This window comes from Macaca fascicularis, chromosome X, assembly GCF_037993035.2.
Source record: "Macaca fascicularis isolate 582-1 chromosome X, T2T-MFA8v1.1".
NCBI classification, from domain to species: Eukaryota; Metazoa; Chordata; class Mammalia; order Primates; family Cercopithecidae; genus Macaca; species Macaca fascicularis.
In genome coordinates, this window is record NC_088395.1 from 27,406,923 (window position 1) to 27,551,101 (window position 144,179).

General features: G+C 36.7%; 1 protein-coding gene and 2 pseudogenes across 1 annotated transcript; 1 reads left to right on the top strand and 2 right to left on the bottom strand.

Annotated features, from left to right (window-relative positions):
* Positions 1-6,310: 6,310 nt before the first annotated feature.
* Positions 6,311-6,858, bottom strand: LOC107128438 (protein tyrosine phosphatase type IVA 1 pseudogene; annotated as a pseudogene).
* Positions 6,859-35,533: 28,675 nt separating this feature from the next.
* PPP4R3C (protein phosphatase 4 regulatory subunit 3C) lies at positions 35,534-38,648 on the bottom strand. Its single transcript, XM_005593209.5, has one exon. The coding sequence runs from the start codon at positions 38,595-38,597 to the stop codon at positions 36,126-36,128; it is 2,472 nt and encodes an 823-aa protein (XP_005593266.1). The 5' UTR covers positions 38,598-38,648; the 3' UTR covers positions 35,534-36,125.
* A 35-nt stretch (positions 38,649-38,683) lies between these two features.
* Positions 38,684-94,818, top strand: LOC102138623 (radixin-like; annotated as a pseudogene).
* The last annotated feature ends 49,361 nt before the right edge of the window (positions 94,819-144,179 follow it).

Below are 144,179 nucleotides of genomic sequence, written 5' to 3' on the forward strand. Positions count from 1 at the left end.
AACCAAAAAACATGGGAATGGAAGATCATATTTGGGAACTACCCATCTGAAAACGGATTAATAGCTAGTGTATATAAGTAGCCCAAACAACTCTTTAGGAAAAAATCTAATAACCCAATCAAAAAAATGGGCAGAAGATTTGAACAGACATTTCTCAAAAGAAGACACACAAATGGCAAACAGGCATATGAAAAGGTGCTCAACATCACTGATCATCAGAGAAATGCACACCAAAAACTACAATGAGATACCATTTTGCCCCAATTAAAACAGCTTATCACCAAAAGACAAGCAATAACAAATGCTGGCAAGGATGTGGAGAAAAGGGAACAGTGGTACATTGTTGGTGGGAATGCAAATTAATACAATCACTATGGAAAACAGATCGGAGGTTCCTCAACAAACTAAAAATAGAGCTACCATAAGATCCAGCAATCCTACTGCTGGGGGTATACTCAAAGAAACAACATCAGTAAATTGAAGAGATATCTGCACCCCCATGTTTGCTGCAGCACTATTCACAATAGCCAAGTTTTGGAGGTAACCTAAATGTCCATCAACAAATGAATGGATAAAGAAAATGTGTGTATATGTATATGTGTGTGTATACACACACACACACACACACACACACACACACACACACACACACACAAAATGAAGCATTATTCAGCCAAAAAAAAGAATGAGATCTTGTCATTTGCAACAACATGGATGGAACTGGAGGTCATTATATTAAGTGAAATAAACCAGCATGGAAAGACAAACTTTACATGTTCACACTTATTTGTGGGATCTGTAAATCAAAACAATTGAACTCAGGGATGTAGAGAGTAGAAGGATGGTTATTAGAGGCTGGGAAAGGTATTTAAGGGGGTTGAGGGGAGATGGGGATGGTTAATGGATACAAAAATGTAGAAAGAATAAGTAAGGTCTAGTATTTGGTAGCACAACAGGGTGACTACAGTCAATAATAATTTAATCATATATTTTAAAATAACTAAAATAATATATTTGGATTGTCTGTAACATAAAGGATAAATACTTGAGGGGATGGACACTTATTTTACATGATGTAATTGTTACACATTGCATACCCATATCAAAACATCTCATATGCCCTGTAAATACATATACCTACTATGTACCTCAAAAAATTAAAAATTAAAAATTGAAAAAAGTTGAAGCCCTGAAGAGGGGAGTGCACATCAATTCAACTATTCGTATGTAATATGATGGCTTCTCAGGGACTTATGTTAATTTACATTTTGATTAGCAAGTGCTTTTTGATACTTAATCCACAAGACAAATATAGAATTCAGTATAGATATGGAGGCAGACTGACCTATCCTTTATAAATAGATTCATCCTAATTTATGCAAAACTCACCCCACAAAGCATTAAAGAGCTTCACAGTGATATTGCTTATATTTTATCCTTCTGTTAAGGTATTTGGTAGTTGCGGTAATAGGCAAGTGATATTGCAGGGTACAACCATTACTTTCACTCAATCGATCATTGCATCCATTTTTTCAATAAAGCAAACTGCACCAAACACAAATTTACATTAGTTTTATATCTGACTTAATTTCCTAAATTGATAGTTCTACCAAAATTACATTTCACTTTTCCTCCGGAAGAACTATACCTAGTCCCTGTATAACATGCCAATATGGAGAGACACTAACATATTCATATTTTGGCACTCAATAAAACCAAGATTAATTTAGCAAGCACCTACATGGAAACAGATAGGGCCTTTATACATTTTAATAAAGAAGAATAGTTGCTGGCTTTGATCATAGCATTTAAACTTGCCAAAGAAGTAGTAGGAAAGTTTATGTTCCTCAAAGTGACGCTAGCTCTGCAACTCATGTATTATAAATAGGGAATTGTATAGTTGAAAAATAAAAAAGACATAACATTGAAACCGCCTTTGTGCTACAGCATATTATATACATGTAAAGTACTGCAATAAAGCCATCTAACGATAGATCATTATGACGTGTTATGAATTGGCAAAAATATTTTAAGGAAGTCATTTGTGTGTGTGCGTGTGTGTGTGTGTTTGTGTGTGAAAGTGAGAGAGAGAGAGAGAGCGAGAGAGAGAGAGAGAGAGAGAGAGAGAGAGAGAGAGAGAGAGAGGAAGGGAAAGTTATCTGTCCCAAAGTTACTTATACTTGTAAATAATCTTGAACATAATGGAGTTATATCAGGATAAAATAACAGCTAATGACTCAATCAGAAGGGTTTACAAATTTTCAAAACCAACTTTGAAGATATTAAACTTAAATTTAATTCAACACAATTATTGTTCTGAAATAATAAAATATCAGAAAAAGAATATATAACTCCAGAATTCCTCACTACTCTTCTTCTTCTTCTTCTTCTTCTTCTTCTTCTTCTTCTTCTTCTTCTTCTTCTTCTTCTTCTTCTTCTTCTTCTTCTTCCTCCTCCTCCTCCTCCTCCTCCTTCTCCTCCTCTTCCTTTCCTTCTCCTCCTTCTTCCTCTTTTTCCTCTTTTTCCTTCTTCTTCTTTTTTTTTTTGAGATGGTTTTGCCCTGTCACCCAGGCTGAAGTGTAGTGGTACAATCTCAACTCACTGACTCACTGCAATCTCCACTGCCTGGGCTCAGGTTATTCTCCCACCTCAGCCTCCCCAGTACCTGAGACCATAGGCACGCACCACCATGCCCAGCTATTTTTTTGTATTTTTAATAGTAATGCTTATGTGATATACTTCTGTAGTTACATGGGTACAAGTGTTGTTAGAAAAAAACAGTTATTAAAAGGTCTTTGTTACCAATCTAAATAAGTATATATTCTGTACCTTTGATATTGTATTTGGAAAGTTAGAAATCATGGATAAAAGTGGAGAATCATAAAGTTTTTCAAAGCTTAATATATACTTGTGTTTCTCCAAATAGCAGATTGATCATCATAGCTTCAACAATTGAACCATCATTACATCATCGTATCTTATAAAATAGCCTCTGATTGGAGCAAATTTACTGCAACTTTGATAGATCTACAAAAAGAGAAGATACTTTGATAAAATGTAGTTGAAATTACTGTTTTTAACTTCCTATGTAACACAAGCTCCAACTCAAACTCACAAATACACACAAACATGAACACCAAGCCAAATATATTAAAAATATGTTTTCTTAGATACTTCCATATATATTTCTGGATGATGTAACGCATCAGTAATTTTGGTTTACTTGTATACCTTTTTATTAAATTCAGAAAGAGTTCTTACCTGCCCTTGAAATTTGAATTTCAACATAACCTTTCAATTAAACATTTTGGAAGAATAGCACAGCTGATACAAGTTGGTATTTAATTCTGGAAACTTGAATATTTGTATTCAGAAGGAAACATCAGTTTAGCATATCAGAAAAAGACCAAACAAATTTAGTGTCTACAGGAATCCAAGATAGATAAGGAAAGGAGAAAATAATTGAATTTTTAAAGTCTTAAGGTGTATCAAATGTTCAATTATAGTATATGGATGTTTCAAGCAGAAGTAAATTTGAAATCTAGGCATTATTTTAAATGAATTATTCATAATTTTTATTGTTAAAATAGATTATGAAAAATTTGCAATAAGACAGCTAAGTCTATCACAGCAAGAAGGTATATACAATAAACTCTTACAATTTGCATTTTGTCCAGTTGTTTATTACATTGGTATCAATTTGTAGTCTTGATGTTAATTTGGGTGAAAAATATAGCATTTATGTATATTTTCATACTTTACCACCATTAGAATCAATTGGGAGTAATTTTTACTTTTACATTGCTATACATTGCTTACTTGCCTTCAAGAAGAAAAACATATGAGCAGCTTTTAGTTTGTCATTAAATATGGAACCTATATTAGGTGGAAACCATGTCACTTTACATTCTGGTTGAAAAGGAAGAAAAAAGATTGAAGAAAAACGCACCAGGAAATCCTATGTTTAGTTCTTTTAAACTATATGTGGGTAGATTAATTTATCATAGTGTGTTCTGATTTTGAGTAATATTAACAAAACTTCAGTTCAGACACTATAGTTTGGCAAGCATTTTGGTCCTGACATTAAAGCAAAACTAAACAAAATCCTGCTTACCATAGCATGGACCAAAAAAAATTAAATCTGAGTTCAGAGATTTTATACTGGATTAAGTTCAATTATCAATTTAAATTAAAGCTCAATTACAGATTATTGTTTTAGAGTGTCCAGATGAGTTTATTTCAATGAAGTTCGAGTCATTACTTTATATCAGGCACTGTGTGAAGTGTTGACATACAATGAAAACCGAGACATGACCTTCTACCTTTAGAAAACAATTTCAAATATGTTCAAATATATGCCAAGTTTGTATTAAAGTATACTAAGTCCTTTCATACTTTAAATTTTAGGAATAAAAAAGTACAATAAATTAATCTAATCTGGGATTTTCAAAATGTTCATAAATTATTATTTCTGCATTTTACAATCTTATTCAAGTTGTTGAAAGGCTAACTGTACTACTTAGCTATTGCTGCAATTGTGCTTCCTAGCAAAAAGTTTCAATTTCTCAGTGATGTAGGCTTTGACTCATCTAGGATTGGCTTAGCTAGTAGCTTGTAGCTCAGTTGGAGTTGGTTCTAGGTAATAGGCCAAGTTTAATTAGGCTTCCCATGTCTGATTCTGCAACTCCAGCTAGAGGGACAGCAGATACCTAGGGTATTTTTTCTCATGCAGACGGCAGAAGTGTCAAGAAAGACAAGCCAAACTTTGTTAGAACATTTCAAAGATTTGCTTACATCATGTCAACTAATATTCCATTGGCTAAAGCAAAACACATGGCCAAGGACAAATTCATAAAGCAGGAAAATATACTTCAATGGCTGGGATACCCTGCTAAGAGGGTAGAATAATATTTCTATCAAAGGAAAATGAACAATAGGAGCGATATTTTTACATACTATGCTATCCTTTCTTGGTATTGTCCTTTTCTGTAAATACTGTCTGATTACTCTTTTTACCATAAGGAGTGATGGCTAAGTTCCACTTTTGTGCTCCTGAGGTTGTTTACACTTATTGCTGTAGTTGCAGTTTCACTAAGTTGTATTAATGCTTTATAAGACTGTTACTGTGTGAAGGTCAGTACATGATTGTATCCTCCCTTGAGGTTCTGGGGTTTTTCTCTTGGCTTAGGGTTTAGAAAGTATTCAATATACAAATAATATTTCAACTAGTAAAGTGAGACTTCCTTTTTTTTACAAAAATATTCATTGTAGAATATCTCATTGGCTGTCCTACTAATATTGGTAGCAACATGATGAGATATCACTTTAAAGAGAATTATTATGAATATTGATATTTATTTGAAACAAATACTGTGTGATATTAATTTATTACTCTTCTCCTTATTATATTAAATAAATGAATACAAGTTAATTCAGTTCCAATACAAGTAATACTTGGTAAATAACTTCTAATAGGTATAGAATAAAACATTACAGGATTTCCAGAATAGTTACTATAACATTTGTAGCTACAATAACGAAGTATTTCACATTTTAAAAATAGTTACTAAATTTAAAACATGTACTAAAATAGTTGCTATATATGACAAAGAAAATATTTTACTAGAAATATTTAGTAGTACCCTCCTATTATTTTCTCAGCCCCTCTCTGTAAGTTGCACCCCAAAGTGCAAACTTCAAATTAAATGTAAGTCTGTTTTGTCTGGAGACTTTAAAGACAGGTGCATCTGTGCAATGCAGATTGAACTATCAACCAGAGATAATGTGATTTTTTTCAGAATGGAAATTTTTATAACAGAACAAAAATGAAATTTATAGGAACAAATTAATCACCTAAGACATTCTAGAAATGCATCAAAATCAATGGTTGTACAAACCCTTCTATATATCAATTTGAATGTGCAAAATATAAACACAAAGTGAGCAGGAGGCCATATGGGTCCTCCCTTTAATGTTTAAATGACTGAAGGAGTAAATCACCTAAGGTCTCTATGAGACTAAAAGTACATGAGTATTCTTCTGGGTATTTTGGCACCTCACTTCTCTAAATGTTTTATATCTTGATAAGATACAGTTGATACAAATGAAAAACACCTTTTAAATATTGAAGAGCTAGAAATTTTTATTGTCAAAATAACATCAAATACAGAGGTTCCAAATCTGACAGGCTTGGGAGCTGCTAAAACTGCTTTTCAAGGTTCTTACATAAGCTTCATTAGACTTAGTATTCACCAAGTCTCCATATTAGCTAATGTATAAAATGAATAAGGTTCAATCTCAAGTTTCACTCTCAAGACCATAGCATTAGGAAGCCCCATGACACTTTACTGAAGGAAACAGTTATTTCTGGGATTTCTAAGGTATAAGCATATTTTAAGACAATATTTCTCCAAATACAAAAGTTGTTTAATGTTAAAAGCTCCATGTCACTTTTATCTGATGAACTGTACTACATGTTCATATTTCATTCCACCTTCAATTAAAGCTAGGGCAACTAGCAACTGGAGCTTGCCCAAAACCTACAACACAGTGAATTGCAATACAACAACCAGGATCTTCACGAAATTTATTTTTCATAAGTTTTAACCAGTTATCAATTATCTGACCGGATGGTGCTGTACCATCATCAAAAGGCCAGTCCGGAATCTGGATGCCTTCCTTCTCCAAAAGAGCAATGTTGTAAGTCGCTTCTCATACTCTCACTACGGTGGTAACTCCATTCTGCTTAAGTTCCTGTAAGAATCTATTAAAGTAGGTATTGGTTGGGTTGTGTATAATAAGAAATCTCACATTTTTATATCCAACGTCCACAGAAGCACGGAGGTTCATTCCAGCCATGTTGATGTAATTTTTAAAAATAAGACAGAAAGGATATAAAGGAACATAAATCTACTTCAAAATACTCCAGTTAAAATTTTCAGTGAGTTGAATATGAAGCTAGTAGTAGTAGGAAATAAAAGGAGCCTCCAATCAAAAACATCAATATTACGATACAGTGACACTGAATCAATGGACAATAAATGAACTCAGTTTTACCCTTATCCCAGTCAGAATGCTTATAAAATGTTTTGACATTCAATTCAGCTACTCAGTGTCCAGGCTATTCATTCTTATAGGAATTTCTCAAATATTAAGGAATTTCTAGAGTTCAGTGGTCTGCATAGGGCAAAGCGTGTCACCAAGCAGGTCCATTACTACCTGAGCCCCAAAGTCACCTTAAGCGGCATATGTCACAAGCCTACCCTTTAGTTCTTAGAGCAAAGGGCAAAGGATAAACTTGGCCACCAATCATGGGGATCCTGGCCAAGTGGACTAAAAGGGGTGGGGTGGGGGTAATGCTGTGGCCAGGTATGTCACAAAGGGCCAGTGGCCACCCACGTGCCAAAGCTATTCATTTTCTGGAAATGTTTCATAAATTAGTCCACACATTAGTGCCACACAACACTTCTAATGCACAGATCATGTTTCATCGATCATTAAATGGCAGTTCCCTTCCTACAAACAACAAACAAAAAGTGATATTACAGGTTCCCCTGAATTAACATTATAATTTAATCATCATTTGACAACAGAATAATTGGTTGTGATATGGATTTTTCCTTTGGCATACCTCTTAGGTGGGTACTCTGCTCCAGGCTGACTTAGAAATCATTTAGTCATTTCCTTCATTTGCTACAAAACTGAATTGTTTTAGGTGGGTGCGGTGGTGTGTCTGTAGTCCCAGCAACTTGTGAGGCGGGAGGATCGCTTGAGCCCGGGAGTTCAAGATCAGCCTGGGGACATAGAAAGACCGCTCTTTAACACCACCACCAAAAACCCTCTGATGTGTTTTATATCCAGCCTCCCCAGGCATTTCAAATCACTTTCCCTACATACAAGCATAATGTGGTTTTTAAGATTTAAAAATAAAAAGTACTAAAATGAAAGAATAAAAGAGAAGAATGAAAACAAGTCCATCAGTCTACAGGAGCTCTAAACATCAATCCCAATAAATTCTGAAAGTCTTTATTTCTATTCCGGGTGAGAAGGAAGTTAGGGTGTGTCTGGGAAAGGAACTGTGGAGAGGACATAAGAACAGCTTTGACTCCCTGTATCCTGCAGTGAGGTTAGGACAAGAGAATGAAATGACCACTGTATTTTCCTAAAAATCCAAAAGTTCAAATGACTCTTCACCATTTTAAACAACATGGGATAAGGAAGTTTGTGTGGTAAAAGAGATTATAGAAAAGGAGTATATAATGTTATATATGTGTAAAATGATAACATTATACTTATCTTCTGGGAGTGGATAAGAAAATAATGTATATCTATATGACTATAGTCATATTCTTTATTCAAGCACATGGTGAAGCAACAGGGAGTGTAATTCAAAATTACACTATAACTGCCATAACATAGCATTATCAATTTCTGTAATTCATTGTTACTGGAAAATTGCAAATTCCATGATTTGTATTCGTAAATAAAACTATATGCACATGCACATGAAAACACAAACACTACTTTCATTAGATTACATGTATCATGAAGACTGGGTGAGGTGGTTCATCCGGATAATCCCAAAACAGCACTTTGGGAGGTTGAGGTGGGCGGATTGCTTGAGTTCAGGAGCAGGAGTTTGAGACCAGCTTGGGCAATATGGTGAAAACCTGTCTCAAAAAAAAAAAAAAAAAAAAAAATTAGCTGGGCATGGTAACATGCACCTGTAGTCACAACTACTCAGAAGGCTTAGGCAGGAGGATCGCTTGGGCCTGGGAGGTCTAGGCTGCAGTGTGCCATGATTTCTCCACTGCACTCCAGCCTAGGCAACAGAGTGAGATCCTGTCTCAAAAAAAAACAAAAAAGAAAAAGATTACACGTATCATGAATGAGCTTTGCATCTGCAAAGACATATACTATATATTTTCTTCTCTGAAATGATATATCCAAGTTAGTAATAATTAAAAGTAGACTACTTATGAAGCTATTTGTCATATTTACTTATATTTTCTCTGTAAATAAATTTATTTCCCTATTCCATGTATTATATTTTATTTTTTGAGACAGGGTCTCATACTGTCACCCAGGCTGGAGTGCAGTGACATGATCACAACTCACTGCAGCCTCAACCTCCTGGGCTCAAGCAATCCTCCTGCCTCAGCCTTCTGTGTAGCTGGTATATGCCACCAAACACAGCAAATTTTGCTTTTAATTTTTGTAGACCCAGGGTCTTGCCCAGGTTGATCTCAAACTCCTGGGCTCAAGTGATCCTCCCACCTTGGCGTCACAAAGTGCTGGGATCCCAAGTGCAGGGATTACAGACGTGAGCCATGATGTCTGGATTTCATGTGTTTTGAATATAAATCTAGAAAAAATATTTACCTTGCAAAATTCTATTTTATTAATATATTTTGTGAAAACATGTTCACTGTCAGACACAGGACATGTACCTTCCCAACTCCTGACTGAAACTCCATGAAAGGAGAAAAAAAAATGCATTAAAATATTATATTTATAATAGTCAAACAGTGTCATTAATGGATAGGTATGTATGGAGACCAAGGGGGTATTTCTGTATTAACTCAATGCATAATTATTAATGATCTCCTATCTTTCAGGCATATAAATATTAGTAAAATCTAGACCTAGTCTGTAAGAAGCTTCTTATCTACAGGAGAGGCATGCATATATAAAAGTAATTTTTAAAAAATGAAAGACATTATACGCATAGTAAGAACAAACTTGGGCTCAGTGGAGGGAGTAAATAATTCTGACTAGCCTATGAAGAGGGATACTAGAATAAGGTTTTTCAGAGGTGACATTTAAGCATGCATACATTGATCTTTCACCATTTTAATCATGATATAAGTCTCTGCGATAACAATTTACTATGTATGTTTTCATCAGGGGAAGTGCCCACTAATGAAGCTAGCCATAAAGCATCAATTTAAAAGGAAGCAAAAATTGGTAAAGAATGAAGCATCATGCAAGTTGGACTGAAATATAGCTATGAAGAAAGTGGAAAAATAACTAGCTCAATAACTACTCCTTGATGCTCCAGGAAAATAAAAGAAAGCTAAAAGCTTCTAAAATAAAATATAACATGCTATCTGTAAAGATTCATCAACCAAACTACTTAATGTTAACTTTTTTAAAAAAATCAATTACTCTTAAAAAAACCTAACACCTATTCAAGGGATTCCTAAAGAATGAAAATTGGATTCTTTATATAAGACATTTTAAATATGAGAGATGTTGTAAGATATATTGTACTTGACGAAGATAACTTTAAGCTCAGTAGATATTTTATTGTTGAAATGTTGAGTTATTTTGATATTTTAGTCTTGATTCATGAGGAACAAAGGCTGTCTCATCTTACCAACTAAAAGTTGTTAAGAAAAATATCAACTTAAATGAACAGCTTTCTTCTTTTTCTACATAACTAGAATATTTTATAAATTGCTAGATGTTTTTGACATCAAAAAGCATAATTTTTCACATGAAATATTAAGCTCTAACCTAGCTTGTGATTAAGGATTTTTTTTTTGTAAAACATGTTATTAAATGTGTTCTAAAATTACACATTTTATTCCCATTATTATAAATGCAAACTTACCATTTATAGAGTTCATCTGTAAGAAATGTCATGTGTGAACATGAACTCTGAAAGCTGAAATAAGAGTAAATAGTTTTATCTGGATCATGGAAAAGGAGTCAATGATAGGTGTTTTTTTAAAGCTGTCAGTTTAATCATTTGATTCTACTTTGCCATATAGTCTTTGAAAGAACAAAAAAACTTTAAAAAATAATAAAAATTCTCTACAAAAAGAGAAACTAATAATTTTTTTAAAAAGAACAAACAAAAAAATTAAAAACGTAGTTTTGTGATGCATCATTTTCTTGTAATTTTACCATATCAGGAGAAATATTGCTTTTAAATGAGAATGGAGTCTCAATATAATGGGAGAAGAAAAAAAAATTAAGGAATGAGCAAAATAATCAGAAGAGAATAGGGAGAAAACAGAAGAGGATGGGGATGGATTTGGAGAAACTCCTTTTCTCCGTTTCTCTTGAGTCCTTGTGGGTGGATAAAAAGAAATGTCAAGAGCAAACTTACTGCCAAATAATGCCCTGTGTTAAAACAACAGAAGTTAACATTCTCTTGCTTTGTAATATAAATGGATCCCTTTGCCGCCATTATGGTTACAAGGTTTGCACAATAGATAGCCTGTCACCTGATGTTGCACTAATACTGTGATGGAATATGCATACACAAAACGAGAAGTGCAAAAATAATTAATTTCTAAACCAGGACCACCATTAATATTCACACGGTAAAATCTTCTTTGTTCTTTGAAAGGCAAAATCAATTAAAGTGCCTGGCATTCATTTGAATTTAATGAGGGTAGGGTTGGTTTAAAACTTTTCTGGGAACATATGTTAGGGATATCTTTGGTCCAAGCATTTATATTTTAAACCATTACAATATTAATTTAAAAATTACATGGTACTTAGAATTATTGATAAAATAATACATATTATCCCTCCAGCAAGTTTGTCTATCTGGGTGAAAAAAAAACCACACACACATATGTAAATAGTGAGTTAATACATCATTGTGCCTTTTCCCTTTATATGACAGTTTCAAAGCTTACATAAAACTTAGAATCTTGAAATGCATAATACTTTATACTTTTTAGGATCATTAAAAACTTGCACTTATTTTTAACAACAATAATGAGGTATAATTGTCATTAAATAATTTGCATAGATTTAATTGGTACAATTTAATAAATTTTAAAATATATACCCACTCGTGAAACCATCAAGATAATTACCTATAACCATCCCCAAAAGTTTTATCATGGTCCTTTATAATCCCTCCTTTGAATTCTTAAAGCCACCCCATTTCTAAGCAACCATTAAATTGCTTTACACCATTAAATATTAATTTGAATTTTCCGGAATTTTATATAAGTAGAATTATATAGTATATACCCTTTGTTGTCGGATTTCACTTAGACTGATTGTTTTGAGATTCATTTAGGTTTTAGTATGTACTATGAGTTGAATTTTATCCTCCAGAAAGATACATTGAAATCCTTATCCCCATACCTCAGAATGTGACCTTATTTGTAATAGGGTTGCTGCAGATTCATATGGATTGGATTTGTGTCCCCATCAAATCTCATGCTGAATTGTAATTCCCAGTGTTGGAGGTGGGGCCTGGTAGGAGGTGATTCAATCATAGGGTGGTAGTTCTCATGAATGGTTTAGCACCATCCCCCCATGGGTACTATAAATTCAGTGAGTTCTCATGAAATTTGATTGTTTAAAAGTGTACAGCACCTCCCTCTTCTCTCTTGCTCCTCCTCCAGCCACATGAAGTGCTGCTCCCCATTTGCTTTCTGCCATGATTGTAAGTTTTCCTGAGGTCTCCCCAGAAGCTGAGCAGATGCCAGCAGCATGCTTCCTATACAGCCGGTGGAACTGTAAGCCAATTAAACCTCTTTTCTTTATAAATGTCCCAGTCTCGGCTATTTCTTTATAGCAATGTGAGAACAAACTAATACACAGATGTAATTATTTAAGATGAAATCATACTGGAGGGAGCTTGAACCTTAATACGTGATGACTAGAATCCTTATAAAAAAAGGAAAAGTGACACAAAGACACACAGGAGAGAAAGATACCATGTGATGACAGAGGCTGAGATTGAAGTGCTACAGCTGCAAAGTGGGACTTAATCCCATATGACTGGTGTCCTTATAAAAAGGGACAATGTAGACACAGACATAGACATGCACAGAGAGAAGACTATGTGAAAACACACACAGGAAAAAGCTGAGCTGAGAAAGGATTCTCCCCTGTAGGTTTCTGGGGGAGCATGACCCTATCAACACCTTGATTTCAGACTTCTAGCCTCCAGAACTCTGAAACAGTAAGTTTCTGTTCTTTAAGTCATCCAGTTTGTGGGACTTTGTTGTTACAGCAGCCCTAAGAACCGAATACAGCATGTAACATAATATCTTTACATTTTGTGGATATATCACAATTTATTTATCCATTCACCTGTTGGTGGGCATTTGGATTTTTTCCAGGTATGTGCCCGGTAGTATTGCTACATCATAGAATACATTCAACCTTAAATTGATTAAGTATTGACAGATTTATATCCAGATTTGCAATAGTCAATATACCCAGTAGTAGGACACAAGGGCTCCTATTTCTCACATCTGCACCAATTCTTGCAATTTGCTACTTCTTCGTACTTCCCAATGTAAAGTACTATATACTTGTTATTTTCACTGCATTTTAAAATTACCAATGAATTTGATGATCTCTTCATATATTTATCTACCTCTTGGGTATCCTCTTTGCTAAACTATTTATATTCTCTGTTTATATTTTTATTGGTTTTAGGTGTTGCAAATATCTTTTCCTCATCTTTTATCTGTCAGATTTATTTTGGGTGTGCGTTATCAGGAAAAAAAAAAAAACCTTATTATGATGCAATCAAAGCAGTCCCTTTCTGGTCCTCTTGATTGATGCTTTTGAGCGTTATTTAAGAAGTTCTCTCCCAACCTTAGGTAACGCATATATTCTTTTAAATTGTTTTCTACTTATCTTATTCTTGTCTTTCACAGGTAGCATTCTAAACCATCTGGAAGTCAACATTTTACTTTTGATAAAGCAGGGAACAGGTTTTATTTTTCTCTATATACCAAACAGATTTTCCTATCACCATTTATTAAACAGTCTGAGATTGACCATGTTAGAGTCAAATGCTATCTATTGATTTCAGGGCTCTTGTTTACCTTTCTCTATGAGGTCACACATCACCCAGGAAATCTAAAATTGTAGCATTTAGTTCTTAATACAGTGTTTCTCACACTTCTGTAAGCAAGTGAATACTGATTCATACTTTGTCATATTTGAGAGACAATGACAGAAATCCACGTTTTCTATATTGCTATAAAAATTGCTATAAAAACTAAATTGTCATATATTAATATATTCCAATCTATTCCTGTTTATTCCTGAGACAATAGCATATTCCTTTGTAACTGTTACTAGTAGTTTAATATCTGGGGAGAAATTATCTCTTCATTTCTATTTTGTAATTTTTCCTCTGGAAATTCTTCTATCTTAATTTTTCCATAACATTTTTCAATTATTTCTAATTAATAAAAGTAAACCTGTTATAAATTATAATGAATTTATAGATTAATATAGGAGAAATTGATAATCAATATTGAATCTTCCCATATAAGAAAATAGTTTCCATTTATGCAAGTCTCCTATATATGCTTCAGAAGAGATTATAGTTTATGAATAAACTAATATCATATGAATAAACTATTCTAGTCTATTCATAAAGACTCTGAATAGACTCACACTAGTCTATTCACAAAGACTCTGCATATTTTCTACAAAATTTACATTACCATTTGAAAGTTGGCTATAGATTAAGTCTAAATCTTAGTATTTGACCAACTTCCTGTCTTTTAGACACTGGAAATCTATTTATATAATAGTTTGTCATTAGTAAAATTGCAATACATAACATGTATATCATAAACAAGTATCCATTTTCGTTACAGAGATCTGAGGTTACCTCAGACTCTGAGCAATAGGACCTAGACCCAACCCCTGGTGTTTTGGTAACATTCTGATTTCAGATATGTGGAAAAATAAGATGCTACAAGTAGTGATAATTTTTATTTAATGACTTTCTCTTCTCCATCTGACTGTTGTTAATTAACACATCTCTTTTGAGTGAGAGTCCTATGAGAGAAGAAAGATTGAATAAGAAATCATGAATGTCTAAAATGCCATTTTTCCACATATGTAAACATGAACAACTCTTTTCAGCTTTTCTCAATATTCATCCCTAAGAGTGAGTCATTAACCACAAGAAAAATCACCTTCCACAGCAATATTGGTTAATGATCCTAATAGCTACACTTTCATATGGAACTGGAAGGCTTCAAGTGGAAAACTTCGAGGACATACTGGATAAAATTTAAGAATAAAAGTTTTATGTGATTTCTTTCAGATTTAGTATAAGCTTTCAATAATGTAGTTAAAACCTATTTCATTGACTCATATTATGAAATATTTATCTCCTTTACAATCAATTCTTATTTCATGTTGTAAAATGTTTAATATTTTCTAACACCCATTAACAAAAAGTAATGTGTTAGCTGTCGGATAATAACAAGGGCAATTTTATCACATTTTATTTCCTTAGAAAGTACAGTTTTCAGAAAACTTTACTTTTTAACAATTATAAAAACTTATAATGTACAATATTGTTTTGATTAGTTCTGTATTAACCATCATTGTAACAAAAATAAATCCACAGAACAAATTTTTACCCCTTAAATCTTTGTGGCCACAGGCAAAAAATGCATGTTCAAATTTTAGTCCATATACATCCAGCATTTTGTTTTTCATACATAGGATAGGGTGTTATGCAAGAATAACTTTCAAAAATTAAAGTTACAAAGTGAACACATGTCAAATATTTATTTAACACAATAATGTGGGAAATAATGAGGAAAACCACAGGTGGTAAAGCTGGTTCAAAGGAAAATTCAAATGGTTGCTATGTTGTCAGTTTAAGGAAGTCATGATGAAATACATTTTCTAGTTTGAGGGAAAGCTGTTTAATGTCTTGCTGGAAAAAAACAAAACAAAACAAAAAAATCTTTTAGGGTTATTTTTTCTTCCTGAAAGAAATCACGTGTCTCTATGAATACCATTTAAAAGTTAACATGCAACTTCACAGAGCCAAGGCCCTAATAAATAATAAGTAGTAAAACAAACAAAGTACAATTTCCTAAAGAAAGAAATAATCCAAGGTGAATCTTTTAGACATTATTTCAGTATGAAAAAGGAAAACATGCAATGATCAATTTGTCTTATTTCTAAGGTTTTGGTAATTTTCTGTTAGCAGAAATCAACAAAATATGTTCAAATATAAAAGAGATTAGGACAATATTCAAGAAGTGAACAGAAAAATGTAGAATATCTTAATGTAAAGATCTTGTTTTTATACTGTTTCAATGAATGATGATGAGTATAAACTCATTGTGATATTCAAGTTTTATTTGCCATTACTGAAAAAGTGATGCTATGGTTTAATCTTAATAAGTTTTACAGCATATCAGAAATTATATTCCTCACAATGATTTTGCATTATGCTGAAAAAATTCTTATAGGGAAGAGGTTAGCAAATAGGTTTGATGGTTTTTCCTGAGACAATCTTTCCTCTGTTCAAATTTCTCCATCAATGTTGCCGTATCTATTTTCCATCTTACTGAAATTCAAATACCTAGGAGTCACAGTTCCTCATTCTCTAACACTGTAACGAAAGGTACTGGTAAGGGAGTGGGAAGCAAATAATAGTAATTTTTAAAAAGCCTAGGCATGTATCCTCATAGCACTTACAGTCTACTAAGTAAAATTGATATAAATCAAACAGTCACTTAAATAAAAATAAAGTTGTGCCCTAGGCATATGGTATGAAGTGTGGGTATACAGTGTCTTGAAAGTGAGAAATAAGGGAAATAAATCTTGAAAGAGTTAGCTGAGATCTAAGAAAGCATCTACCAGGTGAAGACAAGAGAGTCAGTCTTTTGGATATGTAGGGGTTTTTTTGTTTTGTTTTTTTGTTTGTTTGTTTGTTTTTGTCATTTCAAAAGCCTCCTGGATGAGAAGGAAGACACATGTGTTTGATTCGACTTTATTTTTTTTTGCATTTTGTTTGGACTTTTATTGAATATATGTGCCTGTTAGTTTTATTTTTAAAACTTCAGAGTCACTTAAGTGGAATAACAGCGACTGGATTCATCCTCTCATGTGAAACAACCAAAAACAGACAATAGTTGGAAGACACAGACATCAGGAAACAAAGAACAGTGATTCCTGAGAGACTGGAAACAAACAATGGGAAATCTAGGATTTCCAGAGTTTATCCCCTGGAGAGACTTTCCTGGCCACAGCATACCCTGCGGAGGGAGAAACCAGGCGTGGCATGGCTCTGGAGGCTCTCTGGAATGGAGATGACAATCCAGAAAGACCAACATGGTTATTGTTCTTCTAAAAGCATATCAGAGACAAGAGAGCTGCACAGAGAAGGAACCTTGGAGATCTGCAGAGGGTCTCCCTCAAGTATTCTGCTAATTACTGATCAGCAGATTCATGTAAGAACACATTACCCAAGGCTGGGAAAGAATCACTGAATAAGATTAGAGGGAATGGTGCCTAATATTCAATCTATGGAGGGCTTGATCAAATTTTATTTTTATTGGCCTGGTCCTTAAAGCAGAAGCAGTAAATCCTGTGTTGTGTAAACACAGTGCAAAGTCCAACTTTGTAGGCGCCAAGGGTAGAAAAGTTTTCCCCTTTCTATCTTCTTCTTTGTCATTATCCTCATTGCAACCCTCTCTATCTTCTTTTAGAGAAAAAATAATGAATTTCTATAAAAATACATATATGAGATATTACTATTCACATTCTTCTGCATCTATTTTATATTTTTGTTACTTAAAAATATATCTTTGAGATATTTTCCTGGGTCTACGTGTTTATATCAACTTTATTCTGTAACTTGTTTAACAGTCTTGTTGAATAGGCTCAGGGTACAAGTTAATATGGTACAAGCATTACCAAGGTGCCTTCATACCTACTTCATGAATTCTCTTCTCTGTCTTGTGTTACCAAGACAAACTGGGGTTTGCTTGCCTGGGGCAGCAAGGCCAAGCATCTACACTGAAGTTTTCAGTGGGAGAAAGGAGGGCAATTATTTACAAGGCAACAAGCAAGGAGAATAGGGAAGCCCACAATTAAAATCTGACCTCCTCGATGACTTGCAAGCAAGGTTTTTTAAAGGCAGGGGAAAGCTTCAGAAAAGCAGGAGTTACAGGCAAAATCGTAAATCAATACATGGAGGTTATACATTGGTTTGGCCTAAAAAGTCTGGATATCTTGACATGGAGGCTTTCAGGTCAATATTTGGGGACAACAGAAAAGAATGCATGCTGGCTCATGGGTGTAACTTCCTCCAGGTTCCTCAGGAAGAAATTCAGAAGAAAGAATGGAGGTCAGAGTTCAGTCCTCAGTTCCTCCTTATTTGAGGTCTGCATGCTGGTGAATCCCTTTGGTTGAGGTCTGAGTTTCTGAAAAACAACTCAGGGACATATGTTAAGATGTTATCTAAAGTTTACACAGGGAACCAAACATCTTGTGACTCTAACTTCTTTGGCTATTGTTGAGGGTTCCTTGCTCTTTTTCACTTGGATAATATTTATAACTTTTTCTAGTTATTTTCAGATGGTAATAGTAATAATTTTCTTAGACAATATACCTATCTAATTTGAATAATAAATTGTTCAGAGCAATGAACTCCCAGAGATGAACCTCCAAAGTGCTCTCGTAATCCAGCTTGATTCTTTTTAAGGTGGGAAACCTGAAGAGAGAACCAGAGCCTCCCCACCCCCGCAGCCCACTCCATGTCTCTCTCTTCTCTCTCTGTCTGTCTCCCACACACGTTTCTTTTCTTAACTAATAATAGTTTCTGACAATTTCAGGAGGAGAGGTTGAGAGTACAGACTTACTTAACCAGCAATCTCTGGGTTTGGCAGTTGTTCAAAGATAGCTTGTTTTCTCAGCGGTTGATTTTAAGGATTTCTGAGAAATTCATTCACGTGATGTGTGTAATGGCTCCTATCTTCCTTGGTGTTAAGTTACCCAACAGACTTTCCAGACTGGAGCTCCATCTCTCTTTCAGGTAGCTATTTTGGGCCAAGTCCCTGTTAAGATGGCTTCAAGCTATTTTCTATCTCTCTGATACCATAATGATGCAGGATTTTTTGCTCTTTAGTTCAGCTAAATCTGGATTCTTGTCACAGCCAGGAAAAATGAGGCACATGGACACATTGAAGGGTGAGGAGGACGGAATTTATTAAGTGAAAGTGGAGCTCTCACCAAAGAGAGGGGTCCCGCCCACCAGCTCCCATCTCACAAGTTGAATACAGGCCACCGCACATGAACTGAAAACGCCAGGTTCCTCCCCTGCATAAGGCGCAAATTCCTAGTGACTTCACCCCCATTCCCCCAGTGCGCATGCGGGCCCTTAATCTGAGCCACTCTACATTGATTTATTTCCCTTACTGTGCATGTGTTAAGGGACGGAATTTTTCACCTGACTTCAGGTGATTCACCCGCCTCGGCCTCCCAAGGTGCTAGGGTTACAGGCGTGAGCCACCATGCCTGGCCAATCTGAGGGCTCTTTAAGAAAATCCTTTTAAATCCCTTATTACATGACTTTAGCCATGCCAAGGGGCCAATTTTTCTGGAGTTGGAACTTTATACCAAAAGTAACCTCACAGGTGAAACCAATAGGCCTCAGTTATGGTTATGACTTAACCACAAATGTACAAGGTATTTTCAAAGAGGTGGTAAGCAGTTTTTGCAAAATCTAGAACCTTTAAAGGTAACTCAGAGAAAGGAAATTTTAAGAAAAGAAGTTAGAAGTTGTTCATGGAGGGGAAGAGAATCAGCAAATAGCAAAAGTCACACAGATATCAACTCAAAAGTACTCATTTCCATGCCGGGATTGAACCCGGGCCACCATTGTCAAATGGCAGAAACTAAAATCAAGTTTTGCCACGTGGTTGCAGGACACACTTCCAAGGACATAAAACAAGATGGCGGCCGGCAGCAAAGTTTATTACTTGCCAACTCGCAGGGCTGACTTCATCAGTGGGCTTATGAGGTCCGAGGCCCCTATCCCATTCCAAGGTACCCATCTTTCTGACAGAACCATAAGACAAACAGGCATAGCACATTGAATTGGCTACAGCCTAAGGTCAACTTTATAAATTGTATCTCATGAGTCAAAACTTTACAGAGAATATAAACAGTGATCCTCATCATTCATTCAACCAGTTTGTACAGAGAGAGAGAGGCCAAAATCCGACAGGTAAAAAAAACTTTTACCGTTTTGCCAGCATGTCAGGTTTCTGGGTTCCCTTCCCCTGAGTTCAATTCTAAGCCAATCAGTTTAAGGTTTGGGAAATTAACTTTTCCTGGTTTGGAGGAGACATCCAAGGGGAATGTCCTGCAGCACAGAGACACAATTCCCCATCTGTGAAGAGAGGACAGAGGAGAAAAAAGGAAAAAAAGAATGTATTTTTTTCAAAGGAGTCACAGGGGTTCAAGATGCATTAGAAAGGGATACAGACTGAAGATGAATGACTACTTCTGGAAAGAGGGGAGCAAGGTCCCTGGTTCCTTCCTCTTCCTAGTGAATACCTGGGGTACGTGAGCGACAGAAAGTAAAAACGTCCTCTTTCCTTCTTCCATCCTTTTATCCCCAAGTCCCGGGAACCTTGACAGGGTGCTGCCCATGAGTGCCAGTGTGGCATTCATCCATGTTAACAGGGGGCCTAGGGGGTGAGATTCTCCACTCTTACCCACAAGCTGCCTTTCCTCCTGCTCCCCGTAGCCTTTGAGTTCCCTAGACCTCATTTATGCCATGGATACTAGCATCACCTCTATGCATAAAACAGAAGTATTTGCTTAATTGGCAGGAATTAGTCATGCTCACCCTCGCCGTGTCTTTTAATTTCCGTTGTCATCTGCCTCTGGATTCCTCAGATCTAGTTTTCTATCCTAAGGCTTCAACCTGAAGCCTTGGAATTGAGTTTGGGATAAAAGAACTACCTCAGGGAGGTGCATGGAGTCCCAGATGCCCCTCACCAGACTGGCTGTAACCTCCTTATCATAAGCCAAATGCTAAGTTGAAGTTGTGGAATTGCGTCCTTCTCAAACAAGGGAGGGAAAAAGGGTGTCCTCTGAACTGGGGTACTGGCCTAACAAGACACCTTCAAAAAGGAAACACACACACACACACACACACACACACACACACACACACATACACACACACAAAACCTCTTGCATAAAAGTTAACTCCTGGCCGGGCGCGGTGGCTCACACCTGTAATCCCAGTACTTTGGGAGGCCAAGATGGGCGGATCACCTGGTCGGGAGTTCGAGACCAACTTGACAAACATGGTGAAACCTCGTCTCTACTAAAAATACAAAAAAGAAGCTGGGTGTGGTGACATGAGCCTGTAATCCCAGCTACTCAGGAGGCCGAGGCAGGAGAATCACTTGAACCCAGGAGGTAGAGGTTGCAGTGAGCCGAGATCGCGCCATTGCACTCCAACCTGGGCAACAAAAGCGAAAACTCCGTCTCAAAAAAAAAAAAAACAAAAACAAAAAACAAAACAAAAAACAGCTAAGCTTAGGGCAGAGGCAGAGAAGATGCCTGGGGGAAGAGCCTTATTCTTATGCCAATGGATTTTTCCAAAAGGGAGAGAAACTTTTAATTCCTGCTTCCTCCTTCCTGTCTCAACCAGGGGAGGAAATATTCCATGGGCGCCTGGCAGGAGGGGATGGTGAGCAGGAAACGTTGGCTAGCCAGCCGTGTGAGGCCTCTGGTCCCCAAGACTGCCCTGGGGCCCGGGCAGCAGCTGTGGCTCAGTCCTGCCATGTGTGGCCATTGTAGGCTGCATGTACATGCAGCTGACACAGCCATGTGCCCCAGGGGGGAGGGAAGAGGAGAGGGGAGCCACTGCTCGCCCAACCATCCCACGTAGCACATGCCTGCAGCTGTTGGGGTGGGGATGGAATGTCCCCAATGTTGTAAAAGAAAAGATGGGTGCCATTACAGCCCCGAAAAAAGAAATAAAATGCCATAGAAAACACTGGATTGGACTGAGAAGAACATTCCTGACCCCCGAGAGTGACAGGGTGTAAGGGGCAGTTTCCACTGCCTTCAGAAAAAGTCTAAGGATGAGAAGGCCCAGAAATGAAAGTGAAAGAGATTTTGGTTTGCATCTTACCCTTCCTCATGTCCCCATACAGGTCACAAAAATGATGCAAGATTTTTTGCTCCTTAGTTCAGCTAAATCTGGGTTCTTATCTCACAACCAGGAAAAATTAGGCACATGGACACATTGAAGGGTGAGGAGGATGGAATTTATTAAGCAAAAGGGGAGCTCTCAGCAAAGAGAGGGGTCCTGCCAACCAGCTGCCATCTCACAGATTGAATACCAGGCCACCACACATGAGATGAAGAGGCCAGGCTCCTCCCCTACATAAGGTGCAAATTCCTGGTGGTTCCACCCCATTCTCCCAGTGCACATGTGGGCCCTTACTCTGAGCCTCTCCACATTGATTTATTTTCCTTACCGCACACGTGTTAAAGGACAGAATTTTTCACTATGGGCATGTTTTGACAAGCAGCCTGTACACAATCACCTGGGCAGGCTAGAGGTTCTCCAGGGATCTTTCCCTCTCTGCCTAGGCATTTGGCTATCTCCTGCCTCCATCAATATCAACATACCATTCTGTAGGTGGAAGTGCAGTTTGTTTGTAATATGATCCTGCTTCTCTCTGGATAATTCCATAGCCTTTAAAAAAGTCTCAGGTAAGAGTTGAAAGAAACCAAAATATTTCACCCAAAATACAGTTTCTTGATACAATGAGTATTTTTTAAATTAAAGACCCTTAGTGATCAACAAACACTAGGAGAGATTTTTCTCCGATCTGTATAAAGATCTTATGGACGCACCAAGAAGCACATTTATTTTTAATTTCCCTGCCTGTTAATTATCTATTGCAGAAAAGAAAACTGAAGAAAGACTGTAACCACACCTGAATGGACCCTTTCACAAGATAATGTCTGTCTCTCATGTTCATTCAATTTCCAAAGAGACTCATTTTCAAGTTAATCTCTGTTTCCTGCTCTATTCATTCTACCTCGGAATCATTTATTAGCCCTCAAAACCACCTATATTCCCCATCTTCCCCCTTCCCTCTGAAAAAAAGACTATATAAGCTTCTGTATCTCATTGAGGGTTGAGATAATTACTCTGTGATTCTCCCCTGTGCACATTAATAAGTTTGTTTGCCATTTTTCTTATTAACCTGCCTTTTGTCTGAGGAAACCTCAGACGGTGAAGGGCAAGTTTTCCCTTGTCACCTACAGAGTCAAACACTGGAACACTCTGTCCCCCAAACTCCAAGGAACACATTTCAAAATCTCCAACTAGTTTTCTCAAAGCACCTCTCACTAGACTAGCAATGAAAAACACCATTGTCCCTACCCCCTTTCAAGAGGTATGTGTAACCATGAGATAAGAGGAAGGTACCAGAGTACTACTGAAAACATCTGCAAATAAATTCTTCCTTTGCCTAATTTTTTTTTTTTTTTTTTTTTTTGAGACAAAGTCATGCTCTGCCTCCCAGGCTAAAGTGCAGTGGCGCAATTTCAGCTCACTGCAACCTCTACCTTCCGGGTTAATGATTCTCCTGCCTCAGCCTCCTGAGTAGCTGGGATTACAGGAGCATGCCACCATGCCCGGCTAATTTTTGTATTTTTAGTAGTGATGAGGTTTCACCATATTGGCCAGCCTGATGTCAAACTCCTGACCTCAAGTGATCCACTGGCCTCAGCCTCCAAAAATGCTGGGATTACAGGTGTGAGCCACAGCACCTGGCCACCTAACTTCAATTTAAATCTCATTGATAGTCTCAGGTATAGGCTCAGGTTCACATAAATTTTCTTCATAACTTTTTTTTCTTCAGATACAGTGTCTTGCTGTGTCACCCAGACTGGAGTGCGGTGGCACAATCATGGCTCACCTCAGCCTCAACTTCTTGGGCCCAAGTCATCCTTCCACCTCAGCCTCTGGAGTAGCTAGGACTACAGGTGCTTGCCACTGTGTCCAGCTAATTTAATATATTTTTTTGTACAGACAGGGTCTTGGTATATTTCCCAGGGTGGTCTTGAACTCTTGGCCTCAACTGATCCTTCTACTTCAGCCTTCCATAGGGTTGGGATTATAGAAGTGAGCCACTGTGCCTGGCCATATAACTCGCTCATATGATGTGCAGAAATGGACTGTTGCTTTAGCAAATATTACTGTTACTAGAAGGAGGTCCCGATTCACACCTCAAGAGAGGGTTGTCAAACCTCATGCAAGAAAGAATTTGGGGTGAGTCCATACAGTAAAGTGAAAGCAAGTTTATTAGGAAAGTAAAGGAATAAAGAATGGTTACTCCATAGGCAGAGAAGCAGCATGCGCTGCTTCACTGAGTATACTTATAGTATTTCTTGATTATATGCTAAATAAGGGGTGGACTATTCATGAGTTTTCCAGGAAAAGGTTGGGCAATTACCAGAACTGAGAGTTCCTCCCCTTTTTAGACCATGTAGCGTAACTTCCTGACGTTGCCATGGCATTTGTAAAATTTCATGGCTCTGGTGGTCTGGTGGGAGTGTCTTTTAGCATGCATTATAATTTGCGTGCAATGAGCACTGAGGACCACCAGAGGTCATTTTTGTTGCCATCTTGTTTTTTTGGGGTTTTGGCCGGCTTCTTTTCCACATCCCGCTTTATCTATCAGCAAGGTCTTTTTGACTTGTATCTTGTGCTGACCTTGTATCTCATCCTGGGACTAAGAATGCCTAACCTCCTGGGAATGCAGCCCAGTGAGCCTCAGTCTTATTTTACCCAGCCCCTATTCAAGATGGAGTCATTCTGGGTCAAATGCCTCTGACGTTATTATGTTTTGTTTTCCCCTTTTTACCTTTCTGTAGAGGCAGGGTCACCCGATGTTGCTCAGACTGATCTTGAACTCCTGGTTGCAAGTGATCCTCCTGCCTCAACCTCCCAAAGTTCTGTGACTACAGGTGTGAGCCACCACACACTGCCATATAACTTGTTTATATGATCTGCATAAATGAACTGGTGCCTCACTTTAGCAAATATTGTTATCTTTTGTTTTCCAACAGTGGAACCTTAGCTGAAACTGAGGGAAAGTGATGTTACATATTTATGTACTATGCAGCAATGTGTAATTCTAGTTACCAGCCAATGGACACTTGAGTTGCTTCCAGATTTTGCTACTCTAAACAACACTGCAATAAATATCAAGGTACATTTGTCTCTTCAAAATTTTTTAATATGTTAGTAGGAAAAATTCCAAGAAGATAATGTATGAATCAAAGGTTAACTGTTTATTTCTATGCATACTTAGAAATTGCAGTAGAATAGTATAAACGTACCCAACTTTTATTCCACTACCATATTTCATCAAGATTTTAAATCTTTACCCATAAGTGCAGAATAACATCTCATTACTTTAATTTTTTTTTTTTTTTGAAACAGAGTCTCACTCTGTCACCCAGGCTGGAGTGCAGTGGCGTGATCTCGGCTCACTGCAAGCTTCGCTTCCTGGGTTCAAGCAGTTCTCCTGCCTCAGCCTCCTGAGTAGCTGGGATTATAAGTGCACACCACCATGCCCAGCTAATTTTTGTATTTTTATTAGAGACGGGATTTCACCATGTTGGTCAGGCTGGTCTCGAACTCCTGACCTTATGACCCGCCCACCTCAGACTCCCAAAGTGCTAGGATTATAGGCATGAGCCACCATGCCCAGCTTAATTTGTATTTTTAATTGTTACATCATGTATTAGTTTTCTGTGGATGCTGTTACAAATCACCACAAACTGGGTGGTATAAAACAATAGCAATAAATTCTTTTTGCATTTCTGGAGACCAAAAGTCCAATAGTCAGTATCACTGGGTGGAAATCAAGATGTAGACAGGCCCACACTCCCTCCAGAGGTCCCAGGGAACATTCTGTTTCTTGCCTCTTTCAGCTTTTTGTGGCTGCTGGCAGTCCTTGGCTGTGGCCGCAACATTTCAGTCTTCAAGGTTAGAATTTCAAATCTCTGTTTGCTCCATCTTCACATTATCTTCTCCCTTGAGTGTGTATCAAATCTACCTCTGACTTCATCTTATAAGGATACATGTGATTTCATAAAGGCCCCATTCACTTAATCCAGGATAATAATCTCTTCTCAAGATTCTTAATTTAATCACGCCTTCGAAGACTTTGACATTTCAAGAAACATTCACAGGCTCCAGGGATTAGGACATATATATATATATATATATATATATATATATATATATTTTTTTTTTTAGGGAATATATTTTTCAGCCTGTCACAGAGGCAAACTGCTTTGCTAAGAATTGGGAATTGAATTTCCTATTAGAAATTTAGAATACTTCTCAAGGAAGATGAGGGAGAATGGATAAGACAAAAAGTGAATATCTACTAATATGGCCATATTATGAATTTGCTATGGGTACATTTATATAAATCCATGGAACACCAAAGTCAAGTACATCAAACTGATAAGGATAGATGCTGAGCAAAATGTAGGGATGATAGTTCTTAGATTTCAGGAATGCTAAATGGAGACTTTAATCTTATTAGTAAGTATTTTATTTTTTGTTTATTATTATTTATTTATTTTTGAGATGGAGTTTCACTCTTGTCGCCCAGGCTGGACTGCAATGGCACAATCTCCACTCACTGCAACCTCCACCTCCCGGGTTCAAGCGATTCTCCTGCCTCAGCCTCCCTAGTAGCTGGGATTTTAGGTGCCTGCCACCATGCCCAGCTAATTTTTCTTAGTTTTAGTAGAGAAGGGGTTTCACTATGTTGGCCAGGCTGGTCTCGAACTCCTGACCTCACGCAATCCACCCACCTTGGCCTCCCAAAGTGCCGGGATTACAGGCGTGAGCCGCCGCGCCTGACCAGCAGGTATTTTACAAGAAGGTTATACTTATATCTTAAATATCATCACATAATTTCCAAAGAGAGACTGGAAGAAAAAAAGCAAAGATAAATGTGCCAATTCTTTTACATCTGAGTTGGATACTTTGCAATAATAAAAATAGAAGTCACTATAAATCATTGTTTACAATCTAATTTCAGAGTACCAATATGGGGTTATATCTCTGTATAGCCTAATATAATATTTTATGTGAGAAATAAAAATGAAACTGCACTAGTCATTAAGTATAAAAAAGAAACTGTTACAATGTCAGATTAACTAAGTAGATAATATTAATCAACCTCCCACTGTTATTTTGACATTCTGTAATTTTGCCTATATTCTTATTTGTAGCATTAGCATTGTCTTATAGATAAGTACACTGAGATTCAAACAGGTTATATGAATGATCTAAAAGTCTAATAGGTAGAAAATCCTTCAATAATGACACAAAGCCATTCTAAATCCATGTCTCATACACTTTTCCCCATGTATAAAATATTAGTGAAGCTATATAAAGCCAATTAAAAATGTATTTATCAAAAGGAAGCTGATGTATTTTCTAAACTCTATCATAGTGTGATTTCTCACATAATATGTAATCTATTATACACTTAAACATCATAATATTTAGTATTCATAGAAATTATACAACATTTAATTACTTTTAAAGAGTAATCCTCAAAACTGAGAAAAAAATATGAATCGCTTTTCACAGGATATTTTATTTTAGGAATGAAATAAATCTGCGATTCTTTATATTTCACAATCTTTGGAAATACATCAAAATACTGTATGTTCTCCACTGTCAAATGTGATAGATCAAAACAGTCTTTGGATTTTGTAGAGTATCTTTGAAAATATGTATGGCAGAAACATTTCAATATTATTGAATAGCTTAACAGGCTCCTCAGCCCATTCATATGTCTTTCTTTTCTAGACAGTTGCCTTAGTAACTGTCCAACAGAAGTAGTTTTCTGCAGTTTTCTCTAAATAGTACCCACATAATTGCTCAATTTAGTCATTGCAGTAGGGCAGGAAATAATGTATCTCAAATTTGGTTTGTTTCTGATTCCAACAGTTTGGAGACTAAAACCCTTCCATTGAAAACAGCTGATATGGGCCAGGCGCAGTGGCTCACGCCCATAATCCCAGCACTTTGGGAGGCCAAGGAGGGTGGATCACTGGAGGTCAGGAGCTTGAGACCAGCCTGGCCAACATGGTGAAACCCCGTCTCTACTAAAAGTACAAAAATTAGCCAGGCGTGGTGGCACACACCTGTAATCCCAGCTACTCTGGAGGCTGAGGCAGGAGAATGGCTTGAACCCGGGAGGTGGAGGTTGCAGTGAGCCGAGATCACACCACTGTACTCCAGCCTGGGCGACAGAGTGAGACTCTGTTTTTGTTTGTTTGTTTTGTTTTGTTTTTGGTTTTGTTTTTGTTTTAAAAGCAGATATGGTTTGGCTGTTTCCCCACCCAAATCTTGAATTGTAGTTCCCATAATTCCCATATGTCATGGGAGAAACCCAGTGGGAGGTAATTAAATCTTGAGGGCAATTACTCCCACGCTGTTTTCATGATAGTAAGTTCTCACAAGATGTAATGGTTTTATAAGGGGCTTTTCCCCCTTTGCTCAGCACTTCTCCTTCCTGCCACCATGTGAAGAAGGATGTGTTTGCTTCCCCTTCTACCATGATTGTAAGTTTCCCGAGGCTTCTTCTGCCCTACAGAACTGTGAATCAGTTAAACCTCTTTCTTTTATAATTTACCCAGTCTTGGGCAGTTCTTTATAGCAGCATGAGAATGGACTAATACAACAACTAAACATGTCAGATATATTAAAACAGCAATCATATGCAATACTGTAGAGGAATGATGAATATAAAAGATGTTTTTATTATCCAAGAGGATAGGCTTATTAATTAAATTTAGTCTGTGTAAGATGAAGTGTACATGTTACAATTTAAAGGTAACTAACTACTAGATTAGAATAGGAAGAATAACTTCCAAAGCAATAAAGAGAAAAGGAAAGCAAGCAGTCAATTCAATAGAAAGTTAGAAACGTGCATTGATGCATGCCTAGTGGCTAGGATACTCAGTCATGCAAGATATTTAATTTTAAGTTTATAAAATTGGACATAATTTCTATTTCACACCACCATTCTTCAATGGGGCTGAAACTTAGTCTCAGTAAATTAAGTAAACCCCTATTTCCAGCATTTTTCTCAAATTAGCAACTAAACTGTAGCATGAGGGATATATGAGGAGAAATGGTGATATGTACTTCCATTGTTAGTACTGAAGTATCCCACCATACATATAAGGTACTTAGCACAATGTTTGGGATGTAATGAAAGTTAGCCATTTTACCTATTTGGCTTCAGAGGCTTAAAATTTCATCAGCTACCTCTTAGTAGTGTACTGAAAATAGTTTGCAGAGTACTGCTTTTGTGAAGGGGAATTCAAGCAGTGTTAGCTTAACATGACCTTTGGAAGCATAGGTAAAGCAGAAAGAGGGACACTTACCATTTATGGGCTTAGACTGTTCATAGATCTTATATTGAGTTCATATTACTACCTTATTAATGAATACATATGGTAGGTGCATATAATGCTTTAACCATTTAATGTACTTTCACTATAGATTCTGAGACGCAATATATGCTGGGGAAAGAACTCAGTCTATGGAGTCAGACAAACTTATATCTGAATAGTCCCACTAGTGGTAGTTCTGTATTTCTCGGCACACACTTCTTCGTGCCTCTGTTTGTCATATTATATACTGCGTCAGTCAAGGTTTTCTGGGAAACAATCATCACGTGAGGATTTAGCATACAAGGACTTTGTCAGGGAAGATATCAGGGAGAGGCAACTGGGAGTGAGGTAGAGGAGGCTGAAAGAGTCATCAGGTCAGCATGCATTCTGACTCCAAGTGAAGAGGAAGGAATGAAGCTGTGATGGAAACACCCTAGATCACTGTGTAATCTAAAAGGAGTTCAGGAAGGACTTCAGAAAGAACTCGATCTAAAATCTCCAGTCAGAGAAACCCTTCAACTCCCAGGAATGTGCCTGCGGTAGTACTCCTGCCAAGCTAATCACTGGATGGGAGTAGCCTCTAGGAAGCATGATTTGGGAGGAAATAGGGCAATGATTTCAGAGCACAGTGCTTGGGGTCCTTAGTCAATTCTACTTCCTCTCTAAAAGGCACATTATCATGGCCACAATATCTACCTTGCAAGTTTATTGTGAAATTAGTAATAATGTAGGAAAATCACCTAGGACAATGTGCTTGGCACACAATGCATGCTCAATAAATCATGGCTATTGTCATATCTCACTTGTGAACACTTTATCATAACTATTCTATGGTATTCATAGGATATATACTCTTAACTTCTTCCTGCCAGGTGTTTTTATTAGTTTGCTAGGGCTGCCATAACAAATTTTCACACACTGGTAGCTTAAACAGCAGAAATTTATTTTCTCACCATTCTAAAGGATAGAAGTCCAAGATCAAGGTGTCATCAGAGTTGCTTTCTTCTGAGGCCTCTTTCCTTGGCTTGTTGACGGCCACCTCCTCCCTGTGTCTTCATACGTCCCTTCCCTTCCACGTGTCTGTGTCCTAATTTCCTGTTCTCCTAAGTGTATTAGTTGTATTGGACTAGGGCCCACACATACGACCTCATCTTACCTCAATTACCTCTTTAAATGCTCTATCTCCATAAACAGTCCCATTCTGAGGTATAAGGGGGTTAAGTCGTCAACAAATGAATTTTATCAGAACCCAATTTAGCCATAACAGTGTTATTTGCCATACTTTACAAATAAGAAAGCTGATCATCACAGGTGTCAAATATGTCTCAGTCACTCTTTTAATGAAAGGCAGGATCAGGATCTCTATATTCCTAAGGAAGGTCCATTTTCTTTTAATAAAAGTGCAGTATGAACCTGGCCTTTGTGCATACTTGGCCCTTGCAAGTAGAGGGAAAAGAGATAAGTTGACTCAGGCTAGTGGAATTGGACCCAACACCCACATAGTAAGAGAAGTCCTTAAATAGAGTTCCACACGTTTTTAATCAGTGGTTCACAATCGAGGGTGATTTTTGCCCTCTCAATAAATATTTAACATCTTCTAGATACATTTTTGGTTGTCACTACTGAGCCTGTGCTACAAGCATCTAGTGAGTAGAGGTCATAGATGCTGCTAAATATCCTACGATGCATAGGACAGTCCCCACAACTAATTATCTAGGACAAAATATCAATACTGGTAAATTTAAGAAACCTTAGGTCAGAGTAAGACAACTTGCTCATTGAATGTGGCTGTCCCCAGAAAGAGATCACCTTCTTTTAGCCATCTACGGGCTACAGTTTAGTATTGAAGGGGTGAGAAATTATATAGACTTATTTAGAAAATTTGGAATTCTGTCCTGACCATTCCTGGACATGAGCACATTTCTTTTCCCAGGCCAACCTTATTTGTATACCTGTGGGGAGCAACCTAGCAAAAATGGGACCTATGTGATTCAAACTTAATTCTAGTTACCTTTTATAAAAACATGCTTGTCCCTCTTACAACTGATCCTTCTAGATGAAAGGTTTGGGTGAGTGAAGGATATGACTGAAAAAAAGATCAAAGTTACAGTTAGCAGAATGGGAGAATCAGGTATTGTGGAGATAGAGGAAGAGCAATAACCTAATGCTTGGGGTTGTACAGGAGAAGGGAGGGCATTAATGATCTTTGTTTATCAGGACGGCCTCAGGAGCCTTCCTCCCCAAGGAAAACATTCTGGTGCAGCTTTCCCAAACAGTTGCAAGGACCTTCAATTTAACCAACTGCTGGGCTGGCCACTTGCAACCAGGTCAATCTAACCACCTTTCCCCTTTACCTTATAGAGAGGTCTATCAGAAACAACAGGAGATGATGCCAGCTCCTGCACACACACATGTGCACGTGTACCTCTTGATGTCAACCTCACCTTCAGTCTCAGTCATTCCTTGGAACACACTAATGTCATGTCCCCAAGCTGAGCAGGGACAAACAAGCATATTGAGTTGACTGCACTTTAGCAAATCTCCCAAACAAGGACTAGCCTCAATTATTTGAACTGAACTGGGAACCTTAAGGTTTAGCTGCTAGCATTCTCATCTTGCTTTCCTAACTGATGTAGGTACCATTTGGACGGGGCCACTCTACCAATTGTAAAAACTTTCTTTTCAAGGGCACCATTTATACTCTCAGACTGTACTTCTTGGGTAAGAGCCAGGCATTGTGGCTCTTTCCTGAAAACACTGTGACTTGTTCTTTAAAGGTGGTAAACGTTCAGCGCTTTTGACCTTCCAACACCTTAAAGAAAAGGGCTTAACTCTGAGGCAACAACATCCATAACAGGGCCCTCAGCTTTGTTATTACATTTGCTTTAGGGAAAGGACATTTGGTCTGTTATCCAGGTATACATTCTAGTTGACTGCTCTGCTTGCTGGGGTGAAGCATGGAGGGAACAAGGCTAGGTGACTCTTGTCACTTTTACAAATCTTCAATTCCCTCCCTACTTCTGCTCCTACTCCTCTAATTTCAATTTCACTCTTCACTCCTGTCATCTAGCACCCATTCCTTGGTTAACATGCCAGACATCACTCTACCCAAGTGTCTTCATTGCTATATGAGAGTTTATTTTTCTTTCTACATTTATGTTTTTATTTCAGTTGTGTCTCAGCAGGGCACAATACATACACATAGACTTATCCTCCAATCAGGACTGACTGTTTAATTTTTAATTTGTTATGTTGCTGTCAATTTGATCCAGAATATAAGATTATTAATTTGTGAGCACAACTTGTGATAGAAGTGGTTATAGCTGGCTTTATCTCTCATCTTCTTAGAAATAATTATACTACTGCTGCGGCTGCTAATGATTTTTAAAAGCTATTTCTTGAGTGCTAAACATGTTCCAGGTAATTTACATATAGTTTCTAATCTTTAAAACACGATGGAGAAATTGTAGCTAGAGGACAAAATAAGTAAATTGTCTAAGGTCACAGAACTGGTAAGCATCAGGGCCTGCATTATCATCAAGGGCTGTCTGAATATGAGGCTTTTGCTTTATCTTTTATATTGCCCTCTCCCTTTTTGTTGTTTAGAAAGTCACTAAGCCATTAAAGTTACTAGAAGTCATGTGTTCAAAGCTAAAACCTTGATGAGTCCAGGGCACCTCTTCAAAAATGCTCACCTGGATTTTATGGTAAATACAGGACCATTTCAAAATGTTTCTTCTTTTTGTATCATCAATAACATACTTAAAGTTACTTTTGAAGTTACTTCTAGAAAACTTAAAGATGAAATTAAACTTTCTTGACATGGTATCTTCTCAGTCACCATGGCTAGAGAGACTGAACATTTTGGTTAATTTTTCATTCACTGTATAGACAGTAAGGATTGCTCTTCTGCATTTTGTTGCCCTCTTAAATGTTCTCTTAATAGTAGGTTATGCCATCTAACGGCCAATTTGCTTATGCACCATTTTGCTTGTTACGCTGGTTTCCCTAACATTAAGTAGCTAAGACTAGACAAGGGCTCATAGAGGTTACACAGCTCCATGGAATGCCTGTCCTTTTCTCTTTCTTTTCTTTTTCTTTTTTCAAAAACATTTTATTTATTTTTACATCCCATTATATTTATATCCTTCTTCATCTTTCCTTATAAACTCACTGGGAAAAAGACAGCAAAAAATGCAAATATTCTCTTTTTTTCCCCTACAGTGTCGATTTTTTAAATGGCAGATTAAAACTAGCTGATAAGAGAAGAATAAACAGAAATAATATCAAAACAGAAATTTTTCTGAAGTGGGAGGATCACTCAAGGCCAGGAATTTCAGGACCAGCTGGGCAACATATTAAGACCCTATCTCTACAAAAAAAAAAATTTTAATTACCTAGGCACAGTGGCACATGCCTATAGTCCCAGGTACTCAGGAGGCTGAGGCGAGAGAATCACTTGAGCCCAGGAGTTTGAGGTTGCAGTGAGCTATGATCACACCACTGCACTGTAGCCTGGGCAACAGAGCAAGACTCTGTCTCAAACAAAAACAAACAAAAAACACAGAAATTTTCTTCTCTGTCTAGTTGTACTTAGCTGCTTTATTAAGGAACCAGTGCTACTTCCACCATAATAAAGAGTTAAGTATATATTTTCTCAAAACAAAACTCTGTCTATGTGTGTACTGTGGATAACCATCCCCTTGAAAGTCTAGCCAGATAGAAAACATGAAATGCTCTTCTAATACACTACATTTTCTGACATATAATTGCAACATGAATAATCCTATTACAATATTTAAATTAACTAAAATGGCTTGAGAAGTGTGAAAATGCAGTTTCCCCACTGTATCATGTCCTCTGCAATGTATATCTCCAGAGGTCATGGACTTTAGTAGACTTTATATCTGATGCAATTATTGTTTGTCATTTTAGGAATATACTCCCTTTGTAGCTTTAACAGAAGAATCTTTTAGTTTTGCATAAGCTGTGTCTCCTCTTGGAACAACAGTAAACTTAATATGGTCTCTTTTATTCTTGAACTTACAGGGTCATACTTAATTCCTGAATTTTATATTTCAGTATAAATATCACCAAATGGTAAAAAACAAGTACAGTGGTATTTTAAAATACAAAATAAATGTCTGTTTTAAAGAAAACTACATTTTCTATCTAAACAGACAGCTCATCTCATTCAAACAATAGCCCAAATTAATATTAATTCTAAATCTTCAAAATGGGAGAAACTGTTTTTCAGTTTAAGTGATTCTAGGAAAAAGAGACACAGTTAAATTGCTCCTCTAAAAATAAAATCTATTAATTCTTTACTACAACTTATTTTAAAAAATATATTTGCATACACTCTTTAGTAAAGCACCTTTCGTGTTACACCCCTGTTTATAGAAAAAAACTTTATGTACTGTGTGGTGATTTTAACACTTAGATAACTTTTTCATGGTCCAAAATGGTTTCTAGATATTAAATACTGCTTCATTCAGCACGATTTTTTGTGTATGTTAGTCTCTATAAATTACTATTTAAAACTTACTTGCTGCTTTGGGAAGGACAAACTTCATTAAGGAATCAGGAAATGACTTCAAAGTTATCAGTCACATTCTAGGAGTAGAAAGCACTCTGTTCTACTCACTCCCAAGATCCTAGAGAAAATTTTGCAAATACTACTGGACTGATGCTTGCCATCTCTTATCTAAAATAGTTATATTAGGCTGGGCACGGTGGTTCATGCCTGAATTCCCAGCACTTTGGGAGGCTGAGGCGGGCGGATCACTTGAGGTCAGGAGTTTGAAACCAGCCTGGCCAACATGGCGAAATCCCGTCTCCACAAAAAAAATACAAAAATTAGCTTGGCATGGTGGTGCATGCCTGTGGTTCCAGCTATGTGGGAGTCTGAGGCAGGAGGATCACTTGAATCCGGAAGGTAGAGGTTGCAGTGAGCTGAGATTGCACCACTGCACTCTAGCCTCGATGACAGAGTGAAACTCCAACTCAAAAAAAAAAAAAAAAAAGTTATATAAACAACCGCATAGACACAAGAAGAATGCCATGTGATCACAGAGGCAAAGTTTGGACTAATACAGCTACAAGCCAATGAACTCCAAGAATCCATGGCCACCCGTGGAAGGAAACTAGGAAAAGGTAAGGAAGGATGCTATCCAGTGTCTCAGAGGGGTCATAGCCTTGCTGACACCTTGATTTTGGACTTGCAGCCTCCAGAACAGTGAGAGAATACATTTCTATTGTTTTAATAAAAACAAATAACTGCACATTGTAAATCCAGCTTGCTTTTTTAATGAATGAAAGTACACTCTGAAAGCTACTTCCTTCCAATTACTTATATGCTGAAATTCTGTTGTATCTTTACAGAAATGTCTGAAGAGACTAACTTTTTTTATAGTTAACTTTGTCTTTTATATAAACTAAACTTTTGTGTTAACAAGGTGACTGAAGGAAAGAATACCATGACTAGAAGCATTATACAAGTAATGTTGTAGGCTTTTCAACTGAACTGTTATTGTTTCTAATATATACCTCTAGAACAAAACTACATTATTATCATCAACCTGGTTCTTCCCCATTCCAAACTAAGTCTTTCCTCCCCAAAGATGGTTTCCTCCCCCAAATCATGCTACAAATTAAGACTTTCTTGCTAAAAAGCTTATCACCCAGGTTCTGATTACTTTTTTTTTTTAAGATTATGAGAAATTTTGCTTTTACAGAATTAAACCCTCTTAACTCAGCGTATCTGTGATTTATCATTATAAGTTCACATGAAAAAGCTTGTGGAATCAGTCTTTTTAGCTCATTGATGTTTATAGAATTTTTGTTGAGCCACATGTTGAGGATGCTCCATACAGATTTTAGGAGCTAGGACGAGGTTTCTTCTTGGGGGATGTTTCATCTTCTTTATCTTCTTGTTTTTCTTCTTCATCATCTGGATGATCCACTAAACGAACCACACTGCTACCACTTGGGCTACCTGTTCCAATAGCAGCACAAGCAGAATAAGATGAAGAGAATTTGAAATCACCAGAAGATGTTCTTTTGGGAGAGTCTACTTTGTCTTCATGTTCTTGGGTTCTTTTAGTCTCCATAAATTCATCGTCATCTTCCAGTGGTAGCATAACTGCTTCTCCTTCTTGGGTTCTTTTAGTCTCCATAAATTCATCATCATCTTCCAGTGGTGGCATAACTGCTTCTCCCTCTTGGGTTCTTTTAGTCTCGATAAATTCATCATCATCTTCCAGTGGTGGCATAACTGCTTCTTCTGCATCTTCCATAAAACATATTTCTTCTTTCAGCTCCATTTCTTCTATGGTACCTGTGCAAACTACCATATTTTGCAGTACAGAATGTAAATTCTTCTGTATTTGACTTTGTCTGTCTCTCTCTTTTTCATATTTAATCTTCAATCCTTTGAATGTCTGAACATATTCAATCGATTCAAGTGTGTTATAAAACTTTTCAACTATATGTGAAACAAGAGACTTGATATTTTCCACTCTTATGTATTCAAATAGCTCAAGAATAGCTGAATTCAACATATTATACCGAGTTCCATTATCTAGAAGAGCATTTACAACTGGCTCAAAATGATTTCCCTTGATGATGTAATTATTATAAATTTCATCATTAAGGCTGATCATCCTTCTCATAAAGCGAAGAGCACACAAAATCAGGTGAGTATGCTTTGAATTCGTCAATATCAAGGCCTTTCTTAGCAAGTCTTTGTTCAAGATATAGTTTCTTATGTAGTATGTATGATGTTGTATACAAAATGTAAGTAGCTCCAAAATCAAAGCAAGCAGTTGTGCTGTTTGATTATTATTGGGGCAATTTTTGTTTTTGTCATATCCAACTATATCATCCTCCTCACAGTTGTGTTCTGAGGTGGCGGCCAAAAGTGGTGCTGTAAATTTATGCATGCAATGTTTGTAGAAGAAATGTAGAAATTCACTTCTTTCACTTTTCTCAGGTGTTGTCAGCATGTTGCGTGGATCAAGTAGAGTATGGAGAACTACCATCAAATGAACGGCACCTCCTAACTCAGGATCAGTATCACAGATCATTTGTTTAATTATTACATTAATGAAAAGGTCACTATCTTTGCACACCTGGGATTCTGAAATTATAAATTCTCGGATCCTGGATGGACTGTACTCCACTAGATAAGCACATATAACTGCAGCAGCTGACCTCACTTGCAAATCATCCCTGATCATTATGATTTTAAGAACAGGAAGAATTCCCAACTGTGTCAATGTTTCTAATAGTGCATCTTTGCTTTGAGGCTGTAATGCCTGAGAAAATGAACATAATTCCTTGAAAAAAATTAGCAATTCACACCGTCTATCATCATGTGTAGTCTCATCCTTTAACTGTGCAAAAACTTCATACAAAAATTTGTGATCTTTCTGCAGCATGCTTACTATCTCAGCCTTGTTGGATAAAATAAACGTTGTAAGTGTAGAAAGAAAATTGTCTTCAAATATGGAAGGCACAGGCAAAAGAATGTCATGAATGTACTGTACTCTGTATGTCTGATGTATTTTTTGCCTAAGTTCAGAGTTAGTTATTGGTATAACTTCCTTGAACTTTGCATCATTGGTCAAGAAGTCCCTATGCCTTTTTGGCTGATCCAAAGCAGGATCATACTCAAGGCATCCCACCACATCCATGATACACTCGTCAGAAAACATTATCTCAAACAGACATGACTTGTTGAGGGATAAAATTCCCTTAATAATTTCATGCAAACGGTATAAACCTTCAGTGTTCTCTAGGTTTTCACAAGTGTGGAACAGTTGCAGTAGTTTTTGAATATAAGCCTCATTTTTCAAGATCAGAGCCAGTCTTTCTCTACGGATAGGTGAGGCGAGAACTGAGTTAACTATGTTAGCAATTTGATCAAGTGTATTGAGTTCACAGTCAGGCAGCACAACCGTATTACCAATTACTGACATTTCATCAAAGTCTTCTTCTGGTTCATCTGAAATGTTCTGTGTGATTTGGACAGACGGATCCTTACCTTGAACTTGACAAATTTCTTTCCAAATATCCTGGCAGCCGGCTGGATCCTGGAAATTCAGCACCAAACCATGGTTCTCAGCTTCATACCAAACAATTAGTGTCTCTTCATGTTTCCGATAGGGCCTGTCTGGAGGTATCTGTGACCGCAGGATGACTGACCCATCTGAATCTGACCGAACAAGCAGAGACATGCCCTGGAACTGCTCGTCGTAGGTGGATGAGACCTGACCGGTGCCTAGATTGTTCCATTCCTGGTCTTCGTTCAGGACATAGACGTTTACACCGTACTTCAGGTCTGCCATGGCGTCCTCTGGCCTCGCCCCGTGAGGTCTGGTCTCCCAGGCACTGCTTCCGGTACAGCATAGAAGCGGCTGTTGTTTTGACAACGATGGTGGCCGAGATGGCACCCCTGATAGAAGACTGCGAATCAGTAGCGGCTAGAGGGGCGGAGCCAAGGCTTTGGAGAGGTCGGAGGGCGGCAGGGTTCCTTCCTGTTCCCTCTGGAGGCCCTGTTACCTCTCACTTTCCACTTTCCCCCACCTCAAGCACCCTGAATCTTCTCTCCATTACCCCCCAATCCCCCATCCCCTACCGTCTCTTAAAAAGCGAGTCTCAGGCCGGGCGCGGTTCGCTCACACCTGTAATCCCAGCACAGCACTTTGGGAGGCCGAGACGGGCGGATCCCATGAGGTCAGGAGTTCGAGACCAGCCTGGATAAAATGGTAATACCCTGTCTCTACCCAAAATACAAAAATTAGCTAGGCGTGGTGGCGGGTGCCCGTAATCCCAGCCACTCTAGAGGCTGAGGCAGGAGAATGGTTTGAACCCGGGAGGCAGAGGATGCAATGAGCCGAGATCACACCATTACACTCCAGCCTGGGCGACAAGAGTAAGATTTAGTCTTAAAAAAAAAAAAAAAAAAAAGAAAAAAAAGCGAATCTCTTGGACTGTTCTCCATTGTCAAGAAAAGCGTCATTCTGGCAGGAATCTTGTGATTTCCCCAGAATTCTTCCCCAAAAGAATGTGCCTATGTAATCATTATTATACTTGTTTAAAGGAGCTGCCACCAAGTTTACAAATGGAAGCTTAGAAATTAGAATATGATTTTTCTATAAAGGGTTTTGTTTCTCTAAAACATTTTCACTCATCAGGTATTTGGGAATGGAGCCTTAGGAATTTTGATAAAAGAAACTTTAATCACCTGTGTCCTGACAAAGTTCACATTTCACATTCTGTGTCAAGAAAAGGCTGGTCCAAAAAAGAAGCAGGAGCAAGTGACCTATAGACCATTAGCAAAAATCAGAGAAATGGTATTCAGTCTTCCCAATAAGGCTTGGCATGAATCTGTATTATTCACTTATACATCCTTTGGAGAGGATTGTTTTAAGAAGGAGTTGGTTAACTCCTCTGGTCTGTTTAGCTCATCCTAAAGCTCTATCTTTTAGCACAATGGGGAAAACATTTCCCCAACTTTTCCCACTCCATAAGGACACTCCTCATCCGTAGGTAAGGACTGGGCCAGAGGAAAACTGTGAGTTGAAATTAGCCAACAGTGAGTATTGGCCATCACAGATCAATTATTTTCTTTCTTTTCTTAATAATGATAATAATAACCACAGCAACTAATAATACTTGAATGCTTATTATGTTCAAGACACTGACAAGAACGTTAGAGCTACTTTCTTACTTAGTTTACGTAATGATCCAATGGTATAGGAGTATTAGTAATCTTTTTAGGATCAGGAAATAAACTTAGAGAAGTTAAATAAATTGCCAAAGGTCACACACTAATAAGTTGAGGAACTCTGTGTTCAACATGTCTTTCTGCTTCCAAAATTGGTTTTCTCAGTCATTGAACTATGCTATCCCCTTCTTTTCTTGGCCTTCATTACACTTTATTTCACATTTCTTCCATCTATATAATTTGTAATCAACATAAAATTATCAAGACAAGATGGAAGTCACGCACTTCCTCCTTTAGATCCACATCTGTGTATATAGCCAACTGAAAAATAGAAGCTTGGATATGGCAACTCTGTTAAATATAATTTTAATAGTAGCCAAGTTGATTTTTGATGTAGCAGCAAGTTTTGCAGTTTTCTTTTAAAACATATTTTTCCAAAACATTAACCCTGTTATTGCAAGGGAAAGCTAAGAATTGGGGCACATCAAGCACATTTGGACTTGAAGAGTCCTATTTGTAGCAATCACTTCATTTTACATAGCACTGGAGATGTGTGACAATTCTCAAGTAGAAAAGAAAAATTTCCACACACCTCTTTTGTAATATGGCCTATAGTAGATTATAATTCAAGAATATTACTTATGACAGTACAGCTGAGGCTCTTGGGTAATTGAATGCAAAATGACAATTATTTCATAGGAAAATTTAAATGAATGCCAGGAGACTGCTGGTTTAGAAGCATTTACAAATTATAAATAATATTTAAACATAAAATTAATAAATGACATATGAGAATGATATATGTACTAAATAATCTTTCAACACGACAGAGTGTGCAAATACACAACAATAATACGACATGCATGCTAATGGTCTAATTTTTTTTTCTCTGCTGTGTTTATATTGAAGTCTCTGTCAGAATCAATTGTAATACTGTCAATCCCTTGAATATGCCTTCAAGTTCCATTCTCTGAGAGACGTTCAGCACAAATCTCTGTGTCCTCACAATTTCATCACTGGGAGTTTCCCTTAGGCCAACTAAGGTTCCTTTATCTTAATCAGGTTAACTAAAGTCTCTACGATCTGAAAGTCTTATATTCACATTTCTTAGTGCTATTTCTGCAGTAGTTTCTTTCAGTTCCTATCTTTATTTGGTTTGATAAGTAGAGCAATGTCCTGTTTTCTTCATCAGTTAACTTTTTTTTTTTTATTTTTATAGTTGTTTTACAGGGAGCAAAGTAATAAGAATAAAATATTCTAGGAGCTGTGTAAATCCTTTAAATATACATTATTTATTTTTCATTTAGTCCTCATAAAAATTGACCTAAGAAAAATATTATTACTACCTTATTAGAGAGGAAAAAACTTGAAACTCCAAAACTGAGTCAAACATTTGGTTCAAACCCCTGTCGTAAGTGATGATGCCAGAACTTGAAACCAGTCCTTTTATAGTTCCAATTCTGCACTTTGCCCTTCCCAATATGCAGTGTTCTCTCTCAGACAGTATATAAATTTTTATAGCAGATGTTTACAACAATGTAGTTTTTATTCCAACTATGACTGTTATTTGGTGTTTCTTCATTTTATTATGTGAATAAAAATATTTGAGGCCTGTTCAAAATAAAAATGTGTAGACTGAGTCTTAAGATTAAGAATCCCTCTTTTGTTTTGCATGCTTGCCCCTCTCACATTTCCTCCCTATGACCATAGGGTAGTAAGATTTAGTTCTTCATGACTCTGTTCTAAAAATAAATACTTTTACCCGAGGATCTTGTAATTCATCCATATCTTAAGACCACTGGGGTTTAATTTTTACACTTGATCTTAGCCAAAAGGCTGAGAAGCAATGGGTTTAATTTTTATATTTCCAGAGTTCTTTAGAAAACAAAAAAGGAATGAGTCACACATTTCTGAATTTTAGGTACAGTAAACTCACACAAAATGTTTATGCAGTCACTTGCCACATAAAGACATTTAGGTCAACAATGGACCGCATATATGACGTTGGTCCCATAAGATTATAGTGAAACTTAAAAATTCCTGTCACCTAGCTGTCATAACATTGCAGCCCAATGCATTACCTTATCTATGTTTAGATATGTTTAGATACATAAATTTTACCATTATGTTGTAACCGCCTATAGTATTCAGTACAGTGACACAGTGTGCAGATGTGTAGCCTAGAAGAAAAAGCTATACCATATAGCCTAGGTGTGTAGTAGGCTATACCATTTGGGTTTGTGTAAGTATACTCTATGGCATTCACACAATGACAAAATTGCCTAAAGATGCATTTCTAAGAACATATCCCTGTCATTAAGGGACACATGACTATATATGAAACATTTTGATGTCTAAATATTCTATCTATAAGAGGACAGAGCATTTCATAGTGGGAAAAACAAAGTGATTTTTGGTTTTATGGAATGGCATTAAAATATGGTTATTCAAATGCATCTCATCTAAAATTTTCAACTTCAAAATAATTAGTGTAAAACACACCTACATGTTTGCTGCAAGTTTTCTAGCTAACTTATTCTGTGGAATGTTGCCTTTTATGGCATATCTTATGGGAATATCTGAAACGCAAGGCAAGCAGTGTCAACTCCATCTTTTCTGTGGCTCAGGTGAAAAATATGGAGTCATTCTTGACTTTTCCCTTTTTCTTACTCCCCACATTCAGTCTTCTAATATATACTGTCTGTCTGACTTTCAAAAAGTGTTCAGAATGCTGCCACTTCTCATCACATTTGTTATGATTATTACTACCAGTGACAAAGCCACCATCATCTCTAGTTTGCAAATTTTTAGTAGTCTCTTCTCTTAGCTTCCACCTTTTCCCTACACTAGTGTATTTTCAACACAATAGCCAGAAATGATTCTTTTAAAACATAAGTCACGTTCTTCCACTTCTTTGCTAAAAATTAATGTTTTTACCTTAGAACAAAAGCCAACATTCTAAGTAGAGTCTATCCATCCCAATAGGATCTGGCCCCTTTGATCTACTTGAGCTCTTCACCTAGTAGTCTCTTTCTTCTTTATTCTGCCCCAGCAACACTATCTACCTTGCTGTGTCTGAAGTACATTGGGCACACTTGCCTCAGGACCTTTGTATCTGTCCTTCTTTCTACCTGGAACACTCTATTTCTCAATGTCTATGTAACTAACACCCTCATTTTCTTAAAAATTATTCAAATGTTCTTGTTTTTCTAGTGACACCTTCCCTTAACCACCTCTTTAAAATTGCAGGGGCTTCCCATTCCAACTCACCCATCACTTTTCTTCGATGTATATTTTCTCCATAGTACTTAGCATCATGTGATCATTTTGAATTTCATTTATTCTGTTTTCTGAAACCAGACTATCAACTGCATGAAGGCTGTGATTTCCTTATTTTGCACACTGCTCTGTCCGTAGCATTTACCATAGGCATGGTACACGTAGTTTCTCAGTAATTATTTGCAGTATAAATGCATGAATAAATAAACATTCTTTATAGAATGATTTCCAATAATCCATTTATTTATTCCACGAACAGTCATTGAGAAACCCCTATGGTCAGGCCCTATACCGGGCACTGGGGATGAAACGGTGAATTTGAACTTTATGTTCAGTCCTCTTATGGAATAGCTAGATAGTCTTATCAGGATATATTTTTAATTTACAAAATACATATATCATTTCTTCTGATACCTAAATTTCATCTTTTTCGATAATTTTCTTTCTGTTGATGGTAACCAAGGAAACAATACTTTACATTTTTAGACTTTCAGTTGCATGAAAGCTAGTGTATTGAATAAGCTGGATGTTTTCCTCTATGTTCTGTCAAATATTCCTTCCCCAACCCTGAGAGAAATCTCAGGTAGAAACTGCAGCATTTCCATCCACTCTCAAGTGTTGAAAGAACCGTTATTTTCTAGTATTAAAATGTTCAACCCATTTCAAACTTCTGTTTGACCAAATCAAGTTCATGGACAAGACCAGAATCAAGAGATGGAAAAGTATACTCCACCTAGACAGGGAGATCATAGCAAACTTATATAAGAAAGGGTGTGGGTAGAGGGAAGAATGAAGAATTGGGAACAATGTTGTATTTTTTCATAAGCTTGGACAAGTACAACCAAGAACTTCCCTGGGCAAAGAGAGATGTATGATTACTCTATATAGAGAGTATTAGAATGTGTGGACCCTTAAAATCTTCTTTCATTCTCAGGTGAAAACATCATCCTGTTATGTGTGCACTGCAGCAGTACTGGCTTTTGTCTTCCCAGTGTCTCAGAGGTAAGAATCATGCAAGTATTTTCTTGGATCCATAGGCAGTTTCTGTTAGCACTAGTACATTCTCAGTGCTAGTTGTACGCGTGGCTTCCTTGGAAGCTCCAAAATCTGCTCACACCTCATGAGCTAAGGAGAGGAAAGAAAAAGGGTAACATTCTTTTAACCTCATGTAAATTTTAGGCGCTGACTTTCAGTGCCATGTTCTCTCTTTTTTCTTCTGTTCAAATAGTTACTTCCAGACTCATTTCCAGTTTTGTTTTAAATTCTGTAATTCATAGATCTTTTCTTCTCTATTTGAATAGACTATGCTACTTCCTCTTCCTGTCTTGATCATCAAGAATAACATTAGCTCTCTGCTTACTAATTACCCTATAGCCATGTTGTATAAGTACTAGTAATGAGCATAATTTGGAGTTAAAAATACTCAATTTTTGCCTAGAGATAGAATCATCTTCATTTCTTCAGTATAGTATGAGGTCTATTTATGTCATACAATATATATTTTCATTTTATAAGGAGCAGTCTATTTCATCTTAACATTTTTGCCTTAATTCAATTAACATTTAAAGGGGTGCCTTGAATATATTTGATATATGATGAGAAAATTGAATTGAGTCAGAAACAGAAACAAATTTCATGATAAATAGGGGAAATCTAAACACTTTGGCTAGTCTTGATATTGGACATGTTACTACTTGTGTGAAGATCTTGTTCATTCTTCCTGAAAAATAACCTTTTGTGTTTTGTTACCGCTTGCTGGTCTGCTATCACTTTCCCTTTTTTTTTTTTCTGAGACGGAGTTTTCACTCTTGTTGCCCAGGCTGGAGTGCAATGGCTCGGCTTACTGCAACCTCTGCCTCCCAAGTTCAAGTGATTCTCCTGCCTCAGTCTCCCAAATAGTTGGGATTATAGGCATGTGCCTCCCTGCCTGGCTAATTTTTTATTTTTAGTAGAGACTGGGTTTCTCCATGTTGGCCAGGCCGGTCTCGAACTCCTCACCTTAGGTAATCCGCCCGCCTTGGCCTCCCAAAGTGTTGGGATTAGAGGTGTGAGCCACCGTGCCTGGCCTGATCTGCTATCACTTTTTTAAGCAGGAGGGCTGACGTAGTGTAAGAATGTATTTTTGAATTACACATTAAAATCATTCAGAAAAAAATCAAACATTTGTTTACAGTTAATTAAAATTATAACTTTTAAAACTTCTAATATAAGGGGTTTATCAAATATGTAGGTGAGAACAAATGTTCTCTAGAAGAGAATTTAGAGGAAAGAGAGTTTATCCAAAGAACAACTTGCAAACCAGGGAGATACAGCCTTCAATGTAAAATGAAATTGCATTGTAGAAAATAAAGGGAGGATTTGGCTTTCATAGAGAAAGTTCGCACCCAGGTTCCTATTCAGGACCTTTATGCAAATGAAGGATTCCAACTTGCTTAATTCTGATTAATTGATCCCTGCTGAACTCTAATTGGTCAATACTTGCTGAGTTTGATCCATTGATGCAGGCCATATACTATTGGTAGGTTCAGGCCATGTGAACATAAACAGTCAGCTATGAAAGTCCCAAAGTTAAACAGACGTGGATTTTCTGGGAATTCAGAGTATGTGTGGGGTCTATAGTGAGCAAATGGCCACTTGGCTCTATTTTAGATTTAGGACTAGTTAGCCACTCAGGATTCCTCTTGATAGATTGGCTCTTTCAGGGCCATATAGGTGATACATACAGTATCATGTAAAACCAAGATAAAAATTCTTAGTACTCATATATATTGCATGACCTTTTAAGTACAATAATTGCATTGGTTCCCTATGTTTTAGATGGCTCTTAAGCACTATATTTATCATAAAATGTGACCTTATAAAGTGAATTTTGATGAAGATTTTATGCCTTAAAAATGCCTGTGTTTGTGGGCTTGTTGTTTGATTGGTTGGTTGATTACTGAGAGTAGGTAGAGCAGGGTAGTTGTGGTTTACCCATTCGATGTCATTAACACCACATTCCCTGCTTGTGGCAATCAAAAATATCTTCAGTCAGGGCCAAATATGCCCTGGGTGAAGGAGGCAAAATCACAGTTGGTTGAGAATGACTACTAGTAATAATTTTCAGTTCTTATCATCTACTAAGTTTTTAAAATGCAAAAACTAGTTCTCAAAAGACAAATTGTATGGTCTTCTTTTCATGTCTGATATAGTAAAACCAGCTTATTTGAATTTTTGTGGCTCAAGATTTCTCTTAATCAGGATTTCTTCATATTTACAGTAATACAATACTTGACATTTATCATCAGGCCCTCTCCAGAAAAATAATTAAGAAGTGAATTTGTGTTTTAGCAATTCCCTTTTGTTTTCTTGCAGTCCGTTCTCACAGCACCCAGAGCTTGCATACTCCTTTCTATAAATCTACATTATTTAGCATTCTACCAGGCCCCACCGTCTCACCCCATCTCCTACCTTTCTCCCCACACCTTGTTCCAGCTCACTGTCCTTCTTGCATATCTTTTTCTCTTCTAAGGGATGCTGACCGGAACTCCGCGCCCTTATATTTTCATATCTCCTTCCTCATCGTTCACATTGCATTTAAAAAATCAGTCCCTCAAAAAAGTATTTGCCCACAAAATCTGAGGCAGCAAACCCTTCTCTTCATACTCTAGCATTACCCTATTTCAGTTTCTCAACAGAACTTTCTCAATCTAGAATTATCACATCATTTAGTTACTTTTATTGTCTTATTCTGCTCTCATCCCACTCCCCCAGCCCAAAAAAGCCAAAGATAGGTCTTGGCCCATCTTACTTTTTTCTGTATTGCATTATCTAGAAGACAATAGGCGTTCAGTGACTATTACGAATGAATGCATCAAAGAATGTGTAAAAATCACTCTTTCTGTTATAGTGGAAATATTTCATGATAAAAAGAATTCGTTTCCTCCTCATATTATTAAAATCTATAGTATCTTTGGTTTGGTATCTGATTTCATTAACCTGTTTTTTTTCAGGTTCTTTCTTAAACTTATTTCTGGATGAGGATAAGGAGGTTAACAAACTTATCTGAATTTCCACAGCGAGTAAATATTCTGAGCTGATTTGAACCCTGGCAGTCAGACTCAAGAACCTGTGTATGTAAGCTCCTTGCTACAAGACATATCATCATTCTCTTTCCCTTCTCTTTAAATAGGTACTGAAGCCACATTATATGTCTGCGTTATAAAATCATCAAGTTAGAATCTTAAGCATTTGGACAGGCAATATATGTCTCCATATATCTCTTCCTATCCCCCATACCCATCTTTTTCTTCTTAATAGTACACATAGAGGACAATTAAATATAAAGTGCTTCTACTTCATGATCTCTCTTCCTTAAAATATTTACCCTCAAAGTATAACTATTCTTTTTTAAAAAATTTTACTTGAAGTTCCGGGATACATGTGCAGAACTTGCAGGTTTGTTACATAGGTAAATGTGTGCCATGGTGGTTTGCTGCACCTATCAACCCGTCACCTAGGTATTAAACCCCATATGCATTAGCTATTTGTCCTGATGCTCTCACTCCTCTTTCCCCCGCTGACAGGCCCCAGTGTGTGATGTTCCCCTCCCTGTGTCCATGTTTTCTCATTGTTCAGCTCCCATTTATGAGTGAGAATATGCGGTGTTTGGTTTTCTGTTTCTGCGTTAGTTTGTTGAGGATGATGGCTTCTAGCTTCATCTATGTCCCTGAAAATGACATGATCTAGTTCCTTTTTATGACTGTATAGTATTCCATGATGTATATATACCACATTTTCTTTATCCAGTCTATCATTAATGGGCATTTTAGTTATTATGTTTGCTTTAAATAGAGGTGAACTGACTTTAAATTTTATTCTCCTTTTTTTTTCCTCATGCCTCTGACTGTGATAAGCTTTATTTGAAGCATTAGTTTCACAGCTGTGTGCTACTTTAATTTACCTTCAGTACTATCTTGACCCTTTCGCTTTTTGCAACACTTTTTCTTTCCAAACGTATTTTTTTCTTTCTATATTTTTTCCCACTCTGAACTCATAAGAAGTCTTTGTAGACATAGTTTTCATAGTAATTTGTTTCTTGTATTTATTAATAGGGTTATTCTTTGTGATAATTACGTTATGGAGCATGTCAGTCTATTTACTTACACGATATCACTTCTAATGCATAGGAAGAACCATTTCTAAAAATTTTGTATATGAAAAACCATTTCTAAAATTTTTCATTTGATATTATCTAATTGATAACTTTGTTCTTGCTCTCACACATATAAGCAAATGCCGTCCACAGCTATAACTGGATTGTCTAAACTGGTTTTATTATCCTGAACAGTTATTCTTTTTGCTTTAATTTTAAAGACCTCCGATATGAAGATGTAACAACTTCCACAGACAGCATTTTCTAATATCTTTCAACTTACATCAGTGAGATTCTTTTTTTTTTTTTTTTTTTTTTTTTTTGCCTTTTCTCTTAAATAAACCTTCCTGTTTTACTTTCTTCCTATTCTCTTTTCAATGGCAGGGTCAGAAAATGAGAGCTCACGTATATACTAAATTGCTTTCTTTCATCTGAAGTTAAGTGCTCGTCTTTCCAGGCCAAGCATATCTGACCTTACCATGGCATTTATAATTTCTTTGGTAACTGACTATTAATCTACCTTTTTGGGGTTGCATTTTTTTATCTTCACAACAACTAACTATAGTTGCACATCTAAAAGAGAAATATCATTCTAATATACAGTAATTCTAAATATCTTTACAGAAATCCCCATTATTCTAAAATTATACATATCTAATTATCCAATCTCAATGCCATGTGTACTTCTGTTGCCTTCAGCAATATTAGCCTGCTTTTCACTTTAATTCAACAATGGAAATAAGAGAGGAAGAATATGCGTTTTTTGCAATATTCTTGAGGTTGCTCTGGGCGTATACTTATGGGAATCTTTGCCATTTATTTAGAATAAGTAGCAAAAGGAAGCAAAGAAAAATGATAAGGCATATCCATTCCCTAAGGGCTCTAATGTTTAGGCTCGATTGGAGTCCCGAGGGTATTTTAACACCTAAGTCCTCTGACTATAAATGTGTCCCTCGGGTATTTTCAGTTATTTCAGGGAAGTGTCAGTTGCTCATTGTACAAGAAGCAATTATCCCCAGGCAGAAAATAGTTCAAAGAAAGAAAGGAAGAAACCTAGTTAGTGAAACAAGGGACCAAAAGAAGAAAGCTTACAAGGAAATGAAAATTAAAAAGCACATTGAAAAAAGTGCAATGATATATATTTACTATTTATTTTATATTCAAAAGATAAATATAGATATAGTGGCATATAGCTATATTCATCTATATCTACATTTGCATCCATATTTTTATCCCACCCACATATGCATACATATCCAGATCCACATTTCTGTCCTTATCTGTGTCTGTGAGAGGATGCAAGCTTGATGGTTAGGAGCCCAAACACAAAAATAGATACCTTGAGTTGAAACTCAGACTGTATCAGGCACTAGTAATGTGACATGAACAATATTCTTACTATGTCTTTGCCTCAATTTCTACATCTTTAAAGTGGAACTGTTACCTACTTCATTTGGTTGTTATGGGATTAGAAGAGGTAATAGGTATAAAACACAATGGTTACTGGTGAAGTTATTATTTAAACATGTTGGTTCATGTTAAAATCTTACACCTGAATAGCAACAAAAATGTTCTTTAATGTATTATACTCCTTTTAAAGGAAAATGGGTCCAAGAAATTACAGGCTTTTTGTTCTTATTGGTTCAATGGTTAGATATTAAATGCACATTTATCAAGTCTGGGATGTGTTTATGCACTGTTTAGAGTTCTGAGGGAGTGACACAAAAGACACCAATGACTCCTACCTACTTGTCTGGCCCAGGCACTATATGAAGTGAAGGCAGTAAAGGAGAACCTCAAAAAAGGGACTCTATGAATCGCTCTGGGCCTTGGAGGCTTTGGAAGAGGGGCTGCTCTAAGGTTCCTTTTAGAGCAAGACAGTGAGTGCTATGTAATAGGAGTCCTCCTCAAGAAACCATGGCACTCCAGGTGATCTTGCCACTTTTCAGTGTCTCTGATTTTAATTGGTTTTATTTTGAAAATAGGTCAAGTCACTTGATTTCACTTACAGCTTGGGGCCAGAGTCGATTTTTTCATGAGTTACTACTTAAACAAAATGACTTTAAATTGCTGAGGACACTAGGATTATGTCACTCACTTCCCTTAGAGGTAAGTACTCTACTTTGAGTTGGGAAATTTCCTGCAAGGACATTTTGATCACCAAAGTTAAGTTTCCAAAATCACATATAATTTTTTTAGTTACTAATTCACTTTTCAAAAGTTTACGATTTTGCTAGTTGTTTCCAGACTAGAGCCAATTTATATTTGAAGATATTTACATGTCTCTTATAAACAAATGTCACATTCATTTTCAAGGGTCTAACAATTTTGCAAAGTACATTCTTCCCCCATGAAGGTTGAAGAGCACAGATGAGCAGCTAATCAATCATATTGGGCTTGTAATACTCAGAGGTTTAGTCCTGGATTTGTTTTGGATTATTAGTGTGTCACTTGAACAGGTCATCTAACTCCTCTTTTACCTCAGTTTCCTTTGTGCTGTGGCTGGAATAATAATAAGACTTCATTTTTGATACTATACTTGGAAAATAAAATTTAAAATATTTTTGCATCTAAATTTTGCAATACAAGTGCTGAAAATATCAGAAAATGGATTTCATGCCCAACTAATGAAATTAATTGCAGTAGTGTTTATATGCAAACCAACACATTGTTGATGATTAGACATTTAAAACTGGAACTGATATTTATGAAAGTTAAATGAAGTTATTTCAAAGATCCAGTGAGTATTTGTTGACTGCTTCCTATGAGGCAGTAAATTTGCTGGTGACTCAGTGGTGAACGCAAAGATGAATGCCCACCCTCTGTCCCTCTCAAATCTTATGCCTGGGAAGGGAGACAATTAAGCGCATTATAGGGGCACATGGGACAACCTAAACGTATCAGGGAAGTCTTCTCAGAGAAGATAATGATTAAGTTGTGACTTGAAGTACAATAATTAGTATTATAGATGTGTATGGGATGGGGCGGCGGGTATAAAAGGGACAAGAGGAGAAGGGATTGCAACTAGAGAGGAAAGAAAAACAGGTATTAGATCATAAAAATTATGTAACCGAGACTACTTGAGAAAATGAATATGGCAGTATCCTATGGGCACTCTGTAGTGAATGGAGAAGGAAAACAAGCTGCGGTCTTAATAAAAAAGTTATAGAAATCTTAGTGAGAAATGGTTGTGATCTGAGCTGCAATGTTAGCAGTGACGATAAGGAGAAGTTGATAAATTCAAGAAATATTTAAAGGTTTTAACTAACAGAACTTCCTGATTGATTAGAAAGAAGGTGAGCAGGGCAAGTAGACACACAATACAAGAAAATTACCAACTTGGTACATGCTGATGCCTTTCAATTAGAAAGAAGGGCGTATTTAGGGGGAAAGACAAATTTAGTTTGGATGAATTGAGATTGAGGTACATATACAGAATATCATAATAATAGAGGTGTGGTAGGGTACAATGGTTATTTAATCTTTTCACTCCATTTGTGTGAATGTGACCTAATGATGATCTGCTGAGAGCATTTGGAAGGACTTTAGAAATGATGGACTGAATATTTTCATGCCATGGAGCTGTTTCACCGGAAAAGCTTAAGGTAACTCTCAAGGCTAAAAAGAGAGTTATCAATGCCCAATAAGAAAGAATCACTGCAAAATTGGCAAGTTACATTAATTTTACCTTCTCTGCTACTTTTTCTCTTGCAGCATTGTTTTTCTTTCTTTTTAGATTTGTCTCTGTTTAATTCTGGAAAATCTTTACCAATATATAAACAGATAAAAACTGTGTTTTATAAGTTGTGGATGGCCAAATTGAGAAGTGTTGCACTCCTCTTTTTTCTACTGCATACAGTGTTACTTCCTAGGACAAGTTCAAAGTAGGTAACTCATTGAAAGAAGGATGATAGATTTTGTGTTCTCTCATTACCTTTCAATTCCTAGAAATAATGATGAACAAAAGCTGGACTTGTTTCCCCAGATCTCCTGCCTTTCTTTTCCTGAAAGGAATAGATGTATACTACACCATTTCCTGCTTTCATTAAGTAGAATTAAAATAGCATGGTGACTGACCTGGACAGGTCTGGAATTTGATTTCCTTGTTCTGAACAAGAATGATTCTAGGCAAAATTAATTAAAAAAAAAAAAGACTTATTTTCAGTGTTTCTGTGTTTCTCTTTAGCTGCCTTACTTAGACTTTATTTTGACTTCTTTCTGTGCAGGCATTTGCCCAGTCCTCTACTGCTCACCCAATGCTCTTTTAAACCCTTACTCTAGAACTTCTCCAAACCCATTTTTCCATCAAATCCTGCATCTACTGTATTTTAGGGGGTGATACAGTGTATAGGGAAGGAGGAGGAAACTCTATGGGCTTTTTGTAAGTAATGCGAAATGAGAGGGGACAGTCATTCAAAGACAACTAACAAGCCTCAAAATTGTTCTACATCTTAAACTTCAAGTAAGCCTTCTATACTATATCTTTCAGTTCTTTTTAGAATGAAAATGCCTAGAATATGGATTGTTAGCTCATCAAGTAGGGATATGTGGTCTGGTTGCCATGACCCCATTGATTTAATTGAGTTCACTCCCAACTATGATTCTCAATGAATCGTTAGTCTCATGTGTCCAATTCTGCTATGTCATTCTCTTATTTTGGGAATGGATATTTTTAGGCTTGATATCCAAGAAAGCAGTTTCTCTCCCAGTTTTATGCAGAGCTTAAAATGTTGTTAACTCTATACCTCCAGGTAAGGCAGAAATTGCATACTAAAGTAAAGTATTAACACTCACCTCTACTTTGAACAGTAGCAGTTCTAATTATGTAGGATGCAAATGATTAAAGATCATTTTTAAAATGTAAATGTAACCCTCTTGTTTTTAAAGCATATACAAGCTGCAGAGTAGTTTTATGTATAAAAGGTGCTTTTTAATTTGCCTGCTAAGAAGAGAAAGTTGGCTTTCACTAGAGCTATTTAATTCTTTAAGGATAATGAAATATCTGAAGGCATCTCTAGTTAGATTTAAGAGAAATAAAGAATGTCTCACCCATAAAGAGTTTGGATTACATTTGCTTTCTTTGTGTGAAAGATACATAATTCATAAGCTAATGAGTTGTAAAGGTCTTCTCAAAAGTAAAATTGTATTATCGCTCCCAAGGGTAAAATAGACAAACTATTCTGTAATAACTCATTCAAGTTTATTTTATCATAAAATGTTAAACATAATTCCCTCTTTTTAAATGTGCCATGAGAAGAATGCCAAGATACAGAGAACTTAGGAATTACTAGAGCCAAAGTGGAAAGAAATCCTATGTGATATTTTACATTTTTTGTTTTCTGATGAAGAGGAAATTCAATTTTTAAAAAATTAGGAATAAAAGCATTGATTGTTTAGCTCTAAAAGATAACTAAAATTAGGCAACTTTTACATTTTTTTCAATAAGTTATTTCCTTTTGCTATTGTGGTCTCATCACTGTGATAAGAGCCTTCTATGATGACTCCCAGTGATCCTTTCTCCTGGTATTTATGTCTTTGTATAATCCTCTTTATTTGCATATGGGCTTAACCTAGTGATTAAAGAATAGAATATGACAAAAGTGAGGGGATGTCACTTTCAAGGTGAAGCTGTAAAAGATTGTGACTTTTGTCTTTCTCTCTCTCTGTCTCTCTGTTTCTCTGCTTCACTCTCTCTTTCTGGCACTCTCTGGCTTTTCTCTCCTGCTTGTTCTGATGAATCAAGATGCCATATAGAGGTCTATGTAGCCAGAAATTGAAGGTAGCCTCTGGCCAACAGCCAACAAAAAACAGGCCCTCAGTCAAACAGTTCTCCTGAGGAACTGCATCCTGAGTCCAATAAGTAAGCATGATGGCAGATCCTCCTCTAGTAGGGTTTTCACATGAAGTCACATTTCTCACTGACACCTTTGTTTTAGCCTAGTGGTCCATGAGCCACCGGATAGATGTAAGCTGCACCAGGATTCCTGATCCACAGGTACTTTGAGCAATTAATTGTGTATTGTTTTAAGGCACTTAGATTTGGGGTAATTTGCTATGGAGAAATAGGTAACTAATAAAGTCCTAAACAAATCTTCACTACTATATGCATTTTCTGTGTTTACATTTCCATTATGTGTAAATTTATCAAAGCTCAGTGAAATTTGTTACATAAATTAAACATTTATAAATATGGAATTTGTATATAATTCCAGTAGCCAATTTAAAAGGAAGTGGTATTCATGGTGAATTTCTTTGTTGCCAAAGAGGAAACATAATTTTGAATTTGATGGACAAATAATTTTCCTCTGCAACATAATTTTAATCTGAGGTTTCTGGATTCACGGTTAGCATTTTGGATGGGATAACATTTCTCTGCAAGAAGTTTATATTATCCAGTCCCCTTTCACTAAATGACAGCAGTGGGTCTCAGACCTTGTGAAAACAAAAATACACCCAAACAGTTCCACACCCACCTAGAGAGGGTCACATTGTTTCTAGATTAGAAGTACAAGAAATCTCTGGATGGCCTATGAGCCAAAAAAATCAATGTAAAATATTTTGTGTTTATGTGCATTTTTCTGGTGAAAGAGTTCATGACGTTTCATGTGACACTAAACAAAGTTCATGGTCTCCAAGTATGTTAAGAGTTCCTGGAACACACCACCACATTAACTGTGTTTTAGTGGCTAAACCATTGTTTTGACTGAAACAACAGTTAGTTGATTGGTTAAATGATTTTTAAATATATTTTTTCAACACATTTACAGAGGACCATGCAAGATATTAGAGGTACAACACTAAAAAGACATTTATGATTCTTCTCCTAAGGAGCTTATACTTTAGTAGGAAAATGGATATTAATCATGAAGAGTTCTGAGAAAATTGGAGAATGCTTGGAAGCATATAAGTGGGTGTGCCAGTTATTTGCTTGTTTGCTCTCAAATCCATTCTCTCCTTCCTTGTTCTGGTTTACATGACAAAGGTTGATGCTGCAAACAACATTAGGCGTGCTCCTTTGCTATCTGGCTACTTTATGAGCTTGCTAATGGAATGCATGGACAGAAAATTGGACAGTCTGAGGCAGAGACAGGTCAGGATAATTTTCTCTCTGCTTCAGGTGGGTCTGTTGGTGGTAGCTCTGTCTCCTCCTTGGCTTTAGCTTTGACTGGACAGCTACTACCTTTTTGGTTCAAATATCCCTTTGGTGGCCTCAATTCCTGACATCTGGTAACACTGTTACTTCCCTAGACTTTATTCTAGGTCTAGTCATGGTGGCAAATTCCTGCAGGTGCAAATTCATGAGTGTTTCATCTTCTATTTATTCTTTCAGCTCATCTAACAACTTCATAACTTGCCTTCTGTATTACATTCCTCCTGTTGACCTACTGGACCCTAACTGATACACCAGGCCACTCAAACTGGTTAGGGAAGGGATGTGTCAGGAAGGCTTTTCTTGAAGATGTTAGTTAGATTTGAGCTGAAGTCTGAAATATGAATATGTATTAACTAAGTCAAAATGTGGTTAAATAAACAAGAGAACATTTCAGGAAGACTATGTGCTTGTGATTTTCCAAAACTTCAAGGTCAGTGTTGTTGAAGTTTGGAGAGCAATTTAGAGAATAGCTTGAGAAGAAGTACAAAACATACCACATTTTACAGGGCTTTAGTCCATTTTAAGAATTTTGGTACTGGTTGGGTTCTGTGGCTCACACCTGTAATCCCAGCACTTTAGGAGGCCAAGGCAGGTGGATCCCCTGAGGTCAGGAGTTCGAGACCAGCCTGGCTAACATGGCAAAACCCCGTCTCTACTAAAAATACAAAAATTAGCTAGGTGTGGTGGCAGACACCTGTAATCCCAGCTACTCAGGAGGGTCGCTTGAACCTAGGGGACGGAGGTTGCAGTGAGCTGAGATCACACCACTGCATTCCAGCCTGGGCAACAGAGCAAGATTCTGCCTCAAAATAAATAAATAAATTAATTAATTAAATAAAAGAATTTTCGTCTTTATCATAAGAGCAACGGGAAGCCTTTCATGGATTTTGAGCAATGTTCAGCTGTGTGTATTTTTAAATATGTACTTTAAAATTTGTATTTAAACATTTATAACATGTGGAGAATGAGCTAGGAAGAAGTATAAGTAGAAGCTGGTATAATAGCCAAAAGGCTATTGTAATAAAAAAGTGATGCTAGTTTGGGCAATGCTGGGTAAAACTGTAAAGCTATTCAAATGACTTAGTGATGCTTTGGATAAGGGATAGGTCAGGTAAAGGAAGGTGACATAAATGATTGGTTTTTGTCAAAAGGTGAATTATTATTCATTCACTGAGTTAGAAAAACTAGAGAAAGAATGAATTTGGGAAAAGGATAAAAAGTTCATTTTGGATCTATTGAATTTGAATGTCTTCAGAAAAATAATGGGAAAGTCTGTGTGTTAGGATTACTGGATTTGATTTATAATTCATAATAACCTGAAATGGATTTATTTTACTTTTGCTCAGTTGGGTGATCAACTAGCAAAGAGTTGATTTGGACATAATATAGATGTGTCATTTGTGATCTTGTTTAGATGAATGTAAGGTAAGCATTTCCATTCTAAAATCTTTAAAATAACTTAGTTTTGAAAACTTAATTTTCTATGAGTTTCTATTATTCACCTTAGTGATTTTATTTCCCACATTCCTTCACATTTACTAGATGCTTAATAATGTTTAGGAAATTTAAATCGAGTTATGCCTTTCTAAATGATACCAAATTTTCCCCCTCCTAGACTAAAAGTTTTAATCATATTGCAAATTGAAAACAAATCTTTTATGTTGTGGTGGTAAATGTGATCCTATATTAAAATTTTGGTAAGACAGAGAAAAGAACATCAAATATTTTTTACATTTTAGAGGTAATTCAATGAGTCAAATGCTAATTCCAAACTTAAGTGCTCAGAAAATATAACCTCCATTAGATTCCATGGAAATGAGCTAATTAAAGCTCATTTAAGACAGAGCTCATTTAAAGTTCTTGACATAATTTCCTCTTATCCTTATTCTTCCTTCAAAACTCACCTTTAAATCATGACATTGTAATATTGTCAAAGTATAGGGAATGAAAATGTGGACATCCATCTGAATCGAGTCACTAGAGATATTCAGCAACTTCCACAATACCAAAAAGGAAAATCTGACTTTTGAATATGTTATATTTGGTACTTTGAGAAGGCTCCTTTACAAAAAATACTAAAAGTTATTTTAGAATAATCTTATTTTGGTTTTTTTTGGAACGTTAGAAAGAACTCGAAAATGTAGAGGATAACCTCCCTTGACTGCAAGTTATTAGATAAATTCACATGTCATTTTCACCTCATTAACATTCTAAACTCTTTTCTTTTTTCTTTATGTCAAAAACAGTATCTGTCAAGATAAGATAATCTGTTATTTTGAGATTACTACTCCATATTTAAAATAGCTTCTCATTTATGTTACAAGCAAGTCCCCTATTCCTGAAGGAGTAATTCAAAATTGTATTGTTTTGTGTTTGCTTGTGTATTTTTTTGTGCATTTTCATTATATATGTGTTTTCATTAATTCAGTGGTAACATAAAACCACAAGTAGCTGTCATCTATAAGCTAGCAATTGCTTTTGTAGAGCGCATTTAAAACAACATTGCATTGACCTGAACATCTTTACTTGTTTTACCCTAAACATTTTATAACACTTTAACATATCAAATTTAGTAAACATTTATGGATGGCAAATGCAAAATCATATCAATAAAAGGTGGTAGTGTTCAACTTCAACCTCAAACAGAAGAGAGTAAACTGCCCAACCATCTCTATGCATAAGACAAGATAATATGTCCTCTTACAAAGAAAAACATGTACATGGGCCTGGAATGTTCACAATTTAATGAAAAGGTAATTTTTCAAGTAGTAAATTAATAAAAGTTGTTTACATTTTTGGAAAATGCTCTGTAATTCGTGATGGGGAACAAAAGATTAACTGAATGGCTTAAATAGCAAAAAGTTTAACAAAACTGTTTAAGAGGTACTTTGGTGTTAAATTATAATACATCAAATTATGAAATTTAGTTGAAAAATTAATCTTTATCAATATTTGAGTAGCTTTCTTTCCACTTTACTTTTGTCCAGTTGGGCTTTGTTTACTTAGGTTTAAAGCCTGACAGGGAACGTTATTGTGCACAGTGATGGTTTGGGTGTTTAAGTGGAAGTTGTGGCTAGCTACAAACAATAAAGGTTTCCTTACTTCCTTCCCCCTTATACACCACTTTTAAGTTTTGAGATGTCATCTCTTTAGACAACCTCCACGAAACAGTGTATTTCTGTTTCAAATGGATAGACCTAAGTCAAGTAGGAAAATGCATAGGGGTTGTGAAGGAAAGGATCTGTGGCCTTCATGGATTTAGAAGCTCTGTTGTTGAATACTTCAGAATAAGAAAAATTACTGAGAATGTGTTAGACTTTAAATGAATGTATAGGAAAATTCAAGCAGACCTTTCTGATGTTTGGCATTTCTAGATGTTATTTCAAAGGCATAGGCATATTGTTGGCATCTAGGTGCATTCTTTTAAAGATTGTTTTTTGATAATGGTATTAAAGGATTTGAGTATCTTAGCATTGCAGATCAGCAAGCATTGGTGATTTCAAATTGAGTTGGAGGATTATTAAACATTATTTGTCTATGAGTTACAGCAAAAAAAGCAAAAATGCTGATAGATATAGGAAGGCATTTGTATAGTGTATACACATCTCTTGACAATGCCTGCAATAGTATTCAATAAAATTCAAACATTTAAAAATTATTTTTGTTCTCATAGTGGCTTTCAGATTAAATTCAAATCCTTCTCCAGTGATTCACAAATCCTTTTATATTTAAAAGTTGTAAAATCTTTCAACCTGAGAAAACTGATTAAATAATAATAATAAAATAAAAGTTGTAAAATCTTTATAGTATTAACTTGAAAAGATTAGAAAATTTGACCCCTGACATTAGGAATTCCCCATCCCTAAGTTGATGGTCAATGACTAATATTTCCAAATTGCTAAATAAAATATCTCCTGTATTCTTTATAGATATTAATAATTAGAATCAAATCAGTCTTATTTGGAAACAATGAGTATCTAATTAAATATGCTGAGAATACTGTGTAAGTTATACTTTATTTTCATAAAACATTATTTTCAAATTATGGGTATGTTTTAGATAATTCCCTTTTGTGCAAGAAATATTTTTATATTAGACACACATACAGTGTGTGCATTATATATAAAAGCAATTCTAAGAAATCTTAACCTGTAGTGAACTATGTATTGAAGGAGAAAGAAGAGAGGAAACTCATACAAGGCGGCTAGAGAGAAAGTATAAACAAAGGCAAAATGATTAGAAAGGTATCAATGTAAAACCATTGAAAAAGAATCCAACTGTAATAAGGACATCAGTAGGAGTTTGAGTTATGTCTTTACAAAGAGAACTGAAATGGAGATATAACCTAATTTGACTAAAAAGGCAGTTTATATTTGAAGGGTTTTAAGTCATGAACACTTAGGATTTTCATAATGGGAAAATAATTGAAATTACTGTGTAGAACCTGCAATGGAAATGATCACATATAATTTCCTTAATTACCAAGGCTTTGATTATATAGTATATTGTGTGTTTGATTTTCACGAGATGACATAGACATAGGTATTCTCCGTCTTGGAATTAGAACTGGAAAAGTAAAACTACATAAAAAAGCTTTGCTGAATAAAACTCTCCTGCTAATATTTGAATGCATTCAATTGTTTACATGCATGTTGTTGTAAACAAAAGTTCCACATATATCAGTAAAATTTATATTATGGCCCTTGGGTACTGGTGAGCCGCAATGAAGAAGGGATGGTGAAGAAAACACAACCACTGAAAAAGGAAGCTATGGGAGAGGTTCCTTCAGCTAAGTCCTTTCATTCTTAGATAGTTGATTTAAAAATTAATTAGGGTTGAAGTTAAGTATCCTTCTGTATTACATATACCTTTAGTGGTTCTATCATCATCTGGCATCCAAATAATAAAGTAGAAATACTTCAAAATGTTTCATTATTCTATAGTATGATTAAAAATACAAACGAACAAGTTGATAAAATATATTGAATCAATAAACCATTTTAAAGATTAATCTTCTGGTCATCCTTAATTTAGTTTAATCTTTCTACACGAATAATTTTAGGCAATGTTAAATCATAATTATATGACACCAAAAAATCCTAAATTAATTGTTATTGCTAATCAGAACTACATGTATTAAGCATTATCTCATATTTTAATATTTGAAGTCACTATGGGATATGTGGCCAATTAGGAAATATTACAGGGTTTTTAAAAATAATTCATTCTATTAAAATGAATGTGTTGATAGTAGGATAAACCCTCCATTATCTTCATTCAATTGAGTAGGATTTTTTTTTTTTTAGTGGTAGAAATTCTTTAGCAAAAATCTGTCACCCAGGCTGGAGTGCAGTGGTGTGATCTCGGCTCACTGCAACCTCTGCCTCCCGGGTTCAAGTGATTCTCCTTCCTCAGCCTCCCGAGTAGCCGGGATTACAGGTAGGTGCCACTACACCCAGCTAAATTTTTGTATTATTAGTAGAGACGGGGTTTCACCGTGTTGGCCAGGCTGGTCTTGAACTCCTGACCTAAAGTGATCCGCCCACCTTGGCCTCCCAAAATGCTAGGATTACAGGCGTGAGCCACTGCACCCGGCCATGATTTTACATTTTTGATGTAGAGAGATGGAATTGATTTTTAGCAACTTTGTTGATATGTAATTTATATAGCATGAGATTCACTGTTTTTAAGTGTAAAATTTTAATAAATATACGAAGTTTTAAATCATCTCAAAAATCTAATTTTTAACAATACTATCACAGCAAAGAGAAACTTGAACCTGTTTCCAGTCACTTCTTCACACTCACAGCCTTAGCCAACCAGTATATTTTCCTTCTCCAGGCATTTCATGTAATTTTTATTTTTGAGTGACTTCAGTCACTTATCTCAATGTTTTTCTGGTAGTTTCATGCTACTTTCCAACTCTAGTGATTTGCCTTTTCTGGACTTGGTTATTATGAATAAAGCTGCTATAAAACTTCAGGTAGAAGTCTTTAACTTGGATAGAAATTTAAGTTTTTCAATCTTGAAATCCTGTCCTAAATATTTGTTTAATATTTTATGAATCAGGCATTCGATTTTCCAAAGTAGTTGTAACATATTTACATTAGCAATGTTTGAGGGTTCCAATTTCTCTATATCATCAACAATACTGGCTATTTTTAATGCTTTATTGCTATTCTAGTGTGTATTATCTGGTATCTCCATGACATTTTACCTTGCATTACCCCTCCTAAAAAATGGTGTTGAAAATTCCTTCATATTCTTATTTCCCATTTGTATATCTTCTTGAGCAAAATGTCTACTAAATTATTTTGCCAATATTTAACTGAGTTAGCTGTGCTCTTCCTGAGGCAAAAGAGTTATTTTCATGTTCTGGAGACAAGCCATTTATTTGACATATGATTTGTAAATGCTGTATCTGTATTGTAAATTACCGTTGCAGTTTCTTGATGTATGGTTTTAAAACAGAAAGGCTTTTTTAAAAAGTTTGGTGAAGCCAAAATTACCTCTTTTTTTTTTTATTTTTTTTATTTTTTTAGTGTGCTTTCATATTGTGTTTAAGCAATCTTTGCAATGTCAGGGGAATAAAGATGTACACACATATTTGTCCTCCTACTTGGTGTTTTTCAAGTTTTTTTTTTTTTTTTTTTGGAATACAGGGTCTCAGTCTGTTGCCCAGGCTGGAGGAGTGCAGTGGCATGATCACAGCTCACTGCAGCCGCCATCTCCCAGGCTCAAGCTATCCTCTTGCCTACCTCCTCAGGAGCTGAGACTACAGGCATGCGCCACCATGCGCCACTAATTATTATTATTATTATTTTTTAAGTAGAGACAAGGTCTAGCTATGTTGCCCAGGCTGGTCTCCAAGAAATCCTCCCACCTTGGCCTCCCAAAGTGTTGAGATTTGTGTGATGGATACACTAAAAATGTAAAGCCCAGGTTTTTAGTTTTAGTGGCATGAGCCACTGTGTCCCACCCTTTTTGAAGATTCTTGAGGCACTTCTGGGACCATTACATTGCCATATTAATTTTAACATTATATTGTCAATTTCTGCAAAAAAATTCAAATAGGTTTTTGTTTGTTTGTTTTGAGACGCAATCTCAGCTCACTGCAACCTCCACCTCCCAGCCTCAAGTGATCCTCCCACCTTAGCCTCCCACGTGGCTGGGATCACAGGCACACGCCACCACACCGGCTAATTTTTTGTACTTTTTTTTTTTTTTTTTTTTTTGAGATGGAGTCTCGCTCTGTCGCCCAGGCTGGAGTGCAGTGGCACGATCTTGGCTCACTGCAACCTCTGTCTCCTGGGTTCACGCCATTCTCCTGCTTCAGCCACCTGAGTAGCTGGGACTACAGGCACACGCCACCACGCCCAGCTAATTTCTTTTTGTATTTTTAGTAGAGACGGGGTTTTACCGTGTTACCCAGGATGGTCTCGATCTCCTGACCTCGTGATCCACCCCTGCTCAGCCTCCCAAGGTGCTGGGATTACAGGAGTGAGCCACAGCGCCCGACCTCAAGTAGGGTTTTAATAGTGATGGTTTTGAATCTGTAGAGCTACTCAATTCTATTGACATTTTAACAATATTAAACTTTTTAATCCATGAACATGAATTTGCATTCCACAGAATTATATTCCACTGTATTGATGTACTTTTAAAAATATATATATAATTTCCGATTGAATGGCATTTGTTTCTTTTCATTTATTTGATGCTATGAATAATGCTCCCATGACCTTCATGTCCATGTTATTTGTGTGAAGTTTGCATGTCTTTTGTGTAGTTTACTAATCCTGCTTTTCCTGTGTCTTGTCTGAAATCATTATTTGAAATTGCCAAACTATTTTCTGAAGTAGCTGTAAAGTTTTACTTTCCCCTCACCAGTGTGGAAGGGCTACTGTGACTCTACATTTTGTCCACACTTATATGGACAATAAAAAACTTGTGTTTTTCATTATAGCAGCTCTTCAGAGCAAAAATGTTATATTCCTTTCATTTTATTTTGCATTGCTATTATTATTTTTTTTGAGACAGGGTCTCCCTCTGTTCCTCAGGCTGGATTGCAGCGGCACAATCATAGCTCACTGTCCCTCAATCCCTGATCTCAAGCCATCCACCCACCTCAGCCTCCTGAGTAGCTAGGACTATAGGTGTGCACCACCACACCCAGCTAATTTTTAAATTTTTTATAGAGAGGGGGTCACACTATGTTGCCCAGGCTGGTCTCAAACTCCTGGGCTCAAGCAGTCCTCCCACCTTGGCCTACCAAACTGATGGGAGGCCACTGCTCCTGGCCTTGTTTTGCATTTGATATTAATTAATGACTGGACATTTCATGTGCTGCTTTGTCATTTATCTTTGTGCTTTTATGAAATGTCTCTTCAAATTTTGCCAATTTATAAAATGTGGTTGTGTTCCACTTATTCAATTGAAAGTATTGAATTTTGTTGAGGTGGGGTGTTTCTGACCATAATTTGGCTTTTTTAAAAAAAATACTTCAATGATGTAGGGGTACAAGTGTAGTTGTATTACATGGATATATTGCATAGTGGTGAAACCTGGGGTTTTAGGTTTGTTTTTTGTTTTGTTTTGTTTTTGTTTTTGAGATGGAGTCTTGCTCTGTCGTCCAGGCAAGAGTGCAGTGGCGTGATCTTGGCTCACTGCAACCTCCGCCTCTTGGGTTCAAGTGATTCTGAGGTCATATGGTACATCTAGTTCTAGATCCTTGAGGAATCGCCATACTGTTTTCCATAATGGTTGAACTAGTTTACAATCCCACCAACAGTGTAAAAGTGTTCCTATTTCTCCACATCCTCTCCAGCACCTGTTGTTTCCTGACTTTTTAATGATCGCCATTCTAACTGGTGTGAGATGGTATCTCATTGTGGTTTGGATTTGCATTTCTCTGATGGCCAGTGATGATGAGCATTTTTTCATGTGTCTGTTGGCTGTATGAATGTCTTCTTTTGAGAAATGTCTGTTCATATCCTTTGCCCACTTTTTGATGGGGTTGTTTGTTTTTTTCTTGTAAATTTGTTTGAGTTCTTTGTAGGTTCTGGATATTAGCCCTTTGTCAGATGAGTAGATTGCAAAAATTTTCTCCCACTCTGTAGGTTGCCTGTTCACTCTGATGGTAGTTTCTTTTGCTGTGCAGAAGCTCTTTAGTTTAATGAGATCCCATTTGTCAATTTTGGCTTTTGCTGCCGTTGCTTTTGGTGTTTTAGACATGAAGTCTTTGCCCATGCCTATGTCCTGAATGGTACTACCTAGGTTTTCCTCTAGGATTTTTATGGTATTAGGTCTAACATTTAAGTCTCTAATCCATCTTGACTTAATTTTCATATAAGGAGTAAGGAAAGGATCCAGTTTCAGCTTTCTACTTATGGCTAGCCAATTTTCCCAGCACCATTTATTAAACAGGGAATCCTTTCCCCATTTCTTGTTTCTCTCAGGTTTGTCAAAGATCAGATGGCTGTAGATGTGTGGTATTATTTCTGAGGACTCTGTTCTGTTCCATTGGTCTATATCTCTGTTTTGGTACCAGTACCATGCTGTTTTGGTTACTGTAGCCTTGTAGTATAGTTTGAAGTCAGGTAGCGTGATGCCTCCAGCTTTGTTCTTTTGACTTAGGATTGTCTTGGAGATGCGGGCTCTTTTTTGGTTCCATATGAACTTTCAAGCAGTTTTTTCCAATTCTGTGAAGAAACTCATTGGTAGCTTGATGGGGATGGCATTGAATCTATAAATTACCTTGGGCAGTATGGCCATTTTCACGATATTGATTCTTCCTATCCATGAGCATGGTATGTTCTTCCATTTGTTTGTGTCCTCTTTTATTTCACTGAGCAGTGGTTTGTAGTTCTCCTTGGAGAGGTCCTTTACATCCCTTGTCAGTTGGATTCCTAGGTATTTTATTCTCTTTGAAGCAATTGTGAATGGAAGTTCATTCATGATTTGGCTCTGTGTTTGTCTGTTACTGGTGTATAAGAATGCTTGTGATTTTTGCACATTAATTTTGTATCCTGAGTCTTTGCTGAAGTTGCTTATCAGCTTAAGGAGATTTGGGGCTGAGACAATGGGGTTTTCTAAATATACAATCATGTCATCTGCAAAGAGGGACAATTTGACTTCTTCTTTCCCTAACTGAATACCCTTGATTTCTTTCTCTTGCCTAATTGCCCTAGCCAGAACTTCCAACACTATGTTGAATAGGAGTGGTGAGAGAGGGCATCCCTGTCTTGTGCCAGTTTTCAAAGGGAATTTTTCCAGTTTTTGCCCATTCAGTATGATATTGGCTGTGGGTTTGTCATAAATAGCTCTTATTATTTTGAGGTACGTTCCATCAATACCGAATTTATTGAGCGTTTTTAGCATGAAGGGCTGTTGAATTTTGTCAAAAGCCTTTTCTGCATCTATTGAGATAATCATGTGGTTCTTGTCTTTGGTTCTGTTTATATGCTGGATTATGTTTATTGATTTGCGAATGTTGAACCAGCCTTGCATCCCAGGGATGAAGCCCACTTGATCATGGTGGATAAGCTTTTTGATGTGTTGCTGAATCCGGTTTGCCAGTATTTTATTGAGGATTTTTGCATCGATGTTCATCAGGGATATTGGTCTAAAATTCTCTTTTTTTGTTGTGTCTCTGCCAGGCTTTGGTATCAGGATGATGTTGGCCTCATAAAATAAATTAGGGAGGATTCCCTCTTTTTCTATTGATTGGAATAGTTTCAGAAGGAATGGTACCAACTCCTCCTTGTACCTCTGGTAGAATTCAGCTGTGAATCCATCTGGTCCTGGACTTTTTTTGGTTGGTAGGCTATTAATTATTGCCTCAATTTCAGAGCCTGCTATTGGTCTATTCAGGGATTCAACTTCTTCCTGGTTTAGTCTTGGAAGAGTGTAAGTGTCCAGGAAATTATCCATTTCTTCTAGATTTTCCAGTTTATTTGCATAGAGGTGTTTATAGTATTCTCTGATGGTAGTTTGTATTTCTGTGGGGTCGGTGGTGATATCCCCTTTATCATTTTTAATTGCATCGATTTGATTCTTCTCTCTTTTCTTCTTTATTAGTCTTGCTAGTGGTCTGTCAATTTTGTTGATCTTTTCAAAAAACCAACTCCTGGATTCATTGATTTTTTGGAGGGTTTTTTGTGTCTCTATCTCCTTCAGTTCTGCTCTGATCTTAGTTATTTCTTGCCTTCTGCTAGCTTTTGAATGTGTTTGCTCTTGCTTCTCTAGTTCTTTTAATTGCAATGTTAGAGTGTCAATTTTAGATCTTTCTTGCTTTCTCTTGTGGGCGTTTAGTGCTATAAATTTCCCTCTACACACTGCTTTAAATGTGTCCCAGAGATTCTGGTATGTTGTATCTTTGTTCTCATTGGTTTCAAAGAACATCTTTATTTCTGCCTTCATTTCGTTATGTACCCAGTAGTCATTCAGGAGCAGGTTGTTCAATTTCCATGTAGTTGAGCGGTTTTGATTGAGTTTCTTAGTCCTGAGTTCTAGTTTGATTGCACTGTGGTCTGAGAGACAGTTTGTTATAATTTCTGTTCTTGTACATTTGCTGAGGAGTGCTTTACTTCCAATTACGTGGTCAATTTTGGAGTAAGTACGATGTGGTGCTGAGAAGAATGTATATTCTGTTGATTTGGGGTGGAGAGTTCTATAGATGTCTATTAGGTCTGCTTGCTGCAGAGATGAGTTCAATTCCTGGATATCCTTGTTAACTTTCTGTCTCGTTGATCTGTCTAATGTTGACAGTGGAGTGTTGAAGTCTCCCATTATTATTGTATGGGAGTCTAAGTCTCTTTGTAAGTCTCTAAGGACTTGCTTTATGAATCTGGGTGCTCCTGTATTGGGTGCATATATATTTAGGATAGTTAGCTCTTCCTGTTGAATTGATCCCTTTACCATTATGTAATGGCCTTCTTTGTCTCTTTTGATCTTTGATGGTATAAAGTCTGTTTTATCAGAGACTAGTATTGCAACCCCTGCTTTTTCTTGTTCTCCATTTGCTTGGTAAATCTTCCTCCATCCCTTTCTTTTGAGCCTATGTATGTCTCTGCGTGTGAGATGGGTCTCCTGAATAGAGCAGACTGATGGGTCTTGACTCTTTATCCAGTTTGCCAGTCTGTGTCTTTTAATTGGAGCATTTAGTCCATTTACATTTAAGGTTAAGATTGTTATGTGTGAACTTGATCCTGCCATTATGATATTAACTGGTTGTTTTGCTCATTAGTTGATGCAGTTTCTTCCTAGCCTCGATGGTCTTTACATTTTGGCATGTTTTTGCAATGGCTGGTACCGGTTGTTCCTTTCCATGTTTAGTGCTTCCTTCAGGGTCTCTTGTAAGGCAGGCCTAGTAGTGACAAAATCCCTAAGCATTTGCTTATCTGTAAAGGATTTTATTTCTCCTTCACTTATGAAACTTAGTTTGGCTGGATATGAAATTCTGGGTTTAAAATTCTTTTCTTTAAGAATGTTGAATATTGGCCCCCACTCTCTTCTGGCTTGTAGAGTTTCTGCCGAGAGATCTGCTGTTAGTCTGATGGGCTTCCCTTTGTGGGTAACCCGACCTTTCTCTCTGGCTGCCCTTAAGATTTTTTCCTTCATTTCAACTTTGGTGAATCTGGCAATTATGTGTCTTGGAGTTGCTCTTCTCGAGGAGTATCTTTGTGGCGTTCTCTGTATATCCTGGATTTGAATGTTGGCCTGCCCTACTAGGTTGGGGAAGTTCTCCTGGATGATATCCTGAAGAGTGTTTTCCAACTTGGTTCCATTTTCCTCCTCACTTTCAGGCACCCCAATCAGACGTAGATTTGGTTTTTTTACATAATCCCATACTTCTTGCAGGCTTTGTTCATTTCTTTTTCTTCTTTTTTCTTTTGGTTTCTCTTCTCGCTTCATTTCATTCATTTGATCCTCAATCGCTGATACTCTTTCTTCCAGTTGATCGAGTCGGTTACTGAAGCTTGTGCATTTGTCACGTATTTCTCGTGTCATGGTTTTCATCTCTTTCATTTTGTTTATGACCTTCTCTGCATTAATTACTCTAGCCATCAATTCTTCCACTTTTTTTTCAAGATTTTTCGTTTCTTTGCGCTGGGTACGTAATTCCTCCTTTAGCTCTGAGAAATTTGATGGACTGAAGCCTTCTTCTCTCATCTCGTCAAAGTCATTCTCTGTCCAGCTTTGATCCGTTGCTGGTGATGAGCTGCGCTCCTTTGCCGGGGGAGATGCGCTCTTAATTTTTGAATTTCCAGCTTTTCTGCCCTGCTTTTTCCCCATCTTTGTGGTTTTATCTGCCTCTGGTCTTTGATGATGGTGATGTACTGATGAGGTTTTGGGGTAGGTGTCCTTCCTGTTTGATAGTTTTCCTTCTAACAGTCAGGACCCTCAGCTGTAGGTCTGTTGGAGATTGCTTGAGGTCCACTCCAGACCCTGTTTGCCTGGGTATCAGCAGCAGAGGCTGCAGAAGATAGAATATTTCTGAACAGCAAGTGTACCTGTCTGATTCTTGCTTTGGAAGCTTCCTCTCAGGGGGGTACTCCACCCTGTGAGGTGTGGGGTGTCAGACTGCCCCTAGTGGGGGATGTCTCCCAGTTAGGCTACTCAGGGGTCAGGGACCCACTTGAGCAGGGAGTCTGTCCCTTCTCAGATCTCAACCTCCGTGTTGGGAGATCCACTGCTCTCTTCAAAGCTGTCAGACAGAGTCGTTTGCATCTGCAGAGGATTCTGCTGTGTTTGTTATTGTTTACTGTGCCCTGTCCCCAGAGGTGGAGTCTACAGAGACAGGCAGGTTTCCTTGAGCTGCTGTGAGCTCCACCCAGTTCGAGCTTCCCAGCAGCTTTGTTTACCTACTTAAGCCTCAGCAATGGCGGGCGCCCCTCCCCCAGCCTCGCTGCTGCCTTGCTGGTAGATCACAGACTGCTGTGCTAGCAATGAGGGAGGCTCTGTGGGCGTGGGACCCTCCCGGCCAGGTGTGGGATATGATCTCCTGGTGTGCCTGTTTGCTTAAAGCGCAGTATTGGGGTGGGAGTTACCCGATTTTCCAGGTGTTGTGTGTCTCAGTTCCCCTGGCTAGGAAAAGGGATTCCCTTCCCCCTTGCGCTTCCCAGGTGAGGTGATGCCTCACCCTGCTTCAGCTCTCGCTGGTCGGGCTGCAGCAGCTGACCAGCACCGATCGTCCGGCACTCCCCAGTGAGATGAACCCAGTACCTCAGTTGAAAATGCAGAAATCACCGGTCTTCTGTGTCGCTCGCGTTGGGAGTTGGAGACTGGAGCTGTTCCTATTCGGCCATCTTGCTCCGCCCCACAACTAATATATTCTTAAGTGAAATGTCTATTCAAATCCTTTGCATACAGTTTTAGTTCTGTTCTCTTTGCATTGAAATGGTTCTTTATATTCATAAATTGTTTACCTCACATATAATTTGCAAACATAGTTTTATTTATATTAATTTTTATTGCTCTTTATCCATGTGGCCATTAAAAGGTCAAAATATTTTAATTTTGGAATTCTGATCCTTTTTTTGCATGAGTTGTTTTAGTGTTTTGTAAGAAATCATTGCATGTTTCAGGGGCTCAGAAATTTACTACTCTATTTTATTCTTATGGTTTTAGAGTTTTGGCATATACCTTTATGTGTATTTTTTGTTTTTTATCTATCGTTGTATCATGGTTAAACTAAAGTTCTATATTCATTCTTTGCGTGTGGATATCCAAGTGTCCCAGTATAATTTGTGGAAGAGATTAACATTCTATATTAAATTGTCTTGGAGTCTTTGTCAAAATTCAACTGATCAAAAATAAATAGATGTATTTATGAACTCTGTATTCTGTTGCATTGGTTGACATTTCCATCCTAATGTCAATACTATGCCCTATAGATTACTGTCCCTTTGTACTAAGTTTTGAAATTGTGAATTTTTCATCCTCTCACTTAGTTATTTTTTAAATCAAGATTGTTTTGGCTCTCCTAGGACCTTTGCATTTACATATGAATTTTAATATCAGCTTTTCCATTTCTCTGAAAAAGTGAGGCTGAGATTTTAATAGCAATGTTTTTGAGTCTGTAGATATACTAAATCTGTTGGCATCTTCACGATATTGAATTTTCTAATCCATTAACATGAATTTGTATTCCATGGTATTGTATTGCACTTTATAAATACACATTTTATTTTTTTGTCTGATATCCAGTTGAAGGACCTGCAGTGGTTTCTCTTTTTAGACATCATGAATAATGCTGCTGTGATCTTTGTGTACATGTTATCATGTGAATTGTTTTCATTTCTTTTGTATATATTATTAGTTGTGCTCTTGCTGTTTCCTATAAGACTACTTTTTAAGCATTATTAGAAATTGTCAAATTGCTTCTATAATTTTCTTCCCTATCACAACTTTGTGAGGATGATATTCACTCCATGTCTTTGACCACACTTATTTCCTGTGGTTTTTGTTTCATTTTTTCTGTGTGAAAGTGGTTAACATTGTCTTTTAAATTTGTATTTCCTGTGCATATTTTCCTGTGTCTTGGTCATTTGTATGATTGCTTTTCTGAAAATGATGACCTTGAATTTGTACATCTAGTTGAGAGTATTGATATGTATGCCATGTCATGAATCCATGAATCTGGAATGATACTCCATTTACTTATATCATCTTTTGTTACCCTCAGTAACATTTTGTAGTTTCCAGTGTACAAGTCTTCCTCGTTTGATATTAATTTTAAATCAATTATTCCTTCGCTTGCTATTGACAATGGTAATTTTTTTTCAATTTCAGTTTCAGATTATACATTGTTATTATATAGAAATGCAATTGATGTTTTAAAAAACCTTTATTGAGATGATTTGCATTATGTTTGCTCATGTTGAATGTGCAATTTCATGATTTTTTGGTAAATACACCAAGCTGTGAAATCCTCAGCAGAATCTAACTTTTAGAAATTATGTCGTTGCGTGAGAAATTTTGTTCCTGTTCACTGCCACATTTTCTTCTTACCTCTAACTCTGGGCAATCACTAATCTGCTTTCTACCTCTGTTGATGTGCCTTTTCTTGAAAATTCTTATACAAGGAATTCATGTCATGTGTGGTCCTTTTTGGCTGGCTTCTTTCACTTGTATGTGTTTGAGGATCATCAGCCTTGCAGCATGTATCAAAACGTTGTTTCTTCTCAATATCCCTTTCTGTCTACAAACCACCTTTTGATGAACCATTCAGAATTTGAAAGACACCCCCATCATGCCACTTTTTACTTATTATGTATAATGATCCTACACTCCTTAACTTACAAGTCTTAGATGGATGTATTTTTCACATTTCTTCTGTAGAAATCTAGTTTTGTAATTGCTGAATGCTATGCTAAGTCAATGACTAACATCTTAAGAAACTGAAAAACTTCCTGTTAAAGTGACTGCAACTTTTTTCGTTCTCACTGGAAAGACTTGAAAGTTACCATTTATGAAAAGGAACAATCTATTGATGCATACAACTTGGATACATATCTAAAGAATTATGTTGCCTGAAAAAAAAGCCAATGTCAAAATGTTATTTTTCTGTAAGTTTCCATTTTTAACCTTTTGAAAAGACAAAGTTTCAGGAGTAAAGTATAAATTAGTGATTTCCGTGGGAGTGTGATAAGGTGGTGGAACTGAAAGAAGCTTCTTTGGGAGGGAGGTGGGTGTGCTTATGAAAAGGCAAAATAGGGGATATCTATGATGATTATTTTGTTCTGTATCTTGATTCTTAGTAGATGCATGAACTTTCGCGTGAAAGAATTATATAGAATTAAATACACTCGCCCCTACCGAAGTATAAGTAAAACTGTGGATTATAACAATGTTGGTTTCCTAAGATCCTGGTTGTGGTATTGTACTATAGGGTGTTTTTATGATGAAAAACATATAAAATAAACTGTACCTTCTTAATCATTCCTAAGTGTGTTAGTTGAGTAGTGTTAAATATATTCACATCATTGAGCAAACAATCTCCAGAACTTTTTCATCTTGCAAATCTAACACTCTGTACCATTAGAAAACTCCCCATTTCCACATTTCCACATTCTTCTTGCCCTTGGCAAACACCATAACACCATTATACTTTCTTTCTTTCTTTTTTTTTTTTTTTGAGATGAAGTCTCACTCTGTCGCCCAGGCTGGAGTGCAGTGGGGCGATCTCGGCTCACTGCAACCTCCGCCTCCTGGGTTCAAGCGATTCTTCTGCCTCAGCCTCCCAAGTACCTGGGACTACAGGTGCGCACCACAGCGCCCGGATAATTTTTGTATTTTTATTAGAGACGGGGTTTCACCATATTGGCCAGGCTGGCCTCAAACTCCTGACCTCGTGATCCTCCCGCCTTGGCCTCCCAAAGTGCTGGGATTACAGGCGTGAGCCACCGAGCTCGGCCTCTACTTTCTGTTTCTATGGATTTGATTAGGTATACCATGTAAGTGAAATCATACAGAATTTGGCTTTTTGTGACCGGCTTATTTCAGTCAGTACAATGTCCTCAAGGTTCATCCACGTTGTAGCATATGTCAGAATTTATTTCCTTCTTAAAGCTAAATAATATTCCATTGTGTGTGTGCATATATATATACATATCACATTTTGTTTATTCATTTCTCAGTGAACACTGGTTGCTTCCACCTTTTGGCTATTTTAAATAGTGCTGCTATAAATATTAAGTGTGCAAATATCTTTTCAAGGCCTTGCTCAATTATTTGGGGTGTATACCTACAAGAAGAATTACTTGATCATGTAGTAGGTCTATTTTTAATTTTTTTGAGGAACCACCAGAACGTTTTCCATAGTGTCTGTGCCATTTTAAAATTCCATCAACAGTGCATGAGGCTTCCAATTTCTCCACATCCTCACCAACAATTACTATTTTCTATTTGTTTGTTTGTTTGGATAATGGCTATTCTGGGAGGTATGACGTGATATCTCATTGTGCTTTTTTTCAGCTTTGCTGAGGTAAAATTGACAAAGAAATAATACATATTCAAAGTGTACAACATGATATTTTGCTGTACATATATATTGTAAAATTACTGCAACTATCAAGCTAATTAACATAGCCATCAACAACACATGTAGCTACTCTTTTGTTGAAATCTACTCTCCTAGCATATTTCAAATATACAGCACATTATTATTAACTATAGCCAGCATGCTATACATTAGGTCTCCAGAACTTGTTCATTTCATATCTTCAAGTCTGTACCTTTTGACCAACATCTACTCATTTCCCTTATCCTCTACTCCTGGTAACCACCCTGCTACTCTGCATCTGAGTATGACTTTATTAGATTCCACATATAAATGAGATCATGTAGTATATGTCTTTCTGCGTCTGACTTATTTCACTTAGTATAATGTCCTAGGTTGATCTATGCTGTCATAACTAGCAGGATTTCATTCTCTTTAGGCTGAATAATATTCCAGTGTATGTGTGTACACTATGTGTGTGTGTGTGTGTGTGTATCTTTTCTTTTTCCATTCATCCATCAACAGGCTCTTAGGTTAATTCCATATCTTGGTTATTGTGAATAATGCTGCAGTGAACATAGGAGTGCAGAAATCTCTTCAAAATAATGACTTTATTTCTTTTAGAGATATATTCCGGAGTGGGATTGCTGGATCATATGGTAGTTCTATTTCTGATTTTTTGAGGAATGTTTATACTCTTCTCCATAGCGGCTGCATTAATTTACATTCCCACCAACAGTGTATGAGGGTTCCCTTTTCTTCACATCTTCACTAACATGTGTTATCTTTTGACTTTTGATAACAGCCATCCTCATGAGATAATATCTCATTGTGGTTATGATTTGCATTTCCTTGGTGATTAGTGAAGTTGAACACCTTTTCATATACCTGTTGGCCATTTGTATGTCTTCTTTGGAAAGATGCCTACTCAGGTCTTTTGCCCTTCTAAAGTCAGGTCATTTATTTTTGGCTATCAAGTTGTATAAGTTCCTTGTATATTTTGGATATTAACCCCTGAATTAGTCTGTTCTCATACTGCTATAAATAACTACTTGAGACTGGGTAATTTATGAAGAAAAGAGGTTTCATTGACTCACATTTCCACAGGCTGTACAGAAAGCATGGTTGGGGAGGCCTCAGGAAACTTACAATCATGGCAGTGGGGCATAGGGGAAACAAGCACCTTCTTCACATGGCAGAGCAGGAGGAAGAGAGAGAGCGAAGGAGGACGTGCTGCACACTTTTAAGCAACCACCTCTCCAGACAACTCTATCATGAGTTAGCAGGGGAGACACCACATCCTCCTCCATGATCCAATCACGTTCAATCAGGTCCCGCCCCCAACACTGAGGATTACAATTCAACATGAGATTTGGTGGTGGGCAGGGGGGCAGGGCCCTGGCCCAAACCATATCAATCCCTTATTGGATATATGCTTTGCAAATGTTTTCTCACATTCTGTGGATGGCCTTTTCATTTTGTTGATTGTTTCCTTTGGTGTGGATAAATTTTTTAGTTTAGTGTTGTCCAATTTGTGTATTTTTACTTTTGTTGCCTGTGCTTTTGATATCATATGCAGGAAATCTTTGCCAAATCCAGTTTCATGGGCTTTTCCTCTATGTGTTCTTCTAATGTGTAGCTTTGCAAGATGTTAATATTGGAGGAAAATAGATAAAGGGAACATAGGATGTCTCTCTCTTACAGCTACTTGTGAATCTACAATTGTCTCATAATACAAATTTTAATTAAAATAGTGTAATCCACCAAAAAATAAAAGACTTGTGCCTCTATAATCTATTATAAATATAGCAAGAAATTTAAAATTAAGCAATCAAGGGAAACATCAATATTTACAAATCAATATACCAACTGGTAAAAATAGGAAAGATAGAGAGCATTGAAATTATTGTTTCATTTAATGAGAGAAATAAAGGAAAGGGGAGGGAAATAGTATTTAGAAAAAGAAGTAATTTTTTATACAGTGTTGGAATTTTCACAGATCAGCCATGTAGCATGTCACACAGGGCTTTGACATAAATTCCAAGTAGTAGATATATCAATTTTTGTGACCATGATTATCTTAAACCTGAACATATCAAGAAAAGAGCAAAATTCAATGTAGTGGCCTGGGAATTAGGAGAGAAACACAGTCTTCTAATTTACTTTTGGGCTAAAAAGTTTATTAAAACCGTAACTGCAGAAAAAATTTAATGAATGGCAGCTAATATTCTACATATAAAAACAAGGTAAGTCTCAAAGGAAACTTTCTTGTATTAACTGTTATTACCTGGGAAATAGCCCTGGTGCAATAGTTGCATCCACATACATACCAGGCTAGCTTTACCAGATGTCCCATAGAAGCAAAAGATTAACAGATCAAATTATGGTACCTGAATCACATTTTAGTAAATCCACTTACATCATAGAGTTAACATTGAGAGAAGGGAGTTTGTTTAACATACTTTTTTTTTTAAAATTTATTTATTATTATTATACTTTAAGTTGTAGGGTACATGTGCATAACGTGCAGGTTTGTTACATATGTATACTTGTGCCATGTTGCTGTGCTGCACCCATCAACTCGTCATTTACATCAGGTATAACTCCCAATGCAATCCCTCCCCCCTCCCCCCACCCCATGATAGGCCCTGGTGTGTGATGTTCCCCTTCCTGAGTCCGAGTGATCTCATTGTTCAGTTCCCACCTATGAGTAAGAACATGCGGTGTTTGGTTTTCTGTTCTTGTGATAGTTTGCTAAGAATGATGGATTCCAGCTGCATCCAAGTCCCTACAAAGGACTCAAACTCATCCTTTTTTATGGCTGCATAATTTTGATAGGAAATGGGAGAGGAAGGACTTCTTTCCACCTTCAGAAGCTGCCTGAATCATGGTTTGTGCAATGTTCATATGCCTTTCTCTATCTCTACTGCATCTCCCTTCCTCTGAAAGTTGGCTATGAGGACAATCATTGAGTTTTGAGTAAATGAGTCAAAAGAAATTTCCTGTGACAGATACATGCTTGCTCTATAGAAGCTGTGTAAGGACAGATACATATACCTGGCCATCAGCTCGAGCTCACCAATTAGCCTTATAAAGAGGCATTCTCTCTCTCTCTCTCTCTTCCTGCCCTCCACTCCTCCTTGTTCTACCTCCCCCTCCTCCTCCACCTCTTCTCTTCCCCTCCTCTGCTGTGTGTGTGTGTGTGTGTGTGTGTGTGTGTGTTGCTTAAGGAGATGTCATGTGGAGTCAGAATGGGGGCATATTGGGTGACTGATTAGGGATGACACATACATAAGCTCAAATTTGACATTATTATGACTTTGCCTTTCCATCCCTTTCTATCTATAAGTAACTTTCTTGTTTCCATTATATATTCCATGTGTATATGTTTTACCAGTGTTAGGAGAAAGAGAGTGCTGACCATTGAGGTGTCTGATTAGGTGTCCAAGTAGCTGATTAGAGAAATAAGCCCAAAATGAGAGTTAAGCTCTTTAATCGCTTCCTGTGATGGTATAAGCAAGAGACTAAACCTGGAGAAATCACCAACTCTCTGTGATTGGCACACCAATCAAAGGTCAGGTGAACAGGAGTAAATGTGGGCATCATCTCACTGTTGAGGAAACCTGGGACAAAAGGCTCCAGTTTTATGGACCCTGATGTGGGGTTGAGAGGAAGCAAGGGGGAAGGGCTGAGTGGGAAGTTCTGAGTACTGAATCATAGTGGAGAATTGTGTCTTCAGGATTTCCCTTCCATACTCCCATAAGGAGGCCTTGGCAGAGGTGTCTAAAGAAGGTCTTTGCCCAAGGCCTTAGATAAGGAGACCTCTGAATGAAGGCACTGGGGCAAGGAATATAAATATGTGAAAGAGCATGACCTGCAGAAGGGCCTACATCTTGACTGCAACTACCTTCAAAAATGGCAATATGGCTGGGCATGGTGGCTTACACCTGTAATCCCAGCACTTTGGGAGGCTAGGATGGGTGGATCACTTGAGGTCGAGAGTTTGAGACCAGCCTGGCCAACAAGGTGAAACCCCTTCTCTACTAAAAATACAAAAATTAGCCTGACGTGGTGGCAGGCACCTGTAATCCCAGCTACTTGGGACGCTGGGGCAGGATAATTGCTTGAACTTGGGAGGCAGAGTTTGCAGTGAGCCGAGATCGTGCCACTGCACTCCAGTCTAGGTGACAGAGTGAAACTCTGTCCAAAAAAAAAGAGATATTGACTGTGCAGCAAGTCTCGTGTTGGGAGAGGGGCTTTCCCTAGCAAGGCCTTTCAGGTAAAGCCTTTATAATTGCCTATGGTTAGACCTGAAAAATTACAGATGTGTTCTTAACCAGGGGTTAAACTCTTCAACCAGTTACTAAGTTAATATGTAAAGTTAACACATCTTATGCAATTTGCCTATGGCTTGTAAGACACTTATTTATTGATTCTTAACAAATCCTATGATCTTCACCTAATTTCATAAGCTACTTGCTTAACTTAAAATCTATGCTTAAAAATTCATATACGTTTCATCTATTCCATTTGTTTTCTTGTCCCTTAGAGCAGAATTGAATGTTCTCAAACAATACAGAAAACTCACATTGCCGATGTATTTATTTTCTACAATTTTGGGAAAGATATTCAGGGGAAATAGAGGAAATTTAACTCTAAATATAGGAGAAATAACGCGGAAATATAGGGGAAACAATAACTCGGTATCATCAAAGTATCAGTTTTCTTTTGTCTTCTTGGTCCACCATCCTAATCAAGTGAGTTTTGTCTTTCTGATTTCAGGGTGGATACTGTACTTCCAAACACTGCATACATTTTCTGATTAGGCATATGAAGAAAGAAGAGGGTGGTGCCCATTTCAGGAAAGCAGATATTTTCTAGAAATCCTCATCTTCTGTTTCATTAGTCAGTTAAGTCCATGTCTAACATTTTCTTTGGTGGAGTGTCTGTTCAAGCCTTTGCTTATTTTCTTGTTAGATTTTTCATTTTCTTACTGTTGAGTTCAGAGAGTTCCTTATATATTTTTTAAATAGTCCTAGTCAGAAATATGATTTTCCAATTTTTTTCCCTGTCTGAGGCTTCTCTTTTAATCTTACTGACAGGATATTTGCAGGGCCAACAAATTTAATTTGGTGATGCTCAATTTATCCATTTTTTTTCCTTTTATTGATTGTGCTTTTAGTGTCATGTCTAAGTACTCTTTGCCTAACCCTAGGTCATAAAACTTTTTTCTGATATTCTCTTCTAAATGTTTTTTAGTTTTACATTGGGTGCATTTACATCTGTGGTGCATTTTGAATTAATTTTTGTATAAGGTCTGAGGTTTAGGTTGAGGTTCTTTTTCTGCCTAGGGCTGTCATACACCATTTGTTGGAAAGATTATCCTTCCTCCATTGAATTGCATTTTCACTTTTGCAAAAAAAAAAAAAAAAAAAAAAATCAATCGGACATATTGGTGTGGGTCTGCTTTTTTGTTCTCTGTTTTGTTCCATTGATCTATGTGTCGATCTCTCTCAGTATCATACTATATTTATATAGCAAGTCTTAAAATCAGGTAGTATGAGTCCTCTAAGCTACTTCTTTTCTCAAACTTGTTTTAGCTATTCTAGTTCTCTTTAGTTTATCTATTTAGCTCCAGTAGCTATGTGCTTCTGGGTTATCTACCTTGCCATTTTATAAGATTAAATACATGTATAGACTCCTCATTTGTGGTTTTACTAAAAGAACACACTAGACATATAAAAAAGAGAAAATATAATTTATTTTCTTTAGAGTTTTAAAGTATTCAGAAACAAAAAAAAATATGATGGCATTCTCTTCCTTATTGTGTTGTGCATAAGGAAACAACAACCTAGTGATTGATGGTGCTTATAAGTTTGAATTTTCTGGCTTCGCCATGCAAGTTGCAAAAATTAGTGTGCAATATTAATTATATTGTGTTGGGTGGAAAAAAATGCAACATGGAAACACATATAAATCAAATGCAAATTAACACTAACTGAATAAAATTGTTTTAACCTAAATGATTTGGTTATCTCTTAAATCAATCAAATCTGACCCTAATTCTAGCATTTTATAAGTACAAGGATTGTAGTGGAAACTCATATTCCTTGGAGCAAGAAAACCTATTTTTAATCCCAATATTTGTTAATGACAAGTTATATGATTTTAGGTATGTCTCCTGACTCCTCTCATATTCAGATTTCGCTTCTATACAAATGATATACTCACTCACTCATAAAGTCATAAGTAACATGGTACACGTGTTATTCATGAGTATGCCTGGCAAATAGTAGGACATGTGTACTTATTGTTCTTTCAAAGAGTCTTATGTCCATGGGCCAGTGAGTCCATGAAGAACCAAATAAGGGAAACATTTGAAGGGAAATGGATAGAAGTCCTTTTCTGGCACTATCTCATCACTCCAAATTTGTGTCGCATCCCCAGTGTTCCACTTCTTACCACTGAAAGAAACCACTCATGGAGTGAATATGGGAGGAATGAAAAATTGGACTGACTCATGGAGGCAAACAATCTACCTGATTTCAAAGTGAATATTTAGGATGAAATGAGCCAAAAACTGTCTTGTATTTGAACATCAATAAAACCAATCCCTAGGTAAAAGGACATCATTGTCAGGATCACTACAACGTTTCACAATTCTATCTCTTTACACCTGAATGAACTGTCAACTCCCCAAACTTGTTTCCTGTCCTTACCTTGAGCTCCATTTGTTTCAGTTTCTGGCAGAACTTTTACCTGTATAATGATTTTTAGCATCTTTGTTTGACATAAATGAGGCTTCTACCTCTGCCCAGTGTTACTCTTGACATTAATAGTTATTTTCACTGATATGAAAACACCTCTTCTGTTTAAATAACTCCATTCTCCCAAGTCTTTTATTATAGAGCAAATAATCATCTTAAAATAATAATACTCATGAAATTATTTAAGCAGGTTAAGTACCTTATATGTGAGGTCAGATTTAAATATCTGATGTGCAGGAATTAGGACCCTCACTTTACAGATGAAAAAACAACTAGTAAGTGGTGGTTGACCCTGAATATGAACTCATAGATGTATGACTTAAAAACTTTTGCTCTCATGCAATACAGAATATATAAAACTCTTGGCTAAATGCTTGGCATTGATATGTGATTTGCCAAAATTCCAACCTGCAATTCTTATTCAGTCTCTTTCACTTTTTCATTGCAATTTATGTAATTCCTGTATTACTTATTAAAAAGTATTCCATAAGAAAATTATACCTACTTATTGATTTCAGTTTATAAAGAGCTATTTATTATTTTTTATTTCAATACATAGGTATCATTTAATAATATTAGGCATATTTATCATTTGATCACACAAGAGTATGGTAGGTTTGGCTCCCAGTGATCCTTGTTTCCTGGTACGCATATCCCTGTGTAATCTCCTTTCCTTGAATGTGGGTTGGACCTAGTGACTTTCTTCTAATGAACAGAATATGCCAAAAGTGAAGAGTTGTCACTGGTCTGATTAGGTTACAAAAGACTGTTCCTTCCACCTTGCTGGAACTCTATTTTTTGCTGTTATTCTCTCTTGCCCTTTTGATGATAAAGCAAGTGGCCATGTTGTGAGATGCTCTAAAGACAGGTCCACATGTGAGGGAAACAAGGAAAAACTTGGGCCAACAGCTCATGAGGAATTTCAATCTCAGAGCCCACAAAGAATTGAATCCTGCCACAACCACACACACATATAGTAAGAAGCAGATCCTCCCCAGTTGAGTCTGTAGATGACCACAGCTTCGAGAGCAGCCTAAAGCCAGAGGATCCAGTTAAGTCATGTTTGGATTCTTGACTCACAGTAATTGTGAGACGATGCATGTTGGTTTAAGCCATTAAAGTTTGGGGTAATTTGTTACACAGCAATAAGTAACTTATACAAATAAGTTATTCATGCTATTTAAACCACTGTGTTCTGGTCATATTCTCTGGTCGGGACCACACATCAAAATGAAATGTGAGTTTAAAAGAATCATCAAATAACTGAGGCTAAGGCCTGAAATAACCTTGGTAATTCAGAGGAATATATAGATTAGCATAACCTTTGTTTGCTCTTAGTAGATCAATATTCGAATAAACAGAGCAATAAGAAAAAATATTTATCATTGAAGACAAAGAAAAATCATGTTATCACACATTTATAAATCAGTGAAAAAAATTTCATTCTCACTTCAAATTTTTGTCAAGAATGAGAACATACCCATGTTAAGATATTTACAGAGTGAAAATTGAGAGTTTCACAACTCTCCACTCCAAAATAACTCTGTACACTCTGGTCCATGAACGGATAAGTGTAGAGATATTTTTCTTTACAATGAAGATTTTTTAAATATTGTGTTAGTTTTTAGGGTGGCTGTAAGAAAGTGTCACAAACTTGGTGACTTAAAACAGGATAAATTTATTGTCTTAAAATTCGGGAGGCCAGAAGTTTGAAATCAGATATTAGCAAGGCCACACTCCATCTGAAGCCTCTGGGTCAGAATTCTTCCTTTCCTCTTTCAACTTCTGGTAGCCCTAGGCGTTTCTTCACTGTAGCAGCATAACTCCAATCTCCACCTCCATCTTCACATGGCTGTCGTCTCTCATGTATCTGTCTTCAGTTGGCATTCTTCTGTGCATGTGTGTGTTGACATTTCACTTTTCTTTTTCTTTTTTTTTCTTAAGAAGGAGTCTCGCTCTATCACCAGGCTGGAGTGCAGTGACGCGATCTCGGCTCACTGCAACCTCCGCCTCCCAGGTTCAAGCGATTCTCCCTTTTCTTATAAGTACACTTGTTATATTGGATTAAGGCTCACCTTAATTACCTTATCTTAACTTGATTACATCTGCAAAAACTCTATTTCCAAGTAATGTCACATTCCAAGGTGCTTAGGGTTAGGACTTCATATATCTTTTGGGGGGACACAATTCATCCTATGACAAATAGCATTTTTTCCCCTTTGTCTTATACAATCTTTTTTAAACATCTATCTTTGGCTTTGTTACATCATTCAAAGTTTTCTATGTCAATCAAAGAAATTCTGCTTTCTGTTCTCCCACACTTTTCTGTAATGTAATTGTCTGCTATCCTATTTTACCTGAAATATTTGAATTTTTGTACCTTTCAAGGTATTATAATCAATGTTGTAGCAGTGTTTTAAAATATAATTCACTAAAATAACAGTTTCATCTCTATCTAAAAGAAGCACTTAAAAATCTTACATGTAAAATCAGAATATTTTTCCTTTGTTATGCCTGGTCTTAGACAAACACAGGACATTCTGAATTTTATTTTAGGGGTTCTAGGTGCTGAAAACTCTCTATAATAAATAATGTTAATATAAAGTGATTGGAATATCTGCCAGATGTTTTTGTATCATCCACAGGTTGATTGAAGTGGCACTCCCACTATAGAATGAGAATAAAATTATATTACTCCTAAAGAGCAAACTATGAAAGTGTTATGTAGTCATTCATCAAATATATATCATTTCCATGTTATGTTCTAGTCACTGAATTCATTCATAGCAGCATTATTAATTGAAAGATTATAGACTTTAGAGTCATACACACTTGGATTTTAATACTTGCTCCATTACATGCTAATAATTCTTCTAAATATCCACTTCTTTCATCTGTGAAATGGAATAATAACAGTAATTATAGGGTTGTTTTGAAAATTAAATATGATTATATTGACACAATGCTCTTGATAAAATTGATAAATTGTCCTCAAATCCTAGCAATCATATTTAATAAAGTTCAGATTATTAAAAAATTCAAAGCTTCTAATTTTCCTATATAAAATGAATATAGTGTTTATACTGACAGTTTGTATAATATAATCTGTGTAAATATATGGCACAGTATATGTCCTTAATTGATACAGGGCTCCTCCATCTCAGGTATTATAAGATACAAAGATAGATGGCAGTTATTCTTAATTTTTGCAACATATAAGTTCATGTAAGTATATTTACTGGTTTGTTCTCATTCATTAAGCCATTTATCCATTTAAAATAACGTTATAGGTGTTATACAATTTAAATAAAATTATGAGATATATAGGACCTAGTATACCAATAAGAAATTGAATCTCCAAAGGTTAACTAATTTTCACTACCTAAAACTGCCCTTGAGTTGCAAAGCTAGGATGCACATCCAGATCTGTGTAAGTCTAACAATTTGATCCATTCACTTCAGTGCCAAATTTACAAGTTTAAGGGATGGGAGAAGGAGCAGGGGTTTTTGAATTGAAACCAAAAGAATAGCATGAGAAGCAGGAAAAACTAAAATCAAATGGAAAAGCCAAAGATACCCTTTTAATATGAAGTAGAAGCTCAATGAAATAGATGTATACAGTGTCCACTCTGATAAACCAGAAAGAGTGCTCTAAGTTCAGCTTGACAAACTCATGAGACATGTTAGACTTCACCCAACATCAAGTTTATTAATTTGCAGAAGGAATACAGGGCAGGCAGCAACACAGCATGCACAGCAACAACATAATCATCGTTTTATGATTCATAAGCACAAATTCCCATGCCTCGGTCACTCCATCCTTAGAACATGTGTGATCTTACTAGATGAGATTGGATTGGCACAGACCACTTCTGTTCCAGAAACTAAGTAGCTCTGAAGTCTCTTTGACTTTCATACCTTGCTAGTCACATAGTTCCTTCAGAGTACAAAATTGATATCTATTTTCTGGTGCAGTTGCATCTCGTCAATACTAATTACTCATCACTTGATAAACCACTTTGACAATGAAATATAGGTGCTTAGTCTATAGTTCCCAGTACTCAGAAAGACTTAATAGAATCCAACACACACCCATGATTCCTTGAATTAATGTTGCAGGTAAGATTGGACTAGATTCAAATCCTAAGACATTTTTGAAGATAGATGGAGAATGGTCACACAACCTACTGTTACACCAGGAATACTGTGTCAATAGAACAATAGTTCAAGTGGTTTTTTTCTATCAGATATTAGGTGATAGATACAACATTCTGCCACTAGTAACAGTGGTGGGTTTTCACGGGCTTTTAGGAGGGCTGGAGAGGAGAAATAGAGCATGTGAGAAAATCAGAAACTCTGGGATTTGAAACATCTTCCCCGGAGCTGAGATTTCAACATCATGCCATGTACATCTGTGACTACCATGGATTTCCCTCCTTTCCCTCAGTTGAATATTATTAAATGAAGTTCATCACCTGACTTTGTATCCATGAGTTATTTGTAAGGATTTGTATAAAACTGCTGCCTGTTTAAAAACATCTTTCAACTTTGAGCATAGCTACTGCTGTAAATCTTTGATATGAGAACATTCATCAACCAATTTGACATTTTGTGACTTATTAACAGTGACTATAATTCTACAGGAAGTATTGTTGTAAATGAAAATTTTAAAAATACAAAAAACAATTGCAGATTGTCTAATGAATATTGCATTTTTAAAAATTCAAGTTTGCATTTATGCCATTTCTGTGAATGTTCACTGATTTCTTCCCATTCTATGTGGGTACAGATGTAAATGTCACTAAAATTGAGTATCAAATAAATCACCATGATAAGATTTACTCTTTTGTTCTTTTGCTTACAACAAAATGTAAGTGTTAGTAAAGGGGAAAACATGAAGACTTGGCTTTAATTACAGTTTTGAACGTCAACAAAAAGAGTTTGTACAATAAAATAGAGCAAAAAGAAAGTGAATATGTATATAATGGATGTATTATGGAGGTCATAATAGTATCTATAAATAAAAGATCCTTTCAGTTAACATAGAATGAGGAAACATTGGTTCAAAAACTAAATAAGAGGCACTTTTCTTTTCTTTCTTTTAATTCCCCAGGCAAAGCCTGCTTAATTAAATATATTTATTACAATTTGATCAAAAAGCCCAAATTCTATGTGTCCTACATCTAGCTGCTAGAGTATTCTCTGTCATAGGCCTCATGGGTCTGAATATTTTGACTTGTTAATGAAGTCATCAAAGGAATAGGCTAAGTCTTTCAGTTAAAACTGTTTGTTCCAAGATGCTCTGCAAAATATGCTCTAGGCTTTTCCAAGGCAACTCTTTCATTTTTTTTTCTCTCTTAACTTAAAACTAAAGCCTCCTTGTCATGCTTAATTAAACATCTGAATCAAATTAATTATTTTGTAACCAGAGTGGTGTGTAGGATGTAAATTTCAAATTTAGCATGGGGCATTAATTGAAGAGGCAGATTGTTCTTTATAAAATACGATTATCTTTTTATGCCTTCAAAACTACAATGCATAGAAACTGGGAATGGACATGAAAACTTCCCAGACTCACATATAGAGTAAAAAGGAAGGATTCTGTAATATGCTTAGCAAAGAGAAATATATTGTCTTTTTGGACTTCAAGGAGCTGTATTACTATATATATAATATATATACACATATATATGTACCCACATTTCTTTTTTGAAATTAGGAAGAGTTTTCTGCTTTTTGTCAGTCATCTTTTGGTTTCTACGTAAGCTATATACTTGTCTACATAAGGAAATGCTTGATGAATTCTTCCTACTGATTCTTATTATCATAGAACATCAAGAATGATTATTGTCAAAGAAAGCCTAATTTTGAAAAATGACATCCATCTGCTCAATATTTTATTGGCTTGCTGACAATTCACTTTGAGGTAATCTGGGTCAGGGCCTAATACTTTGCACTGAAAAGCAAATTATGCAAATGGGCAAGTGGTTCATAGAATATTATACTTTGAGAGTACAAGCTCTTTCAGTTTTAAAGGAGGATCAGGAGTCAAAAGTAATGTGTACTCTGTGTCCTTAAGTTGATTTTCCTTAGTATCATCACAAGCAGTGTTTTTGCATTCTAATAGGGAAGATAATATTTAAAAGATTCAACTACTAAAAACACCCCAGATCTTGTAATAGACAAGTGGAGCAAATATGTACAAGAGCTAGGCTCCAAAGCTGTACAAGTTTCTGCTTGTGTCATGTAGAGTACTGTACCATACAGTTTTAAAATGTCAATTACTGCCATTTTACATTAAAAATAAAGCTTGCAAATGAAGTCTTAATCTCTTTAGTGTTGACAGCTTGTGGAGGGAAAGCTATGCAATTTAACCACCTTAAATAATTCCCAGAGCAGTTTCCCTTTGCAAAGGTAAATTGATTTAATTATCTCATCCTTGGAATCACCAGAATTTTCCCTTATACACACATTGAAATTTTTCATGTGTATATTCAAACAGCTGGTCATATTTCATTTTTCCAAGCATTAGAGGAACAGAACAGTTTGACTCCATATAAAATCTTAGTTATCACTTATGAAATATTTTAGTAAATTGAATAAAATAGAAAAACTACAAGCTCTAATAAATTAGAAGAAAGTTAAATTACCAATGCTTTAAAGAAGGTATTGTGTTATGATAACAAACTATTTCTAAACATAAACTGTGTGTTCCAGGGCCTTCTATTCAAGATCTGAACTGGAGAATAAGTTCTGACTCCACCACTTGATTACATAGCAATCTTAAGGAAAGTCATTTATATATTTTGTGCCTGAGATTATTTACTCAAAATGTAAAAGTGGCGATAATTTTACCTGTCCAAACTATGTCATAGGCAACTTAAGTAGATAAAGATGGAGACAATGAATGTAAAAACTATTTGCCAACTGTGAAGTGAAGATAAGAGTGGTTAAAAATTGGTAGCTTTTCTCTATGCCAGTAGTGAACTATCTGAGAAATAAATCAGGAAAGCAATTCCACTTACAGTAGCTACAAAAAAAAAAAAAAAAAAAAAGAAAAAGAAAACAAACAAACAAAAAAACACCTCTAGAAATAAGCTTAACCAAGGAGCTGAAAGATATTTATGATGCAATCTATAAAACATTGATGAAAGAAATTGAATCCTAACTCTTTGTGAGGCTGAGGTGGAGGATTGCTTGAGTCTAGGAGTTTGAGACCATCCTGGGCAACATAGTGAGACTCTGATTCCACAAAAACATAAAAAATAAAAAAAATTAGCTGAACATAGTGGTGCATGCCCGTAGTTCCAACTACTCAAGAGGCTGAAGTGAGAGGATCGATTCAGCCCTGGAAGTTGAGGCTGCAATGAGCTGTGATCATGCCACTGCACTATACCCTAGGTGACAGAGTGAGATACTGTCTCAGAAAATAAAGGAAATGATGAGAACACAAATAAATAAAAAGATATCCCCTGTTCATGGATTGGAAGAATTAATATTATTAACATGTCCACATTACCCAAAGCAATCTACAGATTCAATATAATCATTATCAGGATACCAGTGACAGCTCATGCCTGTAATCCCAGCACTTTGGGAGGCCGAGGCAGGTGGATCACCTGAGGTCAGGAGTTCGAGGACAGCCTGGCCAACATGGTGAAACCCTGTCTCTACTAAAACTACAAAAATTAGCTGGGTGTGGTAGTGGGCACCTGTGATTCCAGCTAATAGGGAGACTGAGGCAGGAGAATCGCTTGAACCTGGGAGGCGGAAGTTGCAGTGAGCCAAGATAATGCCACTGCACTCCAGCCTGGGCAACAGAGTGAGGCTCTTAAAAAAAAAAAAAAAGTCATTCTTCACAGCAACAGAAAAAACAATCTTAAAATTCATGTACAAATGCAAAAGACCTCAGACAACCAAAGCAATTTTGAGCAAAAAAAAAAAGCAAAGCTGGAGACACCACACTACCTGACTTCAAAATATACAAAGCTACAGTAAACAAAACAGATCAGTACTGGCATAAAAACAGGCACACAGACCAATAAAACAGAGAGGACAGCCTGGAAATAAATTCATGCATTTACAACCAACTTGTTTTTGACAAAAATGCCAATAATAGACATGTAGGAAAAGACAGTCTCTTCAATAAATGGTTCTGGGACAACTGTATATCCACATGCAGAAGAATGAAACTAGATCCCTATCTCTCACCATACACAAAAATCAACTCAGATTGGATTAACTACTTAAATGTAAAACCAAAACTGTGAAACTACTAAAAGAAAACATAGAGGAAACTCTTCATGAAATTGGGCTGGGCAAGGATATTTTGTATAAGACCTCAAAAGCACAGACGCCTAATGCAAAAATAGACAAATGGGATTACATCAAACTAAAAAGCGTCTTCAGAGCAGTGGAAACTATCAATAGAGTGAAGAGGCAACCTACAGAATGGGAGAAAGTATTTGTAAGCTATGTATCTGGTTAATATCTAGAATATATAAGGAACACAAACAACTCAATAGTATCAAACTAAATAACCTGATTAAAAAATGAGTCAGGGTGGGTGCAGTGGCTCACCCCTGTAATCCCAGCACTTTGGGAGGCTGAGGCGGATGGATCATGAGGTCAAGAGATCAAGACCATCCTAGTCACATGGTCAAACTCCATCTCTACTAAAAATACAAAAATTAGCTGGGCGTGGTGGCATTCGCCTGTAGTTCCAGCTACTGGGGAGGCTGAGGCAGGAGAATCTCTTGAACCTGGGACGTGGAGGTTGCAGTGAGCTGAGATCATGCCACTGTACTCCAGCCTGGCGATAGAGCGAGACTAAGTCAAAAAAAAAAAAAAAAAAAAAAAAAAAAAAAAAAGCCCTGCATAGACATTTTTCAAAATAACACATTTAAATTTCCAACAGATAACATGAAAAAATTCTCAATGTCATTAAACATAAGGAAAATGCAAATCAAAACCACATTGATATATTACTTTACCCCAGTCAAAATGATTATTATCTAAAACACAAAAAAATAACAAATGCTGGTGAGGCCATTGAGAAACGAGAACTCTGAAACACCATTGGTGATGGAAGTTCCTCAAAGAATTAAAAATAGAATTACCATATGATCCAGGAATCCCACTACTGGGTATATATCCAAAGGGAATGAAATCAGTATGTCGAACAGATATTTTCATTCCCATGCTTGTTGCAGCACTATTCACAATAGCCAATATACAAATGCCCATCTATAGATAAGTGGATAAAGAAAATGTGTATATGTACATATACATATGTACGATAATTTCCCTGATTTGTGCATATATACACATACACACATACATACACACACAATGGAATACTACTCAGTCATAAAACAGAATGAAATCCTGTCATTTGTGGCAACACGAATGAACATTGGAGGACATTATATGAAGTGAAATAAGCTAGATATAAAAAGACAAATACCACATGATCTCACTCATATGTGGAATCTAAAAAGGCTGATTTTATAGATTTAGAGAGTAAAATAGTGGTTATTAGAGGCTGAGGAGGGTAGAAAGGAGAGGGGGAATGGAAGAGGTTGGTCAATGGATACAATGTTACAGTTAGACAGGAAGAATATTGTGGTGTTCTATTACACAGTAGGGTGACTACAGCAAATAAAAATACAGCATATATTTCAAGATAGATAGAAGACTGAATGTTGTCACCACAAAAAAAATATGTTTGAAGTCATGGATATTGTAATTTCCCTGATTTGATTGTTATATAATATATACACACATTGAAGCATCATACTGTACACCATAAATATGTTCAATTAATTTGAGGCCTTTTTTGGCATAAGCTTTTGTCACTTTATTGTTAACCAATGAATATTATCCAAAATTAGAGATGTAATTGTAACTTAATTGTACAACACAAAATTATGCTAATGGTAAAAGCCTACTGGGATTTACCAAATACTCATTAGTGCATTTTTACATTGACTATATGAACATGTGCTCGAGACTGTTAATAATAAGTTATAATTGGTTTAATCTCTTTGAAAATCCATATTGCAATTAGCCGGGGGTGGTGGCACATGCCTGTAATCCCAGCTACTTGGGAGGCTGAGGCAGGAGAATCGCCTGAACACGGGAGGCAGAGGTTGCAGCGAGCTGAGATCGTGCCATTGCACTCCAGCCTGGGCAACAAAAGCGAAACTCCGTCTCAAACAAACAAACAAACGAAGGAAAATCCATATTGCAAATGGTTCTTGTTTAGAAAAATTCACACAGCCTTAAAAAATGGATTAAATTCATTTTAATCCTAATCTACAAATAGATCATAAACAGCAAAATATATCTGATAATTTTTCAATACTGTATCAAACTGATGTAGCCATGGTAGTGCACATAATTCAAAATGAGGAAATCCAATGAAAGTTCAGGTTTTTATCTATTATGGCAATTTCTTTAAAGTGAACATTTATGTTTCAAAACACGAATAGTAGGGTCCACCATCCATTCCTTTGATGTACTGCAAAACATTCTCTTCCATAGGATTCTGAAGCATGTGCACAACCGTGGTACAACAGTCACTTCAAGGTTCACCAGCTATGTTTTGTTCTACAAAATTCAAAAAATATATTAAATGCGACCTTTCTTTTTCATAATGTCTGCCCAAATTAATCCTTTCAAAGTCAGCAAAATCAAAAAAGCACAAGTGTTATTTTCAGACACAACTTGAATCGACTGTGCATGAAAATGTTTAATAAAATGGCAATTTTAATAGATAAATGTAAATTTGAGTGTGTAATACCAAATGGAAAGTAGCTGAACCACATAGAGTAAACAAGGCTTTACGTGTCTCCAAATTTAGCTGTTTTACAATAAACAAAGTATTAGAACATGTGAATATTAGAGCCTCCTAACTGGAAAGATTTCTTCAGTAAGATATAATTGAAATTAATATAAACTAAAATTATAATTTCTAAAATAGAATTAACAAACCAAATTTAAGTATTTTAATTAGATATTGAAAAAAATAAGCACAGTGATCTAGAAACCAAATATACTAAATTGATTATGTAACTATCATGTCAAGGTACAGACATTCTTCATATGCTACAAGATTAGCATCTCTCTCTCTCTCTCTCTCTCACACACACACACACACACACACACACACACATATAAACACACACTCTCTCTCTCTTATTCTCTCTCTCACTCTTCCTCAGCCATACAGCACCCCTCCAGGATGATAGTATATCAGTGAGGAGCTTACAATTTTAACGCAAATCAGAATCCCACAGTTTGGCTCAATAAAAAGGCAGCTAAAAATTTAGCACTCTTAAGATATTCTGAGGAAAAATGAAATTTCAAAAGTATTTCTCGGTGATTGAGACTATCATTATGAATTATAAAACATATAGCTTACACACTCCATTGTGTTTGAACAACCAGTCATCGTGGGTGTAGTAGTGAGGTAATATTGTTGTCCCCTCCTCAGGACTGACATTTTTATATGCTGCCCTTCCAGAAAGGTCCAGGTTTTTAAAAATAATTAAAATCAGTTACCAACAAATGTATATTTTCTTTTATTAATCATCTGTTTTTCTAAATCAGTCTAAAAAGAACAAAACTTTAAAACCCTTACAGAGACTGTTTCATCAATAAACTGTCCTAGGGAACTACTACTGCTGTCCAAACCTCTGTGAAACGGTAGGCAAAAAAAGCCATCAGAGGATTACAGGAGATAATACACCAATCAGTGTAGCTGTTATAGATGACTGTGATTAGATAACCAAATATCAAATATCCAATTAGGTAATTAAATTTGGATTTAAAAAACTAACCACCAGCTGTACATATATTATTAAATGTTCTAATCTCTTTCATCATTCATAGCCTTATTCTACATAATGATCCAAGACTGTCCACTCTGCTACCTACCATCATTTTAAACACTGCCTGATCTGTATGATGGTGGAATTATGGCTATGGGCATGGCAGATATGAGAAGGGCATACTGAGAAAATGTGAGTGAGACAGAATGTGGAAATATATACAGGTTAAATATGGAAGAGGCAAGGGAAACCCATTAAAATGTTCACCATTATCCTTTAAAATGTACATAGAACTGAAACCACACATACGCATTTGTCAGACATGCTAATTAGTGTTAATCTTCAACAGAAAAAGAAAGAAAAAGAAAGAATGTGAAAGGAGGCAATGGAACACCATTCTCCATTCCCTGGACCAAAAGTAAAAGAAAACCAAGCATGATATCATACTGCCTTAATGCTGAAGAGCTCCCCTTAAATTTGTCTTTTAGCTAGCACAGTCAAACTGGTATAAGTGCTTTGACAAGGTGGGATGCATTCCATCATATCCGCAAAGGCCTGCTTTTCTCTGTTGGTGGTTCAGCTTATGCAGAACATATATGCAAAATAACAGCTCTCCTATTGCTTCAAACTCATCGATACACTGCTTTGTATTGCCTTGTCGAATCTGTTGCAGACTCTTGTACTTATCACGAACTGCTTTAACATTCTCAGCATGAAGAACATCACTATGTGCCCAATACAACTGGCAAACAACTTTTTGACCAGGTGGTGAAAACAGTTGGTTAGCATGAGGTCTGTTTTTTTGGGCTGCTGTATGTAGACAGCAAAGGTTATCCTATATGGCTTAAACTAAATAAAAAGGTGACACAGCAAGATGTTAAAAAAGAGAATCCTTTACAGTTCAAGTTTAGAGCTAAATTTTTCCTGAAGATGTTTCTGAGGAATTAATTCAAGAAATAATCCAGAGACTCTTCCTGCAAGTTTAAGAAGCCATCTTAAAGGATGAAATGTATTGCCCGCCAGAAGCAGCAGTTATTTTGGCTTCCTGTGCAGTCCAAACCAAGTGTGGAGATTATAATAAAGAGATTCATAAGCCAGGCTACCTGGCTAATGATAGACTCCTACCCCAGCATGTATTGGAACAACACAAACTAACAAAAGAACAGTGGGAAGAAAGAATACAGAACGGGCATGAAAAACATAGAGCAATGCTAAGGGAGGATTCTTTGATGGAATAGCTGAAGATTGCACAAGATCTAGAAATATATGGTGTCAACTATTTTGAAATAAAAAATAAAAAGGGGGCCGGGCATGGTGGCTCATGTCTTTAATCCAGCACTTTGGGAGGCTGAGGTGGGCGGATCACGAGGTCAGGAGTTCGAGACTAGCCTGACCAACATGAGGGATACCCCGTCTCTACTAGAAATACAAAAGATTAGCCAGGCTTGGTGGCTTGCGCCTGTAATCCCGGATACTCAGGAGACTGAGGCAGGAAAATCACTTGAACCCGCGAGGTGGAGGTTGCAGTGAGCCGAGATCACACCACTGCATTTCAGCCTGGGTGACAGAGCAAGACTCCATCTCAAAAAAAAAAGAAAAATAATAAAATAAAAAATATCAGAATAAAAATAAAAAGGGAACTGAATTATGGCTAGGTGTTGATGCTTTGAGTCTGAATGTTTATGAGCATGATGACAAGTTAACACCTAAAATTGGTTTTCCCTGGAGTGAAATCAGAAATATTTCATTTAATGACAAAAAGTTTGTTATAAAGCCAATAGACAAAAAGCCACCTGATTTTGTTTTTTATGCACCTCGTCTGAGAATCAATAAGGGGATTTTGGCCTTATATATGGGAAACTATGAACTATACATGCAAAGAAGGAAGCCTGATACTATTAAAGTACAACAGATGAAGGCTCAGGCTAGGGAGGAGAAACATCAGAAGCAGTTGGAAAGGGCACAATTAGAGAATGAAAAGAAGAAAAGAGAAATAGCAGAAAAGGAAAAGGAAAGAATAGAACGTGAAAAGGAAAAGGAAAGAATAGAACGTGAAAAGGAAGAGCTAATGGAACGTCTAAAATAAATTGAAGAACTGACAATTAAAGCCCAGAAAGAACTAGAAGAACAGACTCAAAAAGTTCTAGAACTGGATCAAAAATGAAAACGAGCAAAATAAGAAGCAGAGCGGCTTGAAAAGGAGCATTGAGCTGCTGAAGAGGCGAAGTCTGCCATAGCAAAACAAGCTGCCGACCAGATGAAGAATCAGGAGCAGCTAGCAGCACTTGCTGAATTCACTGCCAAGATTGCACTTCTAGAAGAAGCCAAGAAGAAAAAGGAAGAGGAAGCTACTGAGTGGCAACACAAAGCTTTTGCAACCCCACAAGACTTGGAAAAGACCAAAGAAGAGTTAAAAACTGTGATGTCTACCACCTCTCCACCTCCACCACCAGTCATTCCTCCGACAGAAAACGAACATAATGAACATGATGAGAATAATGCTGAGACTAGTGCTGAATTATCAAATGAAGGGGTAATGAACCATAGAAGCGAGGAAGAACATGTAACAGAAACATAGAGAAATACATGTGTTAAGAAGCAACTTCAGGCATTAAGTTCAGCATTAGTTCAAGTCATAGATGAAACCAATTTGAGGTTTTTAATCTGATTTTTTTAAAGATAAATATGAACAATTATCATGTCATCTATAAATTTCAAAAAAATAATGAAAAAGGCTGTGTGAATGAATTTTTTCTTATGATGTTTTAATTATATACATTTTTTGAAATATTAAATTGGTAAAACCAAATTGCCAAATGTAAGGTGCATTAAAATACTGATAAATTAAATGAAAGATAAAATTCCAATGTTTATATAAAATTTGATTTTTAAAAATATACCATTCTTCCCATTTAGTTACTATTTCTCTATTTTATGTGTTATATTCACTTGGAAAATTCTATCAGTACAACAAAACAAATGTTTCAGTGTAAAACTTCAATCAAATTGACCATTATTTTGTCTTAAAAAATCAATTTATTTTATTTAGTCAAATTTTTAACTTCCTAACAATGCTTTTGAAAGGAGACAACTTGATTTCAAGGTTTAATTTTTGGAGGAGATTAACGTCATGAATATTAAACCCCAATATTCATTATTTAGCAGGTTTATATTTAGAATTATATTGAGAGATTTAAAAAGCTGTAGAGAACATTAATGTAATCAATGCCAAGTGCAGAACTAAATGATTTCTGTCAAATAATATTAGTGCATTTTGAAAGTTTTATAACCTTAATGTAATCAATGGCAAGTGCAGAACTAAATGATTTCTGTCAAATAATATTAGTGCATTTTGAAAGTTTAATAAATGCCTAAATTAAGGTATGAATTGTTTTAACTCTTATCTTTCGTCAAATGTCTTCTATTTTTAATCAATACTGCTGTGTTATGCCTTTTAAGTTGACAGAATGAATAATTTCTCCTATCTTCAAATAAAAAAATGTCCAAAACATTAATAAAATACAAAGGTCCATTTCTGACCTTGCAAGTGTATGATAGGCTGTATATAATAGTATCCTATCTGTTAAATAATAAAGAAATACCTTTTGCCCAGATAAAGTTAGATGTTAAGAAATCGTGTCAATAGCTGAATAATATGTCTCTATTGTTATCTATCTAAATTCAGAAATAAAGGTGTCAAGAATTGTAGGCCATTTCCTTCCCGGAGAATGTGAATTTAATCCAATCAGATTTTATTCTCAAAGTATGAGAACTTTCAGGCAGACATGTACCTAAAAGACATGTGCCTAAGAATATACTGGATTTGTCAGGAGAAAACAGTTTATTTCCATATGAATATTTTCACAATATCCCGTAACAGTTGGCAGTGTAAGTATAAGTTTCCAAAAGGTACATTCAAGTGTTTTATGAAATTATGAAACTATAAAAACAATAATTGTAAACTTTATTCAACTCATTTGTTCTTATATATACATATAAATTCATTAAGATTTAATACAAATTAAATACATTTCTTTACATAATCTTCAGATGGCCATTATCACCATGTGACATCGAGTGGACTTGCTGCCCATATTTTTGCCTTATTTCCAAGTTTCAAATAATTTTTCCGTCACCAGAATTCTTTCAAAAAACATCTTCTAAAAGAAATTTGGATGTACTGTATAAAGAAAAACTCTTCTGTGTCTGTTAAGTTGCCACATTCAACTTCAATTTTCAATCCTGTGCTTTGCCATACATCTTTAGAAACAGCTTATGATTTTGCACATCTCTGTCTCTTCCAAGCTATTTCATTCTCTGCTGCTTACTCTGAAGTTCTGAAGTTAAGCTTTAATCTCCATAAAGCATTTCAACAGAAGATAAAAGAAGGAACACTTCGACAGTTGCACAGAAAACTATGGAGAATGCTGTGAAATATTGGAATACATGGTTTCACTATTTAGTTAAAGACTGATGCTTTGTGGAGTTTTATAAATATGGTATACAGCATGAATATATTTATATATAAATTCATTTTTCGTCATCTCGCAGTTGTAGGAAATGAAAAACAAATGTCTTATTTTTGACATTCATAGCTACACATACTTTTCCTATTTTTCACAAAAACCTCTAACAAGAGTAAAACTTTAGAATTACAAAATGCGTCTATATTTATTAGAATGAAAAAGGTATATATGTATATACTAAACATAATATTTGCCTTTTTTGTAAATTAAGTGGATTAATGTTGCTACTGATACATGCAAGATAATAGATTTCAGGAAATCTCTTTGTAAAGACATATTTTTCTGAAAGGGGGACATATGTTTGGGAAATATTTTATGCAAATTTGCCAAATAATGCTTCTCTTCACCTAATAAATATTTCAGAAGCATTAGTGTTTGGAACTCAGTATGTATTTTTTTTTTTTTTTTTTTTTTTTTTGAGGCGGAGTTTCACTCTTGTTGCCCAGGCTGGAGTGCAGTGGCACAATCTTGGCTCACCACAACCTCCACCTCCCGGGTTCAAGCGATTCTCCTGCCTCAGCCTCCCGAGTAACTGAGATTACAGGTGTGTGCCACCACCACACCCAGTGAATTTTGTAGTTTTAGTAGAGACGAGTTTTCTCCATGTTGGTCAGGCTGGTCTCGAACTCCTGACCTCAGGTGATCCACCTGCCTCGGCCTCCCAAAGTGCTAAGATTACAGGCGTGAGCCACCAGGTCCGGCCCCCATTGTGTATTTTTGTATGTGTACATGTATGTATATGTATGTGCGTGTGTTTTGTTTTTCCTCTCATTTCGTTTTGTCATACGTTATTGCTCTTTCGGTTATTGTTATAATTTTTTTATTGGGGAAAGAAAACCACATAACATTAGATTTACTCTCTTAACAATTTCTAAGTATACTATTAACTATATGCAAACGTGCAGCAAAATTCTAGAACTTCTTCATTTTAAATAAACTGAAGTTTAATAGCCATCAAAAAGCAATTCTGCATTTCCTCCATCACTGGACCCTGGAAACCATTATTCTGCTCTGTTTCTATGAATTTGACAAATCATACATCATTTGTGCTTCTGTGACTGGTTTATTTCACTTAGCGTAATGTCCTCAAAACATGTCATCCATGTTGTAATACATGACAGAATTCACTTCTTCTCAATGCCCAAATGTAGCAGTCTGTAGCAGTCTGTAGCAAATGTAGTAGTCTGTAGCATTTTTTCATTTTATTTCCTCTTTTAGTAGAATCCATTGAGTATTGACATGAAGCAAGTAGATATGCTTAACCTGTACTCATGAACAATGATGAAATAAGCAGCATACTCATGACTGATGTTTGCACTTACTAGCCCGTTCATGTACTCATCGACCTTAACAAGTGAACAGCATAGAAGAACAAGACTTTTCAGTGTATTTTCATTAAGTATGCTAAAGACATCCTTTATTTTAAGAAGATTTCAGAGAAAAGTAGACATAAACTGCCTGTAGCTTTTGCATAAATAATAATGATATTAGCTAACAGATATTGAATGCTTCCTGTGAAATTGTTATTTTTCTAATTGCTCCTTACAAAAGTGAAATGAAGAATGTTATGATACAAAGTATACAGATAAGGAAATTGAACCACAAGAAGGATAACAACACAGCTAAGACTTAATGGCATCAGAATTGAACTTAGCTTGTTTCCAGATCCTCTGCTTTTAAATCTTAATAAATGTTGCTGGGCAAGACAGCCTTTAAGATTATCTAAATTATATTTACAAATTAATATACATACAATATATAAATATGTAATATATCTCTATCTGTCAATCATCTAGCTATCTAGCTGGCTTTCTGTCTACTGAGTGTGTGTATGTGTGTGTGTGTGTGTGTGTGTGTGTGTGTGTATAGCAGTGGGTTAATTATCCAAAGGCTAATGATTTTGTTTAAAGAATATTGAAAAAGATTAATTTTCTATGACAAACGTAGTCCTTAGAATCTAGAGTCTACAATAACTAAAGCAATATAATTTCCCATAATACATGTATTTAACATTTGATGGTTAAATGTTACAGTGGTTGGAATTTTTTTTTTTTTATTTTTCGCTCATGTCACCCAGGCTTGAGTGCAGTGGTACGATCTCAGCTCACCGCAACCTCTGCCTCCTGGGTTCAAGCGATTCTTTTGTCTCAGCCTCCGAAGTAGCTGAGACTATAGGTGCCCGCTACCATACCTGGCTAATTTTTGTAGTTTTAGTACAGATGAGTTTTCACCATGTTGGCCAGGCTGGTCTCAAACTCCTGACCTCAGGGGATCTGCGCATCTTGGCCTCCCAAAGTGCTGGGATTACAGGCATAAGCCACTGTGCCAAGTCTAGTGCTTGGAATTATTAAACGTTTGTGGTTCAAAGGAGTCACTTGCTCCTTCTGATTAAAAAATGAAGAATGGAAATGTAATTTACTACAAGAAACAATGTTTTGGTTGAGAAATTATTGAGACCATTGCTCATCTTTATTATTCACCTTAGTGTATTCTTTTTCTACTATGCTCTTGTGTATACCAGGATGTACTTTTCTCAAATTATTTTTACTTTCTTTGTGATAGTATCAAACATCATAGTATTTTGATTTCTAAAAACATTAATTTCAACAACATTCTTCCTCTCAAGGATTCTCATAAAATTCTGTTTTACATATATATGTATGTGTATATATACATGTATGTGTGTGGTTATGTGTGTATATATACATATATGTTTATGTGTATGTACAAGTTTAATGTTTATAACTTTAATGCAAATTAAATTGAATATAAAACTGAAGTGAAAAATATCTTATATCTTAGCAATAATAAGTTAGCACCCCAGTAATAAACAACTATTATTCTTTATTTCTCAGGAAATGACACTTGGATCTTTTAACAACACTCTTTGTTTTTCCAGTTTTTGAACTGCAATGCTTTATTTTGATCAACCTAGTGACTCCATTTAACCTCTCATCACCTTTAAATAAACTGAGTGCCATTCGATTAGGTATGGTACTATGCATGATTGCGTCAATGTATATGCAAGAATTTGACTTTTAAAAGTGAATTCACTACTAGAAGAAAGTGCTATAACAACTAGTGCTTTTGTAATTGCTAGTGCAATTGTATCCTGTTACCTAATTTCCAGCCCTATAGTAGGCTCACTTTCCTGCCCTATGATTACATGACTTGTTTTTGTCAATGAAATATAACAGTGCCATGTGACACTTCAGTGTGAAAGCTTGAAGGGCTAGGGAATTGTAGGCCACATTATCTTTCCCTTGCTAAAGTGATCGTAAAAGTAGATGGTGCCTCTGTCATCTCAGGTCCCTGTTTAGTTACAATAAGCCAAGATCCCCTGTCAATTTACATTTGACATATATCATATGTAAGAAATAAACTTTATTTTCTTCCAGTAGCAAGGATTATTGTTATTGCAATATAATCTTGCCCATCCTGGACGGCACTGAACTTCTCCAAAGAGTATGGCTCTCCTATAGCAAATCCCTAAAATAGCCTACATACAAGACAGTGAAGGACTAAGAAATTATTACTGAAAGACAAAAGGAAGCTGATTGATAATATGCACCGGTGTAATATTTGGCAAAACTCTCAACTGCAATAACATAAAAATTAGATCAGGTACCTAATGAACTTACAGCCCCAAGGAAAGAAAAGAAAGAATAAAATGTTAGTAATGAGTGTTGGTTGCTGTTGTTTATGTTTACAAGCTGTTACAAGAAATTGGTAAGCACACAAAATAATCAGATGATTTGCAAGCAAGAATGAAAAGTCTATAGAAAATCCTTAAATTTAAGTACATGTAGGGTTGAAAAGTCAAGTGATTCTCAAAACCAAATAGTAATAGATATTTGTAAGCAATACTTTGAGCAACAAAGGGCTGATTAAAACTCAGAGGTGAATTGCATGAAGGATTAAATCAAGAATTGGTAATCACACAAATTGTTGAAACATATGAATTGTTCAAATTATCTCAAAGTAAGTATCTGAACCTCACAATAAAGATTGTGATACAAAGAAACTCCCTTCAGCTAAACAAAATATCTTGGGAAAAAAGAAAATAATATTGTAGTCTCATGGTACACAGAATTAAGTTCACAGGTATAGGGACAGGGTCTAAAAATCAAGGAACAATAACAAATGGAAGAATTTTGTTAAGCAAAAAAATGGGTGTGACCATTGGCACAGACAACTTAGTGAAATTAAATAGAAGCTTGCTGATTGTTTTTGGAAAGAGCCTGGAATAAAAGAGACTAACAGACAAAACCACATTTGGTTCTCCCATTTTATATGAAAAGAAAGCAGTTTGAAAATAACTGGACAAAGAATATATTCTCAGATGGCCAATGTAGGTGTGAACAAAGTGAATAACAGAAACGGAAGGGCCTTTCAGGGGAAGAACCAATTGCTGGGAAGGACAATATCCTAAGGAGCAGAATTGGAGTTCAACAAAAAAACATTATCTACCCAATGTACAGAAGTCCCTTGCAAGATCTTCCCAGCAAGATCATAGAACTAAAATGAATAAATGATTGCTGCATACCCCCTCGCCCCCCTCCATTCTTCTGTTTTCTATACAAGAGAACTTATTGTATATATCTTGTCCCTGTTCCAGTTCCACAGTATATATTGGTTGAGTGTAGAGCAGATAATCCTACTTTTGGTCATAAGTTTTCAAATCAAGAGGAGCAATCAGGATTTGATGTGGGCTACTGCACATCATCTGGTGTAGTGGAGATTACTGATCTTCAGCCAGAGGTAATTGTATTTAAGTTTTACTGGACTTGAAAAAACTCTTGTGTTGTTCCTCAAGGAAAGAGTAAATCCGCTTTGCCTACAGGATGGAGACAAGTTGATGTTTTGTCCAGAACGTGGATTGTGGTAGTCACCTGAGCAGTTCACCAAATGTTTCCTGCTTTCTGCCTTACGGGTACATTGTAGAATTACACTCACTCATTGAATTGAGGTATGGTCATATTATTTGCTTTGCAAATGAAAAGTAGGTGAAAGTGATATATGCTACCCCTGGGCAGAAGACAAGAAATAGTCTATCATTCTAGACATTTTCTCCTTCCTACAGGGGTGATCATGAAAGCTTAGGATGAGAGGGAGAGTCTTGAAGTCTGGTTTGCTTAGTGAATGCAGACTTCCCATTTCTCCCCTGATGACCAGTATTGGCCATGTATCATAGCAAGAACTAAAATTTCTTATGCTAAATCACAAAGATTTGTGGGGTTTCTGTTATGGTAGCATAACCTGACATGTTGTGGCTGATTGTGAAAGTGTGTAAGAATGAGCATGTATTAGTCTGTTCTCACACTGCTAATAAAGACATACTCAAGACTGGGTAATTTATAAAGGAAAGAGGTTTAATTGGCTCACAGTTCCACATAGCTGGGGAGGCCTCACAATCATTTGGAAGGCAAATGCGGAGCAAGGTCATGTCTTACACGGCAGCAGGCAAGCGGGCATGTGCAGGGGAACTCCCCTTTATAAAACTGTCAGATCTCGTGAGACTTATTCACTATTATGAGAACAGCATGGGAAAATCTCACCCCAGTGATCCTATGACACGTGGGGATTCTTACAATTCAAGGTGAGATTTGGGTGCAGACACAAAGCCAAACCATATCAGAACACATGTGTTGAATTAATCCCATTAAAATACGGCCATTCAGAAAATGTTCCTTTAATACACCAACAATAAAAATCGGAAATATAAAATCACTAGAAAATTTGAATAGTTTATGCAAAATAATCTGCAAATAAATGTATTTCCTTGATTTCCTGGTGCCAAAAACTGTCTGAGAAATAGAGAACATTATACCCACAGTAACAATGCCTTAATCAAAGGGATATAAACAAAAGACAAGGATAAATAATCCAGTATTTGAGGGGCTACATCTGGTTTCCATCTATGTGTTTGAGAAAAGCCTCTGGTCCTTAAGGCCATAAAAAGTATACAAGCCATAATGGGAGGCTTATTTTCAAGTTATAGTTCATGCATTCAGGGATATATGCTAGGGATAGACAACGAGCATTGTGTACCTAGATGTCTCTAGGCACCATGTACGGAAAAGAATTCTAATCACAAAGGATGAGTCACTAGCTAAAAAGCCTTGAACGTAGCTCAGCTCTAACATTATCATGAGATGTTATATTACTAACCTGATCCAAGAACTGAAAGTTAAATTATAAATATGTGATTTTAATACAGATAGAGTGATATATACATATATTCATCCTATATATATATATCGGATATATATATATATATATATCCTAATAATTTCCACTGAGTGAGTCCAGAGCAATGACTGCTCTAGTGAGACAATAAGCACACCCAGGGTAGTAGCAATGAGTGCACCTACAGTCATATCTTGGTTTCTAAATACTATTCTTTTCTAAAAGGAATAAGAGCTCCTTAGATAAATGGCAGATTGCAGCCCTGGAACTGGGAAAGTGTAAGATGAGCCTGGAACATCCCACTGTGCCATAAAGTAAATAAACGCTCAGAGAATTGAAAGGCACATTTTGAAAGGACACAGGCACCAATCTGAAAGGGCTTCCACTGGCCAAATCTGAGACAATTTGAGAATCCAAATAAATGGTGATAGCAGTGAATTAAAAACCATAGAGAAAAATAATCCATGAATCCTATTAATGGAAGAGTAAATAAGTAAATGACGGAGAAAGCAAAGCTCATTGTCATAAATATAAGAGATGATGGAAGTAGAAAATCACTATTTGGCAGCTATCACAACAGTACTTGTTTCTGTTAGGAATTATCAACAGATACCAAAATCAATGAAGAAGCCAGGTGCAGTGGCTTGCACTAGTAATCCCAGCTACTGGGAGACTCGGGCAGGAGGATTGCTTGAGCCCAGGAGTTCCAGACCAGCCTAGGCAACATAGTGAGACCCATATTTATTTATTTATTTATTTATTTATTTATTTATTTGTGAATAATAAATTTCTTTTTAATTAGCAAAGCCAGGACCCGGGTTTGGTGGCTCACACCAGCACTTTGGGTGGCTGAGGCAGGAGGATCACTTGAGGTCAGGTGTTCAAGAATAGCCTGGGCAACATGGCAAAACCTCATCTCTACTGAAAATACAAAAAAAAATAGCTAGGTGTGGTGGCGCGTGCCTGTAATCCTGGGTACTTGGGAGGCTGAGGCATGAGAATCACTTGAACCTGGGATGCAGAGGTTTCTGTGAGCCAAGATTGAACTACTTCCCTCCAGCCTCAGTAACAGAGTGAAATTCTGTTTCAAAGAAAGTGCAAGAAAGAAAGAAAGAAAGAAAGAGAGAGAGAGAGAGAGAGAGAGAGAAGGAAGGAAGGAAGGAAGGAAGGAAGGAAGGAAGGAAGGAAGGAAGGAAGGAAGGAAGGAAGGAAGGAAGAGAGGGAGGGAGGGAAGGAAAGAAAGAAGGAAAGAAAGACAGAAAGAAAGAAACAAAGAAAGAGAAAGAAAGAACGAAAGAAAGAAAAAGAAAAGAAAGAAAGAGAAAGAAAGAAAGAAAGAAAGAAAGAAAGAAAGAAAGAAAGAAAGAAAGAAAGAAAGAGAAAGAAAGAAAGAAAGAAAGAAAGAAAAAGAAAAGGAAAGTAAGTCAAGCCTGGTGGCGTATGCTTGGAGTCTCAGCTACTTGGGAGCCTGAGGAAGGAGGATCACTTGAGCCCAGGAGTTCAAGGCTGCAGTGAGCTATGTATGATCGTGTTACTGCACTCCAGCATGGGATTCCCCAAAACATTTTTAATATTAAAAAAAAATTAGATTAGTAAAAATGAGGAAATGTATTTACATAGTATTAAGATAATTATTAATTATAAAATATCCACCTTATAATAAAGAAACCGGGCACATATCACTTTCACCAAATAATTAATGTTAACTTTGTCATTAGTGAGTTAAATATGCATTATGTACTTTATGCTACGATACACTGAAAGTGATACATCATATCTGGTGTATTCTTGACAAAAATGCACAAGGTCAATCTAAACAAGACAAAAAACCTGAACTGATTGACATGGTATAAAATAGTTTATACTCTTCAAAAATATCAACATACTTAAAGGTTGAGAAACTCTTCCAGATTAAAGGAAATGCATGAGACAGAACAATTAAGTTCAAATTGTAATTCTGAATTGCATACTGGACCGAATTTTATTTTCTGTAATGAATGTTAAGGAATAATTGGCAAAATTTGAATATAGAGTGTTTACAGGCTGGGCGTGGTGGCTCAGGCCTGTAATCCCAGCACGTAGTGGCTCAGGCCTGTAACCCGAGCACTGTGGGAGAACGAGGCAGGTGGATCACTTGAGCTCAGAAGTTTAATACCACCCTGGGCAACATGGCGAAAACCCTTCTTTACAAAAAAACCCACAAAAATTAGCCAGGCGTGGTGGCACAGGCCTGTAGTCCCAGCTCCTGGGGAGGCTGGGGCAGGAGGATCCCTTGAACCCTGGAGGTGGAGGTTGCAGTGAGCCGTGATCACACCACTGTGCTTCAGCCTGGGTGACAGAGAGACCCTGTCTCAACAACAACAACAAAAAAAGAGTGTTTTTGCATTGATGTCAATATCTTGACTTTGATAACTGTACTATGTTTATGTAAGAGAATGTTCTTGTTTTTATGAAAACACATTGTAAGTATTTAGAAGTATCATAACTGCAACTTATTTTCAAATGTCCCAGATAGTTCAAAAATATGTGGATAGATACATATATACGTGCATGCATACCTACATACAAATAAGTAGAGAATAACAAAGTAGTTTTTATTCACCAAATTTAACATTTGGGAAATCCAGGTAAAGGTGGTTTGGGTAACACTTAACATTCTTTTTGCTCTAAGCCTGAATTATATGACAAAATAATTCCAAGTTCAAAGTTTTATCTTCTGCCTTTATTTTACTTGGTTTCTCTTTCACATTTGACATTGTTCACCAATTCTTCTTTTGAAAAACCATATTTCTTGAATTTGATGATACTGAATTCTGTGATATTAGAAGCACTTCTTCAGGCGATTTTGAAGACACTGATTTTCCCTAGGGTTTCTGGTCTTTTTGGTCTATACATTCCCTAACTAATAACGTCTAGTTCTGTGGCTTACACTACTACTTTGGGAGTTAAGGATTCCCAAGTTTATATTTCAAGCCCAGATTTTTCCCTGTGTTCCCTACTCTTTTAACCAGTTTCTTACTGGATGCTTTCATCTCAATTTTCCATAGATAATTTATACTGAAAATGTTCAAAGCTGTATATGTTATTTTTCTTTTGAAACCCAATTGCCTCTTTTGTGTTCCTGTACTTATTGATTGCATCAGTCACTGCAGTAAAAAACACAGTAGCATCCTAAGTTGTAGTCAATCAAATTCTATGCAGAAAATACTTTAATCTCTCTAGTCTTTAAACTAACATTCATTCCTTCAACAAATATTTATTTCCTATATATTTGGCACTGGGACTAGAGCAGTGAAAAAGATGTATGTAGCTCAGTCTTTTTTTGTTAACATTTTTAATTGGCAAATCATAATTATATGTATTTATACTCAGTCTTGATTATGCTTGCTTTCTATTGGAAAAAGTAGACAATTAGATGTAAGTCATCTTTTTCACTTAAAGAACACATCTATTTATATTACCAAGTAACAGATTCAGGGTCAAAAATCTGAGAACTCTAGGGTAAGAAAGAAAAATTAAATCATCTCTTATCACATTGCCATCATAATTATGACATGTACTGCTACCATTTACTGCCACTGTCACCAGAGTGATGGCTTTAAAAAGCAGTTCTGATCGTGTCATACCATTTCCCTGATGAAGATTCTTCAGTAGCCCACTACTGGCTATAGGAAAACCTCTAACACCTTGGCAAGGCTTCACAGCTGTTTACAGCCTGGCCTCTGCCTACCTAGGGGTACCTTTTGCTTTTTTGTCCTACTCTCACCCCTCCCCTTCCTCATATTCTTCTGGAGTCATCCTGAATAACTTCATGGTTCCAGAGTGCTATACTGTTCTATGTTCTGCTGAGACACCATCAGACCTGGTGCGTATGTTTACTATAAAGCAAATAACACCAAATTTCAGATATTTATTTATCTTTCTTTACTGAGTTCATGCAAGTAAAAGAGACTTATTGATCTTTAAGTTTCCAATATTTACCATACCTGAGTGAGGCGTAGTAGGAGTCCACAAATATATATTGAAATAATGAAATAAAAACATAGTTACATATTACTCATTAATATAAAGAACAAATAAGATGTAGTATTTTGAATTGTAGAATTTTGTCAATGCAATTTGTTACTGGGAAAAATTTACATTCTGTTCTGAAGGACATAGATAATTACTGATCTCCAATATCATCATCATTTAAACATTCTTACTAAAAGTCATCTTTGTCATTGGTGTTATACTATAAAAATACTACCTTCATAAATATGACATCCCAGATAGAATATTACCTTCTACAAAAAGGTACTTATCACCTTTTAAATTCTTATTTGTTTAACATTCTGTTTACTTCTACTGAGGAGCCAAACCCAACTAATTAATAAATAAATGAGCTAATAAATTAATTAGCTATGTTTTTAAATGCTCTACTTTGACCAATGTACTTCAAGCTTGGCCCTTGGTCAGGATTGTTTATAAGGTGAACTAGGTTTCTAGTGTTCCTCTTTTGGAATGGTTAGTTACTGTTTGAAACTAAGAGTTAAAATATAGTTTCTTAATACTTCTTGGTTCTTTATGGAAATAATAGAATATAAAAATTTCCACCACTTACAGAATCATCTCTAAGGAGGATATAGTATAGGCCACCTTATTTTTAGTTGCTATATTTTGAAATGAAAATAAAACTTTTGTTGCAGAACTTTACTCCTTAGTTCAGCTAAAAGTGGGTTCTTGTCACACAACCAGGCAAGACTAGGTGTGTGGACACATTGAAGGGTGAGTAGAGCAGAACTGATTGGGCGGAAAGGAAAAATAGCGGGGGGGAAAACCCTCAGCAAGGTGAGAGGGGATTCTGCCAGTGGGCTCCTGTCTCACAGACTGAATTCCAGGCCACCATACATGAGTCGAAGAGGCCCAGCTCAAGCCCCGTGCACAAGGCATGAACTTCCCATGGCTCCACCCCATTCTCCTAGTGCACAGGCAGGTCAGAGATTCTCTGGGGACCCTCCACCTTATCTGTCACCTGCATCTATCACTTTGAGGGAACCCTCATGCCTTTTCTTTCCACATAAGTACTTGGGAATAAAAACCAAAACAGTTTATTGCCTTTCTCATTTGACAAATACATATCAAAATTACAATTATTTCTCGTACCCTCTCCCAAAATAAGAGTTTTTTTGTTAATTGCTATTTGCTAACTGTAAATATTTTTATTGACAAGTAGAGGTGTTCTGTAAATGGAATCAATGTGATAGTTTGTATAGTTGGCATATTTTAAAAATTGTGTTTTTACTGAACATATAAAAAATGAATTTACAGTAAGAGCAACAACCTGTGAAAGTCAAAACAAAAGTGAATAAAGGATTGGTTAGAAGTCTTTCTGTTGGTAGGAAAGGGTAGAGCACATATGAAATCATAAAGAATAAAGTCTTTATGTTATTTCAGATTGTTTATTTCCTTTGTTAATTATACTTTAAACACAGAAATAGAAAAAAATCAACTATAAAAGTGTGGTAGTAAATCATTTACATAGCATCTAATTTTACAGACTATGAGGATTTTATGTTAAATATTTAATGACAGGATATGGTAAAGAGTTGGAAATTCTAGTTAAAGTTTGACAATTTGCTTACAACAATAGAGCAAAATGAATTGAGAAGCTAAATTATGTTTCATTGTTTAAATATAATTTTAGCCATTTCAAACTACTTATATCTTTTTAGAGTCTTTGTAAGCCATTCATAATCTGGCAAAGGAGAGAGATTTACAAACTGATTACACCATAATGTGGTAAATGCACTGATGAAGGAACATGATAGGGGATTTTCAAAAGTGGCATATGTTCTAGTATGTGTGCACATGTATTTCCACACATACATCTGGGCTGCTTTTACAGAGAAGGGAGAATTTTTTTCTGCATATTAAAGATTGCAAAGGAATATGTGAGGCAGAGATTGGTGAGGAGAGGAAACATGTTTCAGCTCATGCAAAGATGCTGAGGTATGGATAAGCTTGGCATATTTAGCAACTGGTGAGAAATTGGTATGTATTACCAACAGCATTTTATGTTATCCATTATCCTCAAAAGAATGTTTTTCCCAATATTATTTCACCATATGATCCTTTGCTCAACTATAATAATACTTGGAAACTGTATTTTTGAACAAACTATCTCAGATAATCCCGGAAACAGATGTTTTGTGTGATTAGGGTCTACAAAGAACCCTCCCCCCTCCCCAGTCCCCTCAGATGATCTCTGAAGAGATTCAGAGAAACCCTTAAAGATCACCCTGGAACAGTTTGAAATTCACTTTCCTGGGTCATCTGACCCAATATTATTTGTATGCAAATTTCCCTCTAGTTTACATGTTTGTCATCCAGAAATTCTGAGCTGAGATATCAAATAATATTTTTAATTAACTGTATACCACCGTGGAGTTTTACTACCACAACTCTTTGCAATTTAGTCATATCAGTAAGAATGGGCTAGATTATGTAGATTATGCTGTTGTAACAAACAAACCCCAAGCCTTAGTGACTTAAGACAACAAAAATTTTTTTGTGTTTACTTACTTATTTATTGAGACGGAGTCTTGCTTTGTTGCCCAGGCTGGAGTGCAGTGGCACGATCTTGGCTCACTGCACATCCGCCTCCCAGGTTCAAGTGATTCTCCTGCCTCATCCTCCTGAGTAGCTGGGATTACAGGTGTGTGCCACCATGCCCAGCTAAGTTTTGTATTTTTAGTAGGGACGGGGTTTCACCATGTTGGCCAGGCTGGTCTCAAACTCCTGACCTCATGATCCGCCTGCCTCGGTCTCCCAAAGTGCTGGGATTACAGGCGTGAGCTACCGTGCCTGGCCCAAAAATTTATTTTTTACTCATGCTATATGACATAAAGAACTAAAGGCTTTGCTCATATTTAAACACTCAGGGACCCAGGCTGATAAAAGTACTTTCTCAACAACTTCTTCCATGATAGACTTGACAGAGAGAAGAGACTTTTGAAAATCACTTACGGCCCCTTAAATCTGCCACGGAAGAGACATATTTCATTTACATTTCACATTTTATTGGCCAAATAAATGCACAAATCTATGCCGAACTTAAGCAGTGTCAGGGAAATGTAATCCTAATGTATACCTGAAAGTATACCAATACTGAGCTTTTGTTTTGTTTTGTTAGATAGAGTCTTGCTTTGTTGCCCAGGCTAGTCTTGAACTCCTGGGCTCAAATTATCCTCCTGCCTTGGCCTCCCAAAGTACTAGGATTACAGGCATGAGCCACCATGCTCCACCAGCACCAACTTTTATACTATCCATACCTATTATTTATAGTGATGAACTTCCTCTTAAGTTGAAAATTTATTTGATTTATATCAAAAATGTTTTTGCCTGTGTGTGATTAAGAAATTTATGGGGTTTTCTTGGGGGAAAGAAGAGCTTCAAAAATGAATAGAAAACTAAACAGGCAACTTGGTCTTGGCTATGACTTGAAAACATTGATTGACCTATGGCAGAAGATGATTAGATAAAAGGAAAATAATTCAGTACAAGCAGAGAGAAAATAAAATACAAAGCAAAAACTAGAGGGAGAGACAGTCAATGGACTAATAGTATGGTGCCTTTTTGTCTGTGATGTACTTCCTAATTTATCTTATTTAACACCTAAATATTGAATACTACATACATTTGGGTTCATCTTTTTAAATTATATCTTTCTAACAATGCTTGAAGGCAATCTTTCCAATATTTATTTGAAAATTAAATCATCAAAATTTTTTTCTGAGAGAATCTACATTGTGTGTGTGTGTGTATGCACACAGACACAGTTAGCTAGTAAAGTTAATCTTAGTTAAGTGCAGAAAATTATGTAATATATATCTGGCATGAAATTTAAACAAATTCTTCTTTGTTAAGGGATGTTGGTGTTGCCAACATCCAGAAGGCACTATATGTAGAGCCTTTATCTAGATTGAGGTCTCAAGCCTCTATTGAAGCCTGTAGCTCTCACCTGTTGTACCTTCTGTGCTCCACATTTTATCATGCTGTGTTAGTTGCTTTAGGCTATCAGAAATGTTAATTGTGGTCATTTGTCAGTGTCCTTCTGCTTGCAGTTGCTTTCATTTCAGTCCTTAAAATCTGTCTTCCTGGATACAGAATTAATCAGCTGTACTACTAGGTCAATCACTGTTACTACTTCTCTTCCTAATCGCTGTTGCACTTGTTTGGGTGATACCAGAACTGACACTGACACTGAAAGTCACAAACCTCTTGTCTGTTACAACTCTCAATTGTACCATCCTTTTTACTGCTGCCTAGTTTTCTGCTGCAGTTGGGATATTTTATAGGCTTCTCTTACTTTGAGTTGAAAAGTACATTATTTTCCAAAAGACATTTTTCCTTCTCTCTAAACAGTAAATTTAACAAACATTTACAGCACACCTATTTTGGCAGATACTGTGCTAATTGCTAAGGATTTGGAAATAGATGGAATATGATCCCTGCCCATATGCTCCCAGTATATCTTAAGGGTTCTAATGCAGATGCAGCCAAGCAGGTCCCTTAAAAAAGAAACATGGATGAGCTTGGAAGACATTATATTAAGTGAAATAAGGCATGCACAGAACAATAAATACTGCATGTTCTCACTTACGTAGAAGCTAAAAACACTGATCTCATAGAAGTATATAGTAGAATAGTGGTTACTAGAGGCTAAGAAGGGTGTGGGGGTTAAGGGAAAAGCCAGAGGCTGGTTAACAGATATATAAGTACAATTAGATAGACGGAATAAGTTCTAGTGTTCTATATCACTGTAGGATGACTATAATAAAAATTTATTGCGTATTTTCAAATTGCTGGAAGAGTGGATTTTGAATGTTCTCAACACAAATAAAATGATAAATGTTTTAGGTGATGGATATACTAATTACCTTGATTTGATCAGTACACATTGTGTACATGTACTGAAATATTAATATCACATATTAAGTACCCCACTATATGTACAATTATTATGTGTTAATTAAAAATAATAACAATTTTGAAAATTAATACACACACGAAGAAACAGATTAGATGTAAGACAATAAAGAATATCCAGGACTATGGTGAACCAGGGAACACCTATCCATTGTTGTCATGAGAGTGAAGGAAACCAAAATATTTCATCCCAAATATTGTAGGGGCCAAGGGCTGCAGGTTCCTCTTAGCTCTCTGAAGCTTCACTGAAAAATAAACTCACAAAAGGCAGATTATTTGGAGAAATGGCATACAAGTTTATTTAGTATGTATACATGGGACCATTCAGAATGAAGACCCAATGGCACAGAGGAAATTGTCAATTTTTATGTTTGGTTTCAACAAAGCATGAACAGCCGTGTAGAAATATGATCTGACAAAGAGTATGATCAAATGCTAACAGACTGAGTGGGGAAACTCAGCAATGTCTGTCTGTATATTTTTTTGCACTGAAATAATTTTTTTTTTGTTTTTTATTTTATTTATTTATTTTAGATGGAGTTTCGCTCTTGTTGCCCAGACTGGAGTGCAATGGCATGATCTCGGCTCACGGCAACCTCCACCTCCCAAGTTAAAGCAATTCTTCTGCCTCAGCCTCCTGAGTAGCTGGGATTACGGGCATGCACCACCATGCCTGACTAATTTTGTATTTTTAGTAGAGACGGGATTTCTCCATGTTGGTCAGGCTGGTCTTGAACTCCTGACTTCAGGTGATCCACCTGCCTCGGCCTCTCAAAGTGCTGGGATTACAGGCGTGAGCCACTGCGCCTGTCCAAAATTTTATTTTATTTTTATAATTTCAACTTTTGTTTTAGATACAGGGGGTACATGTGCAGGATCGTTACATGGGTGTATTGTATGATGCTGAGGTTTGGTGTACAAAGGATCCCGTTACCCAAAAAGTGAGCATAGTACCAAATAGGTTGTTTTTCAGTCCCTGCCTCCCTCCTTCTCTCCCTTGTCTAGTAGTCCCCAGTATCTCTTGTTCTCATCTCTATGTTCATGTGTGTATCTAGTGTTTACTTCCGACTTACAAATGAGAACATGGGGTATTTCGTTTTCTGTTACTACATTAATTCACTTAGGATAACGGCCTCCAGCTACATCCATGTTGCTGCAAAGGACATGATTTCATTCTCTTTTTATGGTTGCATAGTATTCCATAGTACATATGTACCAGATTTTCTTTATCTAATCTACTGTTGATGGGCATCTAGGTTGATTCTATGTCTTTGCTACTGTGAATAGTGATGCAATGAATGAATGAGTGCATGTGCCTTTTTGGTAGAATGATTTATTTTCCTTTGGATATGTACCCAGTAATAGGATTACTGGGTCAAATGGTAGTTCTGTTCTTTGAGAAATCTCCAAACTGCTTTATATAGTGGCTGAACTAATTTATATTCCCACCAACAGTGTAGAAGCCTTCCCTTTTCTCTGCAGCCTCACCAGCACATTTTGATTTTTGACTTTTTAATAATAGACATTCTGACTGGTATGAGATGGTATCTCATTGTGGTTTTGATTTGTATTTCTCTGATGATTAGTATGTTGAACATTTTTTCATATGCTTGTTGGCCGCAGGTATATCTTCTTTTAAGAAGTGTCTGTTCATGTCCTTTGCGTACTTTTTAATGGGATTATTTGTTTTTCACTTGGTTCATTTATTTAAATTCCTTATAGATTCTAGATACTAGAGGTTTGTTGGATGCACGTTTGTAAATATTTTCTCCTATTCTGTAGGTTGTCTGTTTACTCTGTTGATAGTTTCTTTTGCTGTGCAGAAGCTCTTTAGTTTAATTAGATCCCATTTTTCAATTTTTGTATTTGTTGCAGTTGCTTTTGAGGACTTAGTCATAAATTCTTTGCCAAGGCCAATGCCTAGAATTGTGTTTCTTAGGTTTTCTTCCAGGATTCTTATAGTTTGTGACCTTGCATTTAAATCTTTAATTCATCTTGAGTTGATTTTTGTATATGGTGAAAGGAAGGGGTCAAGTTTCAGTCTTCTACATAAGGCTAGCCAGCTATCCCAGCACCGTTTATTGAATAAGAAGTCCTTTCCCCATTGCTTATTTTTGTCTACTTTGTTGAAGATCACATGGTTGTAGGTGTGCAGCTTTATTTCTGAGTTCTCTATTCTATTCCATTGGTCTACATATCTGTTTTTGTACAAGTACCATGCTGTTCTGGTTACTGTAGCCGTGTAGTATAGTTTGAAGTTGGGTAGCGTGAGGCTTTGTTTTCTTCATTTTACTTAGGACTGCTATTCAGGATCTTTCTTGATTCCATATGAATTTTAGAACAGTTTTTTTCTAATTCCATGAAAAAAATGGCTTATCTGGATCATTCTTGGCCTCTCTGAGCCTGTATTTTATCCTTCTGGGTATGGGGGGACCCTCTTTGGAATGGGGGTCTTATGACCTAAAGTCAAACAAGATAGGTCAGAAAATTTCTTTATGGCCAGGTTCAACACAGAAAGACAGACGGAAAGTTAGAATAGTCTTTTAGGTGTTATGGCTGGCTTTGGGGAAAAGGAGCTCTGGTGTCTATGACCTGCCTTGAAGAATGGGAATTCTAGTTTCTATGGCTAACCTCTGTGGAGAATGGGACTGAGACAGGAGGGCAGGAGATGGTCAGAGAAAAACTTCCGAGATACTTCGGAGGCCTTCATTTTAGGGTATTGTTTTCTGACCCCCAACAATATACTTCTTTGACATATTTTGAGATGGCTATTCAGAAGGCCTGAAAACAGAAGTAGCTCTACAAAGCTGTCTTTTGTGAGAGAGATTTGTATCTGTAGAGAAAATCTGCATTGATACAGCCAGGTTTTCTCTATGGTCCCCCTTTTCTACTGATCTATGAAAAATTAAGTGAGAGTCTGACACCTTTAAAAGTCTGAAAGTAATTTTTATCATTTAGTATCTCTGATTGCTGCTACCTGTGAGGTTGCCTCTACATCACAAGACCACCTTTGCTAGTCAGGCCTCCTCTTCTTTCCCTTCTATATCCTCTTTTGCCACCATAAGCTGTTTTGCCAGGATCCAAGCCTCCATTCTTTCTGTAACCTCAAGATGATAGAAAAGCAACTATCTGGCCATTTCTTTGAGTTCTTATATTTTGTATGACTCTGCAGCACATTAATACATTTGTATGCCTTTTCTATTAATTTTATTTTAGTCAGTTAATTTATTAGTGAACCTTCAGAGGGCAAAAGGAAAGTTTGCCCTTTACCATATAAAAGTAAATATATTACATCTTTCAATTTATGTGTGATTTAACATCTTGAAGTTTGAATTTTCAAGTGTTGGTAACTAGGTCAAAGTATCTTTAAACACTGTATGAACTCAATGAAACCTATTTTTGGAGTAGGTAAAACCTTAAGATAACCAATTTTAATTTTTGATGTAAAACTATTTCCAATATAATGGTTTTATTCCTCGTCTGCGTTTTCTAAAAGATGATCCCTTATATGTGATTTACATGTTGTCATATAATCCAGATAGCTTTAGCCTAATTGATAGAAAAAGAGTTAAGAGGATTATTAACTCAAAACCTGTCAAGCACAAATGTGGCTCAAAGATTGATAAGAAAACATCAACTGAAACTATTTATTAGGAGCCTACTGAGACATCACTATTTTCTCAGGACAAGGAAATCAGAGAGAGAAGCCAGGCATCATGACAATGAAGCAGTAAAGACACGAGTAATTAGACATATTCGGCTTAATTACTCAATTCCTTCTACTAAGCCAACATTTCTTGAATGTCCTATGCCTTAACAGCATTATAATAGGTCTATAGTTTAAAAATTTTAGCAGTTTAAAATCTCTGTCTCAGCACAATATGAATAAGAGGGAGAGATGGAAGTGGGATTGTTGGGGTCCGTGCCGGGGGTGGTGGAGAATGAAAGAACACACAAAAGACAAAGACACACAGAGAACATGGCGGCCGCGCTCAGAGCCTCCACCTCACTTTATTTATACTCCATAAATCCCACGTCAGCAGAAAGAATGCAATGCAAAACAAACTTTCTTTTCCCAGATGTAACCTTCTACTCAGTTCTTCGTTTCTATGCTCTTCTTTATCTGCCCGCCTTCTTGGCGCCTACGGGAGTTCATTGAAAGTTCAATTGGAGATACTGTCCTTGAGCCCTATCTATTCTCAGCATACTGTTTTCAAAGGCCCCTGCATGGGATGGATGGGATGAAGAAGCTGGAAAAAACATGGCTTCAGGATACATTTAGCTTCAGCTTGATTCCATGAGTAACTAAGGAGCATGAACTAAAACACAGAGGTTTTCCAGGGTACAGACTGAGTGTGAGGATGGTTCATGTGATCATATCCCTGTATCAGCAAGTCATCAAGTCATTGGCTAGAGCTGCTGGAAGAGGAAATATAACCTAGTGTCTTCAGGTGTGACGGCTTCAGTTAGCCAAAACCATTCTTCCAGTGAATAATAATGGAAGCCAATTGGCTGTGCGCACTTCTCATTAAGTGCAATCTCGACAACAAAAGAATATCCTATACCCTGTGTTCAAAGATTAGAAATTAGTGGAAGAGACAGCCAAATTACAAAACGTCATGAAGAATACTATGACAGAAATGTTTTTTAGATGCTGATATGGTATGGCTTTGTGTCCCCACCCAAATCTTATGTTGAATTGTAATTCCCTATGTTGGGGGAGGAACCTGGTGGGAGGTGATTAGATCATGGGAGCGGATTTCCCCCTTGCTGTTCTCATCATAGCGGGTCAGTTCTTGTGATAGTGAATAAGTTCTCATGAGATCTGTATTAGTCTGTTTTGACACTGCTATAAAGAAATTCCCAAGACTAGGTAATTTATAAAGGAAAGAGGTTTAATTGACTCCCAGTTCCACATGGCTGGGGAAGCCTCAGGAAACTTACAATTATGGTGGAAGGGGAAGCAAGCACATCTTACATGGCAGCAGGTGAGAGAGAGAGCATGTGAAAGTACAGGAAAAAGCACCATTTATAAAACCATCAGATTTGAGTGAGAACACAGAGCCAAACCATATCATTCTGCCTCTTGCCCCTCGCAAATCTCATGTCTTTTCAAATTTCAAAACCAATCATGCCTTCTCAACTGTCCCTTAAAGTCTTAACTCATTTCAGCGTTAACTCAAAAGTCCATAGTCCAAAGTCTCATCTGAGACAAGGCAAGTCCCTTCTGCCTATGAGCCTATAAAACCAAAAGGAAGTTAGTTACTTCCTAGATACAATGTGAGTACAGGCATTCTGGTAAATGCACCCATTCCAAATGGGAGAATTGGCCAAAACGAAGGGGTTACAAGTCCCATGTAAGTCCAGAATTCAGCAGGGCAATCATTACATCTTAAAGCTCCAAAATTATCTCCTTTGACTTCATGTCTCACATTCTCACATCCAGTTAATGCTGATGCAAGAGGTGGGCATGCATGGTCTTGGGCAGCTCTGCTCCTGTGGCTTTGCAGGGTACAGCCCCCATCCCGGCTGCTTATATGGGCTGGCGTTGAGTGTCTGTGGCTTTTCCAGGCACATAGTGCAAGTTGTCAGTGGATCTACCACTCTGGGGTCTGGAAAACGGTGTCGCTCTTCTCACAACTTCACTAGGCAGTGCTGCAGTGGGGAATCTATGTGGGGGCTCTAACCCCACATTTCCCTTGTTTACTGCCCCAGCAGAAGTTCTCCATGAGGAGCCTGCTTCTCCAGCAGACTTCTACCAGGACATCCAGGCATTTCCATACATACTGTAAAATCTAAGCAGAGGTTCCCAAATCTCGATTCTTGACTTTTATGCACCCACAGGTCCAACACCGTGTGGAAGCTGCCAAGGCTTGGGGCTGTTACCCTCTGAAGCAATGGCCTGAGCTGTACCTTGGTCCCTTTTAGCCACAGCTGGAGCTGAAGTGGCTGAGACACAGGGCATCATGCCCTGAGGCTACACAGAGCAGGAAGGCCCTGAGCTCAGCCTATAAAACCATTTTTCTTCTTAGGCCTCTGGACCTGTGATGGGAGGGGCAATAACCAATATCTCTGACATTCCCTGGAGACATTTTCCCCATTGTCCTAGTGATTAATATTTGGTTTATCTTTACTTATGAAAATTTCTGCAGCAGGCTTGAAGTTCTCCCCAGAAAATGGGTTTTTCTTTTCTATCACATTGTCAGGCTGCAAATTTTCCAAACTTTTATGCTGTACTTCCCTTTTAAACATAAGTTCCAGTTTCAAATAATCTCTCTCAAGTTCAAAGTTCCACAGATCTCTAGGACAGGGGCAAAATGTCACCAGTCTCTTTGCTAAAACATAGCAAGAGTCACCTTTGCTCCAGTTTCCAATGAGTTCCTCATCTCCATTTGAGACCACCTCAGCTAGGACTTCATTACCCATAACACTATCAGCATTTTGGTCAAAACCACTCAACAAGTGTCGTGGAAGTTCCAAACTTTCCTGCATCTTCCTGTCTTCTTCTGAGCCCTCCAAACTGTTCCAACCTCTGCCTGCTACCCAGTTTCAAAGTCACTTCCAAATTTGTGGGTATCTTTACAACAGTACCCCACCAGTACCAATTTACTGTATTACTCCATTTTCACACTGCTATAAAGAATTTCCCAAGACTGGGTAATTTATAAAGAAAAGAGGTTTAATTGACTCACAATTTTGCATGGCTGGGGAGGCCACAGGAAACTTACAATCATGGCAGAAGAGGAAGCAAGCTCATCTTACATGGCAGCAGGTGAGAGAGAGAGCATGTGAGAGTGCAGGAAAAACAACCATTTATAAAACCATCAGATCTCATGAGAATTTACTCAAAATCAGGAGAACAACATGGGGGAAATGGTCCCCATAATCCAATCTCTTCCCTCCCTTGACACGTGGGGATTACAATTCGAGATGAGATTTGGGCGGGGGCACAGAACCAAAACATATCAAGGTCTTTTGGTTTAAAATTGTGTGGCACTTCCCCATTTGCTCTCTCTCTCTCTCTCTCTCTCTCTCTCCTGTTGCCATTTGAAGATGTGTCTGCTTCTTCTTCACCTTACACCATGATTATAAGCTTCCTGAGGCCTCCCTAGCCATGCCTCATGTACAACCTGTGGAGCTGTGATTCAATGAAACCACTTCTCTTTATAAACAACCCAGTCTCAGGTATGTCTTTATAGCAGTGTGAGAACGGACTAATAGAGATGCCATGGGAACAGTGGGGAGTAGGGAGTAAGGAAGAATTGACAGACTTCATAAAGGATGTAATAATGAAGCTGATTATTGAATATATGTATGAATTTTTCAGATACTGGAAGTTATTCCAAAGAGAAGCAATAAGTTGTGTAGAGGTCTAAAGGAGTGAGTAAATGTTCAGGGTCTACCATTGGAATAAAGAGTTTTTTGAGGAGCTAAAACTGAAAAATATCCCCTAGCTAAAAACAGTTCTTTTTAATAAAAAGTATGCTTAGATGTCTGGACTCTTTCTTCAAAATGGTGCAGAGGCATTAAGGATTTTAGCCAAAGAAGAATTTTTGTACAAATAGAAGAGAGAAATAGCTATACTATTGTCAACCTAAAATAATCAAAGGGTTCAGGATCCAGTTAAAAGAGTTTACTCAAGTGCAAAGTGTGAGGGTGGCCATCAGGTCCTGGAGCAGAGCTACACCAAAGGATGGTGATCAGTACACGAGGTGTGGGGAAAAATGAGGATCATTTATGTAAGCAAAACAGAGGTACTGAACAGTGTTACAACATTTTTCATACAAAGGTCAACATACAGGTATAATATTGGATTGGCTATTATTGATTATACTCTAAGGGGGTTGTTTAACATTCTGCTGTAAAGAGATAACAATCACAAGAATCTCTATCTCCATGTCATTTTGTCTAGGTTGAATAAAGAATAGGGAGTCTAGTTAATGGATAACATCTCAACACAAACGTCAGGAAGCTATGGTCATGTCCCAGAGAAGAAAAACAGCCCTGTTACATCAGTCAGCTTTCGGGGCTTAATGTTTCCCTTTAGCATAATAAATTTGGAAGGTCCTGAAATTTTATTTCTTTTTACACTATATATGTCCGTACACCAAAAGAGACCCGGAATAGAAGCAAAGCACAAGTCTCCACATTTGCAGTGTAGAAAGTGTTCTTAATTCTCTCGGTAACTGTAGAAGTAGTTCTAGGAATGAACACAGGTAAGTATTTTTATTACAGAATCAGTAGGAGGTAGTATTATTTAGTGGCAATTGCATGAATTAGTATGTAAGAGAAATATCCCTCTATTTTATTCTATTTTAATTCTGAAATAAATCACTCTTAAAAAATTTTTTTTGGTAATCTGAAACGTAGATGAAGTAGGACACTTCCGATGCATTATACACATGTAGTGGTTGATTTTTCAGTTTGTGAAAGTAAAATTATCGATCACAAGCACCTTGAAAGTATTTTCATAATGATATTTAGCTAACTGCCATTCATACCAGTCAGTTGAAAATAATAGTCCATAGTAGTATGATAGCTGTACTAAGCTTTCTCTAGGAAGTAAACTTTAAATAAGGAAATGTGAGTGAAAGTTTTTTTTTATAAAATATAGGGATTGCAAGGACAAAACATATTTGGCTTGATAATTATTAGTATTATTATTAAAGTTGAATGCATTCCATATCCAGGCTATAGATTTAATGACAACCTTAATGAATAAGAGAATGAATGAGAAAACATCACTGAGGAGAGTAATGAAAGACTCACTAATATATCTTAGGAAAAGGGGTTATACATACATATTGCACAATTCAGACAGCTTCTTCCCACTGATCTACAGATAAATGATTGTAATGGCTACTGTCCTAAACCGCTCAAATTCTCCCTTTAGAACCAAGGCACTCATTCCCCCAGGGGTCCTAAGCATTACAGAGACATCCAAGTGCCTCTCCAGAAGGTACCCTTAGCCAAAGAAAGCTGCCTCACCCAAGGTCATGAGTCCTCCCATGGGGCAGCCCACATCCATTAACTGGGATATAAGGCAGTTGCCCTCTAGATTGAAGGTCCATCTCAGCTCCAGAGCTCCCCACTATATTGGCTGATGCTTCTGTTGCAACTTTATTGAAGTTCAATTTCCCTTTCTCTCCAATGCGGATGCTCTTATTCCTCACAAATCTTAGAGTGACAGAATCTGTTTTCTACCCATTCTATGATAATTGGTGTCAGAAATGGTCCTAGAAAGCAACTCTAAAGTGGGATTTTGGAAATGGATCATTTGTCAGCCAGTTGGCAGGCAATAAGTAGCTTGTAATAAATGAAGGCCTGATAGTCTCTTGTTGGTTGAAGTACAATTGTTAAAACTTTTTATTATTTTTAAATTATGTTAATAATTAACACATAATAGTGAATGCTATGGGGTGTATGTGATGTTTCAATACATGTATACATTGTATACTGATTAAATCAGAGTAGTTAATATGTCCATCACCTCAAACCTTGTTTGTAAATTTATTTTTGTTGAGACAGGTTGGTCTCAAACTCCGGGCATCAAGCAATCATCTCACCTCAGTCTCCAAAGTGTTGGGATTATAGATGTGAGCCACTACACCCAGCCTATCACCTCAAACCTTTACCATTTCTTTTTGGTGATAGCTTTCAAGATCCTCTTTTGTAGCTATTTTGAAATATATAATATATTGTTATTAACTATAGTTACCCTACCATGTAATAGAACACCAGTACTTATTCTTCCTGTCCAACTGTACCTTTATATTCATTGACCAACCTCTCTCCACCTTCCCTCCCCTCTCCCCTTCCCATCCTCTGGTAACTACTATTCTATTCTCTACTTCTATGAGGTTAACTTTCTTAGATTCCATGTATGAGTGAGATCATGTGGTACAGGCATACAATATTTTATTGTGCTTTGCAGATACTGTGGTTTTTTTACATGGTTGAAGGTTTGCGGCAACTCTGCATCGAACAAGCCCATTGGAGCCATTTTTCCAATATTATGTGCTCACTTCATGTCTCTGTATCACGTTTTGGTAATTCTTGAAATATTTCAAGCTTATTATTATTATTATATCTCTTATGGTGACCTGTGATCATTGGTCTTTGATGTTACTATTGGAATTGTTTTGTGGTGCCACAAACCACACCCATATAGGACAATGAACTTAATAAATGTGTGTGTCCTAACTGTTCCACTCACTGGCCATTCCCCTATCTCTCTCCCTCTGCTTGGGCATTTCTGTTCCCTGAGGCACAGCAATATTGAAATTAGGCATATTAATCACTCTACAATGGCCTGTAACTGTTCAAATGAAAGAAAAAGTCAATCAATGTGACAAATTTTATTTTATTTTATTTTAAGAAATTGCCAAAGCCACCCCAACCTTCAGCAACCAGCACGCTGATTGCTAAGCAGCCATCAATATCAAGGCAAGACTCTCCACCAGCAAAAGATTGTGACTCACCAAAGGCTGAGAAGATCATTATCATTTTTAGCAATAAAGCATCTTTAATTAAGGTATGTATTTTTTTATTTTTTATTTTTTATTTATTTATTTATTTTTTTTTTTTTTTGAGACGGAGTCTTGCTCTGTCACCCAGGCTGGAGTGCAGTGGCCGGATCTCAGCTCACTGCAAGCTCCTCCTCTCGGGTTCACGCCATTCTCCTGCCTCAGCCTCCCGAGTAGCTGGGACTACAGGCACCCGCCACTTCACCCGGCTAGTTTTTTGTATTTTTTAGTAGAGACGGGGTTTCACCGTATTAGCCAGGATGGTCTCGATCTCCTGACCTCATGATCCGCCCGTCTCGGCCTCCCAAAGTGCTGGGATTACAGGCTTGAGCCACCGCGCCCGGCCAAGGTATGTATTTTTTTAGACATAATGCTATTTCAAACTTAATAGACTACAGTAAAGTGAAACCATGACTTTTATATGCACTGAGATACGAAAAAAAGGTGTTATTCACTTTATTTAAATATTTATTGCAATGGTCTGTAACTGAACCCCAAATATCTCTGAGGCATGCTTTTATGTGTCTTTCTGTACTTGGCTTATTTCACTTAACATTATGTTTTCTAAAGTCATCCATGTTGCCACAAAAGAAAGGATTTCATTATTTTTTATATCAAATGGTATTCCGTTATGTATATACACCATATTTTCTTTATCCATTCATCCTTTGATGGACACTTAGGTTGATTCCATCTCTTGGCTATTGTGAACAGTGCTTCAATAAAAATGGGAATGCAGGTATCTCTTTGACATACTGATTTCAGTTCCTTTGGATATATACTCAGTAGTTTAATTGTTGGATCATGTGGTAGTCGTATTTTAAATTTTTTGAGAAATCTCCATATTGTTTTCTGTGATGGCTATACTAATTTATATATCTACCAATAGTGTTTAAGAGTTTCCCTTTCTCCACATATTTGCCAGTGTTTGTTATATATTTTTTCTTTTTGATGCTACATGTTCTAACTGGGATGTAGTGATATCTCATTGTGCTTTTGATTTGCATTTCCCTGACCATTAGTGATGTGGAGCATTTTGTCACATAGTTACTGGCTATTTGTTTTTTGACCAGATTGTTTGTTTGTTTGTTGCTATTGAGTTGAATTTCCAATATATTCTAAATATCAACTCCATGTTAAATGCATAATTTGCAAATATTTTTCCTATTCTGTAAGTTGTCTCTCTACTCTGTTGATTGTTTCCTTTTTTGTACAGAATGTTTTTAGTTTGATGTAATCTCATTTGTCTGTTTTTGTGTTTGTTGCCTGTGTTTTTGAAGTCTTACCAAAAAAAAAAAAAAAAATCCTTGCTCAGACAAATTTATATAGCATTTCCCCTATGTTGTCTTCTAGTAGTTTTATAGTTTTTGGTCTTACATTTAGGTCTTTAATCCATTTTGAGGTGATTTTCATATGTGTGAGAAATAATGGCCTAGTTTCATTTTTCTGCTTATGAATGTCCAGTTTTCCAAGCACCGTTTATTGAAGAGACTATCTTTTCCCCAATGTGTTCTCTTGGTGTCTTTGTCAAAAATCAGTTGGCTGTAGATACATGGATTTATTTCTGGGCTATTTTGTTCCATTGGTCTATACATCTATTTTTATGCCAATATCATGCTGATTTGGTTATTATGGCTTTGTATTATATTTCGTAGTCAGGTAGTATGATGCGTCCAGCTGTGTTCTCTTCGCTCAAGATTGCTTTGGCTATTCAAGGCTATATAAATTTTAATTCTTTTTCTGTGACAATGTCATTGGTATTTTGATAGAAAATGCATTTAGTCCATGGATTGCTTTGAGTAGTATAGATGTTTTAATAATATTAATTCTTCCAATCCATGCACATAAATATATTTCCATTCATTTGTGTCTTTCATCAGTATTTTATAGTTTTCCTTGTAGAAATCTTTCACTTCTTTGGTTAAACTTATTCCTGGGTGTTTTATTTTATTTTACTTTTGTAGTTATTGTAAATGGGATTGATTTCTTGATTTCTTTTTTAGTTCACCATTGGTGTATAAAAATGCTACTGATTTTTGTATGTTAATTTTATGTCCTACACTTTTACTGAATTCATTTATTAGTTTTAACAGTTTTCTGGTAGAGTCTTTAAAATTTCCTATCTATACGACCATGTGCTATTGAGATGAATGTGTATTCTATGGCTGTTGGATGGAATATTCTGTAAATGTCTGCTAGGTCCATTTGGTTTAGAGTTCCATTCAACTCTGATGTTTACTTGCTGATTCTCTATCAAGATTATCTGCCCATTGTTTACAGTGGGTTGTTGAAGTCACCTACTATCACTGTATTGCAAGTGATCTCTCTTTAGGTCTACTAATATTTGCTTTATATATTTCTGGGCTCTGGTGTTGGGTGCCTATGTGTTTACAATTGCTATATCCCCTTGCTGTATTGATTCCTTTGTCATTATATAATGCAGTACCTTCTTTGTCTTTTTTTTAAATCTTCTTGACGACTTACTGTTTATCTATCAGTATAGCTAATCCTGCTTTTTATTGGTTTCCATTTGCATGGAATATTTTTTCCATTCCTTCACATAAAGTTTATGCCTGACTTTATAAGTGAAGTGAATTTCTTGCTCAATGTTTTTTGTTTAGAGAATTCAATCCATTTACATTCAAGGTTATCCATAGGTAAGGGTTTACTGCAGCCATTATACTTTCTTCCTTTTTTCCTTTCTGTCTTTCTTTGTGATTAAGTGATTTCTTTGGTAGAATGATTGCATTCCATGCTATTTATTTTTAGTTTATCTTTTATAGGTTTTTGCTTTGTGGTTACCATGAGGCTTAGAAAAATTGTTAAAACTTTCACTGGTGAAAAACTGCTATGAAATATTGGTTGAACAGAATGCACTAGTGGATGCAATGCCTCTGGCATTTAAGAGTTTCAAGGGAAATAGTCATTATAAGGACATTGGAGTCAGATGGCTATTGCTAGGGGCCATTGTTACACTAGAGGAAGTTACAGCCCTCAAGCTAAGAACGTTTTTACATTTTAAAAGGTTTTAAAAGTAGAAAAAATTCAAATAGAGACCATATGTAGCTCTCAGATCCTAAAATATTTACTCTCCTGTGCTTCACAGAAAATGTTTGTTGACCCTTGCATTAAAAAACTGAAAGAAAGGATGAAGGTGATCAATTACCTGTATAAAGTGAGTTGTGAAAACCAGAGGGTCTCCCTTACAGCACATAAAGATTCTCATCTCCTGTAGCCTAGGGGCAGAAAAAACTGAGGATTATGTCCAAGACTTAATTATACCATAAACAGAGCTTCAGAAAAGGTTGATTTTCCAACCCTGGCACATCTGCTACCCTAAGGTCATTTTTGACTGTTCTGATTCATTTACTAAGTGACAAGGAAGGCTGGCAGCTTTAAGTGAGGATCAGGTCAAAAAAGGGCTTTGCAGCAGGCTGAAACCATTGTACAAGCAGTCGTACTATACAATTCAACAAACCCTATTGTACTAGAAGTATCTGTTGTGAAAAAAGATATGCTATGGATTCTATAGCAAGCTCCAAGAAGAGGATCACAATTTAGAACCCTTTAATTTTGGAGGAAAGCCATGCCGTCTGCAGCATAAAATCATGCATCATGTGAAAAATAGCTCCTCGTGTGTTGCTGGGTTAGAGTGGGAGCATCTGACTCTTAGACATCAAATTTCTTACCACGAGATTACAGCTGCCAATCGTGAGAGGGATTCTGTCAGACCTGCAAAATCCTACAGCCAGGTGGGGTCCTTTGCAATGAATTAAGAAGGAAGTAATACACCAAGGATCAGACATGCACCAGAACAGAGGGCACAAGTAAACTACACATTCAGTTGTGCCAGACCTCTGAATCACACACCATAGTTGCACCAGACGCTTTCTTTCTGTTTATATCTATGGCCACATAGATGACCCCAATGATCACCTGATAGAGAATGAATCAGCCAATCCCAGTTTGTAGATGCATACAAGCTGAAAATGGACTGTGCTACATGCATCTTAACGCAGGGGTAACCTTGAAAGATTGCAGTAAGGAAAAAATCTACCGGACAGGCAATGGCTCAGATGCTGTAACTGGGCATTCATTTTGAATAAAAGAGAAGTGTCCTGAGATAAAATATATGGACTCATGGCAATTGTGAATAACTTGGTTTGTTAATCAGAGGCCCAACAGAAAAAAAAAAGACTAGAAGATGTAGACAGAGACATTTGGTATAGAGGCATGCAGATTGACGTGTGAGTGGGCACAAAATGTGAATATCTTTGCTTTGCATGTCAACCCCTAATAGAGAACATCCACCATAAAATCATCCACTCATTCAGGTTCTGACATTGGCCTTTTCAAATGTTGGCACAATGGGCTCATGAAAAAAGTAGGCATGTTGGTTGGGATCAAGGCAATGCATGGGTCTCATTCAACATGGATCATTTAGCTATTGTTGTTGTCAAATATCAAACCTGTCAGCTTAAGAGACCAACACTGAACTCCTGATAGGTTTCTGTGATTGTTATTTATTCCACCTCAGTTCCAGATTTATCCTTTAATACGTACTCTGTAATAATGGATAGAATTCCTGTAAGGATTTCTCCTTTATAGTGAATACAATGTTAAACTTTCTCACTAGAGGTCGCTGTAGTGACATTGCAGGAGGAAGAGGATTCTATTGATTCCAGCTGCTGTGCTGTTGGTGCGAGGTGTGAGTTTGAGAGCATCCAGTGGTGTTCTACTGCAGCCACATGCCACGGTGTGCAGTCCATAGGTGACTTCACAGCTCTAGCCCTGCCTGGTGATCACCTTCGTCGGCTCTTAAAACACTAACATAACGTGCTTGAATCTCCCTTCAGCGCTGACACTCCCACTTTCTCTGAACACCCATGAACCCACCCACCAGACATGGTTTGCCTATACCCTGGTGGTTGGCTTCCTACTTGATCAGTGACTATTGACCAGCTCTGGCCCAGAGAGACAAGTATACTTTTCTGCCATCCAGTTAGCTGAAACTTCACCTTCTCCAGTGAGGTCTGCATGCTAGCCTTGGGAAAGTGGTTCCCTTCCAAGTTTGTCACTTATTGGGTACTCTCTCCCAGCCCTAGGTTACCATATAGAGTTCTCTTACATCTTATAAATCACTCTTTTATTATAGCTTAATAATTATTTATATTAAACTGTTCCTATTTAAATCGGTTTCTCTGGGCCCCAGTACCTTCTTCTATAAAACAGAGATCCTAAAGACTACCCCAACAAGCTCACATGTTATTTCTGAGGATCAATTTATATGATGTATGTACCAGCATTTTGTTAAGGGTAATGTGCAATATAAACACAAGCCATTTTTTATATTATAATAGTGTTAAACGATTGACTTTGCAAACTTACTATCTGATTATTGATAAAAGTGTTTGGTTCTTATGCCACCACCATTCCTGATGCTGAAAAATTGTCTAGTTGTTTGTGGATTATTTCCAAATTATCATTCTCACTCATGCAGAAAAGTTGAAAATGCAAGCTGTGATGTGATGAAACATCCCCTTCTCTGTCATAAAATTTTACTTAGAGGGAGAATTCTGACTGAAATGCCATAAGAACATGATAAAGAGCCGAAGACTAGAAGTGCAAAATCATCCAAGCAAGTGTATAAAGCTTAGAAATCCCAAGCAGTTGATATTTATCACACAGCTGAATGGTAATGCAGCCAGGAAAGTAACATCAGCTCCAGATGCAGCTGTTAGGAATGTGCTGTGGGACAGGTCATCTGTGCTTTTCATCTGCCAAATGCATCCTTTAAAGGGAATGCTTGGTAAATGTTGGTGAGAATAGGAACAGGGAGAGCTTAAACGCCAACATTAACTGTATCTTATCTTTCAAAGTACTCGGGCCTAAATAACACCTAAATATATTAACTTGGTGTTATTTTTCACATAGTAAATGGCTTTGAAATATTTTCAAGTATTCTCATCAGTGGTATAGAAAAAAATATAAAAGTAGATTCCACAAACTAAAATATAATTTGTTCTGTTTGAATTGTGCAAGTGATTTAGAAATATTTCTAGGTATTCAGGTAAAAGGAGTAGAAAATAATTGAAACAGTCAAAAAGCTCCAGTGTAAATTCTTTTGTGCCAAAATTACTTCTATCAGTTTGAATGGTCAAAATACTACAGATACCTTTCATTAGATAAATCTTGTTTTCAGGATCTGATCCAACAACTTTTAGTGTAGTCCTTTCTGACACCACAAAGACAATAAAAATGTGAAAATTGAAATGTTTAGCTTGGCAATATGCTAATTATTTAAATTTTAAAGGTTAATTGAGGCAAAATAATGTCATTTTCATATTCTAGGAGACTATCTCACCAAATGAAAGGAATATAATGGTAAACATTACTACCATAAATACATCTGAATCCGAGTTAAAATATCTATTAAAGTTATTGTTCCAGGTTGGATTCTGTAAGAGTTTGGAAACAAGATGCTTATTAGTGAAGATGAGAGGTAGAAATTGAATTGGTGATACTGGAAGCTCTGGGGTAATGCTTTTCAGAGTATCTCATGTTGGGCTGTAGAGGCTGTACCTTCATATTCCTGCTTTGCTCAGTGAGATATATGGGCTCTTCTGGGAAGGACATGACCTGACGAAAAAGTTGTATGTAGCTGAGAGAAACCCCGTATGGGCTTCCACATGGAGGCTGCTTGCCAGCACTCCGCACAGCTGAGCAGCGAGCCCTTCCGTATAAGTGGATCTGGATGTTGCATTTCCATGTCTATCAGAGTTCACACTTTATTCCACATAGATATACTTCTCTATGCACATTTGGGAAACAGCTTCTAGAAAATTCCAGTGGCCATTTCTAAGAGGAACTTAGACGAAGGAGGTTAATGAGACGAACTAGAGTCACTGCTGCTACAATGGGACTCTGGACCACAACTACTGTTCATCTCCCTCCTCCACTTTCATCTTAAATAATCCCACCATCAACTACCATATATGTTGGACTTAGTGGTTTACCCACTGGCATGATCCAGATCCTCACTCTGAGACCCTTGAGTGCCTGGTCACTCTGCCCTTCTTATAAAAGGGTGGTCACAACAGACTGTAAAAACTGCCTCTTTACAGTCACAATTGCACAAGAGGGTACCAATAAGCACTCAAGTGGATCACCTGGAATTCATATACATTCCTCTAATGCTACCATTGTATAAGCAGCCTTACTTCCTCCTCAGGATCAGGGTCAGGTTCTCCTGCCAAGACAGTGACTCCTTTTGTATGAAATTGTACTTTATAATTCAGTGCCACTCTTGCTTTGTCCCTGGGGAAATTGTGCCCTCTTTTGGGAAAAAAGATGTCTAACCAAGCAGAGCCTAGAGTTGCAGGAGTGGAGAGCATAATAGCTTCCAATGGTCATTGGGAATAATGGTAAGTGTTTGACAACTTCTGATTTTATTCCTTAGTTTCCAGATAGTTTGCCTACTGGGAGCACAATATCATATAAAGATTATTAATTTGGGGCATATAAAATATGCTGGGAGATGTAGTATTGCTTCTGAGCTGGTGCTTCAGCTGTGCTTTCATCAGGCTGTGTTCCAACACTTTATTAGACTGGCAGATTCTGGATCATAAAATATGTAATATGGCCAGTAGATCTTATGATCAAGGGCCTGATATGGTTTGGCCCTGTGTCCCCACCCAAATCTCATCTCAAATTGTAATTCCCACGTGTTGAGGGAGGGACCTGGTATGAGGTGATTGGATAATGGGGGCGGGGGGCTCACTCATGCTGTTCTCATAATAGTGAGTTCTCACAAGATCTGATGGTTTAAAAGTGGCAGTTCCCCCTTTGCTCCTTGTCTCTCCTGTGGCCATGTAGGACGTGCCAGCTTCCCCTTTAGCTTCTGCCATGATTGTAAGTTTCCTGAGGCCTCCCCGAGCCATGCCTCTTGTATAACCCACAGAACTGCGAGTTAATTAAACCTCTTCTCTTTATAAATTACCCAGTCATGGGTAGTTCTTTATAGCATTGTGAAAAGGGACTAATACAGGCCCAATCTCACACGACCTTTGCTGTAAAGAGATCGTCAGTCTGCCTCTGTGTTATGTGAAACTACACACCAGGGGATCAAACATTGTATAAACCCTTGAACAATGATTGCTGCTTGAGGACCTTCAGGCAGTAAAGGCAAACCTATATCCAAAATAAGTGTCTGTTCCTATGTAAACAAGCCACTGGCCTTTCCAGGTTAGAAGGGGCCCATTGTAGTCAACTTGTCACCAACAAGTTGGTTGTGGTCCGTGAGGTATGAGAACATATCAATAACCCGTTTGTTGTTGTTGCTGCTGCTGCCAGTTTGAACAATCATTGGCTGCAGTAGCAATGACAGTCTTGATCTGTGGGTGTCCACGTTGTTGGGCAAATTCATAGCGTCCACCTCTGCCACCGTGGCTACATCATTCATGTGGCCATAGTTTTAGCGCTGGGATGGCTGATGACAGTGACTGGCCGACCTCAACTGGTCAGGTAGGTCACTGTCTACTTTGCCGTTTAATGCCTCTGTCATGGAGGATGATTTCTGTTTAGCATTAATATGTGATACAAAAAGCTCCAATTCATACTTTATGCCCATTCTGTGTGTCCATCCACACATCTCTACCTAACAACTTATTTTTGTCAATATTCCAATCTTTCTCCTTCCAGGTCTCTGACCATCAGCCAGACTATTTGCCACTGTCCATGAGTGTGTATATACTTTAAACTTGGGAAACTTCTCTTTCCACATAAAAAAAAATGACAAGGTGAACTGCCTTAACCTCTGTTCACTGGGAGGATTTTTCTTTAACCCTGTCTGTCGAGATCATTATGTGTGAGTCTATAATTCCACTAGAATCCGCTTATCAACTTGCACCCGCATACTAAGTCAATCCATGAGTAAACAAATCTTTGGTGGCTTTTTTTCTCTTCCTTCAGCTGGTGATGTAGAATTCTCCATTGTAGTCATAGCTGTGAGCTGAGGGAGTGATACTGATGTAACAGTGATAATTAGCTACTATGCAGCTTACTTGTGGCTACTACTCATATTCATGCTCTATCCTGGATGCACCACTACCATTCCACATTAGATTTTTTTTCTGGGTTTACTCAATCAGATTTGATGATGTTCACAGGCTCTAATTCACGATCAGTAGTTCTGGCTATATGGTCACTTAGTGTCTATGGGAAATATTTCCATTTCTATCAGGGGCCAGTAACACACTAGAAGCTGTCTTTCTAAAGGAATATAATTTGCTGTTGATGGCATGGCCTTGTTCCAGACCTCCAGGAGCCTGTATTGTGATTATTCTACTAGGGCTTGCCACAATTTCCATACAGCACCTTTTCCCACTGTCGATGTTTTCAACATGACAGTGTCTGCCAAATCTTATGGCTTAAGCAGTAAGATTGCTTGCACTACAGTATGCAACTGTTGAAGAGCCCTTTTATCCTCTGAGTTCTGTTCAAAGCTGGCAGCCTTTTATGTCACAAAATAATTGGGTGGGAATAGTATTCCAAAGTGTGAAATATGCTGCTTTTAGGACTTGAAAAGACCAACTTGTCCTTTACTTTGGAGGGAATGTCCCAGCACGGGACTAGTGGACTCCTACAATTTGAAGGGCATGGCTGGCCCTCAATCTTTGTAGAGGTTCCCTCTTATCTTTTGAGTTTGTGTGTCTTTCCAAGTCTTCTATGTGCTAGCCATTTCTTGCTTCTTTCTCTGCTCTCAAAAAGGTCAGCTGACTTTCACACCTGGCTTTTAATTCTGTTACTTGCTCTCAGCTGTTTTTTATTGTACCGCATCAATCACATTTAGTTATAGCCACCCAATCCCATTATCTTATTTTTAAACGAGGGATCCTCACCCCATTCCAGGACCAGGGTGGGTTTAATCTTTTAACAGCTTTTTTGAGATATAATTTTTATGTTATATATAATTGACCAATTCAAAGTCTACATTCAATGTTTTTTAGTATATTCACAGCGTTGCGCTACCATCACCATGCTCTAACTTTATAGTATTTTTGTTCCCCTTGAAAGAAACCCATATCCATTAGCAGTCACCCCTACTCTCTACCCTAAAAAAAACACTAATTAACTTTCTATCTCTATGAATATACCTATTCTGGACATAAAATAGTACAATATATGTGGGGGGGGGGTGTTGTGACTGGATTATTTCATTTAGTGCATTTTTAAGGTTCATACAAGTGGTAGTATGTTTCAGTACTTCATATATTTTTATTCTTGAATAATATTCAATTATATTGATACAGCACATTTTATTTATCCATTCATTAGTTTGTGGGCATTTAGGTTGATTCTACTTTTGGTTATTATGAATAGTGTTGCTATGAACGTTTCAATACAAGTTTTTGTGTAGAAATATGTTTCATTTCTTAGGTATATAACTAGGAGTAAAATTACAGGACCATATGGTAACTCCATGACTAGCTTTTTGAGGAATTTTTTTCCAAAGTGACTGGACCATTTTTTATTTCCACAAGCAAAATACGAAGGTTTCAGTTTTTTCACATCCCTGTAAACACTTACTATTGTATTTCTTTTTCATTATAGCCATCCTACTGAGTGTGAACTTGTATCTTATTGTGGTTTTGATTTGCACTTCCCTAACGACTGATGATGTTGAGCATATTTTCATGTGCTCCACTATGCTTTTATCTAATATTTTCTCCATAAGTAATATACATCTAGTACATTGCACCTGCTAAGCCATTTCTAGTACATTGCAGCTGCTAGGGCATTTCTAGGGCATTTCACCTGCTAGGAGGGTGTACCCTCCTGATTTGCCGCTAGTGAAAGTTTTAACAATTTAACAGCCACCTTGTGCCAAAACCTCACCATCGTCCACTTATCACCAGGAGTCCTCCTCATAGCCGGTAGGGTGGTGAGTGACCCAGCTCTAAAACACCATCTTATTGCCTGCTTTCTCAGATCACTCCTGGTACCAACTGTTGCTGATTGGGTTTTACAGAAGCAGATATGAAACAGAGTTTGAGGTACAAAATATTTATTAGGAATCAACATCTGTTAAAGGAGGTGGAGAGAGTAAGATCAGGCAGAGGGGGAAGTCAAACAAATGCAGGCCTGACAGCATTCTTCAACCTGGCGGGGAGCTCTGGAGCAACAATTGCTCATCATACTGTCCTGATTTGGGCCAAAATGGTCAGGCCTTTATGCCTTCCACTGACCCAACCACCAGATGTGGGCTGCCCTCAGAAGGATGTGACTTTGATAAAGCTATTCTCTGCCTCGCAGGCAAAAGTGGAAGGAGCTGATAGCTAGTCAGTCTTCTTACTTCCCTCTCGAAAGCTAGGCATCAAATTTTTCCTTCCATAAAATCTGGGTGTCTCATCACTATGTCTATCACATATGTTATGTTTTGATGCAATTTAGAGGCCTTCTTAGTAGTTGTTATATTTCATTGTGGTCATGTTGAATAGTCTCCAAACATTCAACAATTAGGGCATGAATATGAAGTGTTGATAGATAACATATGCAGGGTTAATTTTCTCTTTTCAGTTATATTCTTATTTGCATATATTTATATTTTTGCTGCCTATTTATTGTTCTCTATAAATAGAAGTACAAACTGGTTTCTTCGGATGAAACATATAAAATTGTACAGCTTGAGAGGTTCACCTGGCCTTGAATTAAAAAAATAGAAAAAAAATATATATTTATCCATCCATCCACCTATCCATCTTTCTTTCTTTCTTGCCTGCTGGTTTTTATTGTATAACATTTTTCTAAATTTAGGTATTAAATTTAGGTATTGTTTAAAATGATTTTCTGTCCTTTGATGACTCTTGTCTGTGACAGTCACTTAATTTCATGCCAAATAAGTTTATTGCAAAATGAAAGGTAAAATTTCACTCAGAGTTCCACTAGCCTTGAGGGGGAACCATAGACATATTTCTCACATTTTTCTAGCCTTTTCTGTAATTTGACCTTTTGATATTAGGATATGACTCTTTCAATATTCAATCCTAATATGTCAAATGCACTGATTTTTCATGTCTTGGACATTCCCTCTTTGGTGCAGAGTTAACTGAAATAAAATGTAATACAATATGCACTTTGAAGAACCTAAGTCAATTTATGCATTATTGCTACAGAGAAATACATTTATTATGAAAGCCAAATTGAATTTTAATTTCTACCTTAAATGGCAGGTATACTCCCCATTTAGACTTAACAAAGTAGTTTTCAAATATGCTTATGTAGAGGTGAATAATAAGAATAGATCATTTTAATACACATTTATATATTGCTTACTAGGCAATGACTTTCTCATACAATATGTATTTGATTTTTTTGCAATAAGTAGACATTTCATTTGATTTGCTCTAATAGCTTCAATAATTAATAGCTTGTATATTTGTTAAGTTAAAAAAGGTCCAGTGGCTGTTTCTTACTCTAAGTAATTTACACTGACTGTACTTTCAATGCTTTTACTTCAATGTTTGTGCATATGTATTAGTCTGTTTTCATGCTGCTAATAAACATATACCTGAGACTGGGTAATTTATAAAGGAAAGAGGTTTAAATGACTCACAGTTCAGCATGGCTGGGGAGGCCTTGGGAAACCTACAATCATGGCAGAAGAGGAAGTAAACAGGTCCTTCTTGACATGGCAGCAGCAGGGAGAAGTGCCAAGCAAAAGGGGGAAAGCCCCTTATGAAACCTTCAGATCTCATGAGAACTCACTATCACGAGAAAAGCAGCATGGCGATAACCACCCCATGATTCAATTACTTCCCACAGGGCTCTTCCCACAACATGAGGATTATGGGAAATACAATTCAAGGTGAGATTTGGGTGGGGATGGAGTCAAACCATATCAGCATATTTTCTGAAAATTTTGAACTTCAGTGAATTGAAATGAAAGGTAAAGGAAAGTGAATTTTAAGTATCAAAAAGAATAAGTGCTTATGTAACAGTTGAGGTGCACGTGCTCTCTTTCTCTCTTACACACACACACACACACACACACACACACACACACATAGAAGGTAGGCTTCTATGCCACATCAGTGTATCTGGGAGTCTATTTGAATAGACTATGTAAAATTTATTGGAGTGGATAATGGAGAGACTGCAAGTGGGTCAATGGGTCCATCTCACATACTGGAATAATAGACTTATGTCTGACCCTATAAGTCTGGAACAAACCTTTTGTCAATGAACAAAAAACTCCTCTGTAAGAATACAGTTGTCTATAATGAACAACTAGTAATTTTGGGCCATGCTTCCTTTAAAAGTCTCTTCAATCCTGGAAAACCCTGAAGAAAGATGATTTTTAAAAAAATTTTTTTTTTGTAGAAACGGGGGTCCTGGTGAAGCATTCTCGTTGTCTGAGGTACTACCTGAAGTTCTTTGTCTCACGACCAAGGAGGGTGGACACCAAAGGTGAGTTTGAGTGAAAGTTTAATAAGCGAAAGAGGAAAGTTCTCCACTTGGGAGAGGCGGCCTGAGAGAGTTGCCATTTCACAGTTGACTACAAAGGTTTTTATGAGGGACTTGGTGGGGCTGGGTGATCTCTTTGCATAAGGCACAAAAAGACAGGTTAGGTCTGGGTGTCTTAATTTGTGTAAGGTATGGATTTCTGACAGCTCCACCCCATCACTCTAGTGTGCATCTGGACCCTTAGCATGAGTTACTGTTCTCAGTAACTCTCTGTTTCCCTTACTGAGCATGTGTTAGGAGACAGAATTTTCTATTGCAGATATTTTGGTTCTGTACAACTCCTCTTATCTGTGCAGCTGCGAGCATGTCTTAGCCAACCCCACAACCCTGTGTAAGGTCTCTTATCTGAGTATGCCCAAAAAAGGAAAGGAATGTACCCACTGGAGCCCACTGCGTGTATGTGAAACTTGTTGGTTACAACAGACAAAGATGTTTTATATTGGACCTTGCCTCCTTATCTGTGCTTGCAGCTTGAGTTTTCAGGCTGCTCTTTTGTTAGAAAGAATTCTACCAAGGACCTTGCTCTAACTATCTGCCTGTTTCCTTACTTTCTCCTTTCTCACGGGGCTTTTCTATGCTGTGAGATTTTTGATTAGTGACTCAATCACCTTATTTGTTATTGTTCTGTTCTGACTTCCTATTTCATCTTGATTCAGTTTTAGTAGACTATGTGTTTTAGGAATATTTCCATTTCTTCTAGGTTATCTAGTTGTTGGCATATAATTATTCATAATAGACCCTTAAAATCCTTTTTGATTTTTGAGACATACATGGTAATGTCTCCCTTTGTATTTCTGATTTGAATTATTTGAGCCTTATCTCTTTTTTCTTAGTATAGCCAAGGATTTGTTGATTTTATTTATCTTTTGAAAAACTCTTTATTTTTTCTATTTTTTAATATTCTCAACTTTATTTATTCTCTACTCTTTATTGTTTCCATTTTTCTGCAAACTTTGGACTTAGGTAGTTTTTCTTTTTTTAGTTCCTTGAGGTATAAAGCTAGGTTGTTTATTTGAGATCTTTCTGCTTTTTTAAGGTAGACATTTATTGCTATAAGCTTCCCTCTTAGTGCTGCTTTTGCTGAATCCCATGGGTTTTGGCATATTGTGTTTTCACTTTGTTTTTCTCAAGGTACTTTTCAAATTCAGTTTTGATTTTCTCTTTGACCCAATGGTTGTTCAAGAGTGTGTTGTTTAGTTTCCACATATTTATGAATATCTACTTTTCTTACTATTAATTTAGTTAATTTAATTTAGTCTCACTCCACTGTGGTCAGAGATGATACTTGGAATGACTTTTGATCTTCTTAAATCTGTTAAGACTTGTTTTGTGACCTGACAGGTTCTTGGAGAATGTTTCATGTGCACTTGAGAAAAATGTGTATTATTTTGCTGTTAGGTGGAAAGTTTTGTATATGTCTGTTGGTTCCATTTGCTCTATAATGTTGCTCCAGTCAGCTGTTTCTGTATTGATTTTCTGTCTGGATGTTCTAGCCCTTATTGTAAGTGGGTTATTAAAGTCACCTACTATTATTTTGTTGTTGTCAATTTATTATTTGCAATGTGTCAATATTTACTTTATATTTTGGGTGCTCTGATGTTGGGTAGGTATATATTTATAATTGTTATATGTCCCTACTGAACTGACCCTTGCTTCATTATATAATGACCTTTTTTTTCCTCCAGAGACAGTGTTAGACTTCAAATCTATTTTGTCTAAGAATTGCCACTCTAGCATATATATATATACATATATATATATATACACACATACACACACAGTATCAAAGGACAAAATTATAACAGATTTTATTTAAAGATTTAAATTAACTTTATTGCAATTCTAGAATTAGGTGATACTTTATTCCATGAAATAGAATAAGTGCTCCAATGAAATGAGTAGAAGGGGTTGGCTTTATAGACACAGAGGGGCTGAAGAAAGCAGAAGCAAAGAATAAAGAGTATATTAGTCATTTCAAAGCTAGTTTTCTTGTAAGACACGGACAGGAAGACAGAATAATAGAAAAACAACTGATTAGTTAAGTATTAAAACAGAAGGAACTTTATTATCATGCTGATTGAAAATTTAAAATACTTTGAGTTGATTATTATACATTCTATGCATGTAACAAATACATCTACCTCATAAATATGTAAATTTTTTAATCAACAACAAAAAATCTGGCCTGTTTAGGACATTGGCTGTTATTTATTTCTCCTGATTTCTAGGAAGGTCAGATAATAACTTAGTTTGGGTTTGGTGACATAGAACGTTAGCACGGGTAACTCCATTTTGGTTTTTAATCTGATCTGTTGGAGCCTAATGCAGAAAATCAGTCCGAAACAATGGCCTTCTATAGTTTTTATTTAACACCCATTATAACCTAATTTTTTTTTTTTGAAATGGTGGTATATGTCACAGACAGGAGTAGTAAACTCCCTAAAGTAATATTGCTGATTTGTCTTGGAGATAGGTTGTTTTCTGTAAAACTTTTACCTTCAAATCAAGCTTCAAAGCTTTTAGCTGATCTGTTTTACCTCTGCCCATGACAATATTTTTTGAGAAGCATAACTAGGCCTGAAAGTATGACACGAATCAAAGTCTTATCTTTAAATAAATAATTTTAAAAACTGTGTTATCTAAATTAGTAAGTCATTATTTCTGAGTAATGACACTACAAATCTATTTTTTTCTCTAGACAGGACTGTAACAAACTAAAACTCAGTTATAACAGTTAGAATCTAGATTTTTAATTTCAATGTCCTTGTGATATTTTTATTCAATTAAGAAGTATGTAGAGCAAGTACCAGATACATGAACTAGTTGGCACTCAGTTTCTAATTCTTTCTTCTTTATCATAGTTCCCCAAGCCTTTGGAGCTCACACATACACACACACACACACACACACACACACACACAGAGTTAATTTTTAACCTTTGCTGTCAGAAGGATTTGCTTCCTAGAAACCAATTAAATTCATTATCCATGTATTAAATGCCCATTATGAACAAACCATTGTGTTAGGGATTCAAAGATGAAGAGTATATTGCCCTGCCCTAAGGAAATTATACCTGACTAGACTTCTATAATACATACTACCAATAGTTCAAACTATTCTGTTACCACCACCAACCCCAAGAATGTGTTCCTCTTTTATATTAAAAATGAGACATATTTTTATGAGCTCTCAGATATCTTTCAAGCTTGTTTCTGTTGCTTGTACCTTGGATCTCTCTGGCTCTTTTTAAATGGTACAACCCAGACACCTGCAAACATCAATTTGACCTAACGAAGTGATAACTTGAATCTGAGTCCCAACAGGATGTATTTCTAATTTATAACCATATATCCCAGTTCAGGCAAGAATCCAAATTTTCAATAATCATGGCCAATGTCTTGTTTTGTTTTGTTTTGTTTTTATTCTTCACTGACTTTATTATTGATGGGACTTATTTGGCAAGATCCATACACTTTCTTGTATAAGGGAGTGTCTAATTCAGGTAGTTGTATTGACAAAGACTGTTTAGAATACAGCTGTTTAACTCCAGTAAGATTATCTAATTTAAAATAATGTAGAAAGTATGCTTAATATAGTGATAAGCCTTTCAAAAAGTATGCAAAATTAAACATACCTGTCTTAAAATGTGAATGAGTATCAACATGACACAAGCATAACAGGGATAGTGGATGGGGTTTTGGAATTGAATAAACTCTGTTAATACGATAGCTTCTTTTCTCAGTATCTGTGTGATCTTCAAGTTATTTTGACTCTCGGGGCCTCAGTTTTGTTAAATGTGTTATGTATAAGAAAGTTAATAATATCCTTCTCCCAGAGTTGTTGTAAGGATTAAAGTATAAGGTAATATTTTTAGGTTGTATCATACGAAAATTGCCAAGATTCAACTTTTTGAAGCTTAAAAAAATGACAATTTTCTTATGATTAAACCTAAAATATATAAAGCCCCTTATACACAGAAACCATTAAATATCTTCTAGCTTTTGTTTCTTTGGTAAAACAGGTATGCTCAGTACCTCTCTTCCTGTCGCACCTCCTACTGCACCTCCAGAAACTTGGTAGGGGAAAGAGAACATCTGCTTTGTTCCATTCCCTATCTCTAAAACTTATGATTTCCCTAAAGTATGCTTCTGGGTGGTAGTTCAATGGTATCTTTTGGGCAGGGGATAGGGGAGAAGGAAGTAGAAAAGTAAGTGGACAGTACTATGACCTAAAAACTTAAAAACAGGATGTGAACTAAGATGTGCTAAGAATGAAAAAAAAGTCGGTATTGAGTGAGGAGAGGTTTGGGGTACATTCAGTTGTGAACATGCAACCAATCAGCAGGTTGAGAGAGGGATATCTATTGAACACTTCCATCCCTGTTTCTTCCTATTAACTATTTCCATAACTGCTATAATAACAACTGACAACCCTCCCTCCCATGCAGTTTCTGTCTGGCATGTGGATGTTTTGCAGTGTCCTGTAAATTACTGGAGAGCATTTGTGAAGAATTCGGAGGAAGTTCTCTCCCTTTTTTCTTTTTCCATAACTCTTCCTACAACTTAAGGCAAGGGAAGCCTCTGCAGCAACCAAAAGAAAGACAGAATAAATATTCCACAGAGGTCTGGAGCAGCCTATTTAGGGCAGCTCTCCTCAGGTGGGAGCTCGTGTATGTTTATAAATTTTCTCTGTTACTTTTAAATATTTACTTAATGCACATTTACTATCTTCCCAAAGAGACTGTAAGCAATTTAATATCAGGAGCTATATCCCATTTGTATGTATTATCCTCCCTCTCCTTTCAGTCTGTTACTTATTTTTTTCTCATAAATTTAGAGTTCGATAATAATACACTAACTCCAAAAACCAATAAAACCTCTTTTGCTTTAGAAATATCTCGTTTCATATTCTTTGATCCTCCAATAGACAGAAAGCTTCTACCTCTGTCTTATCCATTTCAATATAAGTCATTTCCTCTTACTACAGCTCTTTCTAAGTGGAGCAACTGCTTAATTTCCTACTGAGAAAATCCTCTCATATATTTGAAGACATCTATTAATCTTGGATAGCTTCCTTTGTTGTGGCTCAATAGCCTAGACTCCTTTATTTTTGTTGAGGGAAGTAATTTCCTATCCTTTAATCTATTCAGTTGATCATCTCTGGATTCTTTCTGGTTTCTCCCATATATTTTTATAGATGGAAAGATTTGACCTTTGCCTCCAAAGGTTCCCAGGCAAAATGATCAACTACTTCCCTCTGTCAAAGGTCAGCTCTCCTCAGAACCAGAACAATGCCTTTGTTTATAGGTGTTTGGTGTGGTGGAGTTTAACTAAGGCTTTTATAATCAGTGCTAGATTTCTGAAGTCTTTGGTGAGAGGGCTCTCCTCAATAATTCTTGCACTGTGAATGGTTCTGACATCATGATTTCGAGTTCTGCAGCTAACATTTGGCCTTGAGCAACTTTTACCAAAAAGAGATGTAGTAGGTTAAAAATGGCCAGATATTGAAGAGGTCAAGTATAGATTTCCTCCCCTTAAATCTGGGCTGATCTGTGACTGCTTTGACTGACAGAATATGGAAGAAGTAATATTATGGCTTATTCTAGGCCTAATCTTTTAGGGAAGTAGCAATTACCACCTCCTCTTGAAGTCCAGAGCTGCCATAATAAGAAATCCAACTACCTTGTTGGGAAAACACATGCAAAGACTACATAGAAAGGGAGAGAGACCCAGCTGAGCCCAGCTTTTCAGTGATCCTGCCAAGTTGGTAGCATGTGAGTGAAGCCATCTTGAATCCCCCAAACTAGTCCACACACCCTCTAAATAAGATGGATTTGTCATATCAATGCCATGTAGAGGAGAAAAATTATCTCACCAAGCCCTGCCCAAATTCTTGAGAGATAATAAATTATTTTAGTAACTCACTAGTTGTGTAATGATTTTTGTAGCCATCAATAACTAGAAGAAGGAAACAATCCCCTTTTCTTTCACAGTATCACTTTTTCTGCAGGCTCCTCAATATTCCTTTAACCTGTAAGTGTCCTTGAGTAGTCTGCTTAATTGTTTGTGGCTGTGGCTACAGTTTCTGGGGTTAATGTAGAGGGTCCGATTGTTATCATACAGTCAAGCAATTCTAAGTATTTTTCCAATGATGTTTCCAAGTATTTTCCAGGCTTCTTGTTCACCATAGTTAGCTCAGTCAGGGACACTGGAAAAGACCAAAATGCTAAACAGGGTAATTTCATCTCTTTATGGCAGTTTCTGCTATTTTTGTTTTGAAGCCCTTTGCTTCCATGTGAGAAGTATGACCGCACCATGCTATAGAGACCGTGTGGAGTTAAAATGCAATTTTTCCATCATCATAGGATAAATTCTATGTTCTGCCACGACCTGTTTTTAGTGAAAAGGTAAGTCTTATGTTTCATATCTTTATGTGAAAGAATGATTCCTGATTTAGTTTTCTTATAAGAATAAAGCTACAGTGTTGTGATGGAGAAGGTTGTTGGACATGTGCAGGAGGGAAAAGGGCAGAAATGGAGTATAGCCCAGTATTTCTTAGCACGTTCATATGGGTCAATGAATACTGATTCATAATTCTCAGGGCATTGAGACACAGGCCTATTTATTAAGAGTCCTGTGATATGTCATTGGTAGTAACCCTTCTCTTCTTTCTCCGTGGCTTGTCTACTTAGACCTTCCACTTTGGTTACATTTTCTGAAAAATTGTGTGAGTCTCAAAGCATGATCTGAATAAGCAGGTTACATACTGTGTTATTTCTAATCAATGAAAAAGCCTAATTTCTTCTAGAATGATCTTCCTCCATTGGGATCAATCTTTCCTAGTGTTACTACATCAGAAGTAGGGTCTTATTTCCTATTGGTTTACTTGTCTAAGATCAGGAAAGCAAAAGATTTGGTTCCTATGGACCCAACTTAAAAAAAAAATATTTCAGAGTATGTCAGTATAGCTAACAACACACTTTCAGCATCAGAAGTCACCAGTACAAGATTATTCTCACTTTAATTACCCCAAACATGGTTGATATCTGTACTCTTTGCCCATTTCTTAAGGTGTTAAAATAAAAGAACAGGTATTTAAGAAATCTCTCTCTCTCTCTCTTTCACACACACACACACACACACACACACACACACACACACACGGAGAGAGACCTACACAAACATCAACAGGTAGAGTGACAGAGGACAGTTGACATGAATTTCTCAGTGTTTTAATCCACTCTCTTAAGCTGGCCTCTGGCTACTCAGAGAGTATTTCTGGTAGAATGACAGCAGTGTTGCCCTAGTTGAGGAACACATTTGAAGCCAATCTTTAGGCCCTGGATGAATAAATATATGGCTAGGATTATGGAAATGTCTGCTCAGGGTCTGCAGATCTAGTAACCAAATAGTCATCAAGAGTAGTTCAGTTAAGTCATTGGTGACAGAAGATAGAGGATGTTTGAAAATGAAGCAATCTTTAGGCTTTCTTAAACTAGGGGAATAGATTTTCACCAACCCTTGAACTTTTAAAATACAGCATGTAGGAGATGCATCGGAGTGAGGGAAACACATTTGGAAAGGACCCCAATCACTGCATTTCAGGAATCAGCAAGGGCTAAGATATTCTTAGCCTGGGAGGGCTATTTGAAGCTTGGGTCACCTGAGGGCATGTATGTTAAATGTTGTATTACTTAACTATTGGAGACGATGCACTTATTTATCTCTCTCTCTTTTTCTTTTTTCATAGCTGTGGTCTCACTAAATTGTCCAGGCTGGTCTCAAATTACTGAGTTTAAGTAATCTCCCTGACTCAGCCTCCTGAGTAGCTGAGATTACAAGTGCATGCCACCATGCCAGGCTAATTTTTAAAATTTTTATAGTGACAAGGTCTCCCTGTGTTGCCCAGGCTGGTCTTGAACTCCTAGCCTTAAGTAATATTTTTTGTCTCAGCCTCCTGAGTAGCTGGAATTACACACATGAGCCACACCATACCTGGCTTTGGTGGGCTTCCTGAGGAGCCAATAGGTTGGTATAAAGAACCTTTCAGTTCAAGAGAGAATATGAGGTAGATTTTGAAAAATGTATTCATGGTCATGTTACATATCAACAGTACAGGAAGAACAAATATGGGTATGTGGCAGCAGCAGAATCTCCATGAATCTAAAGCTCCAACTTTAAGGCCCTGAACTTGCCTGACTTTTCCAAGGCCCATGACAACTTATAGCAATGTATTCACATGACCATGTGTTTTATACAGTTTGCAAATTAAGGTTACTTTATGCAGTTCACTGT

Bases quoted from the DNA above. Each gene is read 5' to 3' on its own strand.
- PPP4R3C (XM_005593209.5), bottom strand. From the start codon at position 38,597: ATGGCAGACCTGAAGTACGGTGTAAACGTCTATGTCCTGAACGAAGAC.